Source organism: Silurus aristotelis, assembly GCF_946808225.1.
Source record: "Silurus aristotelis genome assembly, chromosome: 23".
Lineage (NCBI taxonomy): Eukaryota > Metazoa > Chordata > Actinopteri > Siluriformes > Siluridae > Silurus > Silurus aristotelis.
In genome coordinates, this window is record NC_139596.1 from 2,231,020 (window position 1) to 2,353,112 (window position 122,093).

General features: G+C 40.0%; 1 protein-coding gene and 1 long non-coding RNA gene across 2 annotated transcripts in view; one reads left to right on the forward strand and one right to left on the reverse strand.

Moving 5' to 3' along the window:
- Positions 1-30,500, forward strand: part of LOC310718007 — a 41,704-nt gene extending 11,204 nt beyond the window's left edge. The window contains exon 3 of the long non-coding RNA XR_014531031.1: positions 30,010-30,500. This is a non-coding gene — a long non-coding RNA (uncharacterized lncRNA). The remainder of the gene's footprint in view (positions 1-30,009) is intronic.
- A 26,526-nt stretch (positions 30,501-57,026) lies between these two features.
- zmat4a (zinc finger, matrin-type 4a) lies at positions 57,027-117,079 on the reverse strand. Its single transcript, XM_083526451.1, has 7 exons — positions 116,921-117,079; positions 105,825-105,926; positions 93,059-93,148; positions 87,348-87,504; positions 73,610-73,819; positions 65,489-65,585; positions 57,027-57,717 (listed from the first exon to the last, which is right to left on the reverse strand). The coding sequence occupies exons 2-7, from the start codon at positions 105,924-105,926 to the stop codon at positions 57,690-57,692; spliced, it is 684 nt and encodes a 227-aa protein (XP_083382577.1). The 5' UTR covers positions 116,921-117,079; the 3' UTR covers positions 57,027-57,689.
- Between the last annotated feature and the right edge of the window lie 5,014 nt (positions 117,080-122,093).

The window sequence follows — 122,093 nt, forward strand, 5'->3', positions numbered from 1 at the left end:
ATCCATAATTAAGCTCAATAATGGTTTGTCTTAGAGTCTTTACAGTAAATGCTCGTTTATTATGGGATGTTTGTTTCCTTCCTACAGAGGTCAAACTCAGGGTAACGTAATCTAACTTTTTTTTTTGTAAAAGAGCCTTTTGTTGCGTGTGTTCATAAAAGCTAACTGAAATGAATTCTATCTCAGCGTTAGCACCCAGCCTCTGTTTATTCTGCCTCTTTTTCCCTCCACCTGCTCTGTAACACAAAATTTTATCTCCTCCAAAAAGCCCCACTCAGCGTAAAAAGCTCGGCCGTGCCAACATTAAACCATTTCAAGCTTCGTGGAAATGTCAGTCGCATCGTTTTTCTTCCTGATACACGCTTCCTATTTACAACGCCACTCGTCAGAATCAATTCAGCTGTGCTTCAGTAGGCCAGAGCGCTCACGCCAGGGTTCCACAGTCTTACAGATGGTAGTGACAGTCAGGAGAGCATCTGCATTACTCACCCACACCTCCAACCCTGCACAGAATTACAGCACTGAGGAAACCTGGAGACCACACACACACCAGCCACTTTCTCTGCAACCATATAAACACACACACACCATATATATATATATATATATATATATATATATATATATATATATATATATATATATATATATATATATATATATACTGTATATCTATCTGTCTCTTTCTTACTGATTTATGCATCCTTTCTTTTTGTTTGTTTCTTTAATTAATTCATTCTTTTTTCATTCTTACATTTGTTCTTTAATGTATCCTTTTATTCACTCTTTCATGTCTTTCATTGATCATTATTTAAACCTTTTTTTTTACCTTTTGTCCTTGCTGTTGTCTTTCTCATTTTCCATTTTTTTCCTTCCTTTCTTTCTTCTGCCATATTTTCCTTCCTTCCCTCCCTCCCTCCCTGCTGTTTATTTCCCCTTCTTTCTTCTGCCTTCCTTCCTTCCTTCCTTCTGTTTATTTCCCATTTTTTTCTTCTGCCACATTTTCCTTCCTTCCTTCCTTCCTTCTGTTTATTTCCCATTTTTTTCTTCTGCCACATTTTCCTTCCTTCCTTCCTTCCTTCCTTCCTTCCTTCCTTCCTTCCTTCCTTCCTTCCTTCCTTCCGTCTATTCTTTCTTCTGCCACCTTTTTTTCCCCTCCCTTCCCTCCTTCCTTCCCTCCCTCCCTGCTGTTTATTTCTCCTTCCTTCTGTTTATTTTCCTTTTTTTCCTTCCTTCCTGCAGTTTTTTTTCTTCTGCTACATTTTCCTTCCTTCCCTCCCTCCTCTTTAACGATCAACCTTTTTAATATCTTCTGTCTGCAGTCAGACACCACGCTGAGAAGTCAGACTAAATAAAACCCATTTACAAAAATATTTTTCAAACTCAGTCTGCTAAAGTTTTTCATTGTTCGGTACATTCCTTTCTGCTTCTCAGAATTGATTCCCAGCAGCAGCTTACAGGTTTCCTTCAGATCTCCGCCTAATACCTCCCAGCACAGACATTCTCGTGTACGCCATGCTCGCAAAATCGTTTCCCGTCACCCAAAACAAACAAATCATCATCCTGTTAACACGCTTTCACTTTTCCCCGCCGTTCTCCTCAGACACGAATAATATAATTCATCACGTCGGAGACAATCTCCTCTTGTGTTCGGCGCTTTTCTGCCGCCGCGCAGCTCCTCAATTAGCAGCAGCCGCTGAACGAACGCCTCGGCACGGAAAGAAAAGGATGAAATTATCTCCCACTGAAATGAATCGCTTTTGCTTTTTTCCCCCTGTCTGTCCTGTCACAGCACAGCCGGCAGTGGGGTGCTTGGGGGGATGAGGGGTGTTTGTGGTATATACCACGTTTTCGGCGCACGTCTTCACACTTAATTCGGCGTCGGATTTCGTCGTCGTTGCAGCCGCGGCGGTTAATTGCCCGAATTAATTTTTGCCCAAACCGAGAGCGCTGCGTTTTTCAAGCTCTTAGCAGAGTGCAATTATCTCAGTGGGACGAGAAGATATTTTGGAACGCCTGCTGTTTACGCCTGTGTCCTAGTTACAGCTGAGCGCAAGCAAAACAACATTAGAGGTTTTAAATATTTTTTACATTCTGCCATCGATTTTGCCTTGAAAGCGCCGGAGTACATTACACAATCACACATTGAGCAATCAAATTACCCTAATCACATTAAAACCAATATTACACTCATCCATTACCCTAATCACATTAAACCAATATTACACTCATCCATTACCCTAATCACATTAAACCAATATTACACTTATCCATTACCCCAATCACATTAAACCAATATTTCACTCATCCATTAACCCAATCACATTAAACCAATATTACACTCATCCATTACCCTAATCACACTAATCACATTTAACCTATATTAACCTCATCCATTACCCCAATCACATTAAACCAATATTACACTAGTCCCTTACCCTAATCACATTAAACCAATATTACCCCAATCACATTAAACCAATATTACACTTATCTATTACCCCAATCACACTAATCACATTAAACCAATATTACCCTTATCCATTAACCTAATCACATTAAACCAATATTACACTAGTCCATTACCCTAATCACATTAAACCAATATTACCCTAATCACAATGAACCAATATTACACTAATCCATTACCCTAATCACATTAAACTAATATTACCCTCATCCATTACCCCAATCACATTAAACCAATATTACACTCATCCATTACACTAATCACATTAAACCCAATATTACACTAATCCATTACCCTAATCACACTAATTACAATGAACCAATATTACACTAATCCATTACCCTAATCACATTAAACCAATATTACCCTCATCCATTACCCCAATCACATTAAACCAATATTACACTCATCCATTACCCTAATCACACTAATCACATTTAACCTATATTAACCTCATCCATTACCCCAATCACATTAAACCAATATTACACTAGTCCATTACCCTAATCACATTAAACCAATATTACCCCAATCACATTAAACCAATATTACACTCATCCATTACCCTAATCACATTAAACCAATATTACACTCATCCATTAACCTAATCACACTAATTACAATGAACCAATATTACACTAATCCATTACCCTAATCACATTAAACCAATATTACCCTCATCCATTACCCCAATCACATTAAACCAATATTACACTAATCCATTACCCTAATCACATTAAACCCAATATTACACTCATCCATTAACCTAATCACACTAATTACAATGAACCAATATTACACTAATCCATTACCCTAATCACATTAAACCAATATTACCCTCATCCATTACCCCAATCACATTAAACCAATATTACACTCATCCATTACCCTAATCACATTAAACCCAATATTACACTAATCCATTACCCCAACCACACTAATCACATTAAACCAATATTACACTAATCCATTACCCTAATCACATTAAACCAATATTACACTAATCCATTACCCCAACCACACTAATCACATTAAACCAATATTACCCTCATCCATTACCCCAATCACATTAAACCAATATTACACTAATCCATTACCCTAATCACATTAAACCAATATTACACTAATCCATTACCCCAACCACACTAATCACATTAAACCAATATTACCCTCATCCATAACCCCAATCACATTAAACCAATATTACACTCATCCATTACCCTAATCACATTAAGCCAATATTACACTCATCCATTACCACAATCACATTACATCCATTACCCCAATCACACTAATCACATTAAGCCAATAACTTTACACTAATCACAGTACATTATTTACACTTATCCCATTGTCCTATCACACTAATCACATTGCCCTTTTCACATTTAACCAATAACATTACGCTAATAATAGGACATTAATCCCTTCATCCCAATCACACATCCCATTAACCCCTATCACATTACATTAATCACACTCATCCCATTACCCCAATCATGCCAATCACGTTACCCTAATACCATTACACATCCCATTACCCTAATCACGCTAATCACATTATCCTAATCCCATTACGCCAATAACATTACACTAATCACAGCACATTAATCACACTATAATCCGATGACCCCAATCACATTACCCTTATCACATCAAACCAATAACATCACATTACACTAATCACAGCACATCACATTATCCCTATAACCCCAATCACACTAATCCTATTATCCTGCTGTCTTGAAAGCACATGAATACATTACACATTCGCTCCTGAGCAATCACATTAGACTAATCACATCACACTATTCACCTTACACAGATCACATCAAAATAAAGCACATAAAACGAATCACATTACACTAATTACTAATTACACTAATCACATTTAATCACATGCCACACTAACCACTCTAATCTCAGCACACTAATCACACTACACCAATCAGACCACACACCACACTAATCACATTACACCTCATCACATTGATCACAATCCATCACATTCCACTGATCGGCTGTAATAAATAAACTTTAAAATCAGCGCTATTCATCCTTTTCCTTTCTTCTGCTCTTCCATTCTGCTCCACCTGCTTTTATAATGACACAAACTGGCTGCTGGTCCTCATCTTTCCCCTTCTTGTCCTGCAGCAGGAACTGAAGGCAGCTAGTTACACCTGAACACCATTTCATGGCTTCATGCTAAGCTAAGCACTGCTCCTGAGAAGATGAATGCTAGTATTAGGCACTGGAGGGTCTTTGCGGTTGTTTTGGCGTTATTTCACGGCCCTCTGATCGCTAGCAGCTTGTTATTTGAACGCCTGTGGCGATGCCTGAGAGCACACGGAGGTGAGGTAATTGCCACATCCCAACAACGCTCTTGTGCTGCTGATGTCAAGGACGTAGCGAAGGGAAGTGGTCGGACTCACAGGAAATGAAAATTCAACTAACGAGAATGCTAACAATCAAAGAATAAAGACAAGACAAAGTTCCGCCTTCTTATTTCCTATTGGCTTGTAGATTCATGGGTCACCCAGATAAAGTTACAGCAAATCTGAAGAAAGTAAAAGTGTCTTAATGAGAACAGAAAAATTGTCTCTCTCGCTCGGGTTTGGCGCCACTTCCTGCTCCACTTCCTGCTCGATAAAGCCACAGGGGAATTTCCCCCGAGCCGTAAATGTCAGACCCGAGCTTCGTCATGACAATTATCAATTAGTGATGAAGTGAAGAGCCATCCTAATGAGAGAGAGATGAAGAGAGATAGAGGGAGAGAGAGAGAATGGCTTGATGGGAGCAGTAACAGGGTGAGGAATATGTCTGGTCGCTCAGATGCTGCCTCATCGTTCACACTCCGAGTGTACACTCATCCGTAAGATCCAGTTTACTCTCTCTCTCTCTCTCTCTCTCTCTCTCTCTCAAACATGCTCTGTATTCCACAAGTTTTCTTTCTTAGTTTGGTCTCCTTCTGCTGTTTATTGTCTTTCTTTGTCTTCATATCGAGTGTATCCCCTCTTTTTCCTTCCTTTATTTTCCTGTCTACTCTTCTTTGTTTTCTATTTATTTCCACCTTTGATTCTTTCTTGCTTTCCTTCTTTCCCGTTTTTTTTCTTCTTCTTCTATTAGTTCCTTTTTACTGTCTTCCTTTGGTTCCTTCCTTTCTTTCTTTGTCTTCTTATCTTTCTTTTCTTTTGATCCTTTCCTTTCCTCATTTCTCTAACTTTGTGTTGCTTCTTTTGAGCAACTTTTCAGGCAATTGCAATTCTTCCTTTTCTTTCCTCTTTTTCTTACTTTATTTTACTCTGTTTGTAACACCCCTCCCGCCACTCTTGGCATTGCAGTGTTCTAATGGAGATAGCATCATTGCAGGACAGACAGACAGACAGAGCGGGATATAATGGGCAGCTGTCACATACTGAAGGTTGCCAGATGATTAAAATATTCTTAGCATTTAATATGGCTCGTGGGGTTGGTGTATGTGTGTGAGTGTGTGTGTGTGCACGCATCTTGACACCATCTTAAATGTCTCTATAAACACAGACTGGTTGGAATGAGGTTTCACCCTTCCACTAGTAATATTTCAACCAAGATCTGTAGTGTAATTTATATAGTCTATTATTATTATTATTATTATTATTATTATTATTATTAATTTAATTTAAATATTATATATGTATGTATGTATGTATGTATGTATGTATATATATATCTTGCATATTTATCCTGAGATTCATCTCCTCAGCACACTGCACTCCACACATCATTACCACAAGCCGCAGTGCAGTCGTACCCTCACGATGCCTCAGTCTTACACAGAAAGCGAACACACACACACACACACACAGATATTCACATCCTCACTGAACTGGCTCTAAATCTTTATTCTTCAGTTTACCAACTCAGATGCCCCATACAGAACAAAATATTTAGATATTCTACTTCCACCACCACACTGTGCTGCCAAAATTATTGGGACACCCTCCTTTTCCAGCCATTTGATCTCCAAATTTTTACCACAATCTTGGAGGCACACAATTGTATAGGGTGTCTTTAAAGATCTCCTGCTATAGAGCTCTGTCCTTTACCCTAGTGGACTGAATTGGAATGCTGACTGCACCCCAGACCTCCTCATCCTTCCGGTATCCAAAACGGAATGGAAAGCCACATGTACAGGTCATGGATATATTATCGATAGTCCACATCTATCAGGACCACAACTTTCTTTACCACCGCTGAGCTTTAAGGATGGTGCCAATATGAGAAAATGAAGCATGTATGTTCTGCACGATGGGTATTTTTTTCGTTAGAATAATTAAATGACCTCTAGCGGTCAATTGTGGTATTGCGGGATAAACCAAGAAGTCCTTTTAAGTTAGAGCACATGGTTGAAAATCATTCCTGCTGCAATAATGCTTTAATTCTAAACTCTACTTAGCAAGAACTGCCTGTAAGTGATTTTTATTTTCTATGTAACAATATTTCTAATAGTAGATTTGTGCAAAATGTATTATGCCAATTCATATACCTTGTGTTTGGAACACCACTTGGAGCTCGAGGATCGTTCCATTAAAAAAAAATAAAAAAATGCTCACGAGTGCGGAATCGACTAAATGTCCTCCAGGCTGTGGAAGACGGGTACAAATGAGCCTCGTGCATGAACTTTAGTCGCTCAGTGAGACGGCAGAGATTTTTCAGGGATAAGGAACATCGTAATTACATGTGTCCTTGAGCCAAGGCGGAATGAGTGATGGTGTTCGACGAGAAAACAGTTTGGTGAAAATTGTGGATCTTGGGCTGCCTCGTCATCAGGAAATAGCTAAATCAAGCAAAATTGGTGGGAGGGGCATTTGACTGTCAATCACAACGAATATATTTAGAGAGAATGACGGTAGGCACGACATATTTGATTTTCCCCCTCCGATTGGTCGATTTTCGACCCGAGTTTGTCACCAAGATCGCAGACTTACACTGAAAATGGACCTTATCGCTTTAATACCAGCTCTGAAATTAATTTCTCGTCCTCGCTTTTTCTCTCTTTTTCTCACACACACACCGAGACACACACATTCTCCCAGCGTGATAACAGGGACCATAAAAAGCCTTATTAACAGCTCAGTTCTAATACAGGTATGAAAAAAGAAATGGAATAAAAGCTATTTTTTGCTCCCAGTGCTGAATGTGTGTACAGTGAGCAAATATTTAACTCCTCGATGAAACTCCTACAAGGTTGGACCTACCAAGGCTTCTGCGTAGCTGATCCTTAAAAAGAAAACGTCTCCGGATTCAAATATTTGTTTAATTTGTTGCATTGTGGGTTTTTTGTGGGTTTTTTTTTTCTGTTTTATCAGTCAGACCTGCAGGGCTCATGCTGCACTATGTAGACACACCAGTAGAGGGAGAAATCTGTGTCGAGATTCACTCCAATATCCTTTTTTTTTTTTTTTTCTCGTTCTATCTCTGCTTCGCCTTATTTAAGCCTAGGGCTTTTTTTCCACCCTGTTCTACAGGATGCGGCTGCTGCTGTTCTGCTACACACACACACACACACACACACACACATACACACTGGTGTTTTTAGGTCATGTCATGCCATCATGACCGGCCTCAATAAGAGAGGATGTGTGTGTGTGTCTTTGGTAACAGGCTCCAGGTTGGATTTGGACTTCACAATTAGTCTCTATTTGCTCTTATACCAACCGGAACTCTTACAGAAAAGATGTTCCACCAGATTTCTGTGAAGATTTTCACACATTCAGCTCCAAGGGTGTTAGGAAAGCCAGGTATTGAGGTAGGTGAGGAGGCCTGGGATGCAGTTCACATTCATCATGTTCAATAGGGTTGAGGTCAGATCTCTAGAGCCGGCCACTCAAGATCTTCTACACACTTCCTACCCATGGAAAGCAGATCTTTATCCAGATTTGGATCTCCTAGTTCAAGTGAAGGGAAATTTTCAATTACACATGCAAAAAGATTATATTTTCTTGTATGTACATTTTCTGATAAATTACTCGTAATGTATATAAACATTTGTGTTTACTGTCAAATCTTTGCATATTTAAAATGTGCTCTTGTTTGCAGATTTCACGTCAGATTTTGGAGAGAAACCCGAAGAATCCGGAGGGAATTGCAAACACAACTGTGTTTACATCCTTAAGTGATCCCAATTTCCGAGTGTGTAACCCGCAGCCAGGCTGAAGCTCAGTTAGAAAAGCTTACATAATATATCTAAGAGGGTATTCAGGATGGGTCTAAGCAGCCATTTTTCACTTTATCTCCAACAAAAGTTCACAAACCATGGGGAATTAAACCAACTCCTGGGGTCCTTATTACAAAAAAAAAGATCAAATCTATAGAAATTAATGATCGCAGACCTTTAGTTTTATCACGATGAAAAATGTTCCAGAATTAAAAAGAAAAAAGGGAAAGGGTTTGTTCAGACCTGGGCTATGCTAGTTTGCATACAGAATAGGATGGATGTGTAAGCTAGTGGAGAGACTTATGAAACTTTCTCAATTCTTCCTGTAGTTCCTTTAATGGTTTGTAGCCACTGAGTCTCTGGTAGGTACATTTCTTACAGGTTCTGCCAGATGGAAACCCTTAAGAATTCTTTAGGAACTCTTTAGGGTCCAAGATGGCATTCCATTCATAGTCACAGTATAAATGCAGTTTGAATTATTATTCTCTGCAGACGATGATTGTTTTTTGAAAGTCATTTTTATTCCAGCAGTCTAGACAAAAAAAAGACTAAACACATTAGAGAATGACTCCTGCGATGATCTCAGGGCTGGTTTGATATATTGCTTGCGCTTCGTTATACAATCCAGTGTCCTACTCTATAGATCCATGCAGAACACTTTGGAGTGCTCACGCTTTTCAATTGACCCGATGGATGACGATTATGATGAGTGGTGACAAAATACCTATTATCTCAAGGAGAAACAAGCAAGCATACCCCTCAGATCTGTGGGGGAGGTTACGGAGTCATGTGACCTAACCATATTTAGCCGTCTGTATGCCACAGCTGACAGATGACTGTGCAGCAGGAGCCACATCCTAACTTCCACAAATCTCTCTCAATTCCATCGACTTCCTAAATTCCAGGTGGATTAGACAGTGCAGATGGATGGCGCTTGAGAGTCGAGTGAGACTCGAGAGAGCCTTCAGGTCGGCTGATGCTTTATCACCGAGAATTCTCATTTAGGTCAAAACCCAATAGAAAAGATGGAATGATTATGGACACCAATGGATTTTAGAACCAGAATGAGCCGCTTGGAGAGAAGCTGACTCTGCAGGTCGAATTGCGGAGCCTGGAGCCATGCGGTCAAAATCGGAAAGAGGTAGCCAGGTCGGTCATCCACTGTTATGCTGAATGCAAACTTGGGTTAATCTACTTCTGACCTTCTAAGTCATGAAAAACACCCCATTAATCAAAGCTTCTACTTGTGAACTATTGGTTTTAACAATCAAAAGCTGAGCAAATGATGTCAAATCCATGAATAATAGCTTACAGCACCAACAATTCCAAGTTCCAACCTCACCATAAGCCCTCAAATGAAGCAAATAAAAAGATCAAGCGGAATAAATTCGGCATATTTTTTTGTGATTTAACCCTCTCAAGAACAACATTTTTTAATTAGTTTTATGTTTTTTTCCGAAAACAGTAAGAATATTCGGAAGCAACACCAGATTAGAGTTTCAAGAGGAGGTTTTTGGAATAAAAGGCAGGGAACTAAAAAAACTATGTAAAATATAGCTAGGATTTTTTCCCTGCTATATATTTTTGGGTAACAAACTCCTTGACCGATTCTTCTGCAGCAAATTTCATGTTTCCCTACAACCAAGTCCAACAAGCAACAGACATTTTGTGTTCATGTTCATCATGGGGATTAGTTTTAGCAGTGGCGGGCGGTTAGGGCCAGCAAAGCCTTCTCTGCTGGCCTAAACACTATCAGAAGCACTGACCTACATTTTCAACCGAAATTCTAATATTTGTTCCATAAAATTTTATTAATTTATTCCCAACAGTTTATTCTCTTCATTTCGTAGCATTTCTCTTGGCTGCACTGCTTCCAGTACGTGTATGTGGATGTTAGATTTTTTTTTGTCCAATCAGATTTCAGCTTTTATGTTTTGCCATGTCAATCTAATCTGCCCAGGGCCTTCAGAATCAGTAGTGCTGGCCGTTTTACATAGAGAGAATTAGCAACGGGTTTGTTTCTTTCTCTCCCCATCCCGAGGCATCCTGAGGTTTGTCCAGCTCCAGTCACGTCCCACTTCATGAAGATTATGGATTAAGATTTATAAACTTGAGGATGGGATCCCCTTTTGAGTCTGGTTCCTCTCAAGGTTTCTCCCTCATAAGATCTAAGGGAGTTTTTCCTTGCCACAGTCGCCATGGCTGCTCATCAGGAATAAAGGCACACCATTCACCTTGACTGTTGATTTCTGTAAAGCTGCTTTGAGACAATGTCTGTTGTGAAAAGCGCAATAGAAATAAACTTGACTTGACTTTCTTTAACCAATCAGATTTCATATTCACCTCACAGGGCAGCTAGCTGGCCCAGAATAGCGTCAGCATTTTTCCGTCCTCTGATTGGTTGGTCAGAGGGAAATAGTTATAGCCAAGTTCGATTGGCAAACACGTGTAGCTCTGCACATACAGTACAGACCAAAAGTTTGGAAACACCTTCTCATTCAAAGAGTTTTCTTTATTTTCATGATTATGAAAATTGTAGAGTCACACTGAAGGCATCAAAACTATGAATTAACACGTGGATTTATATACGTAACAAAAAAGTGTGAAAACTGAAAATATGTCATATTGTAGGTTCTTCAAAGTGGCCACCTTTTGCTTAGATTACTGCATTGCACACTCTTGGCATTCTCTTGATGCCTACTTTGAAGAACCTACAATATGACATTTTCAATTCACTTTTTTGTTATGTATATAATTCCACGTGTTAATTCATAGTTTTGATGCCTTCAGTGTGACTCTACAATTTTCATAGTCATGAAAATAAAGAAAACTCTTTGAATGAGCAGGGGTGTCTGTACTGGCTATATAATATATATAAACTTTTGGTCTGTACTGTGTGTATACATCTGAGTTAGATTTTTTTGCCTACGGACGAAGAGAAATTGATTTGGTCATACTTAAAAATCAATTTTCCAGAAAAGCTAGACATCATGAGCAGGTCGGCCAACCCAGAAGCTAGCTAGCTTGTCTCAGCCTGGAAAAGGGTTTGTTCTCCACTCCCAGACCAGTGAACGAGCAATACCACTGGATTACAGCCTCTGAGGAGCGCTGCAAATTATTAAGAGTCTGCATCTCTGGTGAGTAGGTTGTATTTTATTAACATTTTAATGTTTTTGTTATGTTATTACATAAATATTGATTCTGAACTGCTCCAGATGGTATAGGTGGCACAGTTGCGGTTGTAGTGTAGAGTTTTGGAATCGTAACTGGGTTTCTTGCTTGGTTTTCATCCTCCATATGTGAAATGTCTCTCTCTCTGTAATGCCACGAGTTGTTATATTGTGTTTTTGTACAGTATTGATGGTTTTTATAATTGAGACGTGATAGTGGTGGTATTAAGAGGTGGATTAAGTCTGGTAAGTCCCCACTGAAGGCCCAGGTACCAAACGCACGGCCCACCATGGAGATTTAGTAGGGATCTTTCCAGGTCAAAGATTAGTTACTGCATGATTCATTAACAAAAACTGAAAATCGCAAATGATCATCTAGTGTGAGCAGCTCTGCAATAAGTCCTGAACTGCCATCTTGGATATTCTAATGTAACTCCCCCATATTACTAAAGCACCATAATGATGGGCAGTCAATTGGGAGTTAAGGGGGAGGGGGTGTTCATGTGACCAAATTAATATGTAGATTGTAAATGCTTGGAACTGCACCATAGGCCACATGAAGTCAAGCGCAAAATAAAGCGATAAGTCTACTTGTTGAAAAAAAGTCTTATTTCTCCTCCTGTTAGCTCAAAGGTGCTGGGAATTGGGGGCACCCTGGAGCTGAAGGGCGAAAGCAATTCCCACAAATGGCTCTATTTTATTGATCAAAATAATAACAGCCTGCTAAATCTGACATTGTGAACTTCTGCGAAGGCATAAAAATAGATATTTTTTTAAATGTCATATGCAGCACAGTGCACAGACTCTCACCTTGGAGACAAGAATTATCAATCCTGTTGGTTCACAGGGCAGATAAAGAGGTAATTAAAGCTTCAGATGTAGTGGTGCTTCTAACGCCAAGGTCCTGTACAGTGTCACTGTAATTATATGCTAACCTTAGATGATTTTTGGTTACATTAGTGGCATAGTTCCAATAGTTCCAAATATTTGGAAGATTTCAAGAGATGTGAGAGGTAGTCTTAAAATTTAATCTAGGAGATGCTGCTTGTCAGAAATAAATCCTTCATACCATTGTACCACAACGTTGCAGCCTACGCATACATTTTCCCTTCACTGCACCAAACTTGGAGACCCAAACCTATTCCAGCATGGTGATACCCCTGTGCACAAAGCCAGCTGTGTAGTGTCCGGAAGAATCTTGAGTAACCTGCTAGAGACCTCTGACCTCAACCCTTTGGCATGAATTGAAACGCTGAGTGCTCCCCAGGCCTCCTTACCTCATTTATCATACATCAGTACCTGACTTTATTAACACTGAAATAGTGGCTGAAAATCTCCACAAGCACACTCCAAGATTTGGTCAAACATCTTCCCAGAAGAGTGAAGCTTATTATAGCAAACAAATAGGGACTAAATGTGGAACAGGTATTTTAAAAAAAAAGCACATAGGAATCTTATGGTTGAATTTCTTTACTCCATATAGTACTGTATATGCACTCAAAATCACACACAGCGAGTCAATTTATTGTGAATTACAACAGCTCGAATTATGTTGGAATTGCAGAAAGGTAATAAAAAAGCAGAGGGTATTGAGGAAAAAAAGAGATGAAAATGAATCTCTGCTTTTTATTCTTTTAATTTTTTTGGAGAGTAGTGTTTTTATTGGCCTTTTAAGGTATGGCATTTTGAAAGGTTTTCAGCACTGACAACTTTAAAGTTCAAAGGTAGGACAATATTTCTGTGTGGAAAGATGTGGGCATTTACATAAAGGTAATTATTGAGTAGAGTAGCGTTGATGTGGTGTTTTGTGCTTTCGAAAATTGCCAGAATTTTTGAATGTAATGTCTAGACAAGCAACTAGCAAAAACATATCTGGAAAGCCTGGGGGAAGGTGGGGGATCAGAGTATAGAAAATAAGGACTGAAGAAACAAATCACATTGCCATCTATTATTAAAACAGTTACTCTTTTTACTTAATATTGTTATTTTATAATGTACCAAAATGTCATTAAATTTAAATGTTTAATCCTGATTTTTGCATGCCATCAAACTGCATCTTGGATGTGTTTTTGTTTTACCAAAAACTGCTCCTCACTTAACCTCATACATCAAACAAGACAGTCCTTCACAATGTCATGCAAATCTCTGACACATACCTCCACCTGCCCTCTTATCCCTGTGTCCGCAATAAGACGTGGCTCCGGCGTAATTAATTCCGGCTTGACCTTTTTATTTAGTACGTCTTAAATCCAACTAAATTCAACTCGAAACCCGCGGGAGACATGGCAATCTCGGCTTTCGATAAAAGTTCAACGCTAATCCTGTTTAAAAATTGTTCTTCAATCAAAGCAAATCAAAGCAGACATTAAAGAATGTAGGCGCTTATTAAAATTCCCACGTCCGCGCTGACCTGAGTGGATCAAACGTGTATGTATATTAACATGCAAAGCCCGACTGGCAGTGCCGCACATAATAAACCTTAGCCAAATGACAGCAGTGACATTCCACATTAATTCCAGGGGGGGAAAAAAAGAGAACTTCTACGATATTAAGTACATGTGAAGTATTGGGAGGACAGGATTATTGGCTTGGGGAAGCTCAGTGGTTAAGGCTCTAAATTACTGGGGTCTTAACAAGGGCCTTAACTCTTAGTGCTCAGCTGTTTTTGTTTGTTCTTATCAAAGACCAACCAAGATGAAAAACCTAGTTGGAGATAGAACCAAACTCTTAGCAGCTTTGGAAGAAGAATATTCTCAACATTCTCTATAGATACAATGTAAAACAAAATGTCTAAGGTTTAAATAGGCTAAAAAAATAACCCAATGGATGAAGGTGGAATTCAGTTCTATATCCGATATGGCCTGGTGGTTGTTTTTATCCACTGTAGTGAAGACCGGATGTTGATCCAAGCATGTTGGACTGACTTGCTTGGCCTTTCTCAGAGGCCCAGCAGTTGCAGCTTGTCGGCGTTTGTATTTAAAATAATGACCATTTCTTTAGTAGTCCACAGCTAACAGTTGCTCAACAGTTCTACTTGGCCATCATGAAGTGTGTCCTGTGCACTTTGATAACCATCTGGTTTGGGCTCAGCTACAAAATCAGACATCAGAAGACTACAGAGGATGGTACGAAAGACTGAAAGGATTGGTGCCCCCCTGCCCACTCTACATGAACTGTACATATCCAGAGTGAGAAAAAGGGCCTAGAAAATCACCCAGGATGCCTCATATTTAAGCCATATGTCTCCTTTTCTTACCTGCATCCCCAAACCAGCATGCTTTTTTGTCCATGATCAACCAAAATTGAGTCATGTAGACCCAGCTACCTGCTGCAAACAAGCCAAACCCAACCAATGAGTTGTACTACACGTTTACCGATAAACCACACATAATATACGACGAGTCAATACAAGAATCAAAAAGGTAAAGTGGCAAGACCAAGCGAAAGAAAACTCCAAGCAAGTTTAAGAGTGAAACCAGTTAGTGATTAAAAAAAACAAGAAACTGGAGTGAAAAATTAAGTGTGCCTGTGGTGAGTGATTACATTGTGGTGATTGTCATCACTGCTGGTGTGCTGTAATTTGTCAAGGGACACACTGGCCTTGGTGGATTCCTTCTCTTTGTGTTCACTGGAGGTCCAATTAGGCTGCATTGTGCTAGAAAACAATCGCATTATGCACACGCCAAAATGGGTAAAACGGGACATTTGTACCTTTCATTGGCACAATAGCGTCACTGTACGACACTAAAATCGAGACTGCATCGATATCTTTGTTTATATTCCATTTCTTTCCGAGGGTTGGGATGCGGATCTTTGAACCATTTATAGTCTTTCAGTATGCCTTTATTTCTTCTAACATATGTAAGTTTTGCAGCTAGTGGATTCCAAAATTGCATATACATATCCCTTTTGGTCCAAAAACCTACAAAATAAAAAAATGATTTGAAATATACAGAATCAGGGGAATTCGACTTCAAACACTATAATACATTAAGGAGTCATTTTCTAGGTTTGAGTCATGATGTGTCAACTTCGAGACTTTTAATCAGTATTGCTCAGAATTGTTCCGATAGCTATTAACATCAATCAGCTTTTATTGACTTTATACACAGACTTTATGTACTTTTATAGACTTTAAAACCTTTGACACCCCTACCAATCGACTCCCCAATTGGTTTCCAGCTCCACTATGCTGGATCTAAACTACATCCTTTATGGTGAACATAAACATGACAAGCTCAATTTTCCTGAGCAAATATCCAGAACACTCCATTAACCTCAAGCTCCGAGTACTGTGTAATCACTCAAGCTGTTTGGGAACACTTTATGACATGTTCCAATGTGAGAAGAACAGAAACGTGATATAGTTCAGGGTGGTAACAGTAACTCCATCCCACCATACTATCCTTAATTATTGTCCTATAACAGCACCCTTACAAGTGCCATTTAAGCATCCACTTTCTCACTTCTCTCTGTTTTACTTTGTTGTACCCACTTCAGATTCCTTCACAATCCTGACTTTGTGCGCTCGTAATCAACCTTCTGCAGTGATTTTTTTTTTATCCCCCTCTCTACCATTCCCCCTTTTTTTCATGTCACCCTCAAAGCCACAGGAGCTTGTAATTAATGATGGCAGGCACTCAGCAGCTCATCAACAAGCTCGAGTCATTAAATCTTGTGCTCATGGGGAAACATAAAATGATGGAATGGAAATGGATGGATGGAAGGATAGAGGGATGAAAGGATGTCCCAACATGGGATTTAACCAGCTGAGATGTGGAGCACAATATGAAGGACAATACGGAATACAAATCTTGTAAAGGTTTTACCATCGTTGAAGGATACGTAAATATGATATGACGTGACAAAATTTAAAACTAACCAATTGTTTTTTTTTCTCAAATCAAACATTTTGATAGATTTTATCTTTGCACATGCCTAAAAAAATTCTTAAAGGTCATTCAGGAATGCATCCGGACATTTGCCGATCGGAAAAGTGGCCTAGTTAAGACTTAAATATTGTGGTGAGCTGGTCCCTATTTACATTTGTCATTTTGGCAGACACATTTGTCTCATTCATACTAGTAAGCAGATATAGGGTTAAGGGCCTTGCTCAGAGCCCCAGGAGTGGCAATGTGGCTTGAATTTGAACTGCTTAACCTTTTGGATCCAAAATCCAATGCCATAACCACTAAGTTACCATCTACTCACTCAAGCTAATGTGGTCTTTTGCTGTTCTAGCTAATGCACCTTGACTTTTGACATTTTGTGAATACTGTGTGCATGCATTTCTGCTCACCACTGTTTTAAAGACTGGTTATTTAAGTTGCCATAGACTTCCTGATGGCATGAACCAGTTTCCATGTTCTTATACAGTAGGATGTCTCAAGTATTAAGCAATTTACAACAAGAAAATCAGGTAGGATTTTCAGTTGCAGAGAACATTTTGAGAAGACAAAAAAAGCACCTGTATCTTTTAAAGCTTTTTATTTTTGGGAGCTTATTAATGAGAACTGTCAGCCATCCAAATAATCCTCAAGAAACATTTGATTGTTATTGCAGCAAGGATCAAGAGGTTCAAATTGGTGCACTGTCCATGGTGCTGAAATGAGAATAAGCGATTTATCATGGTTAAAACTTCCCAAGACTTTGGAAAAGTCTTCATAACTGTTTGAAATGGACCCAAGCTTTAATTGCCACAATGTCAATTTAACCCTCACAGGCTTCCGTCATGTTTTTTTTTCTCTTTTTCTTTAAGCTACCTGAAAACAGTCAAGTTTGTTTTTAGCAAGCTTTTTTAGCATCACCATTACATTTGCTGTGGGACCAGCTTTGACTAATGATAGAGCCATCAGTCATAATAAACAGCTGCGTTGCAGTTGTTTTATCAGCTGTAACATTACGGCTTACGTTTTTCCGCTCGTATTATCCCCCGGCTAAATCGTTTCTTTCGCATGGCTGTGATGATGGCTTTTAGAACAACAAGAGAGGAGATTAGCAGCTGTCTGTTCCATTTTGCTCCGGCATGGATGAAGGAACTTACGATCCCCCTTTTCCTCTTGTTTTCAACCTCTTCTTCTCTATTGGGGGGGGGGGGGAATTGGCTGCCGAGTGTGTATTTGTTCAATGCCAGGAAAAGGGTGTGTAAATTTAGCCCTTGGCTTTGTATGACTGCTCATCCCTCAGTCCATTAACTCTAATCTTTCTGAAGCTCAGAGGCCCAAGATGCTCCATGAAGAATAAATAAAGTTCACTGACTGAATATAACTCATTCCATCTAAACGACACTGCTTGACCTGAAGGAAATGATTAAAACGACTGAGCGTGCTGTTACAGCAAAACCTACACTATATGAATAAATGTATTAGAACACCTGACTTTTTCACCATATACAGTTTTCCCCATAATGTTTAAAGCAGACTATTGTATAGGATGTCTTCCCCTTCGCTTAAACTAGGAGACCCAAACCTGTTTCAGCATGATAATGCTTCTGTGCACAAAACCAGCTCTATGAAGATATTCTTTCTATTTTTGGATGATCTTGAGTTGGACTGTTGTAGAGCTTTGACCTCAATGAATTGGAACCCTTTCCTCCTTACCTCCATCAGTACCTGACTTTACTAACACTCTTGTGGTTAAACAAGCACTAATCTCCACATGCACACTTTAAAATCTAGTAGAACATCTTCCCAGAAGAGTGGAGGTTATTATAACCGCAAAAACGGCACTCAATGTGGAATGGCATGCTCAATCTTATGGTCAAGCGTCCACAAACCTGTCCATATGGTCTATCATTCTCAGCTTATGTTTCAAACTTAACTTTGTCATGCAGCATTCTTCTTTACAATATTAGGATGAACTCACATGTCCTCAATGTGCTTCTTCAATCCTTCATCATCTCAGGATTAGAATACGTCTCTTAAATCATCCCGAATGGCAGATTTAAAGCATTGCTTCCTAAAGACACTTTCCCTTCAAGCATCTAGAAAGATTTGACTTTCCTCAAGACATGCATCCTAAATCTCCTCCATAAATGTAAAGGACCAAACCTGAACTTTAATCAACAATGCACCAAAGCACACTTTTTACAGCGAATTAAGGTGGAACATAAAAACACAACTTTTTAGTTCTAATTTTGTCTGTCAGTCATCATTTCACCCAATTAGTGAGTTTATATGGAAAATCATGTGGCAGAAATCACCGAGAGATGATTTACTGGAATAAATGTCAATGGGAAATGTCTTGAAATGAAAAAAAAAACAAAATGGGGGAAACCAAATGCATTAAAAAGACCGCAAAACAAGGAACATAACCCTTTTTTCGGGGGCTGCGGGGTGTATACAAGCCAACCCTGCTCTGTGAGCTTTTCAACAAGTTTTGATGTCTGCAGCTGGGATATGTTTACTATATGATATATCTATGTATTGCATAATATACATTTCTTAATCTAGAATATTTTGTGTAGAAAGGCCAAGCTCTAAATTCCTGAATGAGAAATGTTTTGGAAAATTGGACACAAAAATTTGGACATAGGCAAACTAATCAATGAGCAAAAACAAAACGGAAGAAAACAACTGGAAAATGGACCCAGAGCAGGATAAGGGGGTAGAGACGAATCTAAAAAAAAGGCACATGACAAACTAATAGCCAAATGCCGCACTCACCATCCGGACAGTTCGTTTCTCCAAACATTCAGCTGAAATTCAGTACTTTGCCATCATTCTTATAAAACTGGCCAATAGCATTCTTCACTAGCAGGAGATATCTTCCTGACCTTGCGATCCAGTTCATCCCAAAGCAGTTCATAAGGATTTAGGTCCAGTGACTGGGCAGGGCGTTTCATTAAAGGTAACACTCCAGATTGACTGTTTGCTCTCTAAATAACGCTTAGAGAGTTTGGACGTACGCTTCATCACATAGTCTTGTTGTATGGTGAAGTCTGTTCCAATGAGCCGCAGTCCAGACGGAATTGCATGGTGTTGAAATATGGAATGGTAGCTATGTTGGTTCAGTATTTCACACATATAACTGTACTATATATCGATTTAAATTCATTGTTGTTTTTTTATCAATATTATGTATTTGGTTTGGGTGAGCAGGAAGGGAAAAAAGAGAAAGAAAAGAAAAGAACAACTTGAATCCCTCACAGTGAAAAAAACGGCTACGACGACACTGATAATCAGACAAGTGCAGAGGGCAAGAAGAACACGACCATGTTAAGAGTTCAAACCTGCTATACATATTCTTCTCTCTCGATTTCTCTTTCTGTTCCTAAATAAATTCATTACCTGTTGCATATGAAATCGAACGAATTAACAATTCCGAGCTCGATTCTTATAGCGGCTCAGTCAGGCTCGACTCACGTACGGGTCTAAATACTAAATACGTTCCTGACATTTCAATATAGAGCACGTTTGCCGAGGACTCGCTCGCTCTCTTGATGAATAAATGAAGAATAAAATTAAGTTGGCTCTATTTAGAAGCAGATTCAGGTCCTCACTTTTAACACATCCGCACTGCTAGCATGATAACTATCCTAATTGGAATTCAGACTTCCTTGGCCACGTAGACAGCGCCGCATGCTAATTTTACACGCTGTATTTTGCATTTGTATTCAGTGTTTCCTGACTTCTTTTTTCTTTTTCTTTTTTTATCATCACACTAGCCTTCTAGCTTTAGGGCAATACTGAGACAGTCACCAAGGCTGCGAGTTAATTAGCTGAAACAACACATTAGCATGAAATGTTGATTTCTTGAAAAAGATAAATATATATGAGCGAATACGCAGTACAAACGTTGTGATGTCATACTTTGTATCTAAATCAGAAATAATAAGAAATGCATCAATGTTGTAGTGGAATTTAATATTTACTGTACACTTCATTGGGAGCCCTGTCTTTTCCAACCATATTTGCTTCTTCCTACAAACCTGAAGGCACACAATTGTATTGTACTTTGGATGTGGTTTCAAAATTTTTCTTGAACTATGAGACCTGGACCTGTTCCAGCTGTGAGATGTGTGGGTTTTTTTTTTCAGTGCATTTCTATTTTCCTGGGGATTTAAAATTCAGGCAAATTGTTTGTTACAGGAAGGAAAACACAAAAGTAGAAATGGTAACTATTTTGAACCGTTTTGGCCGACCTTTCCTTACGATGTAGAGCTTTTCTTGAAAAGTCCGTCTTGTAAATGTCCTCGTATCAGTGACAATCAATTTGTTCTCCTGGAAAAAAAACAGCTATTATACAAGCTCTGACTAGTGCGCTCTCTGAGCGTCCAATCACAGGATGTAAAAATGTGATTGTATGCCTTCTAGAGGTCCTCAGAGTAAACAGGTTGCAATCTGGTTACAGCGACAACTTCGCGAGCCCACGCGATATATGATGTGACCTCTGATATCTGATTAAATAGAAATTAGAGAAAATTACAATAGGATGGATATGAAATGAAGAGTCTATTGGGAATAATTGAATACATATTCATGGGCAAAAATATATTATGTATACACACACTATAATCTTAGGACAGGTTACAGTTTCACATGTAAAACCGTGCAAGTCCTCAGATCGAAATCATTAACTCGAAGATCGTTTAAGCGCAGCACGCGTGACAATAACGTGCCGGCGAGGCATCATAAACGCCATAATCAAAACAAAAAGCGTGCACAGTATTGTTTAGTGAAGTGCAATTAGGGCGAGATTACCGGCTCGAACGACCTGCTGGTCTTTCAGCAAATAAAATCCTAACGAGGCTTCGACTTCGATGAGTCAAACTTTTTTGGAAGTGTTTTTAATTGTGAACGCAGGAAAAAAGAAAGACATTGCAGCACAAGCTTTTTTTTATATCTGCAGCAGATTTACGGCGTGTCTCGTAACGCAATTACTCCTCCGTGTAGCGGCTTGTTAAAGCGGGTTTGGCTATAACCTATTTCCTTTAAGCACGACTTTCTGTTATGCATTACAATCCAGTCCCAGGCCATGAATCTTCTCTCTCTTTCTCCAATTCCACACAGCCTGTCCTCATATTCACAAATGAGGGGGAAGATCGGATCATTTTACCGACTTGATGAAGGAATGAAACATATTTTTTTTCGACTCATTTTGCTCAGAACAAAAATTTAAAGGTTCCAAATCCAGTAGTCAAATTACCCTGTTTGTTCTTCTGCAAACTTTTGTAAAAAAAAAAAAAAAAAAAAAAAAAATTTTAACTCAGCCAAAAGCAAATAATGAGAAACAGGAATGATTTATACACCACTAAACTGTGATTCTTTCATTTTGTGTTAGCCCTGCAGCTTTCATTTGGACCACGTAAACTGCAATAGTTCTGTACAGAAAGCAAAAGTGAGTTGTCCAAGTTGGTTCTTTCCATTTCCTGTTCAGACCCTTGTTGTATTACAAAAACGCACAATTTCCACGCATGCACGGCCAACACAAAATGGACAAATCACTTTCTGAGACAACATAGTAGCCACTGATTGCATTCTTCTTACATTCTAAGACTATAATCACACTCTTGATGTCACCCAAATGAGGATGGGTTCCCCTTTTGAGTCTGGTTCCTCTCAAGGTTTCTTCCTTATAACATCTAAAGCAGTTTTTCCTTGCCACATTCGCCCCAGGTGTTCACCTTAACTTTTAAATTCTGTAAAGCTGCTATGAGACAATGTCCGTTGTGAAAAGTGCAATAGAAATAAACTTGACTTGACTAATATTCACTAATACAGGACTACTGTGGAGACTGAGCCACTGGGTCAACTATGACTGCATTTTACCTACAGTGCGCATGGATCATTATCTGGTAAATATTTGCGGAACTAGAATTACCCTGCTTTTGCTAGACATCCTGAAGGGTTCCCTGGTGGTCTAGTGGTTAGGATGCGACGCTCTTACCGCTGCTGCCCGGGTTCGATCCCTGGTCAGGGAACCAACCTCAGCCATTAGGGTTGCACAAGCCTTAGTGGCAGTCCCAAGCCCGGATAAATGGCGAGGGTTGCGTTAGAAAGGGGAACCAGCGTAAAAACGTGCCAAATCAAACATGCGGATGGTCCGCTGTGACCGCTGCGACCCCTAACGGGAGAAGCCGAGAGAAAGTTTTTTTGCTGGACATCCTAAACTTAAACTTAAGTAAAAATGGCAAATAGTACAGATGACAAACTGGTGAGTTTGGAAAACTCGATCATTAGGAAGGAATAAAGAGAGAATGGGAATTATTAGCTAGAAGGAATGAGGTGCTTACGGCATGTTCTGCCCCCCCCCGAACTAGATTTTAGAAAGCTCTAGGCAATCATTAGGGTATTTAAGAATAGAAATGCTTCGAGGAGTAAATCTTGGACAACTTTATTCAGTACAGCATTTGTAAAAAGTAAACGATTTGTGCCCGAGGGCTTCAGGCTTGTTCCAGGGGGCCAAAATTGTTGCTTATCGAATAAGTCATTAGAGAGAAAATGTACCAGAAAACAAATACCACACATAAACACATTAGTGTCTTTCTAAACACAACCCACAGGTCTACAGGTCTAACTCTTAAAATCCTGTAAAGCTGCTTTAAAACTATGTCTGTTGTGAAAAGCGCTATAGAAATAAACTTGACCACAGTATTTTGGTTTTGTTTAGGGTTCTTTTGATACTTAAATGGTCATAGCTTTGTTTCTGGCATTAGAGGTTTCACCACAGAAACAAACCAAATAACTACATGGTGTAAATACCATTCTCTTTATCAAGCCCTTGCAAAGGTTATAATGGCAAAATTTAAAAAGAAGCACCAAAAACACATGGTTTCTTCCGTTCTACCAAATGTCTAGCTGTTTTGTTCATTCTGTCCCAGCTAATGGCTAACAACCGGAATTTAGCTCCAAGCCTGAGCACAAATGCGTCCCCATTTTATAATCCTGGAATAAAAACAGATTAGAACACAAAAGCCAATGCTCTGAGGACTTTATTATAATGTGGAATAAATGTGCTTGCATAATTTTTAATAATTAATGATTAAAACGGTTCAACAATAAAAGATAAACTACTGTTGCAGGGCTTGTGGAGGCACAAAAATCCATCTGGAGCAGGCATGCATAACTCACCCCCCCTCTGTGAGCAATCCTGGCCCTAGATTACATACAAGTGCCATAGTTTTGGAATTCACAAGAAGAAACTTTGGCAAGTACGGAATAATATTTATATTTGTTTATCCTGCCTTTAAACTCCTTTAATGACACACAAAAAAAAAAAAAACTTTCTTTTGGCTTCTCCCGTTAGGGGTCGCCACAGCGGATCCTCCGCATGTTTGATTTGGCACATGTTTTTATGCTGGATGCCCTTCCTAATGCAACCCTCCCCATTTATCCGGGCTTGGGACCGGCACTAAGAGTGGCTGGGGTTGGTTCCCTGACTGGGAAACGAACCCGGGCCGCAGCGGTAAGAGCGCCGCAGCCTAACCACTAGACTCCTTCAATAACACTGAATATCCTAAATCTTATAGACAGAAAATTATATTAAACATAGCAGATAACCATTACTCTCTTCACTTTTTCCTTCAACAATCCAATCACAGATCATTCATTCATCTTCAGTAACTGCTTGATTCTGAGCAAGCGTCATAGCGGAGACTTGATACGCCAAAAACACACACCAAAAGCCGCCCACTTTCTCAAACAGTTTTCAGAGGGTTTTCCAAGTGGCAAACCCACTTGGCAATTTTTTTCCGTAAATGACTATTATTAATGCATCGCCTGCATCAGTTCAGCATTTCAACCACAGGTTATATTTCATAAATGGATGTATGGTCACCATGGCGATTCTTCATACTGAGCACTTGTTTAATTCAATTTGAAGTTTCTCATATTCTTTGCTTGCCCATGTCGGGTTTCTTCAGGTCCTCTCATTTCCTCCTTCCTCCCAACAACTTTGAGAGCTAGATTGGCTGCATTAAGCGCTCAGCATGTGCCCCAAGCATGTGCATGGTCCCCTACAAGAGTATATTCCTGGCTCACATCCAGCATTCTCCGGATCTCCTTGACCCTGACCAGGGTACACTACGGTGGTTACTAAACATGACTGAATGGAAGAAATGTAATGTACATGAGAGGCTAAACTTTTTCAAGGCTTTTGCACAATTATCTGGGTGATGATCTGTTCTACATTTGACAGTGTTGTTGAATAATGCAAAGACTGCAAATCCCAAAAGGATATGCATGCAAATCTAGGGCAACTGAGACTTGCTGTCCTTCAAGTGCACTTAAACTCGTTGATTGACAGTTGTACATGGGTGGGGTGTATATAGGTCGTCAATTATCTATTTTACAGAGTACTTATGGATTTTTAGATGTACATCTCAATCATGAATCCATTTTCCCCCCTAATTGCATTAGTACCCAGGCAAGCCCTGATTAGTACTTAATGCCGATTATTTCCACTCACTTGCCAGCAGTGAGTCATGCAGTGCCAAGTTCCTCTGGCTGATGATGACTAAATGAGTCCTTTACCTGGCATTAGCAATAGATGCAAGTGGACATGGGCCACTAAGGAAGTGCTTCTGAATTTTCAGTTATGAGGCGCAAAAAAAAGTGACTAAAGTGCACGGCTGAGTTTATTGTTTGCCTCTGGCTGTGACTGCTGTGTTTAAAGATGATTGATGCAGAAGAGTATCTATCTCAATTATGCACTTTTTATGGTCCGTCTTACAGTAGGGTCCTCCAAGGAGATTCACTCTCCCAATGTAATAATTCTACTGAAACATTATAATAACTGAGATTACTATCTGCCTAGGAGACCACATGGAGATCTTTTGAAGGTAGAGCTTAAACTTCAGAATTAACTGTCAGAACTTCACAGGACAGATCTCTTGGGGCAGATTTGACAGAAACTGAAATGAGAGTCTAAAACAAAGAGGAGTATGAGGTAATAGGAGGAACATTTGCTGATATTTCACAGACATGGTCAGACGGTATCCTTGTGGTGACCTTTGCTTGTCCAGAGTGGGAAAATATGATTTTTGACCTCTTGATACAGCAATAAAGATCTCGCTTAGTTCGATGTTCCCACTGGACATTTCCTGTAAGCAAAAACTCATCTAATATAATATTCCTGCCCCCTATTTTTCTAAAAGTCTATCAGCACAGCCGCAGCTCGTATTTGCAGTAATCGAGGTCATGACCTTCCTCCTAAATGGAGCTCCGGAGATGACCGGCAGGTGAAGGCAGCATATTAGCTGATAGGCTGGTAGTAGTCCAGCACTGACTAACCGTCTGTTGAGCTTATTGAGCGTGAGATTGGACACGACAGGGGAGCTGGCTTGCTTCGACTCCTAAACCAGCCGAGCCTTTTACAAAAGGCATTCCTGTGGAAAAAAAAATGTCTGTGAGAATTTAATTAGAATTCCATGAGGAATTGCCTAAGATTTAAGATTTCTCATAACCCACTGCATGAACCATTTGCCTTCTCATGTTGGAATAAAGATTAAAAAAGGTTATTGGTTTAGACTTTTAAAACGTGGTCCAATTTATGGGTGGGGGTTATGGGTTTTGTAATGGAAGATGGTCAGATTTCAGTGGGGTACAAGGTTAGGATTAGTATTTGAAATATGGTTTCATTAAAATTGGTTTGATTAGATTAGATTCAACTTTATTGTCATTGTGCAAGGTACATGTACAGACCCAATGCAGTAGATCTAACCAGTGCATAAGTGGCCTTTTTACAATAAATAACAGTAAAATAAATGTGGTGTATGTGGTCCATATATACAGGGGTGAAGGTGGTTAATGTACAGGAGAGGGTTAAATTGGAATTTTGCATGGTAGTCATTGTGATGTGGTCCAATCCAATTTCTCTGGGGTTTCAACAAGGTTTTTCTGGTTTGCCCATGGAAAAATTATCGGATTTCTGTGGACCGCTTATGACTTGCCTTTTGGACTCTATCAATTGTGAGCCAGACACTTTTATCCGTGGCCAGTTTGAACCTGGAAGCTACTGCAAGAGACGTGATTACCCATTTATATTAGTCGCTCCTATTAGTAGCTTATAAAATGCCAGCCTGCTGCTCATCTGAATGCAATGATCAGGTGCCTAAAAGAACTAAAGAAGCATTGCAGTGCTATTTTTAGATGAGCACCTGCTGCCTTAGAACCGTAGTGCACTCTTGGTTATTAAAATCCACATTCATTTTCAGCATTCGGAAATATCATCATCGACGTGTTTTATTACGTGCAGACTGGCATCCAAGGGCTGAGGATTGTGGGAGCTTTAGGAGGATGGTGGCATCAGTTGAAGATAAGTTCCTTAAGAAAATGTAACATTTATTTTTTACATTTATGGCATTTGGCAGCTGCCTTTATCCAGAGCGACTTGCATTTATATTATTCGTACAACTGAGCAGCTATAGAATTCAGGGCCTTGTTCAGGTGCCCAGAAGTGGCAGATTGGTGTAGTTAAGATTTGAGCTCTTAAACTTAATACCCTAACCACTGATGTACCACCCCATATAATGCTTCCTGAGCTTCCTCAAAAATATAGTCTGCTTATCCCTGGACCATCCAGATGGATAACAAGGTATCTTGTTAAAATAAAATAAAAAACTAGCATGAATTTGCACTCTGCTGTAATTAGCACTAGATATTAAGCAAGGAACCTCTATCTTTACTGGAACAAAGTAAAAAAAATCTGTAATGTCATCTCACATCCTGTAACATCCTCCATTATAATTCTTTCGTAATACACCTAACCCTTATAATCCACAGTAATACTCATAACGCTTCTATTTAGCGTAACGCGTGCAATTTGTAGGCTGGGCAATTATTTTTTGATAAAGATCAAAAAGTTTTTTTCTATGACTTTTTTCCCTCACTCTTTTTTTTTTTTTTTAAGAAAGTGGTGGATAATGCGGCAGGGAGTCGGAAAAGAAATACAGATAATCGTATCAATTCACTGGAAACTCGCTCAGTGCGCATTTCTGATGAATAGAAATGCGCATCCTTTGTCAGCCCGGGGGCAGAGAACACTGCTGGGAGATCTTTATGTACTGTACTGTTGGAAAAAGAAAAAAAAGAAGAAAGAAATAATTAAATAAATAAATAACCTACAGCATGCAGGATTGTCCAGGAGAACTAACTAGGATTTATTATTTAATTATTTTATTTAAAGGCCCCTTTTTCAATGATGCATTGTATAATATTTCCAATGATATCATATTGCATGTGCTTTTTCTTTAATCCCACTCCTACTTCTTATCCCAAATGAATTTTTTCTTGCGGGTATTTTTTCTTGTCCTTTGAAAAAAAGCACATTAGAATAATATCCTTGCTTTGTGGCGGAATGAAATCCATTGTGACTAGCGTCTTGGGTTTATCAGAGCCGCAGGTTGCACATCGCTATCCGATCCCGCTTAGCTAGAGCTCGCAGTTTTGGATTCGACGAGCCACCGGGGTTATTCAGAAGAGCAAATCTTGAGAGGGGATCCTTAAAGGTGCACAGTTGTGGGTTTTAAATAGTGTTTTTACTTCAGGAATTATAACATACTAGGAAGTCTGGGCTTAACTAGGACATCAAACGATATTCCAAAGCATGAAATAGTCGCGTTAAATCGGAATCCAAGTCTGGTTTAGCTCACGCCTTGCCGCGAGTCATCAGAAACCCCGGATATCGCGAATCAATTGGTCCCCGCTTAGGCCAGTCATGGCTCTTCCAAGTGAAACATTACCATTGGTGTTATTAATGGCCTTGCTGATGTTTTCGTTGTCGTCGCATAACGGCGCTTTGATTGCGTTTGATCAAGAGCGATGTACGTTGGAGCCAGATGGGCCATCCTGAGCCATAAATCAAGATTAATGGCGCGGTGCTCTCGTGACTGCCAGGATCCATCCGTTATTCCGATTCGGCTTCGCGTCGTAATTGAATGCTTTTGAAATTAAATAAAACAATTTTAACCTGAGCTGTCCTCCCCATTTTTCCACAGTTCCTGCATTTTTCTGTGCAAAGATTTCTTTGTTTAAATCAAGACAACCACGTTGGTACCATCAGATAATACAATAGATTTACTTGTTTGGTTTTTTTTTGTTGTAATAAAGCATGTGGAGATTTGTGCTCATCCAGCTACATGGGTGTTTGGTAAAGTCAGGTACTGGTGTAGAAGGGGTGCAGTCAGCATTCACATTCATCTTAAACGCATTCTATGACATAACATTATGAGTGGTGAAGTGAATAACACTGATTATGGCACATATTAGTGGATCAATATATTTATTAGGCAGCAAGTGAATATTTTGTCCTCAACGTTGATGTGTTCGAAGCAGGAAAAATGGGCAAGCGTAAGGATTTGGGCGAGTTCGATAAGGGCCAAATTGTAACTGCTAGATGACTGGAAATCGATCTCCAGACTGCTAGACAATTTCCAAAACTGCAGCCCTTTGTGGGCTGTTCCTGGTCTGCAATGGTGAGCGTCTATCAAAGGTACTCCAAGGAAGGAACAGTGGTGAACCGGCAACAGGGTCATGGGTGGGCGAGGCTGAAAGTCTACTGTGTATATATATATAGCAAACCCACAGAGGATCGGGATTTGAGCAAATGGCCTAAGCATTGAGGAACCGTCATAGAAATGCCTTCATAATATAAATGCCTTCACCTTCTCGGCGTGTTTGCAGAATTTCCTGGGCTGTGACTGTGAAAGGTCAGCATGAGTCCGACGTGACATTTCTGCACACCAGAATTGAAAGTGACCTTTTATTTAAAACCAAGGCAGAGCCATTTATAAAACGTTAAATTAAAAACCAGTTGAAGAATTGCACCTAATGCTAGCAAATCATCCGTGCACTACTTTGGCGCTTAGAGAGAACTCTAGTTATTTTTTCTTTGGTGTAAAATTGTATCAGACGGAGAAACAAATATTTAGACCGCCGCAACTACCCACAATAGAAAAACTAAATGGACCAGGGTATTCAGGCATCTGACCTTTCCATCTATATGTGGTTCTTCCCCAAACTGTTTTCAAAAATGATATACTAGGAGATTTGTGATTTGGCTTTCAGCCAGAACTACTCCGAGTTGCTGACCTCAGAAAAGTGCTGAGGTGTAATAATATGCTAACCTTATAATTTGTATTTTGTTCAAAATCTAGTTGCCCCTGCAGATGTTCCAAGTGCGCACTCTATCTTCACTCGTATCAGCTGAAACAGAACCATTCGGTCTATTTTCAGGCCACGGACGGATGGGCGTTTTTGAAATCACTACGACTCTGACAGCATGCTGCGCTAATTACTGCACTCCGAGACCTCCCTTCTGCATTTCACACAGCCAAGAAAGGATCTGGAATCGACAGAGAGGCACTCTTCACACACAGTTTGTTTACCAGCATTTACATTTAATCATCTGGCAGATGCTCTTTCTCTGAGCCTTGGACAGAAAATGAAGACAAATCAAGGTGCAAATGATAGTCGGTAAAATATTAGAGGTATTAAACACTGGTCAGATACTAGTCTGGCCTAGTAACTAAGTATAAGAAAATGAAACCCGATGTAAAAGATAATGCTGAATGTTTAGAAGTACATTTATACTAGGTGTGTGGACCATAGTGCCTAGATTCTATGGTTCAGATCTGAGATCCGTTTGAATTTGTTTTTCCAGCAACCGAGATGAGAAACCTTTCAGGAGGTACCCCAACCAGTCCTTAGTTTCAAATTTACTTTGTACTCCTCATGCTGTGGCTTTTGTTCAAATAAATTCCGGTGGTGAAAAATATAAGAATTGTTGCTCCATATGTGGTGAGAACATCTAAGCCGTTATTACCTTAGGGTAAAAATTGAGTTGCCCTGTTGGTTCGAATGTCTGAGTCCAAGTTATGTACTGTGGTGCAGAGCTGTTTGTGGTTTGGGATTCAAGAGCAAGAGCACTAAATTAGATTCTTGATTTTTGGGAGATATTCAGACCAGTCCAAGGTCTTAAGATTGCATATTTGAAAATCAGCATATTTAAAATCAGCATATTTACAATCAGTTTCCAGTGAGAAGAAATTGAAACTTGTCCCTGAGGTGGTATGAAATCCTTGGTCTTGAGGAAGAAAGGAGAATTTATGGCAATTTGGCTGTGCTCAGTCCATCAAAACCTGACTTAGATAGATGATTATGAAGCAGGGTACAAATATGTAGTGCAGAACCATTTGAGATTGGGAAAAAATAGTGAAAAGAAAAGGTTGGAAAGTGACACATGAGAGAGCTGTTATACCATCAGACTGGTCTTTTGCTTTAGGTTCCAATGTGAAATATACATATGTATGGCAGTTTTTCCTATTTCACAATATAGTTCTGAGGAATAGCAAAAAAAAAAAACTTTCCCCCAATATGTTGTAAGGTGGGGAAGGAACAGGACTTTGGTGTGTGATAGTTCTGAACCAAGTTACCTTGATTTGTTTTGTGGATTTCACTTCTTGCTGCCAGAGAAGGCTAATGGGAGTCATCATAAGAGTCTTTTGGGAGCTTATTAAAAAGATCCAACAGATATGAGAAGCCCTGTAAGTAAAAAGTTGCTGTCTTGAAATGACTAAAGGTTGTGAGAATTTTATAGGAGGTCTGTAGTTAGGAAAGATTTAATTTTTCTGTGGCTCTACAACCTTTTTTAGAATTATGAGGGTGCAAGATAGGGACTGCAAACTGGATATGGTACTACCAGTCCATTGCAGGGCAGAGGGCGGTATACGGACAGCAACCCAAAGCTTAACCAGGTGCCAACACCAAAGGTCTTGGTATTTCGGCTTGATCTCTAGACTAACCAAATGGTCCTTGCTAGGGTTGCAAAGGGGTGGAACATTTCTGGAAACTTTCCATTGGAACTTTATCTGGGAAATTTTGGAAATATTCCAAGTTGGAAACCTACCAGGAATGATATATTCCCATAAATACTATGGGAATTTATTGTTCATTTAATTAAATGAATTAATTTCATTTAAATTGTTAGTATAATTTTATTGCACACAACACATAAGCTATTAGGCAACAAGATTATAGGAATGATCATTTTAAACATAAATGTATGTAATGCATGTATGTAATTTACGTGATTACTCGCCAATATGGACATGTTATTTTGATTAAGGATTGAAGAAATAATGTTTGCTATGTTATGGAGGAATGCACAGTGCATGTAGGGGGCATATCCTCAGTAGCCCTGCAGTAACTGTGCTGTGTCCATGTGATTGATGAATGTGCAGGGTAGAAATTCAACTAAAATGAAATCTGGTTATCTGGGTATTCCCATTAATTCCTGAGGTGCTGGTATTGGAACTTAGGACCTTCTATTCCAAGGTTCAATGCCTTAACCACTGAGCTACCGCCTCCCCAATTAAAGATGGACAGACAATTGGTTGGTTGGTAGAGTAAAAGAGAATGAATGTTACCTAAAAGGAGGATATTAGCATCATATCACTTTCTCTTGCAAATGGAGGAAAACGAGGGAATCACATCTTTTTCTTAGATTTCAGTTCTAAACAGAATAAAAAGAAATTAAAAATAGACTTGCCAAAGTTTATTAATTGGCATAGATGACAGAAAGTGCTAAATGAAAAACGATTTCCTTCCATCTTTTACTATCCTCCGTCTATTCTGACCATTTCTCTCGCCGTTCTCCGTGCAGTATTGGCATGTGTAATTTAAGAAGTGGAAAGATTCCCGACGTGCCGCTGTTGTTGATGGCTTGCAGTATTGGTCAATTGACTTCTGCACTCAATTCCTCACACCACAAACACGGGAGATAGAAGGCTGAAGTGAAAATCTGGAAGCTTCTTGAAGTTTCTCTTGGTGTCACTAATGCTTTGATTACAGCAGCCGGATGTGTTTCATGTAAGGAAGTGGAATACAAGTAAAACGTTCTGACTGGCTATATACCCTGTTTGATCAGCAACTAAGTAAGTGTTTTTTTGTAAAATTTTGTCCAAAAATGTGTCCATTCTTAATGTCCTAGAATACAATACTTGAAAATGCCTGAAAGGGTTTTTTTGCTACAGTATATTTGTCTACTTTATCTGCTACAGCACTTCTACTGTGAATGTGTCGGTTCTGAAAAACCAAAATACCCCCAATCAGTATCGAGAATTCAACAGTGCAGTGCTTCAATTCATCTAATTATTGCTGGAAGACCCTGGTGGTCTAGTGGTTAGGATGCGGCGCTCTCACCGTTGCAGCCCAGATTCGATCCCCGGTCTGGGAACCAACCCCAGCTATTAATTCAATTCAATTCAATTCATTTTTATTTGTATAGCGCTTTTAACAATGAACATTGTCTCAAAGCAGCTTTACACAGATAATGCGGTGATTAAAAATGAATATGTTCTTTATGAGTAAGTTTGTCCCTGATGAGCAAGCCGGTGGCGACTGGCGACTGTGGCAAGGAAAAACTCCCCGAGATGGCATAAGGAAGAAACCTTGAGAGGAACCAGACTCAAGAGGGAACCCATCCTCATCTGGGTTACACCGAATGTCCATTTGTGGCGGGTATACAATGTTGCGGGGTGCAGTGATGATGATCAAAAGCGAAGTGTATTTCTGAGTCAGTGTAGGAGACTGTTGACATCAGTGTAGGAGACTGTTGACATCCAATCCAGGCAGGCCTGGATGAAGTGGAAAGATCCACGGGGGGGAGAGGGGCAGGAACAGTGGTCACTGGAGCCTCAGGAGCATGTTTAACTCGACCGAGAGAGAGAGAGAGAGAGAGAGAGAGAGAGAGAGAGAGAGAAGAGAAGGATATGGATTATTAAGTGTACCTATTGTTGCATGAGAGTTAAAGTCACTGTGCAGTTTGGACTCCGGCAAGACTCGCTATAGCAGCATAACTAAAAGGGAGAACCAGAAGGCAACACAGACATGAGGGATCTCTGGGATAAGAGACGGCCCACCACACCACCATCAACAAACCTGAGTGAACACGTGAATGTGAGGGGACGACAGCGTACAAATATCCCAGTTCACCAAACACTCTATATCAATGTTCCCTCCAGATCTGAGCCTTTACCTGAGAAAAAATCTACTGATTAAAGGCTTGACTGAATAAATATGTTTTCAACCTCGACTTGAACACTGAGACTGTGTCTGAGTCCCGAACACTGATAGGAAGGCTGTTCCATAACTGCGGGGCTTTATAAGAGAAAGATCTGCCCCCTGCTGTAATCTTCATTATTGGAGGAACCAACAGATAGCCTGCACCTTTTGATCTAAGTAGGCGTGGAGGATCATACTGGTACAGAAGTTCACTCAGATACGGTGGTGCGAGACCATTAAGTGCTTTATATGTCAGTAGTAAAATTTTATAATCAATGCGAGATTTGATTGGGAGCCAGTGTAGACTGATTAATACAGGGGTGATGTGGTCATATTTCCTAGATCTAGTGAGGACTCTTGCTGCTGCATTCTGAACTAACTGAAGCTTATTTATGCACCTACTCGCACACCCAGACAGTAAAGCGTTACAGTAGTCTAATCTAGAAGTAACAAAAGCATGAACTAGTTTTTCTGCATCCTGTAACGACATCATATTTCTAATTTTAGCAATATTTCTAAGGTGAAAGAAGGCGATCCTAGTAATATTATTCACGTGAGCCTCAAAGGAAAGACTCGAGTCAATAATCACACCAAGGTCTTTGACAGCCGTACACGCTGAAACAGAAACACCATCCAGAGATGTTAGGTAATCGGAAAGTTTGCTTCTAGCTGCATGTGGTCCTAGTAAAAGTACTTCCGTCTTATCTGAGTTTAGCAGAAGAAAGTTATCGAGCATCCACTGTCTAATGTCCTTTACACATTTTTTAACATTGTTAAGCTGATCTCTCTCATCTGGCTTTGCTGAAATATATAGCTGTGTATCATCAGCATAGCAATGGAATCTAATACCATGTTTATGAATAATTTCTCCAAGAGGCAGCATATATAAAGAGAAAAGCAGAGGGCCTAAGACAGATCCTTGAGGAACACCAAACTTTACCTCAGAGAGTGTGGAGAAAAACACACCTATTAGGGTTGCACAAGCCAGTGCACTCTTAGTGCTGGTCCCAAGCCTGGATAAATGGGGAGGGGTTGCATTAGGAAAGGCATCCAGCGTAAAAACATGTGCCAAATCAAACATGCAGATCATGACTACGGATGATCCGCTGTGGCGACCCCTAATGGGAGAAGCCGAAAGAAAGTTTTTTTTTCGCTGGAAGACATATATAAATTATATCTGTGTAAACATACACACACACACACACCAACCATCATCCTGTCATGGAGCAGCAGCTACTGAATTGCATTTCTTTATTCAAATTTGCCGTCTAGAGGCTACACAACCCCTACCATAAACACCTAGGATTCGGAGTTCTAGTTCTAGCCACGCGCATCCACTGTCAGATTGCTATTCATGCTAGGATACACACACACATACATACACCCATGACCCACTTGAAACATCCTTCATGCACTGTTGCGTAATGTTATTCTAAAGCAACAGAGACACACGCAGAGAGTGAAAGAGGCGACGGAATAAAAAGAACGTTTGAACTAAAACAAGCCTGTCTCTCCAAATAGATACAATACCATTCCACACTTCCAGGTTAACCTTAACATCAGTACTACGATGTAGATAAAAACAAAACAGATGTCTCGACAGCTTCAGAGCTGTATTCCATCATTTCTCCCCACCATAAATATATATTCTTCTTCTGATTTCCTCCTCATGGTGTTGTAGGAACCTGGATTTGGCCTCCCTTTGGAGTAACAGTTTAAGCTCCTCATTAGAGCCCAAACAAATTCCGCAAATGCCCCATTGGCAATGTTTTAAATCACTGCGAACGCATTTAAGGTAATCAATGCAGCTTGCCTAGCCTTAATTAATGATTGTACATACAGTACCGGGGCGCTCTGAAGAGCTTTTAAACCGTTTTAGACCAGAACTCAACACCTCTTTTAGCTCTAAATAATGACCTAATGCAGTAAAGATCATGACTGCAAATGAAATCATCAGTCACTGCAGCAATCCGGGTTCTTCCAATTAACCCTCCAATGATGTGAGAATGGTAAATTGGTGCTTTGGATGGGTATCCTATCCCGGTATGAATTCCCCAACCCCATAATTAATGCTCCTGGGGTATGCTCTGGATGCACCACCACTTGGACAAGGATAAAGCAGGTAAACGAAGGAATCATGAAGTTGAAACAACATTCTAGCTACTTGCTCATGCCAGTCATTGGGTCCCTTTGTAGAAGTGCCCCCATATGAATTATTTTATACATTATATAGACAAAAAAGTATTGCTACACATAAATTTAAGAAATATGTGGCTCTTACCCAAACTGCTCCTTCAAAGTTGGAGGCACACAGGAACTAGTAGACTCAAACCTGTTTTAGCATTACAAATGACCCTGTGCACAAAGACAGCGCCATGAAAATGTGCTTAACATGGGTTGGAAGTGTTTGGAAGATTTTGAGTGGCCTGAACACCCAGTTTGCATTGAACACCCTTGGAACTGGAACGCTGACTGCACCCCAACATCTTCCCAGAATAGTGAGGGTATTATAACAGCAAATGGGGACTAAATGTGGAATGGGATGATCATAAAAAAAACATACCAATCCTATGCTCAGGTGTTCCATTTTACTTCATCTTCAAACGTCCCAGTGCCATCTGTTACTCATCGGAGTGCACACCTACTTTAATCTGAAATAAGATCACAGATGTAACTGGATCCAACAGTCAACAGCATTTAAAGGGAGTGAAAGCTCTGACACTTTGACTGAACCCTAACAGAAGGATTAGCAGACGGCGAGTGTGTTTGGTGGGGTGTTGTAATGCAGGTCAGCTCTAAGGTCATGTCCAATATCATGTTCAAACGTCACCCAGTCCTTTTTCAGAGCAAGGCTGATGGTATATTGGCAAGCCAGAAAATTTACAAGCTTGAAGGTTTAACCTCGGCACAGGAGAATCGCTAGGATACACAGCTCTATTAGGTGTCTCAAACAATTTCTATTCCAGAGGCTGTGTTGCAGTTTCGCTGCTGCTAAGCTCTTGGAATGTTGAGAGCTTTAGGGGTCCAAGCACCAAAGCCAAATATGGATTTTCTTCTTCTTCGTCAAGGAGCCAAGTTGATTTGTTGGGAAGGGGGTGTCCAAGCAGTTTTGTTTTTGGTAGGATTTTCTTTCTCATATACTTTTTCCCATTATTCAAGCAAACAAAGAAGCGGAACCTGAACCTTCATAATAAACCTTAAAAAAGTAACAAAAACAATACACCTCTTAATTCTAATGCTTCGTGTATTCAAACAACCGTCATTCATGGATTCTGATCACATGGATTCACTTGACTTGAATGGAATATTTAAAATAAAAACATACTGAAGATGTCTATAATGTCTAGGGAGTTTAAATGTTCTGTTCAACCAGCTTTTTTCCCCTCATAATAGAAAGCGCAGTCAGGCTGAAATTTGATGGACTACATCTTTACACTACTATGTATAATCCTGAATAGCACTGTTACCTCATCACAAATCTTGGTTGTTGTTTGCAAAAACTGGCCATTTGGGGCGCTTTTTATAAAGGCTGCTTGGACCCCTAAGATAATAATGCACCTACATTTAGTTGCTATATGTGTTTAAGGACATAGTTAAGGAATTAGACTTTAAAGAGAACTTGACCTCCCAGCTTATACCAAAAATGTATATAATGTCATGTCTGCAGTCTCCTGTTCAGTTATTTCCATACTCTTTATCTTTAACTCCCTCAGCTACAAGAAGGAAACAGGAAAAACGGCTGTGATTTTCTTCGACTCGCCTGTTGAAAACTGTAAAGATAACAAAAGGCGTGTGAGACTTGTTTACTGATTTAAAAAAAACGCTTTTCTGTAGAAGATCCTAACGATTCTTCCACTTCCTTACGGATAAAAACATTTCATGAACCATTCTTTATCATCACCCTGACTGAAAGCATGGAAAGGTCACCGCACAGCTAGTATTTGACAGCACTAAACCGATAGCATCGGACAGCAGCAGCAAAATTTGAGTAATGGTCTGGGGAATTTTTTTTTTTTTTTTTGTGTTCATCATCACATTTTGACAGTAAATAGAGGTCTTTTCAGAAGGAAATCATCCCAAAGATAGTAATACCCATTAACGTAATGGTTCTATAGAATTATTAGGTCAGGGGAGACTTAGAGAGCAAGAGAGAGAGGTAGATAAAGAATCTCCTCTGAGGATCCGGTTGTGGGAAGAGCTTATAGAAAGAGCTAAATTGAGACAGCTATCTTATCGCAACAGTCATCTTTAAACACCATGGGAACCTCTGCGTTCCGTTTGAAGCCCATGGCCATGACCGAACAATAAACCCCAGATGCAGTTTTGCTGGAATTTTGTTAACTATGTGCTTTTATGCTGCTGCTATTTTCTCTTGTGTCCTCCATAACTCCGCTTCAAAGCCTGTGTCCTCTCACATTTGAGACTTATACCAGATAAAGCACTCTGGGAATTGTTATTACCCAGTGAACCTTTTCCTTATATACAAAATGTATATAAATGAGCATAAATAAAAAAAAAGATCTGGTCATCTCAATGGAAAACTATATGCAACCTTGGGGTAAACATGGACAATGAACTGTCCTTTTTTACATCTAATGCTAATCTAGTCATCCTTAGGTCAAGTTCTCTTTCACAACATCGGAATACTTTATCCATTTCTGTCCACACAAACCATTCAAGTGCTTGTTCAGTCCTTCGTTCTGTCATGATTGGACTGCAGCAACCTGGCAGATCTGCCTCTTAAAAAATATTTGACCTCTGCAACAGAGTCAGAATGAGGTCAAAGCTCTTCATTCTCTACCACCACTCCACTGATCCCTCCATCCTCTACAATTGCTTCACTAATCTTTCTATCATCCACCACTGCTTGACTGGTCCCACCATCTCACAGGGTACAACTAAGAAAGGCTTCAAGTCTCTTCTCTGTTCTGGCACCAAGGGGGTGGAACAGACTTGCACTTGATGTCCAAACAGTTGAGTCTTTGAAATGTAAAACTTGATAGGAGGTAGCATTTATTTTCTTTTTGGTACTGGTTTTGAGTTCAACCATGCAATATTATGGGTTTAAAGTACCAAAGTTGATATGGGCAGCCACCCAGAGCAGCATCTTACCAGGGGAGTGGCACAGGGTGTCCATGCAAAGAAATGTTTTTTACCGCACATTTGCACAGTCGCGTCAATTATTATATTATGTCACGGTCATTGAACCTGTTCAGCGTGTGCACCCACCTCCCGGAGAAGTACCCTCACTCATACACTCAGAAAGGAGAGGTGGGGGTTGGGTGATGTCAGCTGAGCCTTCAGGGTTTCATCATTAAATTGATGGATGATAAAAAAAAAAGGTCTATTTCAGAAAAAAGATGGCAAAAAAGGAGCCCAATTCAGAAGAAAGAAGTAGGGGGCGACATGCAAAAGAAAAAGGGGTGAAGGCAGCTTTATCTCGTTATTCAGGAGTGTAAAGTAACAATATTTATTTCAGCTGCATAACATAATTTATAGTATGTAGTTCATCATAATGTGTGTAGCAACAAAACATTTGCAACCTAACTGGTCTATTTGGATTGCAATTAAACAGCACTTACTGATGTCATAAAGGTTTTTTGTGATTGTACTAAAAAGGTCCTGAACGGGGGAAATCTCCAGTGCAGCTTAAAAGGTTTATTTAAAAGACGTATATTATAAGAGTATATATGTTGTATGTATCTTATGGTTAAAATTGGACAAGGAGTTTTATCGTACTTGGTTCTGAGAGTTGTGCACAATGACGTGTATTTACTGTAATTGTGCAATAAATGCATTTAGGGTGATATTTATTTTGAAATGGAGCTCTCAGAAATGTATCCAAACTTGTAGACTGCTCTTAGTATGATTCTAACTTATCCAGTGCCAAAGAGTGGAGCTTTTCAAAGCTGAAACTAATCAATAGGGGAGACGTTGGGTCATGGTGTGGTGTTGGTGTTTAACTCATTAATATTATTCTATTAATAGCTTGGTGTGGAAATACCTGTTGTATTTTACTCAAGTCCATGCATTGTGTACTTCATCCACCACTGCAACCACTAATTGAAACAATGCAATATGTTATATGATGATACACGGTCCACTTATGCGCTTGTTGCAATGTTTTTTTCTCTTACAAATAAAGAGTTTATGATTAAGTCTACAGACTCACAGACACATCACATTAAAAGGCTTCCAGATGGCTTCTTGTTCTCTTATTCTCTGGTTGTTCAGGGAAATAAGGAGCAGGTGTATAAATCTGAGGTCCAGGGTTCAAGTCTTGCTCTGATTCTCTTTAACAGCGTAACATTGCATTACCCAAATAAATTGCTTAAGAGATGACCAGTAGCAGCAAAGCCATAGTGGCGCAGTGTGTAAGTGTGCAGTCCTGACAATGTGAGAACTTAGATTTGTGTCCCAGCTCAGACAACCTTTAAATATATGTATGTTAGAATTAATGTCAAAAAATAAATCTCCTTAAAATAGCAGTTTACACACACTTTCTGTTGGCTTAGCGGGTATGTCAGTTGGACTTGTAACTTGAGATTCCTGTTTTGAATCCTAGCTCAGGTGAGATTTCACTAAAACAAAGTCAGTTCTTTTACTCCTTTCCAGCATGTGTCAGGTGGAAGGCAAAAAATAAGCCCCTAAAAAAAAGTGAAGAGATTTGTCAGCTCTGATGGCTCAATGGGTTAATGGTGCAGTCCGGTCTCCAAAGAACTTCGGTTCGAGACTCCTGGTGAGCAGTAGGTGCTGGCCCTGGGTGGGACTGCAAAATCCGGCAAAGAGAGAGAGAAAGAAAGAGAAAGTCCGGTCTGTCCCACCTGGGGCCCTTGGAGAGGTGAAAGGAGGGGTTATGCTACTCTGGGCTCTCTCTCTATATTTATATATAATTTTATATTTTGTATTATTATTTATTTACACACACACACACACACACACACACACACATATATATATATATATATATATATATATATATATATATATATATATATTACTACACTACACTAGACTGTTTGATTTTTACTTTACTACACTGTTCTACTCTACTATTTTGCAATATTCAACTAACATTTGTTAATAAAAGAAGCACATTCATGCTGATTAGCAGAACCTCCATGATTAACCCTCAAGGGCTGAAGGGCCTTGATTCCTGAGTACCAGGAACTAGCCTCTCACTCACAAATCGCACTAATTCACCGAGCCACTCGGGCAGGCCGGGAGGGAGAGCCTTTTTTCTTCTGTATATCATATCATTCGCCAAACCAGTCGCAAACCTCAAAATAACAAACAAACAAGCATAAGCGGGGCTCGATCCCGCAAACTCAACTTCACCATCGCACCCACATTTACCTGCGAAGCCACTTGGGCAGGCCAGACGAGAGAGAGAGAGAGAGAGAGAGAGAGAGACTTTTTTTTTCTGTATATCAATCATATCATTCGACAAACCAGTCGCAAATCAAACAAGCAAGTATAAGCGGGGTTTGATCTTACAAACTCAACCTCACCTTCGCACCCACACTTACCTGCCGAGCCACTCGGGCAGGCCAGAAGAGAGCGCCTTTTTTTCTGTATATCATATCATTCGCCAAACCAGTCGCAAAACTCAAAATAACAAACAAACAAACAAGCAAGCAAGCAAGCATAAGCGGGGCTCGATCCCGCAAACTCAACTCCACCATCGCACCTACACTATCGCACCCACATTTACCTGCGAAGCCACTCGGGCAGGCCAGACAAGAGAGAGAGAGAGAGAGAGAGACTTTTTTTTTCTGTATATCAATCATATCATTCGACAAACCAGTCGCAAATCAAACAAGCAAGTATAAGCGGGGTTTGATCTTACAAACTCAACTTCACCTTCGCACCCACACTTACCTGCCGAGCCACTCGGGCAGGCCAGAAGAGAGCGCCTTTTTTTCTGTATATCATATCATTCGACAAACCAGTCGCAAACCTAAAAAAAACAAACAAACAAGTATAAGCAGGGTTCGATCCCGCAAACTCAACTTTACCATCGAACCCGCACTTACCTGCAGAGCCATTTGGAAAGGACAAAGAAGAAAGGATTTTTTCTGTGCATCATATCATTTGACAAACCAGTCGCAGAGCTCAAACGAACAAGCAGAAGCCTGGCTCGATCCCGCAACCTCGCCATTACCATCACACCCGCACTATCCCTCCATCCACTCGAAAAGGGCAAGAGTGTGCACAATGATGTGTATTTACTGTAATTGTGCAATAAATGCATTTAGGGTGATATTTACATTTGAAACGGACCTCTCAGAAATGTATCCAAACTTGTAGACTGCTCTTAGTATCATTCTAACTTATCCAGTGGCAAAGAGTGGAGCTTTTCAAAGCTGAAACTAATCAATAGGGGAGACGTTGGGTCATGGTGTGGGTCACCCATTTATTAGATATCAATCAGTGTTTAACTCATTAATATTATTCTATTAATAGTTTGGTGTGGAAATACCTGGTGTATTTTACTCAAGTCCATGCATTGTGTACTTCATCCACCACTGCAACCACTAATTGAAACAATGCAATATGTTATATGATGATACACGGTCCACTTATGCGCTTGTTGCAATGTTATTTTCTCTTACAAATAAAGAGTTTATGATTAAGTCTACAGACTCACAGACACATCACATTAAAAGGCTTCCAGATGGCTTCTTGTTCTCTTATTCTCTGGTTGTTCAGGGAAATAAGGAGCAGGTGTATAAATCTGAGGTCCAGGGTTCAAGTCTTGCTCTGATTCTCTTTAACAGCGTAACATTGCATTACCCAAATAAATTGCTTAAGAGATGACCAGTAGCAGCAAAGCCATAGTGGCGCAGTGTGTAAGTGTGCAGTCCTGACAATGTGAGAACTTAGATTTGTGTCCCAGCTCAGACAACCTTTAAATATATGTATGTTAGAATTAATGTCAAAAAATAAATCTCCTTAAAATAGCAGTTTACACACACTTTCTGTTGGCTTAGCGGGTATGTCAGTTGGACTTGTAACTTGAGATTCCTGTTTTGAATCCTAGCTCAGGTGAGATTTCACTAAAACAAAGTCAGTTCTTTTACTCCTTTCCAGCATGTGTCAGGTGGAAGGCAAAAAATAAGCCCCTAAAAAAAAGTGAAGAGATTTGTCAGCTCTGATGGCTCAATGGGTTAATGGTGCAGTCCGGTCTCCAAAGAACTTCGGTTCGAGACTCCTGGTGAGCAGTAGGTGCTGGCCCTGGGTGGGACTGCAAAATCCGGCAAAGAGAGAGAGAAAGAAAGAGAAAGTCCGGTCTGTCCCACCTGGGGCCCTTGGAGAGGTGAAAGGAGGGGTTATGCTACTCTGGGCTCTCTCTCTATATTTATATATAATTTTATATTTTGTATTATTTATTTACACACACACACACACACACACACACACATATATATATATATATATATATATATATATATATACAGTGAGGAAAATAAGTATTTGAACACCCTGCTATTTTGCAAGTTCTCCCACTTAGAAATCATGGAGGGGTCTGAAATTGTCATCGTAGGTGCATGTCCACTGTGAGAGACATAATCTAAAAAAAAAAATCCAGAAATCACAATGTATGATTTTTAAACTATTTATTTGTATGATACAGCTGCAAATAAGTATTTGAACACCTGAGAAAGTCAATGTTAATATTTGGTACAGTAGCCTTTGTTTAAGGTCAAACGTTTCCTGTAGTTTTTCACCAGGTTTGCACACACTGCAGGAGGGATTTTGGCCCACTCCTCCACACAGATCTTCTCTAGATCAGTCAGATTTCTGGCCTGTCGCTGAGAAACACGGAGTTTGAGCTCCCTCCAAAGATTATCTATTGCGTTTAGGTCTGGAGACTGGCTAGGCCACGCCAGAACCTTGATATGCTTCTTACAGAGCCACTCCTTGGTTATCCTGGCTGTGTGCTTTGGGTCATTGTCATGTTGGAAGACCCAGCCTTGACCCATCTTCAATGTTCTAACTGAGGGAAGGAGGTTGTTCCCCAAAATCTCGCAATACATGGCCCTGGTCATCCTCTCCTTAATACAGTGCAGTCGCCCTGTCCTATGTGCAGAAAAACACCCCCAAAGCATGATGCTACCACCCCCATGCTTCACAGTAGGGATGGTGTTCTTGGGATGGTACTCATCATTCTTCTTCCTCTAAACACGTTTAGTGAAATTATGACCCAAAAGTTCTATTTTGGTCGCATCTGACCACATGACTTTCTCCCATGACTCCTCTGGATCATCCAAATGGTCATTGGCAAACTTAAGACGTGCCTGGACATGTGCTGGTTTAAGCAGGGGAACCTTCTTTGCCATGCATAATTTCTAACCATGACGTCTTAGTGTATTACCAACAGTAACCTTGGAAACGGTGGTCCCAGCTCTTTTCAGGTCATTGACCAGCTCCTCCCGTGTAGTTCTGGGCTGATTTCTTACCTTCCTTAGGACCATTGAGACCCCACAAGGTGAGATCTTGCATGGAGCCCCAGTCCGAGGGAGATTGACAGTCATGTTTAGCTTCTTCCATTTTCTAATGATTGCTCCAACAGTGGACCTTTTTTCACCAAGCTACTTGGCAATTTCCCCGTAGCCCTTTCCAGCCTTGTGGAGGTGTACAATTTTGTCTCTAGTGTCTTTGGACAGCTCTTTGGTCTTGGCCATGTTAGTAGTTGGATTCTTACTGATTGTATGGGGTGGACAGGTGTCTTTATGCAGCTAACGACCTCAAACAGGTGCATCTAATTTAGGATAATAAATGTAGTGGAGGTGGACATTTTAAAGGCAGACTAACAGGTCTTTGAGGGTCAGAATTCTAGCTGATAGACAGGTGTTCAAATACTTATTTGCAGCTGTATCATACAAATAAATAGTTTAAAAATCATATATTGTGATTTCTGGATTTTTCTTTTTTAGATTATGTCCCTCACAGTGGACATGCACCTACGATGACAATTTCAGACCCCTCCATGATTTCTTAGTGGGAGAACTTCCAAAATAGCAGGGTGTTCAAATACTTATTTTCCTCACTGTATATATATATATATATATATATATATATATATATATATATATATATATATATATATATATATATATATATATATATATATTACTACACTACACTAGACTGTTTGATTTTTACTTTACTACACTGTTCTACTCTACTATTTTGCAATATTCAACTAACATTTGTTAATAAAAGAAGCACATTCATGCTGATTAGCAGAACCTCCATGATTAACCCTCAAGGGCTGAAGGGCCTTGACCCCTGAGTACCAGCCTCTCTCTCACATCGCACTAATCCACCGAGCCACTCAGGCAGGCCAGAAGAGAGAGCCTTTTTTCTTCTGTATATCATATCATTTGACAAACCAGTCGCAAAACAAACAAGCAAGTATAAGCGGGGCTCGATCCCGCAAACTCAACTTCACCATCGCACCCACACTTACCTGCCAAGCCAGACGAGAGAGAGAGAGAGAGAGAGAGAGAGAGAGAGAGACTTTTTTTTTTCTGTATATCAATCATATCATTCGACAAACCAGTCGCAAAACAAACAAGCGGGGTTCGATCCCACAAACTCAACTTCACCATCGCACCCACACTTACCTGCCGAGCCACTCGGGCAGGCCAGAAGAGAGCGCCTTTTTTTCTGTATATCATATCATTCGACAAACCAGTCGCAAAATAAAAAAATAAAAAAACAAGTATAAGCAGGGTTCGATCCCGCAAACTCAACTTTACCATTGCACCCGCACTTACCTGCAGAGCCATTTGGAAAGGACAAAGAAGAAAGGATTTTTTCCTGTGCATCATATCATTTGACAAACCAGTCGCAGAGCTAAAATGAACAAGCAGAAGCCTGGCTTGATCCCGCAACCTCGCCATTACCATCGCACCCGCACTATCCCTCCATCCACTCGAAAAGGGTGGAGGTGCAAACCTTTTTTCTGTGTATCATATCATTCAACAAACAAGTCGCAGCACTTAAACAAACTGGCAAGCAAGCAGAAGCCAGGCTCGATTCCACAAACTCACCATTACCATCGCACCTGCAATAACCCACTGAGCCACTCGGGAAAGACAGAAGAAAGAAACTTTTTTTTGTGTATCATATCATTTGACAAACCAGTTGCAGAGCTCAAAAACAAGCAACCAAGCATCAGCCATGCTCAATACCGCATCTCGCCGTCGCCATGGCACCCGCACTAACCCGCTAAGCCACTCGGGAAGGCCTAAGGGAAAGGCTTTTTCTGTGCATCATATAATTTGACAAACCAGTTGCAGCGCGCAAACAAAAAAGCAGAAGCCAGGCTGGATCCCGCAACCTCGCTGTTATCACACTCGCACTAACCCGCCAAACAACTTGGGAAGGCCTCAGGGTGAAGTCCTTTTTTCTGTGCATCATATCATTTGACAAACCAGTCGCATGAGCTCAAACAAACAAGCAATCCAGGGTCGCAACCTTGCTGCTAACCTTTTCACGCACACTAACAGGCCAGGCAACTCGGGACGGCCGAAAGCGAGAGCCTTTAATCTGTGCAACATATCATTCGACAAACCAGTCGCAGAGCTCAAACACGCAGCAGCCAGGCTCGATCCTGCAACCTTGTTACCGCTATAGCACCCGCACTAAAGAGTGGAGTGACGAGCTACTTGGCATTGTCACTCCACAAAAAAATTCTCAGCACTCCAACAAACAAGCCAGCCAGCCAGCCAAAGCCGGGCTCGATCCCGCAACCTCGCCACTGCTGTAGCACCCGCTGAGCCACTCGGGAAGGCCTGAGCAGAGGGCTTTTTTGTTTGTGCATCAGATCATTTGACAAACCAGTCACAAAGTTCAAAGAAATGCACAACGAACAAGACCGATGCCGGGTTTGATCGCACAACTGCACCACCACGATCGCATTCACACTGCCCCGACAAGCCCCTCGGGAAGATGGGGAGTGACCCCTTTTTTTTTTATAATATAATTCGACAAAACAGTCCCAGAATTCAAATGTCGTCACCGTGATCGCACATGCACTGACATGGCAAGCTACTGGGAACAGCTGGAGTGAGTTTTTTCTTTGTGTGCATCATATCGTTTGATAAAACAGTCCATGCGTTTAAACATGTAATAAACTCACTGAAGCCAGGACCGATCCCACAACATCGCCGCCACACTCGCACCCAAACTGACACGCCGAGCCACTTGGGAAGGCTGGAGCAAATCCTTTTTTTGGTTATTATTTCATTCGACGAAACAGTCCCTGAGTTCAAACACGTAACAAAAAACCTGAGACTGGGTTCGATTCCACAGCTGAGCCAGTTGTGACGGACAGAATAGAAGTCTTTTTTTGATGCATTATATAATTTGATATAACAGTCCTCCAGTTCAATATGTAACAAACTATACAAGATTGTGTTGGATTCTGCAACCTCAGTAACAAGAGGCAGCAGCTTTTACAAAAGCGTTATGAAGTCATATACATCAGTGGTCCCCAACCCCTGGGCCGCAGACCGGCACTGGTCTGTGGGTCAATTGGTACCGGGTCTCACAGAAAGTATACATTACTTACATTATTTCCGTTTTATTTAGTATCTGATTCTGAATGATGTTTTATTTGGAAAAATTACCAGATTCTCTCCGCCACATCTGTCTATGACTCACTCTTGATTCATGTCATGATGCCTCGGTCACATGTCTTAGCTCCATCTGCTACCTTCTTAAAGGGGCTGCTGCGGCCGCTAACACATAATACATTACCGCTAAATTCAAACCCCCAAGCTAGCAAAATGAACAAAAAACAACAAAATGGATTCATGTTTATTATTATATTTAGAAAATATAATTTTATTTTGTTGTATTTATCTGCCACACCCTAAAGGCCGGTCCGTGAAAATATTGTCTGACATTAAATCGGTCCGTGGCGCAAAAAAGGTTGGGGACCACTGATACACATTATCTTCAAAAACAAATTAAAAGCCTGACACAATCAGGACTAATGAGCCCCAGAGTCAAGAAATCACATAACACACAATAAAATTTTTATTAGACATGTATGTGCTGACTTCGGACAAATTTAGCAGCGTACCGATTATGTCCCAGACCCTGTTAGGCATAGAAACTCATTACGGAATTACAGTCCATGATGTGGGAACGGTTTTATTTATTTAAATTCTCAAACACTTTTCCTGTCAATCCAGCATATAATCACCATACCTCCATCCTGTACTCCTGACAAAATGATAAATTATTGCTGGATATTATGTGTGTGTATATGTAAATATATGTATAACAGAGTCGAGCTGGATCTTTTAGCTGCTGCTGTTTTTTTGTTGTTGTTTTTTGTTATTTTCCTGCACAGCTCAGTCTATTTATACTAATACAGGATGGGACAAAATGACTGACCACACTGATACCTTCAGAGTGCTACTGCATTCATTTTTTTTGCTGAAACTGAAGTTCCTCTTGACTTGGGTGATTCTTGAGCTGGCCACAATCGGAGACTTGCTTTTGAAATCCGGTGTATGTGGTATTTGATGGATTTTCAGAACAATCCCAGAGTATTATGAACTGTAACACATTTCTACATAGCCTAAAGAATCTTGTTGTGATTGTTGTGAATGTTGTGATTATATATAAAAGCTATCCATAAAAAAAAATCATAGTGGATGAATTAGGGATTCGTTTGTGTGGTAACTAAGAACCCATAATGTTCACAAGGTGTTTGAAGATACTGAAGGGACGATATATTGATATCTTAAAGCTTCTCCACAAAGCACTTTACAAATCTTTGGCCAAGCTTTGGTGAGTTAAGATCTGCTGTTAGTTGTTTCTACCAAAGTTTTCCAAACCACAACAGGCTAATATTTCAGGAAGCCCAAAGCTGCCAACATCAGTGAATGATTTGCAGTAGTAATTGCAGCCCTAGGTTGTTCTACCAAGTACTGACCCAGGTGTAATTACAACTGCAGTTGCAGCCCCAGGTTGTTCTACCAAGTACTGACCCAGGGTGTAAACTCTTGTGGCACAAACAAATGCTTAAACAATAAAAACTGTCCGATTCATAAAGGCCCCACCTATCAGCCTACATATATTCAAGTATCAGCTGCTGAAGACTTGCCTTGACTCCATTCCTCAGTAGGTCACAATGGGACCTACATGATATTTAGGCGGGTGGGTTTAACGTTAGTGCTGATTGAAAAATGCATCTCTTATGCAAAGACTGATACCCATGATACCCTAATTCAGGCTCAAAAGACAAAAAAGAGAATTATATCCTCTTCTGGAATGCATCATAGAAACAAAAATCAAACCAAGCTGAAAATAAATGACTGGCATTCAGAACTGGCTCACTGGCTCCCCAGAGCTTACTTAAAGCAACTTTTCTAAAAGAACAGGCTTTAAACAAGCTTCACAACCACAAAATTGCTGGTCCATTACAGAGAACACCATCTGTTACAGTCCACTGAAAACAGTCCCTGCTCACAGTTGATTTTTGATTTATGGAGACTGAAAAAAATTCAATTAAAAGAATATATTTGGTGGAAAAGCAAATGTTTGAAATAGAACAGATAATTATTATTTTTTTTTATAGAAATCACATTTAAGCTTTCTGTCAGATGGACATTTTATTCATTTACATTTAAAAATTATTCATTACATTAACAAACATTTAATTCTTATGAATTAAATGAAAAATTGTCTTTTTTTTTTAAACATTAGCTTAAAAGGACATTTTTGCAAATGCCGCAGCACAATTAAAATATTTAAGAACAATTGTATTCATAATTTTTTCAAATAATATTTGAAAAAAAGATTCAAAATATACCTGAAAGCATTTTTTATGTAAATATGGAAAACGAAAACCATTTATATTATAAAGAATTTGTGGAGCTCGTTTCGTTTTGTTCGACTAGATATTAGAGTGTGCCTGTGGAGATTTGTGGTCATTCAGACACAAAGTCAGGTACTGATGTAGGACTGTGAAGAACCCTGGAGTGCATTAAGCCTTCTGATTCACCCCAAAGGTGTTCAGTACTGTTGAGCTCTATAGCAGGCAACTCAAGATCAGCATATCTGGCTTTGGGCACAGGGGATGCTGTCATGCTGGAACAGGTTTGGGTCTGCTAGTTCAGGTCGATGGAGAATTTCATGCTAACACATCCAAAGACATCCTATACAATTGTGTGCCTTTCCTGAGGAAACACATTTGGCAAAAAAAAGTCTGGTCTCCCAATACTTTTGTCCATAAAGTGTATCTTCTCAAAGTTTTGGAAGAGCCAGGTTGTCTTGCAGCCAATGGCCGGCATGCAAATTGTGAAACGTGTGCACCTAACAAACTTTGATTTCAAGAAAAACAATCTTCAGTGCATGGTTTTACATAAAAAGCCCATATTAGCATGCAACACAAACTACACATTAGCATGGAACCAAAACAAATCAGGCTGTGGGTCTGGACCAGACAAATCAAACAGGACATGCAGCATATCAGTGCTGCTTATGCATGACTTATGAGCAATGAAATAGAAAAAGTGTTTCTGCTTGACTAAAAGGAATGTTCGACAGCATCTGAAGATCAGTGGAATTCCATCTGACAAGTGATGATAAAATGGTAATGTAGTTATAGGTACGTTAGAATGCATGGTACCTTAAGTATTATCGCAGTCGTAGACGCATCAGAGCAACAGCTGGTCCTTGAGCACTATGAATTTGCATGAACTTGTTCTGGAAACTAAAAAATGGGTGTCTGTGTTTGGATAGATTTGTTTGTTAATTACTGGGTAGCATGGATGCAAACTAAACACTTTCTCAACAAAAAAAAAAAAAATTTGTGGTAACATTTTAACCGTTTAAGGAGACGTTTCATTCCAGATTCCAGGTATATCCAGTGCTCTTGGAAGCTGAGTAGGAATGAACCACTGGGGAACTTGAGTAGATTGTTAAAAGCGGGTTGAACTGTATAATACTGTACGCTCACTTCAAATCTAAACCTGCAAACAATCAATCTTATCACCAATGATACCAGACAGTTGTTTTAACTGGTCAGAATGTGTTGATTAATTATCTATACCAGTAGCTCTGAGAGTGCAAAAGACAGGCTTCTATAAACATATAAGCTTTTGTGGCAAATAAAGTCAATAGAATGGAAGAGGAAGGTCATGAGGGAAAAAAAAATAATTATATATATCGAGATGGTTTGGACATGTGCAGAGGAGGAACATGGGGTATATCGGTAGAAGAATGCTGAGGATGGAACTGCCAGCAAGGAGGAAAAGAGGAAGCCCAAAGAGGAGGTTTATGGATGTGGGGAGGGAAGACATGCAGGTAGTTGGTATGAAAGAGGCAGATGTAGAGGACAGTGGGGTTTAGAGATGGATGATCCGCTGTGGCACCCCCTAATGGGAGAACCCGAAAGAAGAAGAAGAAATATATTTTATATATATATATATATATATATATATATATATATATATATATATATATATATATATATATATATATATATATATATATATATATACTGTATATATACAAAGTATATACAAACCCAGCTTCATAAAGATATACTTTACATAGGTTGGAATTGTGTGGAAGATCTTGAGTGGCCTGCGCTAGAGCTCTGTCCCCAATCCTATTGAAAATCTTTTGGATGAATTGGAATGGCACCCCAGGATTTCTTACCTTACCTTCTCAATCTAGTGTAACTCCTTCCCAGAAAAGTGGAGGTAAATATAACAGCAAAGGGGGACTAAATGTCTCGCCAACATTCTGATCTTGATTTAAAACCCAACATTATTTCCTTTCATTCTCAATGCTAGGCGTAAATAAATCACGGACGTTTGCATGACTAATAGTAACTCTCCAGCTGGGCTATGCTCCACTGCAGAATAATAACTTGTAAATCCTCACAGCAGTCCTGCAAAAAAAAAAAAAAAAAAAACTGTAAATCATTGTCTTAATCCCCACCGCTGGTGAAAAAAAGCCTAATTATACCTTTTACAGCTTTTCTACTGAATGCTAAGGGTTTTTGATGATTTAGCCATGTGCAGCTGATCCTTAAATTGAAGTCTTGGGGTTGCACACCATGGAGAAGATAACCTATTTTTTCTAAAGCCAGCTCATTTCAGGGTGATTTTTTTGTTCTTTATTAGGGTACGAGGCAGCCTGAATTCTCTTTGTCCTTCTGATTCAAAATGGGGAAAATGGCAAAATCATATTCACTGGCGATATTGAAAAATATTCACAAAAATAAGACATTAAATGTTAAAAGTATTCAGACATAGGAGTCATATGTGGATCGTCCCCAAATTGTTACCACAAAATTGGAAGCATACAATTGTATATCAATGAATGCTATAGCACAAAATATTCCAGGAAACTCAAACCTGCTCCAGAAACACTATTGAACACCTTTGGGATGAATTTAGAAACGTTGACTGACTACTTATAGCTAAATGAGCACAAATCTCCACAAAATCTGGTGAAACATCTTCCAGAAGAGTTGAATGTATTATAACAGCAAATAGAGACTAAATATGGAATGGGATGTTCTAAAAAAACACATATCTCATGGTCAGATGCCCTCTAACTTTGTCCAGTATATAGAAAATTCATATATGCAAAAATATTTATATTCTCAGGGTTAAATTCGGGGCCCTTATGTTCTTATATCGGGAACATTTTCACATTAAATTCCATTACAGTAAAGTAACAATAAAGTCATTTCGATTGTCTTATTAATATATTCATTATTATTAATTATGAGTACCTATGGATAGACATGTCCTGACTGAACCATCACTTCTGCCCAAAATTCCCATCCCAGTCCCATTTCCCATGTCAATTAGAAATCCAATCTGAGTTTTTACTGTTTATTTTTGAACCTCTCAGTGGGATTCACCACAAATCAATTTGCTCTTTTTTTTCACATTTTTCCTGAGGCAATCTGCTCAATTTTTCCTGACTTCCCTACTACACGACTGACCTTTATGTGCCTAAACCCAAAAATAGTACACATTTGACAAGACCTGCTCTGCTTGCTAAGCAGATGGCACCGATTTTATATTTTAATAGTAATAATACACTGCTCTATCTTTCTATTAAGTGCTCGAGAATGTCTAAAATCCTCCTATGTCAAAAAGAAAAAAAAAATACAGCTCAAGTTTCTCCACCTCTTTTCTTTTTTTTTTTTAATGACATCTTTTCTAAGAGCCCTGTGAGAAGTTACCCAAACCACACCGTCATATTCTCCAGTGGCCAGGCAGGAAAACTGGAAATGGCTGTCCATTTATATTCCATTATTTAAATGTCCCTGAGAGTGGGGGAATTAATGACTCCGGTCTGTGAATGAGCTGCCACACCTCTGCCACCATTAATCAGAAAACTCTACCTCTGTTGGCTTTAACAGTGACAGGTAAAGAGGCAGTGGAAGAGGGGTAAAATGAGTGCAAAGGGTTAGGTTTGGGAACAGATTGAATAAATGTATTGAAACTTTAATATTAATGGTCCTAACAGGACTTTTAAAAATAAAACCATAAATCTCATAGCGTGGAAAAGGATCTCTCAGTGAGTGTGTAGAATCAATATGAGACACATTATGACATCATGTGGCTAGACGACTGGGTCAAAGCATCTCCAAAACTGCAGCTCTTGTGGGGTGTTCCCAGTTTACAGTGGTCAGGATCTATCAAAAATGGTCAAAGGAAGGAACAGTAGTGAACCAGTGACAGTGTCATGGGTGGCCAAGGCTTACTAACGCATGTGGGGAGCGAAGGGGGGCCCTTGTGGTCTGTTCCACAAGGCTACTGTAGCTCAAGTTGCTGTAGAAGTTAATGCTTGAAGGGTCAGGAATGTTTTGGCAGCAAAAGAGGGACCAACAAAATGTTAGTTATGCTATGTAAAGTTATGCCTGATCAGTGTCTTATGCTTTGGGTTGATTATCTAGAAGGTGATGTTCAAAAACTGAATTAGACTAAAGAGAGTTTAGATGAGATAAAAGTAGGGGGTCATAATTAAGAGACAAGATCAATATTAACTGAATGAAGAATGTCCTGGAATGCTAGTTACATGTCCTGGCTTGAGAGCTTTGACACAAACATTGATTTGATGGGACCTACAGTAACCTGGACTATGATATAAAAGAGGGATGAAAATTAGACAACAAGATTGGGGTCACAATTGCCTCTTCATTTAGCGATGAGGTTGAACTTTAGTAGAATCTGCTACCTGGGTACAAGGACCTTGATGGATGGTAGGTCCTGTTGAGTCAAGCTAAACTATTGAAGGGAGCATGTTGAAGAGTTAATCAGCTAAGTCTCTTTGGGCAGTTGAGGCTTGATTTTGTAGTTATCTGACATAGGGATCTGTGTTACAAATCTAATGGGAATGCAGCAAATGAAATTATGTTGGGTAACGTGGAAATCAAATCTTGCTGTTGCATTCTGGATCAGCTGCAAAGCTTGGGTAGTATAGGTAGGGGTCTTATACAGGGGAAAATCGGGAAAAAGTGGCCGTTGTCCAGTCACCTCTTTATATAAACCAATACAAATATCAGAACAACAATCTCTGCATTCATAAAAAAATCTTTAAGGGATATGTGAATAAGTACAGTATCCTTATTGTCCCAGACAAATGTAATGCATAAGTTGAATATGTAGAGGTTTATTTTAGAGGACCTCCCCTTTCCTTGCTTCACAAGGCATAAGAATTGCCAATCCTCTCCCCTTGTCTCTTCTGCCACTAGACCAGTTAAGATATCAGAATCTTACTTAAACAAGTGGACAGATTTAAGTTCCCCTTGAGGGCGTTATGAATTTTTCGGAATACCATAAAAGGTGCAAAAAAGGCCCCAGCACTATTCCAATCGTTCCTTAATGACAGTCGGAATCACTCTGCCACCCTGGATGATCATGTTCAAGATGTGTATAAGATTCGAAGATTGTGATTACTCATCATACGAGCCAGAAAGACAGACTTTTTTCAAGCTCACAGGGGGCAGAAATGTAATATAGGATTCAGCAGTACTTGACAGATAGAACCCCAGAGGGTGTACTGTATGATTTACACATTTATCAGGTTTATTATGGAGGTTATTAAAGTGTTATCGAATGCTATCCTATGCTCCTACTCAAAATAGGTCCACTATAGGGACTGTCCAAACCCTTACATAGTTTTAAATATCATATTTGTCTGGTTCAGTTGTAATTGTGACAGTAGCAATAGCAGACACTACAGAGGGGGCATATAGGCATTTATTGTTAATTTTGTGTCCTGTGGGTACACTGAAGGTCAGCTAGGAATAGAACCCATAACTGGATCCAAGTACAAGGTATGATACTGTACATGTTCCTACATGGAACTTCTAGGGGAAATGAAGGGTAGCCAATGCAACTAGTATATTTTATGTGGGTTGAGGAAAGAACCAGAGAATGTGGAAACCCACTTTTACAGTAATTCCAATTCCATTTAAGAGAAATTCCACGAAGTGGTTGATTGATAGTAGATTAGATCTGGTAAAAGTGGCAACAACAAAAATCCTTTTTCCCACAGCAACATTTGTGACAATCCTACCCAGTTTGGATCCTACTGTTTTGCAAAATCATAGATCACCTTGAGAAAATGCGTGTGTACCATAAGCAAATGTGGCTTTCAGGCCCCTCTGTCCTTTAAACTTCAGTGACTCTGCTTTACTGACTTGTAAATTTGATTGGGGTTGTTTATTGCGTCACGTTTTTGACCCCTATTTTGGAGAAAGCAAATGATGTACTCAAACAACAAAGACAAAACAAGGACAAACAGTCGCTTGTGAGGGCTGCAAGCGTCTTTTTATTCGATATTTACAGTCGATCGCATGGTCCTTTAGCACAAGGAGGGAGTGTGTTCAGGCAGATATGAAGCTTGCTCTTGATACTGGAGTGACACCGCTCACACAGCTTCAGTGTGACAATGAGCAAAACCGAATTACTTAGATGTTTTTGTTTGTGCTAAAAATTGGCATTGTTTATATCAAATCTTATTATAAATGTTTTTTTTCTAACATTAAAGAGATGAAGTATCTTAAAGGAATAGTTCAGTAAACGTACACTTTGTTTTACAACTTCGTAATTAATCGGCCAGAACTTGTTTAACATCAGCTCAAAGTTTTTTATCCGACATATCTAATTTATCCTGTAAAGGTCTTCCCCCAAACACCTCCAGGAATTTGGACTAGGGATCTCCACACTGTTGGACAGTACAGGGTTGGGAGTTGTTCAAACTGTAATTTTGAGGGCTTCCCTGACTCATTAGCTAATAACATACATGGGATTTGGAGCATTTACACAACCCATAGAGATAAAATGGTATTTTTAGATACGAGGAATTATTTTTTTTGCTGCTTTCTCTTTTTCCGCCTTTTTTACAAAACTTTCCAGGGATGTTTGGTTAATAATCATGTTTATAATTTGCTGAATATGCACAAAGAATGGAAATTATGTTTTCTGAAATGGATATATTATGAATAATCTATAGATATTTGCTCCAGAATGTTCTTGCGACTCATCCATGGCTCTGTACCGAGTCGTAACCTGGTTGTTATGGCGGACGGCTGCTGTAGACTTGCTAAAAAAAAATGTGTATTTTTTATTTTTCTGAACTTTTCCTTTAAAATCTCAAATCACTCAATATTATATAATGCATCGATTGTTTATAGTAAAATAAACATTATTTAAAAAAAAAAAAGAACAAATATCCAGACACATAACCAACGTAAACTGACTTTTTGAACGTACACAGTAAGTCATAAATGCCAAGAAAAATAAATACTATTTTTTATTCCCCTCTAATAATAAATAATCTAATTCATTCATTATAAAATGACAGTTGCAATTCTCCCTAATTATTGATACCTATAAGAATTTAATTGTCACACTTGAAAATTTAGCATATCTGTACATAATTAAAAGAAAAAAAAAAAGGAAAACAAATTTACAATCACAATATATATATATTTTTATAAATCTCAAAAGATTCCTCGTTGGCCCAAGTAGAGTTGGTTAACATTGTTTTGATGTCTGGATTTCGCTTTAGCATGCAAGTAAACTACACTAAAACTGGTTAACCTTGCAGCTCCAGGGCAAAAAAAAACAACAAAACAAAAAACAACAAAACAAAAAAAAGCAAACATCTGACACCGAATGTTTTGGTCGATCAACTATATTTCAGGGGAAAATCTGGAACTTTGTGTTTACAAGGGAGTCAGTTTTTGAAACCATTAATTAAAGCCAAAGATCTCGTGAAATCTTTGGATTTAGAACCCTGATGATATGGCCATATCTCCTATCAGATTACCCACAATGCCCTTGTTGTAGAATGTTAAGATCCACATACATTTTGTCTTTAAAGTACTACTTGTCATTTTTTTTTTTCTCTTTCAGTGTTGCTATTAAACCAGAATCCATTAAGTCGGTAATACATTTGGCAGATTTTCCTTACATATTGCTTATCTGGGTTGAAAAACTAAATAGAAAAAAAAAAACCCTCATGCAGGCAAGACCTGGCTGAGCGAACGCAAAGTAGGACGAAATTCGTTTCCCATAAATAATTTCAAGTACATGATTTGAACAGTGGAGTCGATGCATTTTTCAATTCAAAATAAATTGACAAAAAAATAAAAGATGAAATCCAAATCTAAAAAAAATAAAATCAGTTTGGTCTTAAGTGGGATGGACAGATGAGGACAAGAAGGTAAATAAAATCCAGAAAGAGAGACGGATGGAGGGAAGAGGCAGAGATTTCAGGACGAGCCGATCAAAGCCCGTGTGACATCAATCAATCTGACAGTTAGCTTCCGGCAGCAGGCTTTACTGGACACATAACTGATTCTTTAAGCTGTGAGAGAGGAAACCAGAAACACAGAGACACAGACACAACATCAGTGCAAATGTTTTTCATTACGTTATAAATATAAACAACGTTAACTCAGAGCAGCGATGTCAATATTATCGAATTGCGTCTACCTTTCGTCTGCTGCTCATCATATAGCACTTGATCCTAATCTTTTGCATTTTATCAATCGGCATCGTGGTCCTACAGTAACTTGTGCTTAATTGAGGTCATGAAATCAACATTTGCATAGTATATAATCCTGGTTATTGCCGTTAACGACATCCTCTTATCGAACCTGTTATCACATACGAGAAGATGAACAACAGATTCTCTTAGTCTTCGCATTAGGGGGTTTATTGAGTGTCATGTTTGTGTACTCAAGTGTGGTGTTACAAAGAAAGCAGAGGATTGGAAAAGTCAAGGACAGCTTTAGGTCCATTTGATAGGTACACTAGGACTATCATAATATGTAATAGCAAAACATCTGTTTTTCCCAGGGCTAATACCTTTTTTATTTCATAGTCTATTAGTTGCTTGATCAAGACAAATATGTCAAGGGATCGGTGGAATATCAGTGGTACAAACAAGAAATCAAAAGGAGAACTGTCCAGGTCAAAGATCCTTGGTGGTGTTGGTGTGATCAGCAATAAATCCTGCAAGCAAGCATCAATGGGAAAATAGGTCAACACTTATTTTAACCCCCTGAGGCATCTGTTGTGAATTATTGGATTTCCAAAAGCAGGACCATGTTATGATGGTTATATATTGCAGTCCTCGAACCAGAGGCACCATTTGGATTTAGGTCATGGATGTCAAGCTCACTCAAACGATTATCAAAAAGCAACAGGGCTTACATTTTTCATATTAAGATTCTCTAGACTGCATTTTACATCCTGAAAAAGTGTAAGGATAAGATCACCATCATCATTTTTTTTTTAAGAAGTACACATGTGGTGAAAGGTTGTTGTTTACTAGGTACAGAATCTTTTTTTAGCACGATTTTTAACACGATTGTTTAACAAGACTCTGGAAGGTGAGAGGATGCCTGAGGAATGAAGAATGAGTGTGCTGGTACCGATTTTTAAGAATAAGAGGGATGTGCAGACCTGCAGTAACTACAGGGGAATAAAGGTGATCACACCATGAAGTAATGGAAAAGAGTCATGGAAGCCAGGCTGAGAGAAAAGGAGACCATTTGTGAGCAACAGTATAGCTTCATTCTGAGAAAGAGCACTACAGACACAATATGTTTGCTTTGAGGATGTTGATGGAAAAGTATAGGGAAGGTCAGAAGAAGCTCAATTGTGTGTTTGTGGATTTAGAGAAAGCTTAAGACTGGGTGGAGAGAGAGGAGTTGTGGTATTGTATAAAGACATCTGGTGTGGTAGAGAAGTACGTGAGGGTGGTGCAGGATATGTATAAGGACAATGTGACAGCAGTGACGTGTGCAGTAGGTACGACAGACTGGTTCAAGGTAGAGGTGTAACTGCACCAAGGATCGGCTCTGAGCCCTTTCCTGTTTGCAGTGGTGATGGACAGGTTGATGGACGAGGTCAGACAGGAGGTTCCATGGACTATGATGTTTGCGGATGATATTGTAAATTGTGGTTAAAGTAGGGAGCAGGTTGAGAAGAGCCTGCAGAGGTGGAGGTACATGCTGGAGAAAAGGTGAATGAAAGTCAGTAGGAGTGAGATAGAGTACATGTCTGTGCATGAGAGGGAGGGCAGTGGAGTGGTGGGGTTGCAGGGAGAAGAGGTGGTAAAGGTGAATGAGTTTAGGTACCTGGAGTAATGGAGAGTTTGTTAGAGAAGTGAAGAAAAGAGTGAAGGCAGGGTGGAGTGGGTGGAGAGGAGTGATAGCAGTAGTGATAGAAGGGTATCTGCAAGCAGGACAGCACATGTAGGACGTAGACAAGGTGATGGAGAATCGATTGAGATGGTTTGGACATGTGCAGAGAAAGACCAAAGAGGAGGTTAATGGATGTGGTGAGAAAAGACGTATGTGGTTAATTTGAAAGAGGCAGAAGTAGAATACAGAGTAGTATAGAGACGGATGATCTGCTATGGCAACACCTAAAGGGAGCAGAAGAAGAAGAAGACAGGTGTAAAAGAATAAAGACAAACACTGTTTTGTCAAATGTGTTAAAAGTATGTTTAAATGAGCAAATTGTGAATAAGAACCCTAGGATGGCAAATGACGGGAAACAATTAGACAGTATCCAGATGAGATCTTTCACCCAATCCAGGGTGACCGTTGATTCAAGTTGTTTCATTATCAATAACATGCAAAACTCCATAAAAAAAGGTGCTTTATACATGTCACATGTACTTTACAGCACAGTGAAATTCTTTTGCATATCCCAGGGACATTAGGAGCCACGATATGGCCCAAGGGTGGCAGCTTGGTAATACCGGAGCTTCAAACCCTAGACCAGGGACAATGGTGGCTCAAAAGTTAAGGTGCTGTGTTGCAAATCAAAATGCGAAGGATACAAAACACAGCACTGCCAAAACTGTTACTCTGATACAGTAGGCTCTGGGTTACTGATCTGAAGGTCGGAGCTTCAAACCTTGGTACTACCAGTAACCCAGAGCCTACTGTATTATTGTTAAGTGCAGGGTCACCCAGGATACGATGGCTCTGGTTAAGTTAGGGTTAAAACCCTCGCTCAGAGTAACAGTTTTGGCAGTGCTGTGTTTTGTATCCTTCGCATTTTGATTTGCAACACAGCACCTTAACTTTTGAGCCACTATTGTCCCTGGTCTGTAATCTGGGGTAAAGGTCAACCCAGGGACCCTGGATCTGTTAGGCACAGTTTTTAAGTGGTACCATCCAGAGTTTCAATGTGGGGCCATCCTTAGCACCAGGAAGTGGTTTGCCAGTGATAAGAACTCCAACCACAAGTGGGGCATGAAAACAGATCAAGCAAATTGAGAAAGCGGATGGGGTCAAGATCAATGAATGCAAATCTGTGGATGTTGCAGCTCCTATTGCTATGTATTTTTTTTTTTTTTATGTGAAAACTGTTTTGGGCAGAATTTTGGGCAATTTTATGTGAGGCTAAAAAATAAGTACAAATAATTTTTTAATGTCAATATCTCTGCATTAACAGAAAGCCAAAGAAGGGCAGCCTGTTTTTCAAGATGGGATACAAAGCACTGTACAACATATGACATTTAAAAGGTCTGTTTCAGGTGGGTAAAAGACAGGGGGTAGAATTGTTTATGCATTTGGCAAATGAAGACCCCTGATGCTTCTTCACAGGACAGTCTGCATCCAATTCGATTGTTCATCCCGGTTAAAATGCCACGCTTAAAGGGCAGCATTTGGTTAGTAAAAATGCCTATGTTTCTGAAACACAAAGGGCCATTCAGCTTTCCTTTCCTTTTTCAAAACTTTACCTCAAACCCCCAGAACCTTTATTCCCATGTGTTTGGACAACCTTTAAAACAGGATATGTCCTATGCAGTCCCAGATTTTTTTTTCTCTTTAAATTGGCCCCCACTTCTGTAGTAATTCTGTCTCCAGACTGGTCTGAAAAACCGTGGTAGATTATTCCTCTCATTCCCAGCATGGACCATTTACATATTAATACCCTGTGCGAAAAGTCAGATGCTCAGTGAAAAGGTACCGTGGGCCTTGGCTCGAAGCTCGTTATTATGTATGAGCATTTTTGACTGTGCCACATGACTTCTGTCTTCTTATTTGAAGATAGAGGAATTTGCAAAGCATTATCTATCGCTGACGCTTCCCAATTCCCACCGGAAAGCTTTTGGATAAGCTGCTTTTGGAAGTGCTGTGTTAGCTTACACACAGGCTTAAATGTATCGTATCAATGAGTCAGTGGGGTTAACTTCGCTGTGTGCCCTAGGTAGGTTAGCTGGAAAATAGATATAGATTTTCTATTGGAAACTTGTTATCTGTATTCTAAGTCTACAGTACTTTCACAGTAGACCATCTCACAAAGCACCCCTGAACAAATTTTGTTCTGATATGCTGCAAATATAACATTTTTCCAAATCTTTGCTAACCAGCTAGTCTATTTCAGTTTAGCCACTTGATTTATAGTGATATGATAAAGAGGTTGTTCGTCTCTGCTGTAGTTTTGTAGGCAAAAAAATTCTACTTGTGGGAATTGTATTCAGCTACAAGTTATATTTACTTGTATAGCGACAATGTACAATTTTCTGTTCAGTTCGATGAAGCAACATTATAAGGATTGATTACAAGGCTTACCATCACTTGATGTTTTAATGAAACTTTCTAGGTAAAACTGGATTGGGTTTTTAGCATCGACATGTATAGCATTTGGCAGATGCCCTTCTCCAGAGTCACTTACACTTATCTCATTTCTACAACTGAGAACTCAGGCTCTTTGGTTTCAAAATGTCTCAACCACTAAGCTACCCACCCTCTTTAGCGACAACGGGATAATCAACTAGTACACAAAGTTATCACAGGTTATGATGTGTTTATGCTACAAATAAAATCCGAAATCCTATAGAACTATGCGCTCTGGCTCAGCAAGTAATCAAATGTTTTTCAACGTTAAGCTCAGGACTCACAGGAGGTACAACATTCACCGAACCCTTGAAGAATTGTTCATTATTTTCTGGACGATCCAGCTACCATATGGTTTTCCTTTGGTCTTCCCTAGCTCTCACTACAAAGCGAATATCTAATCACTCGAGGGAAAACAGGTCTACTTTGTACGCGAATTAAAGGGAAAGATGGGGCAGATGGTGTCTATTAGCAGGTGAAACTCGGTATTCTGTTCGCTTACTGCGTTATGGAGGATGAAAAGACTTCTCGGATACTTCGGCACTCTCTACGGCTTTAGACCTCTTCTTCGCGGCTTGTCAGCTCAGACATGAGAAAGCTTTTTCCTTCCTGTTTGTACAGTGATGGTTCGTGTTTTTATTGGCACAGTCAGGGGGATCCTTCCCAGCTGTTTGGTGGTTCTCGGTTCACTAGGCATGTAAGCGGGTTTTCGCAGTGGTGCCAGGCTTGGCTGAACAGAATCTCATGAGGTTTATAAAAATTGATTACTTTATGTTCTCTTTCTTTCCTTCTGGTTTCTTTAGTTTTTTAACAATTATCATTTTCATTTGTATTAAAATATGTATTTGTATCATTTGAATGTATTGTTTCAGTATTATTATTATTAGTAATAGTAGTAGTTGTAGTAGTAATAGCAGTATTATAGCCTTGCTATATCTGCTAGCATTGCAGATGTGGTGAACTCACCATTGACTACCTCTTCTTCACAACTCAGCTTCCCTTTCTCGCCAAGACTTCAAAATCGGGGCGCCAAGTTCTAACCTGGGAAATGACGGAGCGGTGTTCCAGCAATAAACCAGCCGTCCCGAGGCGCGCCCGAGTCACGCTCGAATCGCACTTGTGAGCTTTAGAGAGATCGCTGAGTTTCGAGCTCCATCCGTCAAAGTCAAACATCAAAAGCTTGTATTTCCACCAAAGCTGCAGGGTTAAGCGGGCGGAATAAAGGTGGATTTGTGAGTATGAGTCACAATCTGCGGCATTCTGACACTTCAAGGAAGCTAAGAAGTGATATAAAGCCTCAAAAATGATGCTGCCGGTTTAGCATTACACTCACTTTAAAGGATTTTTAGCGGGAAGTGACGGGGTGCTCAGATTAATATTTTGAAATTCTGCATGTATGAAATGTCGACATAAAACTCTTTTTTAGCTAGAACTAGCCTAAAAACCTTAGTTCAGTTGCTGAATAATCTGCTATAAGATGTAGCATCATATAGAAATATTTACACTGGGCAACTTGGTGGGGCAACTCATGACCTCCATATAAGAATTCAAACATATTCACTGAGCTACAACTTCTAAAAACCTCTAAATCTGAAGACGTGCCTCATGTAATGCCAATAGTCGGCTAGCATAATGGTTAAGAAACTAGCTTACCTGCCACTTTGGGGCCATTAAGCAATGCACTTAACCCTCCATGCTCCAGAGGTGCTGTAACATGTAACGGTCTAACCCCAAGCTTACCACATGGCTGGTATTTATACGAAAAAATTATATTCCATTAAATAATAATAAAAAAATCCAAATTAGATACGAGTGATTTTTTCTTTCTTTGCTTGGATGATAGTAAAAAAATGGAATAAAATTTTTTTACTATTCAAACATATTTGCTTTATTTCTCATGCCTCACCCACACAATGATTGCATGATTGCAACCTGGGCTTTTCTTGAACTTTGGAAGCTCTGTGACCAAGAAAATCACTTAATATTTATTTATTTATTTGGAAGCCGTCACCTTGTGACCCCTTTCCACAAGACTACTATATTTGTAAAATATGTTATGGCCTTTTCGGATGTGGGGTCTGTGTGTGGGGGGGAGTGGAGAGGAGCTGGTGTGAAAGTAACAATCGATACTTCTTGTTTTGTCTCGTCTTCCCGTGGAGACATGTTTATTTTTCGCCCTGATAAACTGCAGGTCTCTGCTGAACACTGGAAAGCCAAGAATAGTCTGGGTTGGGAGACGAGCATGTTGCTATGGGTAAAGTCCAAGACGGGGGTGATGGTGGTGGTATACCTGATATATGATTTAAATAGTAACTCAAATCAACACTATTAGGTTGATATATTTGACAAATAACTAGGTTTGGTTACTATTAGCTCTACCTGGATGAAAAAAAGCAGGAGATGGAACTAAGTGGGAGACTGAAATTTTCTTGGATCCGTGAAGCACCTGAAGCTGCTTCATCCTCACTTGTTCAGCAGAACCTGAGCCCCCGCAATTTTATGTGATTGGATGCGAGTGTCACGTGACTTAATTTGTCAATTGGCATCATCTCCGCTTGAATGTATTTGTTTTGAAGTCACCTGGCACAAGGTTACGGAGGTCCACTCACCCAGTGTTCCCTCAGAGACCGATATAAATAGAGGTCAGTAGAGGTGAAGGTTGGAGATGAAAGGCTTTGAGAGATTCAGGATTTTTAAAAGGACTGTAAGACTGCATTGATAAGACAGTGTAAGTGAGAAGCCTGTTGAGATCCTTTAGGTAGGTGTGAACCGTTAAAGTCAGAAGGTATGAAAATGAATTCGGACTTTATTTATTATCAATAGTTTGCTTCAATTGCTTAGGGCTACCATCGGCGTCGACAACCTCAATGATGGAACAACAATGAACAGCGATCTAGATGTCAACCAGATGAGACTGGGTTCACCATTTGAAATGGGTTCCTTCTCAAGGTTCATGTTTTTTGAGGGAGTTTTCTCTTGCCAATGTCACCTCTGGTTTACTCATTAATATAAACTTAGGGTATTTTTTTCAGTGAAGCTGCTTTGGGACACCATTCATTGAACTTTCATGAATGTCTACTCTGAAGGTGCTCTTGAAAAAAAACAACAGAGGACGGAAAGATCAATAAAAAAAAGATGAACACGAGTGAAGATCATTGATGTTTCATCATTAATAGATTCCATAAGGCGGGAATTGTCAGCTTGTCCAATCAGTGCACCAATCAGCAATTTTCACCCCGACGTCGTTTCTCCATCCGATAATAACGGACGGAATTTGATTTCGCTCCCTTCTTTCGGGTGACGCTGATTTATGCATGGAAGAAAGTTTTCCTATATGAGGCAGTATTACAGGGCTGCTGAGGCGTGAGAGAATTTAATCTGCGCCACCTGTGAGGCAAAATCTATTAGGGACAGTGGGACGGATATATGAACTGACGTTTTACAAACATACACACACACACAAAATGCGTGTACTGTATGTTGTGTCCTCACTTGTTTTGGTGTTTGGAGCCCTGCAGGTGTGCGTGATATTGTGCCACCGAGTTGAGCGTCACGCTGCACACGTCGCAAGTGTAGCTGCGCTTCAGACCTGCAACGACAAACCAGAAACACACACACACACATAAAAATTCAGCAAAGACTGTGCAGCACGACACAACGCAAACTCCGATCTGAAGGGGAACGAGGGAAACAAGCTCCAGAGAGAAGAAACGAAATTAAAAACGTATGATGTATTTGGAGGATCTTTATTAATGCGACATAGGAGGTCATTACGAGACACGGAATTAAGTCACGAAATATTAGATCCAGAGCCATTTTCATAATGCGCTATTTCATAAGTGTGATTAAATAAAGGGGGGGGGGGGGGATTCAGATCTATCACAGCACAGCACAGCACACACACAAAACATACCACAGATGCCTGTTATTATGGACTGAGCCACATTCTCAGACTTGTGCACTGCCTAACCTTCAATTTATTTATATATTTTTTAAAGCACAATTTTTTATAAATACATCCCAAATATATGGTCCCAACACCCACACACATTCAGCCTTGTGAACAAAAATAGCCTCCTTTTTTTTCCCCCTTAGACTCAACTCAGAACATAGCTTTATCTTCGGTGTATCCTTATTATTATTACATTTCTCTTTCTTTTTTTTTTCTTTTTAATTGTAACCCTTTGTTGGAAGTGCTTGTAGGTCCCCTGGTGGTCTAGTGGTTAGGATGTGGCGCTCTCATCACTGCGGCCCGGGTTCGATCCCCGGTCAGGGAACCGACCCCAGCCACTCTTAGTGCCGGTCCCAAGCCCGGATAAATGGGGAGGGTTGCGTTAGGAAGTGCATCCAGCATAAAAACATGTGCCAAATCAAACATGCGGATGATCCGCTGTGGCGACCCCTGATGGGAGAAGCCGAAAGAAAGTTTGTTGTAAGTGCTTGTTGTAGGGGGCAGCAAGCAAAAGGGGGTCACATGACCTTTACATCCGGAAACGTCGGTTCTTTGGACAGTTCGGATCGTTTTTCCGTATACCCCTATTGCCTGATATTCTGCTTACATGCGCTTAAATATGATCCGGAAAAGAAAAAAAAAACTATGAATGAAAATGAAGAAGACACATCTGTTCAATAACAAGCAGATGGCGTAAAAATAATAATCATGGCACGCTGATCTGTTATTGCCGGAATCTAGCAGATGGGAAGGACACAGTATAATTAGTTCTTACCTTATTGAGCGTAAATATTGGAGGAGTTAAGCACCGAGAAGTCCTAGGATGTGACTGTGAAAACTTCTCTAGATTAGCGGAGTTAGGCCCACGGACCTCAAGATCAAGAGGTACTAAATGTACCATGAACCACATGTAGTGTATAATTAATAATTAATAAATCTCTGAAAGCTCATTTTGGGGGGCCAAGCATTCCGTCTCTGTAAACTGTGGGCGAAGCAAAGACAAGAAAAGCGTAGGTTTTGCTCAGAATGTCTATGTTCTGACCATGGACAGTGGTGGAATTGCTGGAGGTAAGTTCCAGATAGTCAAATGGGCAGCAGGGTGTACAGCTGATGTGAGCCATATCTGGTGAACATTGGACACGATGCTGATGACAGGTGCTGCCATGCTGTTACATTCATTCGTTCATTGCCTCATTACAGGCAAAATTATTGGAGTATTCAAATTTCTTTCGCTAACTTTTGTCCAAGTCGGTCTGAACGTAGAGTATGGCAAATTTGGTGAAAATGTGATCAAATTTGGGGTTGAAATTGCAATAAAAGTCTTTAGATGTTTAGAACGCTACGGAGTGTTCCCGGTACATTCAGCAACTTTTGAAGAGTAGATGGCGCTTGCAAGAAATTTGCTGCATAGCCCCAGGTCCTGAAAATGCCTACCAAATTTCATGCATACAGTATGTGCCAAGTTGTTGCTGAGATATTGCTGAGATAAAGTCTCACTTCCTATTTGGTGGCTTTCCTTTTGAGCAAACAGTTTGGAGTATTAACATTGACTTTGACATGAACAAGACAGTCAATGCTAAATTTGGTGTCGATTTGTATACAAAATCCAAGATGGTCAACAGGAAGTGACTTTGTTGGCGTGTTCATTTCTGCATATTTCAATAAGTTATACATAAAAATAAAGAACTATAAATAGCACTTCTTCAGCTGATATAAGTAACAAACAGTTTTTGACTACAAGTCGGCACAGTCACCCGATGGTGGCACTAAAGCGTTAGCAGTATTCGTCCCAAATATTTTTCAAAATGTTTCACCCATTCTAGAAGGTTCTGTGAGCTGACTTTCAATACCCTAGCCAGAAAAAGAAAAGGAAGAATAATAATAGTTGGAATAACAACAGGGTGCACCTTCAGAGCTCAGTCCCTAATAAAACCTTGAAGTCATATTACTCTGGCGGTCATCAAACGTACACAATATCATTAATTCAATAAAATAAAATAAAAAAAAATAAAAAGTTGAACGGAATTAAAAGGTTGGCTAGAAAAGGTCAAATCAAGAACTTTCCTAAGCCTGGATGACATTTTAAAAGAAAACAGTATTTTTTCTTGCAGTTAAAGGATAGAAAAATCAATGTGTAATGTCTCTTGGAGAAACAGCGCCAAAAAAATAAAAATAAAAAATACGATAAACAAACGGTGTCCAATTACAGAGGAAAAAACTCCTTGTGACTGACTCTGACTGACAGTCACAGAGATTGGACAAAATAAATATAGGAGTGGGGAAAAAAGGGACAGTGTTGCTACGGCAATCATGACGCTCTTTGACAGAAAATCTGAGCAAACTGGTTAGTAACAAGTCGAGAAAACAAAACATTGGCAGCTTGAAAGCTGTGAATTTTCACTTGAACAAGTACAGCGTAAAGTTTTCCATATTACCGACATGGTCAGGAATCAACGGATCAAAGGAATCATCTTTAGTCCCCTGTTTTCAATATGCCAGGTATTAAGAATTAGTTTTATATTTCTGATGTGTCAGCTTTCAAGGAATTTCTGCTCTATTATTTCTGATGTATCAGGTATCAGGGAATTTCTCCTTCTACATTTCTAGTGTGTCAGGTATCAAATAATTTTTCTTCCCACATATTTAACATGTCAGACATCAAGGAATTTTTGCTCCAATATTTCTGATTTGTCAGCTATCAAGGAATTTCTGCTTCTACACTTCTAGAGTGTCAGATATCAAGGCATTTCCGCGCCCACATTTCTGAAGTCTCAGGTATCAAAGAAGTTCTTTTCCCATATTTCTAGCATGTGAGGTACAAGGAACTTCAGTGCCATATTTCTGATTTGAGAGGTATCAAGCAATTTCTGCTCCAACATTTCTAGCATGCCAGATATCATGGAATTTTGGCTCCAATATTTCTGTGGGGGGTATCAGGGAATTTTTTCTGCCACATTTCTAGCATTTCATTTTTTCATTTCATCATTTCATTTCATCTTCTCCCGCTTATCCGTAATTCGGGTCGCGGGGGCAGCAGTCTAAGCAGATTCCCCAGACACTTCTCCGTGTCCAGGGATCGGGCTGTCAAGGCCCCCGCCTTCGACTGCTGCCCAATCCTCTCAGCACCGTCCCTTACGGTCCCTCCTGCAGGTGGTGAGCCCACGGGAAGGCGGCCCCACGTCGCTCCGACGTCACGGTCCTTGGTTTATTTTTCTCATAAGGGTCCCCTGGAGCATAGAGGGTTAAGGGCCTTGCTCAAGGGCCCAAGAGTGGCAGCTTGGCGATACCGGGGCTTGAACCCCCGACCTTCCGATCGGTAACCCAGCACCTTAACCGCTGGAGCCACCACTCCCCCCCATTTCTAGCATGTCGGTATCAAAACATTTGTGCTTCCACATTTGTACCAGGTCAGGCATTAAGGAATTTTGCTCCCACTTTTCTGGTGTATCGTGTATCAAAACATTTCTGCTCCCTCATTCTTTAGTGCATCAGATTTCAAGGAATTTTATAGGACTGTGGTGAGACCTGAGATGTTGTATGGTTTAGAGACAGTGGCATTGAGTAAAAGACAGGAGGTGGAGCTGGAGGTAGCAGAGCTGAAGATGTTGAGGATGGAGCCACCAGGAAGGAGGAAAAGAGGAAGGCCAAGGAGGCGGTTTATAGATGTGGTGAGGGAAGACATGCAGGTAGTTGGTTTGAAAGAGGCAGATGTAGAGGACTGAGGGGTATGGAGACGGATGATCCGCTGTGGCGACCCCTAATGGGAAAAGCTGAAAGAAGATTATTCCAGTATAGTAACTATGGATGAATTTTATAGAGAACTATGGAAGAAGTCTACTGTGGCACATACTACATAGTCTGTGCCATTATATATTTCTTGTAAAAGCTGCTCATACAAATTTTCTTTTTCCATTGTTGGAGCCCTGGAAAAGGATTCTACTCCCCTAATTCCAGTGTCAGAGGTACAGTATGGAAAGGTTTTTGCTCCCTTGCTCACCAATAAGAGTTCCTACTCCTAAAATGTGGAAGTTTGTATTCAACCTTTGATGCTGAGTACAATTCTATTAATATATTTTATATAGTAACTACAATACTAGTAGTAGAACTGTCCAGGAAATATAGAAAGCAAAAATCCAACTTGCAAAGCAAACCTTTGAAATGAGTTAAGGTAATGAAAAGGGAAAAGATCGGAGGGGATCAGAGCTGGTCAATACCCACAAAGCAATACACACAATCAATCAAACAAACAAAAAAAAAAAAAAAAAAAAAAAAACTCAAGCGTGAGCCACTCCATTGAAAAACGATGAATATTTAATCACATAGCAATCTTCAAAGTTCCATCTCTCCTTTGTGCTGCAGCAACTCCCTCAAAACACTGAAAAGAGTCTGCGGCGCTGCGTATGTGTAGGAAAGAAAAAAAAATTTATACAGACGCTGAGAAGAATGGCGAGAGAGACAATGTGCGAGAACAAGCTGATCTTGCAGCTGACTGTACACTCATTGTGTGAAAGATGAGACTGCCTCCAGCAATCCGCCGAATTACACAACCCCATCGCCTCCTTACTATTGGAGTCGCTCGGCCGTCGCGCCACTGTTCCTCTCTCCTTTTAAAGTTTAGAATGATTTGCGACATCATTACTAATTGATAATCGCGCTGGCGAGGCGCCCTCATTAGGGCCGTGTTGACATTTACAGCCCGAGGAAACGGCCTCATGACTTTAAAGAACGGCAAGCCTAGACAAATACAGATTTCCTCATTGGGAAAGAGAGAGGGTTGGTTAATTCTCACGAGACATGTGATTTGTTTGCACTGAATAAATTCTCTAATCTCCAATATGCATTATTCAGGGATGAACGATAATGCAACGTTCTTCACGTTAGATCATAAAAAATTCATTGGCATACAGCATTGTCAAACAAAATCTAAATGTTTTTAAAAATAAGAATGTGTGCATGGAAATTTTTCTAGTGCGAAGTTTTTTAACAAGAGCCTGATGGGTACCACAAAACCCCACTAAAGATACCATTTGAATATACAAAGTGTGAAACAAGTTACAGCCAAATGTAGGAAAAGAGTGGCTAAAACAGTACATCATCCACTATCTAACAAATTGGAGACGTTTGCAGATGGGCCTCGGACTATTCCTTTATGCAGAACATTTCAAGTTTTGTGATATTCCTCAGTTGTAGTTTTTTTGCAAATATTGACAATCATTGAGCATAAGCATTGATTTTTTACCTCTTGGCAGAGGAGACCAGGTCTTGTGCTGAAACCTGTTGGGGACTTATTGGAATTTCACAATGCTATTAATTTTTTTCAAGTGCACATGGACCACCAGCCACCAACCAGCCCCAAATATCCTTCGATCGATTTTTTTGCACGATGATAAATGACACGATATGACGTCGATAATTCGGTCACGTTTTACCACCGAAAATACCTACATATGAAAATGATTAGCTATTGGTCATTTTTGAAGAATGAAATCGAAGTAACCATAGGAATTTTTTTTTTTTTCTTTTTTTTTTTTTTTTTTTACTTCTTCCAATAATTTCCATTTATTTTCATTGACGGTGCAAATAAATATAAATTGGACTGTATGATCATCAAATTATACATTTAAATGATCAAATGTAAAAAATTTACTTGCTGAGTACTGTGTGCTTAAATCATTACCATTTATATGCTCTATTGAAGCAGAACCTACAACAACTGAGTGGGTTTGGAAATTATTATTGATACAGTATTAGTTGAGAGAATGCACAAGCTTTTGAAAGGTTCAATCTCCCATTTAAAAAGCTCAAACTGGCAAATAACCTTTTGGGGATGTAATGATGATAAAGCATGACTGTGCGCATTTCTGTGCACTGGTGAAAAGGTAGGCCAATACGACTTTTTGGAACTATTCCCAGACAGATATAAGGTCAGGATGAAAAAGGAATTTTAAGTGATGCATCACTATTAGAAGTGTATTTAGCCTACACCTAGGACACTGTTATAAAAAGACCTCTGATCCTAGGACATTTCCTCCTTCATTTAGATCTCATTAGCAAGTCCATTTGCCTTGACCTTTGACAATACAATTTAAATGTTTTTATAGATGTAGCATTTCGACCCCTGTTGAACATGCTGCCTTGTGAAAACTCGAATCAAGGACACCTCAAAGTGATGCCAACAAGTTTACCCTCATCCAAGCGGCTCATCAGCAAGTCCACCAAGTTCGCCTTTATCCAAGGGGCTCATCAGCAAGTCCACTAAGTTCGCCTTCATTCAAGGGGCTAATCAGCAAGTCCACTAAGTTTGCCTTCATCAAAGGGGCCTCATCAGCAAATCCACATGCCTAGACCTTTAACTGTCCAGATAAATGTTTGTATAGATGTAGCTTTTGGACCCCTTTAAACATGCTACCTTGTGTAAATTCAAATCAATGCCACCTCAAAGTGGAATCCATTTGATGCCAAAGGAGCACTAAGTTGGCCCCATCAAAGGGGTCTCATCAGCAAGTCTGTTTCCTTGACCTTTAACTATACAGATTAAATGTTTTGCTAGACATAGTCTTTTGGGTCTCTTTTGTACACACAACTGTATTGGTTACTTCTCAACACCACAATTAATTCTACACCCAATCACTCCATTTTGGATCTTTTTTGTTTCTAGCCTCATGCCACAAGTTTGCATTAGTCTACAGGTAGTGTAAAAACATGCATCAACAGAAGAACTTGGGGGACACCAGTTACCAGGTGCCAATCCCCTTTCCGGGACATTTTTTTAAAGGTAGGATGATAGAACAAATGTTTTTGGAACCATAAACATGTATAGTTTAGTTTACACCTTGGACCCCTGCTGATCCAAGGGTATTTTACCCCCTCATCGGCAAGTCCACGTGCCTTGAACTCAGACTGTACATTTCAAATATGTCTATAGACATACCCTATTTTAATTCTTTTTTTATTTATTAAATCTTTTTTTTTTTACCTCTTTTGCACATTCGACTTTGTTTAAACATGGCCAAAATACATCTCAAGGTCAGCTCCAAAATTTACTGGTCATTTCTCAACACCATCTTTTTATTCCCAGACAATGCATCTCCAAACTGGACTTCTTCCCTACTAGTTTTAATACATGGCTAAAACAAAAGATGATGATTACAAATTAAGGTTTTCAGGAACTTGGGGAAACCGTTTTCTTTCCTTTTAGGTTAAATGGAGTCCATTAAGTATTTTGATGGACCTAACATGGCAAAGGTATGAAAGACATTTTAAGATCAAGTGGAACAAATCTTTGTGTCGCATGTATAATAGTAAACTGTGTCACGGATCTGCTAAACACATTGGAGTAATCACTGGGGGGTTTAATAACACCGACAATTTCCTTGACATATTAATAAGGAGACTCGTACATATACTCGATAACGAGAAAATGGGAAAATAAAGCCTTAAAGAAAAATAAAGATCTTAAAGAGAAGATTTAGTGTGACTTCCGCATTAAAATGCCTGAGCCGTTTAATAGATAAAAGATTACGGCTCCAATTTAAAACGCATTTAGTCGCTGAGTTACCCTCAGACCATTACAGGGTCTTGACCAAGTGACCTTTGTACAGTTTTTGGGAAGTGAGATGAGGCAAGCAGTTGAGGGAGGACATGTGATATTCGGGCATTACCTTTCATTTCACCCATGTTCAGTGTCTTCCCCAGCTGCTCTAGTAGGTCGGCACGTGCTGCGTTCTTCTTGTGCTTCTTGCCATCGTAATGTTGCCGCGCCATGCCTGGGTTGTTGAACCACGCGTGGCACAGCTGGCAGTAGCGATCCGAATCTCCGTTTAGCTGTGGCCAGCTTTCAGATGGCTTTTTTACCGGACTGGGGGTCACTTCTAAAGGACAGAGAGAATAAAATGTGTCGATAATCTTTAAGGATGAGGTTGGAGAGTTTTCGCAAGTTTTTTTTTGCTTTGATTTTACTTGTATTTAATTTTCTTTTATGGCCGTTTTCATTCCTTGTCCCCTTTCCCCTTACTGCTTCCTTTGTCTTTATCGAGAAGAATCCTGCAATTACTAACAACTGTGTTGAGATTTTCCATTCTGCCATATGCAGCATCGCCACAGGCCAGGAAATAATGAGCTCTTGCCCTAATCTGTCGCATAAGCAAAAACGCCTGACAATTGGAGGGCGGAAAAAATACTTGAACCCTAATCTGCTTATTGCTGCTCGCTTACCTTCCACGTGTACGACTGTTAACAGGACGGACCCTGCGCTGGTACGAAATGCCGGTCTATGAAAAAACAAATATTCTGTTTCTAATACTCTAAATTGTTCTATTCCCCACCCCAAGATCCTGGTGTTGTTTGTCCAGAACTCTCAATAAGGCGCAATTTGGTCTCATATTAACACAAAATCAAATAAAAACATCCCAAATGACACCACAGTAAGAAAGCTAACTGGCTTCGAGGTTCCATGTGATGATCTTCGCCAGCCGACAGAGTCAGGACCTCATTTGACTTGATGATGCCATTCAACATCAGTAGAAAAGCAAATCTAATGTTTATTGTTATTATACCCCCCCCCCCATCATCACGTAGACAAGGCTGATTACTACAACGCTTCCATTTATCAGCATGAGCGCAAATTCTGGGACACAAGCATAAACAGCAGGCACGCAGAAATATCCTTTCATCCCACTGAGATAATCGTAACCTGCCAAGAGCTGAGATTCCTTTCTTCCGTCTGCCATTTATTTTTTGTATTATTATTTGTTTGGTTTTTTTTACAGCCTTTTTCCCTTCTCTTGCTATTGTTCTTAAAACTTCGAAATGACATGCTAGCCGGGCAAAATTTGAATCGGGGTAATTAACCGCTGCGAATACGATGATGATGGCGAAGGAGAAATCTGGAATTCTTGCAGCTTATCGCCTTTGGTGGAGCGTGATACTGTAACGAAATCCAGCAAACTCGAGCGTTTTGTTCCGAAATATCGGTGAAATATATCATTGTAACTCATAATTCCGTTGATTTTCTCTTTGTCAATTAACTGCATGTAACACATTTTATGGTTTTTAGGGTTGATTTGACGTTTTCCGTCACAAGAACCTCTTCGAGATTCTCTGCAATTTTAGTTTTTTATTTTCTTGATAATGCAACAAGTTTTTAGTTTCTAGACATAGGCAAGCTAGGCAGTCACCTACAAATCAACCAGCTGGGGGGTGCCATTGAGTGCCCCCTGCTTTCACCAAGTGTATTATTATTATTATTATTGAGCAGTTGTTATGTTTACATACTTGAATTCAGACAATTTTGCAATGATTATTCAAGATGTTTTTATGGAGGGTTGCAAATAGGAAGGAAGACCCATGGATGCCAAAAAGGCAAAAAATTGTTCTGCCAAGTTTTTTGCAGGCTTCTAAATCTGATAAAGACAGGTACTGGAAGTCAGAGGAAGCTCCAGTAACAGTGGGGTGGGAGAACCCTTAGTAGTTGAGGCATTGGACTTTGGATCCGAAGGTCATAATTCCCTTTTGTACCCCTGAACAAGCCCCTTAACCACACAGCTGCTCAGTTGTATGAATGAGATCAATTAAAGTTGCTCTGGATTAGGGCGTCTGCCAAATGCAATAGTTGAAAACAAGTCAGAGGACTGCATTTTTGATCAGTTGCAGAGGTCAAATGTCTTACAAAGGCAGACCTGTCTGGAGCAAGTTGCAGTCATTATCTAGTCTTGGAATGATAAGGGAGTGAACAAGCACCTGAGTAGCCGGTTCAAAGCTGGTGAGTGACCATGGTATAGGCGGAATTATCCATAGATTATTGGAGCCATTGTTCATCTTTGTACTGTGCATTACAATCATGTTTTCCAGCCTACTCTAAAACAATGAATTGTGAAGAATGTATCTTGGAGCTCAGTACACCAGAGAATAGAGAAAAAGAAGAGTTGGGAGTATGGGTATGAGCAAAGGTGTGAAGATGGTATCATAATGCCATTATTGTGTGTGTCTTAGATGTAGTTAGGCATTAAAAGCGCATTGGAGTAACTAATGTCTTCACCCCACTCGGTGTTTCTTCCATTTTGATTTAATATGAGTAGCATGGGTTAGCAAGGAAGGAAAGCTGACACATGGCTTTTTAGAAGAAATCATCTATCAGCCAGACAACCAAAAAAATAGGGGAGGTTGTTTCTAGGAAATAAAAAAAAGTTTATTTCATGGAAAGAGGAATGAAATCTTGTTAGTTTTATTAGCCGAGAGAACGGGAACAAGGAGGGCATTTATCAGGCAGCGTATCCGGTGTGCGGAGAAATGAGTTTGAACCGTGTGTCAAGTCTATATCATCCTTCAGCCTGCGACAGGAGCTCAGACTCTACGCTGGAGATCTAGCTGAGGCTTTTTGTCTTTTTCTTCACCTTTCTTTTGAAGAATGGTAGGACATTTCCACAGTTACACTACAGACGGATGACTTCTGATAGACATTTACATTTAAGGCATTTCGCAGGCGCCCTTGACCAAGCGTCTTACAATTTTCTCATTTGTACGATTGAGCAGTTGATGGTTAAGTGCCTTGCTCGAGGGCTTGGCAGTGCTGGGATGTGTCATACTCACAATTGAATTTGAAACTACCATCAGAAGTCCAACATCTTAACCACTGAGCTACCACTGCCTCATACAATTCAAATGTTATTCTGAAGTTTTCAAAGAAACTGGTCCTCTGGCTGTTGCAATAGTATATATACTTACTGTAGTGTACCCTCAAAAGACCATTAGTATGCATCTTATACTTGGAGCTTTTGTCAGTTAGGTAATAACAGTATATGGACAACAGTTTGTGGACACCGGACAATACAATCTGCTTTCTGAACATCCCATTGGAACAGTGTTTTTCCATCTCAGGTATCCCCTGTACCCCTTGTCCCCTCCCTACAGGTATCCTTTCTTTCAACCTGGTATTCCTCTCTGAAATGATAAAAAGATTAAAGTGTTGACTGCTTTAAATGCTGTCAGATCATCAACTCCTGAAACTACAGTGAGGAAAATAAGTATTTGAACACCCTGCTATTTTGCAAGTTCTCCCACTTAGAAATTATGGAGGGGTCTGAAGTTGTCATCGTAGGTGCATGTCCACTGTAAAAGACAATCTAAAAAAAAAAAATCCAGAAATCACAATATATGATTTTTAAACTATTTATTTGTATGATACAGCTGCAAATAAGTATTTGAACACCTGTCTATCAGCTAGAATTCTGACCCTCAAAGACCTGTTAGTCTGCCTTTAAAATGTCCACCTCCACTACATTTATTATCCTAAATTAGATGCACCTGTTTGAGGTCGTTAGCTGCATAAAGACACCTGTCCACCCCATACAATCAGTAAGAATCCAACTACTAACATGGCCAAGACCAAAGAGCTGTCCAAAGACACTAGAGACAAAATTGTACACCTCCACAAGGCTGGAAAGGGCTACGGGGAAATTGCCAAGCAGCTTGGTGAAAAAAGGTCCACTGTTGGAGCAATCATTAGAAAATGGAAGAAGCTAAACATGACTGTCACTCGCCCTCGGACTGGGGCTCCATGCAAGATCTCACCTCGTGGGGTCTCAATGATCCTAAAGAAGGTGAGAAATCAGTCCAGAACTACACGGGAGGAGCTGGTCAATGACCTGAAAAGAGCTGGGACCACCGTTTCCAAGGTTACTGTTCGTAATACACGAAGACGTCATGGTTTGAAATCATGCATGGCACGGAAGGTTCCCCTGCTTAAACCAGCACATGTCCAGGCACGTCTTAAGTTTGCCAATGACCATTTGGATGATCCAGAGGAGTCTTGGGAGAAAGTCATGTGGTCAGATGAGTCCAAAATAGAACTTTTGGGTCATAATTCCACTAAACGTGTTTGGAGGAAGAAGAATGATGAGTACCATCCCAAGAACACCATCCCTACTGTGAAGCATGGGGGTGGTAGCATCATGCTTTGCGGTGTTTTTTTGCACATGGGACAGGGCGACTGCACTGTATTAAGGAGAGGATGAACGGAGCCATGTATTGCGAGATTTTGGGGAACAACCTCCTTCCCTCAGTTAGAGCATTAAAGATGGGTCGAGGCTGGGTCTTCCAAGATGACAGTGACCCGAAGCACACAGCCAGGATAACCAAGGAGTGGCTCTGTAAAAAGCATATCAAGGTTCTGGCATGGCCTAGCCAGTCTCCAGACCTAAACCCAATAGAGAATCTTTGGAGGGAGCTCAAACTCCGTGTTTCTCAGCGACAGGCCAGAAACCTGACTGATCTAGAGAAGATCTGTGTGGAGGAGTGGGCCAAAATCCCTCCTGCAGTGTGGTATAAAACTACAGGAAATGTTTGACCTCTGTAATTGCAAACAACGGCTACTGTACCAAATATTAACATTAACTTTCTCAGGTGTTCAAATACTTATTTGCAGCTGTATCATACAAATAAATAGTTAAAAAATCATACATTGTGATTTCTGGATTTTTTTTTTTAGATTATGTCTCTCACAGTGGACATGCACCTACGATGACAATTTCAGACCCCTCCATGATTTCTAAGTGGGAGAACTTGCAAAATAGCAGGGTGTTCAAATACTTATTTTCCTCACTGTAACTTTTTGACTAAAGTCTTGTGGTTAGGATTCGGCACTCTCACCGCCGCGGCCCAGGTTCGATTACCGGTCAGGGAACCGAAACCAGCCATTAGGGTTGCACAAGCCAGTGCACTCTTAGTTCCGGTCCCAAGACCGGATAAATAGAGAGGGTTGCGTTAGGAAGGGCATCCAGCGTAAAAACGTGCCAAATCGAACATGCGGATCATGAATACGGATGATCCACTGTGGCGACCCCTAATGAGAGAAGCCGAAAGAAAGTTCACCCTCAAGAGACCATTAGAGTATGCATCTTATACTTGGAGCTTTTGTCAGTTAGGTAATAACAGTATATGGACAACAGTTTGTGGACACCGGACAATGCAATCTGCTTTCTGAACATCCCATTGGAACAGTGTTTTTCCATCTCAGGTATCCCCTGTACCCCTTGTCCCCTCCCTCCAGGTATCCTTTCTTTCAACCTGTTATTCCTCTCTGAAATGATAAAAAGATTAAAGTGTTGACTGCTTTAAATGCTGTCAGATCATCGACACCTGAAACTAGCTTTCTGACTAACTTGCATAAAATGTGCATTTGATCACATGTACTAGAGCATGTGGAATTTAGCGGGATACATCGCTTCAGTGACTTGCTCTTATTGGTTATTTTTGTATCTACCTTGCATTCATTTTTTTTTCGCTTCCTCGAGTTACATTTTATTACATCGAGTTCCATTATTTCTATATTCTTCAAAAGATGAGCGATGTTTGTTGGGAAACAATACAGTTGTTAAAAAAATAAAAATAATAAAATAAAAACTTTCCAAAAGCTGCATGCTATTCTCGGGAGAGCGTTATTTGTCATCGTTCGGCGTCTCGCCTCTCCTCTACTGTCTCACCCGATGGAATTAGAAGAGCTTCACTGCTGCCGTAATGGCCCTTCAGAGGTCCCAAATTAAGTTGGCTTTCTTCGCACAGAGCCTCCTCGGACGCTGAAGGATCCATTAGTATCAAATCGGTTTTTGTTAATGTCCTTATGGTCAGCTGGAGGGTGATTGGGGGGGAGGTGTTTGGATGGAAGGACACCTTCCTGTTTATTTTACAGCTACTTTTTTATCAATCCTGTTGTTCCATAGTTACTGGGCCCAAAAGATTTACATATAAACCAATTTGATGGTTAAGGTTTCGTTTGAAATGCCAAGTATAGCTCAGTTTATTATCTCAGTGATGATGCACTATATAGACAAAAGTCACACAACTGTACACATCTTTAGATGTGGTAGCATGTCATTCTCCCATTACTTGAACGCCAGCTCAAAGAAGATATGCTTTACACGGGTTGAGCTCTGACCTCAACCCTATTGAACATGATAAATGTGAATGCTGACCGCCTCCCCAGGCCTCCTCACTTCACCTACATCAGTACCTGACTTTACTAACACCCTTTGTGGCTGAATGAGCATAAATCTCCACAAAATCTAGATCTTTCTAGAACTTTCTTGTACTTTTTGTAGTACACCACATTGCTGTCGAATATAAAGTAGTTTCTGATTAATCAGACCGATTTTCCAGTGTCAGCGCACGTCTGTTTGCACGATAAGAGGAATAAATACCTAAGTAACCTAATCTTATACCTATTATAAGAAAGCAGGAATTCACTTAATACTACATTTCCCACAAGCCACTTGTCATGGGTTTGTTTGTGCACCTGTTCCTAGTTTAAGCATTGATTAACTACGTCTCTCTTCAGCCATTCATACACAAAACATATAGCATAACCTTATGCTCCAGTACATCTGATCAAATGCACATCAAAATTGATAGTACTATGAACAGCGGCTACGCTAATTCCTCTCTACTGCTACCCTTTTTTTTTTTTTTTACCCATCCTGAGGCATCCAGAGATTGGGTTAGCTTCAATTGTGTCCCAACCTATGAAGATTTCTGACCTTCGAAAAGAAGATGACGACCCTGTGAGGATCCTGAGTAGGGTTGCAAAATTCCAGAAATTTTCCAGACTGGAAACTTTCCATAGGAATTAACAGAAATATATGGGAATCAACGGGAATTCATGGGAATAAACTGGGAATTTACCAAATTGCAGGATAGCCTAGCCTATAGCAAGGAACTTAAATGTAATATCTAGAATAATCTTGGTTAAAACAACCAGATTTAATGCAATTTCAAATGCACACAGCACACTTACTGCTGGGCTACTGAAGCCACGCCCCCCTGGGTGTAAGCTACTGTGCAATAAAATGATACTAACAATTATATCAAAGTCAAAAAACGTATGTTTATATTATGTTTGTATGTGATACAGTTTATATTAACTTCCCCAAACTTCTAATTAATTATCATAAATTTCCAAAAATTCCAGCAAATTCCTGGTAAGTTTCCAATTTGGAATAAAAATTCCCCAGATGGTTTCCAGGAATTTACCAGAATTTTTTCACCCCGTTGCAACCCCAATCCTGAGGCATCTAAAGATGTATAGGCTCCAGTTGGATCCCATCTCAAAGATTTTGAACCTTGGATTTAACAACCTCGTAACCAATAATCAAAATAATCTTCTACATAAGTGGTTTCTCCATCATTGAACATTTAAAGGCTCGGGCATGGACAGTTACTGTATACGACTGTTGAATGGACATTACTCAATCACACACTCGATATTTCTCACTCTCTGGTGTTTGTGATGTTTTTATGATTTATTTCCACACTCAGCGTTACCCAAATGAGGACGGGTTCTAGATTTTGGAGTGTGGTTATGGATATTTCTGTTCATCAGCCATTTAGGTGAGGAGACCTGGGGTGCAGTCAACGTTCACATTCATCCCAAAGGTGTTCAGTAGGAAAGAGATCAGAGCTCTATTGCAGGCCACTCAAGAGCTTCCACTATAAAGCATGTTCACCAGATCTTCAAGGAGCTCACTTTGTGCACTTTGTGCTAAATCTTATTGTAGCGCCATCTAAGGACAATTGAGCGCCTCCAGCTTTGAGGTAACAGTTTAGAAAAGAACCACATATAGCAGAAAAGGTGAGGTGACCCAATACTTTTGGCAATACTTCCTTACTTATCAGTTTCCAAGTCTCCTGCTATTCCCAAACCCAGTATTCAGTATAAAGCACAGTGAAGAGTTCAGGTAGATGAACGGCGATCCCGATAAATAATAAACTAAAAATGGCAGGCGTCGTTAGCGACACACTGGTTTCGCCCCGAACTCTGTGGCAGATGGGAGCCAAAAAACCTGCTGATTCCCGAATTGCCTGAGAGGTATTATCATCCATCTCTTTCTCTCTCGGCTGGCTGAAGAACACACGCTGAGGCTCGTTGTGCGCAAAAAAAGCACTTCGGAAGCACTTGGTGAACTCTGTGGCCGTGTGTATGTGTGTAGATTTTATATATATATATATATATATATATATATATATATATATATATACACATACATACATACATACATACACACACACACACACACACACACACACACACACACACACATTATATATATACATACTGTACAGCTGAGATTAAATCTAAATGAAAGTTTCCAGCCATATGTTCAAGGACAGAGAAGAGTTTATTATAATGAAGGCTGTGAATGATGTGATTAAATGTCAATCATTTCCCAGTCAGTCTCTCTCTCTCTCTCTCTCTCTCTCTCTCTCTCTCTCTCTCTCTCTCTCTCTCTCTCTCTCTCACTCGCTCCCTCCCTGTTTCTTTCTCTCGTAGTAGAAAACTTTTTCTTCATATATGGAAAATCAGTGGTGGGCAGTAACGAAAGAACATCTAATACGTTACTGTACCTAAGTCGTTTTTTTTTTTCACATATCTGCATTTTACTCAATTACATTTTCCAAAATCAGTCGGAACGACTATCTACGAGGATTAAAAACGTAACTGGTCAAAACACGCAGCGGGTCACCGTTCAGGGTCGAGCGCTCGCTCGGTTTTAAACTCGTTTTGATCGGCGCTTGACAGTGGCGGATTTATGCAAAGGCGACGTGGGCAAAAAAAAAAAACGAAGTTTGGTGACGTCACCTCAGTAAGGAGAACTGAACCCAAATTAAAATTATGGATGACAAAAATAAAAAGGAGCCCAATTCAATCCCAAATTCAACTCAGAGTTTTTTCACAAAACTGAGTGGATTGAGCAAAGACCCCAATAGACAAGAGGATAATAGGATCATTATAGTCATAATAAAATCATAGTACTTTGGATATTTAAGTACATTTGAAAAAAAACCTTTTACTCAAGAGAAAGTTGAAAGAGAGCATATTCGACCTACTGTATCTCTACTTTTCAACTACATGCTTTGTATACTTTATCCACCACTGTGGAAAATACAATAAAACATACAGCCTCTTGGCCTCTGCATGACCTCCTAGAAGTTTTTTTCCCACCTCTCTGCTCTTGGACAAATAAAATAATCATCCCTTGACACCTGCATGTCAGGGATTTGGGAATTTAATGAGTCTCTTAAAGCGAGAGGAAGTTTTTTCCCCCTGAAGAGCTTCGGGTAATCGTCGAGTGACACTTCAGGCAATCAGGAGGCTCAGCAACTTGTTTTTTTTTTTGTTTTTTTTTAAGAGAGATTCCAGCAAACAAACTACAAACAGAATAACCAGCTTCCTATACAGTTTCTAGTATATAGAATTTTTCTGTCTTTCAGACTTTTTTAATGTATTTGTCTTTTATTTTTGTTCAACATGTTTTTTTTTTCGTTTCTCTTTGCCAATTGTGTGCATTTGAAATTTGTCATATAAAAAAAAATAATGTTTTTTTTCCGCTTATCAAAGTTTATGAAAGCCATTCTGTGAAATGGACGTGCGAAACGTTGCCGGAGGACTCGCTAAAAAAAAAAAAAAAAAAGAAAAAAACGACATGTCCGAACGCGATCGGATGGACACCATAAAAAATCCATCCATCCATCCATCTTCTCCCGCTTATCCGATGCCGGGTCGCGGGGGCAGCAGTCTAAGCAAAGATGCCCAGACTTCCCTCTCCCTAGACACTTCTTCCAGCTCTTCCGGGGGGACACCAAGGCGTTCCCAGGCCAGCCGGGAGACATAGTCTCTCCAGCGTGTCCTAGGTCTTCCCCGGGGTCTCCTCCCAGTGGGACGCGCCCGGAACACCTTCCCAGGAAGGCGTCCAGGAGGCATCCGGAACAGATGCCCGAGCCACCTCAGCTGACCCCTCTCGATGTGGAGGAGCAGCGGATCTACTCTGAGCTCCTCCCGAGTGACTGAGCTTCTCACCCTATCTCTAAGGGATCGCCCAGCCACCCTGCGGAGAAAGCACATTTCGGCCGCCTGTATCCGGGATCTTGTCCTTTCGGTCATGACCCAGAGCTCATGACCATAGGTAAGAGTAGGAACGTAGATTGACCGGTAAATCGAGAGTTTCGCCTTGCGGCTCAGCTCCTTCTTCACCACGACAGACCGGTACATCGACCGCATTACTGCAGAAGCTGCACCGATCCGTCTGTCAATCTCCCGTTCCACCCTTCCCTCACTCGTGAACAAAACCCCAAGATACTTAAACTCCTCCACTTGCGGCAGGAACTCCCCACCAACCTGAAGTGGGCAAGCCACCCTACCATAAAAAAATAAAATAAAATTAAATTAAATTGCGCGATGATGAAATTGAGTGTTCCGAGCCGTTTCGCCGCTTTCCGGAATGATGGTATTAACACGAGGGAACTGCCATCAAAGAGGAGACGATCAAAGTCATTTTTGTATCTGTTATATAAGGTGTTTTTTTTTCCATCTTTGTTTCTTTATGGAGTTTCAGAAGTCAGAGTGAAGCAGCCGGTGAACAAACTTTTATACAATCCACAATATATATAAATATATAGAGTATATACGGTATTACTGTTATTCAAAGTACCGTAATTTCCGGAGTATTAAACGCACTCAAATATAAGCACCCACTGAATTTGACAACGATTTTTATTTTGAACATAAAGACGCCGCACCTGTCTATAAGCCGCAGGTGTCTACACTGAAACGAATGAACTTTACACAGGCTTTAATGAAAGACAGTGTCTGTTACACGGCTTGTATCTAAACAGTAGCCGACCAAGAAAGTCATTGTTCACTGTCTTCCTCCTTCCTTTCACAACAATTTCTCTCGGAAGTTTTCTTTTGGCATCGTCGTGCGTTTAAAAATCACCATCAGTAAATCTTTTCTCCCGATGCCGTGCAGCTCAGAACACAGGTGAAGTGCGTTTTCATGCCCGGTTGTTTTCAGCGTGACGAATGATTCGCATTACCTGTAGACAGTCCGAGTGAGCGGCAGGTCAAACGTCAGAGGAACCTCATCCATATTTATGATGTGGTGCGGCCCGATTCAGTGGGAGCGCATCTGATTTAATATAAAGATTTTCATTGGTTCACCTGAACCCGTTCGGCAATTTCATTGGTCTGATGTTATGGGGCTCAGTTTTTTGGCGGCATGAAGTTTGTGAAAGGAAAAATCCATAAATTAGCCGCTTCATTGTTTAAGCCGCGAGGTTCAAAGCGTGGGAAAAAAGTAGCGGCTTATAGTCCGGAAAATATGGTAGATACATTAATATAGTAGTAAAATAACATAGTAGAAATGACAATAAAAGCCTCTTGACTTGACTAATGAAAAGAACAAACCTTATTAGTATAGTGTAGTTACTAGAGTCTACATTTCTACAGTAGATTCAGATTGCGCATCAAATACCCTTCGTTGGCATAGAAAATAGTGTTGCTCCTAATTAAAAGCATATATCTATATATCTATAGCAGATATAGTATGATTAATAACGAATCGTACTGTATGATCTATATTAGGACCAATGGCACGCCATCGGGGCCAAGAAGGAATCAGAATCAATTACGCTTTCATCGGTTTTGTCCTTACATATACACGTACATTAAATTGATCCTAATGGTCTACCGCGTTTCCCTCTGTTAGTTTAGATTCGTGTTTCTATCCAATCAGATTTCAGCCGTCACATCAAAGGTATCGATGTAGCTTACAATCCATGTTGCTCGAACGCTTTCACCAGTCAGGTCGTGAGTTGGGGCCATCTAGCAGGCGTCCAATAACGTTCGCATTTTTAAGTCCTGGAGTTGACTGGAGGTTCAGAGAGCTCGCTAGTCAGAGCTCGCGACCCGCATTTGTAGCAAACTGAGCAAGCGCAAATTGTAGTGAATTGAATAGCTGTTGTTTTGTTTTCTTTCCATCCCACAATGACTGACAGAGGAGAAAAAATCAATGTGGATGCAGACTTTCAGGAATGTCCCAGTACTTTTGGCCATATAGAGTCTTTTCCATTTAATATTCTACACTGCAGCACTGCTTTTCTTTCTCTCTCTCTCTCTCTCTCTCTCTCTCTCTCTCTCTCTCTCTCTCTCTCTCTCTCTCTCTCTCTCTCTCTCTCTCTCTCGCTCTTTCTCTCTTTTTCGCTCACACACACTCACAAAGACAGAAGAAAGGCTAGGCTGGTTGAAAGCTTCCAGTTGAGTGGCTTTTTTGGGTCTATTTAAATCTTCTATCGAGCACTATAACTCTGAACCACCCACACACACACACACACACACACACACACACACACACACACACACACACACACACACACACACACACACACACACTCACTCTTCTCAGAGTGGGTCATACAGTGGAAAGATGTCCCACAATGACCTGATCAGAAACACTAGCACATAGACAATGATGTGTTAGCACCCCCTCTATTCCCCCCCCCCCCACACACACACACGCAGACACACATACACAGTGTGTTTAGTGGTGCTCATGACCTTCTCTTAGAACCTCTCTCTCTCTCTCTCTCTCTCTCTCTATTTCTTTCTCTATCACACAAAGTTTATTGTTCAGTGCTGAAACACAATAAGAGCAGGACACACTGATGAGTGTATCGATTACTTTCAGCAATATCTCATATCTCTGAAAGCACACACACACACACACACACACACACACATCCACGCACACGTATTAGTACTGTCACATCTCTATTTTTTTTTTCCAAAATGAATTCAGAAATTCAGCTACACCCGCGGTGCTAATTTAGCCTAGTTCAGATTACCAAACAAATCCATCACATGCTCGTTGTTCGCCTCAAAACGCGTTCTGAGCGCCGTGAGAACCGTGCCGCTGCACGAAACCGAGGCAAAACCATAGGGAACATCGACATTTTCCTCAGACGTGTCGTTCCATTTCTAAGAAAAGACACCAACATCCGAAAAAAATTGCTGTAGAACTGCGCTTAGCATCGAGCGCTAACCAGCGCTAGCCTGGCAACATATCAGAAATGGTATGTTGTTACCATAACAAAAATTGTGAACTGATTGTAATGATACTGTATAGGGCCACAAGTATTGGGACACCAACGTTACAAAACAGATTTTTTTTGTGTTTTTTTTTTTTTTTTATATATATACCACAAACCGTTACCACAGAGTTTGAGGCACACGATTGTATAGGTCGCCTTTGGCATGAAATTTGCCCTTCACTTGTACTAAGAGACCCAAATCCAGCTCCATGAAGATATCCTTCTCATGGGCTGGAAGTGTGTGGGAGATCTTGAGTGGTCTAAAGAGCTCAGACCCTCAATCCTATTGAACATAATGATTGTGAACGCTTACTGCACCCCCCCATTCCTCTTCATCTCAAAACCTAATGGAACATCTTCCGAAGAAGAGTGGAGCTTAATATAACAGAAAATGGGGACTTAATGCAGAACGGGATGTCCAGAAAGCTTTTTTTTTGTCCATACAGTGTATAAAGATTTCTGAGTGTGTGTGTGTGAGTGTTGTACCTTTTCCCATGATGCCAGGCTGCTCTCCCAGCACTAGTTTGAGTCTCTTCGCGTGGATCTTGCCCTGATAGTGCGACTCTGCGACCACAGCCGAGGTGAAGGACATGTTACACAACGTGCAGCACTTGTTCTTGTCCACATCACCTTCCTCGCTGCCCTGCACCACACACACACACACACAAAACACACTTTAATTCCAAATTCTTGGAGACTCCTTCCCTGAAGATTTCTGAAGAACAACCTGAAATGTGAGACACCATACTCTGGGTGTGAGCTGTTGCTGTAGGAAAGGTAACGTATTCAGAACGGGTGTTTAACATACACCTGTACTACTGTCATACTTTCAGCTGTCGAATCAGCAACTTTTTGACCAATCATAGTCAAGAATCCGACTGCGGTGTAAATAGTATCATTGAGCATGAATAAGTGAGAACATCCGAGAGACACAGAAAAGCGGAGTGCTACTTAGGAACAACTTCTGGACCTGGTCTGTGTGTGTGTGTGTGTGTGTGTGTGGGCACCAATTTAGCACTTCCTGACTTGTGAAGTGTTTAAAAAATCTCCCCCTGTGCGGAGTGTGTGTGTAAAAAGCCATTACACACTCTGTCCTGCTATGTGCAAGAACCAAAGGCTACAGGGAGTGTCCAACTTGTGACTTGTTCAACACATGTTTACCCCACACACACACACACACACACACACACACACACACACACACACACACACTGTGGGGCACAAAAGCAAGACATCCTCTAAATAAAGGACACACGCATACACACAGATACAAAGCAAGTCTTCAAATAATAAATGCACGCACACACACACACACACACACACACACACACATACATACAAACAGAAAAAGAGACAAAGCACACAACGGAAAAAACACACATACAAAACACACTTTTCAAATAAAGAAACACACAGATAAGAAGCGCACGCGCACACACACACAGCTCAGTTGCTTATTTTCAGTACAGCATAATACAGTGTAGTGTGTGTGTGTGTGTGTGTGTGTGTAATTGTGTGTGTATATTGTTGAATTATTGTTTTAGTAATCAATAATTTTTTTTAGAGAGATTAGATAAATGAGGAGATAAAAATGAAAATGAGATGGGATTAAAAAAGACGGGATGATAAAATAACGAAAACGACATCAGAGTTTCGCAACGTCTTTAGGTGAGCAAAAATAATGGCACCCTCCAATGCAGGTGAGGCAAACTCACTACCACAATTCTGTGTTCTGCTGAATAACATCAACGCAGGCAGAAAGTTCACTTTTAGTACAAGGACACCAGCATGTGTGTGTGTGTGTGTGTGTGTGTGTGTGTGTGTGTGTGTTTAATATAGTGGGATGGGTAACTGCTGTCACTGCTTTCACACCTACTGTTAAAGGCAAAAAGAAAATCTGCCTCAAACCAAATACTTGAAAGATTGTGTAGAATCACTGACCATTTCTCTTCTTTTCCTCGTTTTCTTTTCTTTTCCTTCCTTCCTTCTTTCTTTTTAAACATGATTTTATCATTCATCCTATTATTTATCCTTTCGTCCTTTCATTCATCCATTTATTTATCTATCCACTCCCCTTTATGTCAATTCATTCTTTCTTCTTTCATTTGCCATTTCGGCATTTTCTGCTTACGTTATGTTTCCTTTCTTTTTTAAAAGGTTTCGTTTGTTTTTTGTTTTTTTTATTCCAGCATTCGTTGCCTTTTGATTTGACTTACTATCTAAAATTAATTCTATCTTTTTTTTTTTTGTTCATGTTTAACACTTCTGTTTTGAGTCTCTGCCTTTTCCTGTGGTAATTATAATGAATTATTATGTCCTAAGCCACTGACTAAGTTCCTGATGTTCCATAATACACTTGTGTTTTACCTCAAGAGAAAGTTCATTTTCTACAACACTGGTCCCCAACCAGCACCGGTCCATGGGTCAATTGGTACCGGGAAAAATACATAACTTACATTATTTCCATTTTATTTATTATCTGATTCTGAACGGTTGTATTTTGGAAAATGACCGGATTCTCTCCTCCACATCTGTCTATTACTCACTCTTGATGCATGTCATGATGCCTCGGTCACATGTCTTACCTCCATCCGCTACCTTCTTAAAGGGGCTCCGGCCGCTAACACATAATACATTAATGCTAAATTCAAACCCCCAAGTGAGCAAAATGAACCAAAAACAACACAGTGGATTCACGTTTATTATTACATTTAGATACCAGTTTTTATGGTCGTATCATTTTATTTTGTTGTATTTATCCGCCACACCTTAAAGGCCAGTCCGTGAAAATATTGTCCGACATTTAACCGGTCCGTGGCGCAAAAAAGGTTGGGGACCTTTATAAACCCACGTGTTGCACTACAGAACAGTAAAAAAAAAAAAAAAAAAAAAAGGTTGATGTTTCTACCCGACCGGAGTGGAGAAGTCGGCATATCGGTTTCCTCTCTTCCTCCAGATTCGGATCAATGTGAACACCGCTAATTAGATCTCTAATTAAACTCCAGCCGGGATGTCCGGGCAGCTCAAAAAAACACGTCTCGGGGTGCTAATTGTGTCCTCTTTACCAGACGAGTGTGGAGCTGTAGCGGTTTTTCTTGTTTTGAACAAGAAAAAAAATCCTCTGGGAGCAATGGAGGTACCGGTATCATTACTGAGCCCAAGTACACAGTAATGCACATTACTTCATGTTGGACTGGAAGTGGAGTTTGATAGAATGTTCATCCTGCAATGCTGTACTATTTATTTTTACAGTGTGTATTCGGTACCCAGTCATCACGGTCCTAAAGAAACCGGATTTCACCACGTTCTTAAGTTTTCGACTCAGGGGCTTTTTCTTTCCGTGGGGACATTTAACAAAAAAAAGCAACGTAAATAATAAAATCAGTAATACGAAACAAAAAGTATATTGAGAAGTACACAAAACTACTGGGAGAACGTCGGAATCTTGAAAATTTACCTCAGACATTTCTATGTTTGTTTGCGATTATACCGAAAAATTGCTTTGGAACTGCGATAAACAAAAATCCACCATTTTGGGGAATGTCGCAAGTCCTGGCACAAGTTGTGAGGCCGGCGTTATCAGAAATGATGAAATATTTGTCGAATAAAACGTAAACAAAGTGGAACGACTCAAACGATACATTTTATCGCCAAAAGTATTAAGACACCCGAAGTTATTTCGGCCGTATGTGGTTCTTTCCATAAGATTTCAATGCAATGTTGTGCAGAAACAGGTTTGAATCTTCTAGTTGAAGTGTGAAGAAAATGTAAAACTATACTAGGCTGAAAAAAAAACATGGGTCCCAATACTTTTAATGGATACCGTGTGCTTTTTTTACAAAAACTTAAAATCTTTGGGGGTCCGGCTGATGGATTTTTGAATTTATGGTCCACACCTTCAGGGTTTCATTCATATGTTTATAGACGATTGTACATCATCGATTTGTATTTCAATCCCTTGATAGCTAGATTAGCCCCTCCCCCCCCGCCCCAGTACACAACACGGGCTACCGATCGCATCCTGGCTCACTGACTCCACTTGAATCGGAAATTTGATTTTCCGCTGAAGCGCTCCGTTAACAGATGGCTGATAGAGATTAAACACTGCAGGGATTTCGGTCTCCATGCTCGATTCCGCCCTGAGCATTATGTCTTCATCGTCGGAACGCATTTATCCCACTTTCTTTCTTTTTTTTTCTCAAGGTGGCTCGGAAAACAATGGTCCCTTTCAAGTACGACGGCAAGCGATCTATTTTTTTTACCGTTCGGATGCGAAATTCCCAACAATAAAGGGACCCTTCGTTTTCATCGCATTGTAGTGCGTGCATGTAGGGGCTTCTGTTTCGAATCAACATTTAAGGGACACGCTAGGCCACACAGAGAGAGCTGTTTTCAGGGTGGGTTTACAGGCAATGGGATGTTAAACGCAGCATCTGCGAACTCTGCGGGCGGTGCTCGCTGAGGGAACGCTGGGAGGTGAGCAGGAGGCTGAGAACTGCACAAAATAAATAAATAAATAAATAAATAAATAAATAAATAAATAACTAAATAAATAAATAGAAAGCAAATTAAAACATAGGCATGTTTTTTTAATGCCTCAGTGAAAAAAAGTTTACGGTCAGGAAGCACTTTTTTTGTTTGTTTGTTTTTAGTATTTTGTGCTAAACTGTCAGGAAACTCTCCGGTGATGTGTGTTCTGTTCATTCTGAGCAAGTTTTTCGGGAAAGGAAAACAAAGCAGTCGTTTATTTGCCTTAGCAGTCAGGAAAAGCAGCAAGGTAAAAAAATGTAAAAAAAATAACAAATAAAATACAAACGTTTAAAATATTATCATTAATTTCCAAAAATCCACTTATACAAACCATTTATTGTCAAAAAGCAAAATATATAAATATTAAGCGACTTTTTTCCCGTTTTTTTTGTTTGCTATTTGTGGGCAGAGCATATGTAGCTACCAACCTCAATCATAATAAATTTTAATAAATTTTATTCAAGTTAAAATAATTATAACAACTATATAATATAGTTATAATTACATAATATATAGCTAAAAATAATATCAAATTATATAGTAATATAACCTTTCAACAAGAAATAAACAAATAGTTTATTATTTACTCATAACAATAAATATTCTACACCTTCAATCTGATTACGGTCTCATTAAAAAATGTGGATTATCTTCATTACAGCAGCTATAAATGGTACTTGTGGTTGTGCAAGTTTGTGTTTGGAGTTGGTAGCCATATTTGAAGGCTGTGGTGTCTTATGGGAAACGGAGTTGAAATGGTTGCTCTTGTGGGCATTTCTATTAAAAGAACCTTCTGACCAATCAGAAGCTAGAATTCCACAGCGTTGTAGCAGAACATATAGCAAATGAGACTCAAGAGACATACAGGCAGTACCTCAATGTTTGGACCCAATGAGAAATCTCCCAAAGCTTTTAAACCATTAACTGTGGAAACCATGACGTTTTTTGACCGCTATCACCATGAACCGTTTCTATCAGTGAACAGTTCATAATCTCAACTACAGCGAATGAACGTTCAGTGTCCCGCCAAATGAGGATGTTCCCTTTTGAGTTTTGGTCCTCACAAGGTTCCTTCCGCATGAAGTCTCAGGGAGTTTTTCCCTCACCACCACATTCACCTACGGCTCACTGATTAGGGATAAAAATATACGGGCAAATGTATGAATTTAACATGTATATTCATAATTAATTGATTTCTGTATAGCTGCTTTGGGACAATGTCCATGCTATACAAAATAGACTGGGATTTAACCCAATCAACTAATCGATTGAATTGTTGGGATGGAATTTCAGATACATTGACCAACCAAAAAGTTCATACCGAAACTGCATCAAGAGCACGAAAACACCACTGGTGTAAAAACCTGTAGAAACACAGCTTTCCGGTTTGCCACCCAATTTTCACTCTTTGTTGGCTGCGGGCTGACACTGTTCCCGCTGTCATATCGTGAGTTGCATTCTGTCTCCTTTCGAGCTTGGAGCGGTTTCTTCGCTCGCTTGATGAAAAATCGGAATGACGCTCAAATTGCTCGGTGTGCGCATCGCTTGCACGATCAGTCAGCCGGAAAACAGGAAGTTTAACCGTTCAACACACGTGCATGTAGATCAGAATCAAGACCCTTCCTATAGTCAGCATACAAGTCCTCAGAATTTTTTGTAATACTTACGTTGTGTGTCCGTAGTTTCTTGGCCGGACAGCCTCCGTCCACCGGGTGGAGCATGTAGTAGAGACGCACTTTGTTCGCATGTTTTCGACTCTGCAAAGGACGAAAACAAAACAAGGTAAGGACACACTATAGGGATCGATACAAGTATTGAAACCGTAAGCCCTTCATTATGAAGACTGTGGAAATTTCGAGCTTCAAATCCATGTTGTTTCAAGGCCTCAACCAATCAGATTGCGACTCGCTTACTCCAAGTCCCTCTAAAAAGCATCCAATAACGTCAGCATCTTCACGTCTTTTGATTAAACAGTCAGAGAGCGCACTAGTCAGAGGTCGAAACCCGCATCGGTAGCAAACTGCACAAGCTCAATTTTATTTGTGAATTTACTTTCGAGGTGAATATCGATGCTTCTGCCAAAGATGATGTATGAGAGTTGTGGCTACAGTGAAAGGAGACTTGTTGAATTGTGTTTATTGGGTCTCTTGCTTTAGTAATGATATTCATTCTCATTGTATGAGATTCCTGGTCCTGATGCAGCGCTCTGTTATACTGCGCTTCTTTATAACACTGATGGTTTCTATAGCCGTGGCATAGGAATGATGATATTAAAAAGTGAATTGACTCAGGTAGGACACCACCGAGGCTCTGTGGGATGATGTATTATCATGTGAAACACTGATGCTGGAGTGAATGAATCCTTCCATCAATAGTAAATAAACATATTTTCCAGAGAAAACTATAATTATAATAAAATGGCTGACTGGCAAATAAATATATTTTAAATATATTTCAACAATCGGAAATAAAAAAAAAAAAAGCAAAAAATGCATATTATATGCGTACATATATTTTACTATATAAAATTTTAGGGTTTTGATTGTTAGATTTGAGAGTTAATTTTAGGGTTTTCTAGCTTTTTTATTTTATTACATTACATGTCAGTTCTTTTATTAAAATTAATTTTTATCTCAGAATAAAATTTATTTTTTTCGTCATTTAATAAAGATTTATAACATCTATAAAATATGTACAGAAAAAGCCTCTATTATATATATATATATTATAGAAATGACATGTAATGTAATAAAAAAAGCAGTATATAAATATTATATATATATATATATATATCTTTCTGAAATATGAATTTTTAAGAAAATAAGGAAAAATTTTCACAATATTATATATATAATGCATACAAGATTTAGTTTTTAATATGAGCATTAAAAGTGGATAGAAGGATAAAGTTTAATAGTTCATACAAAGTGCACGAATGTCGAGACAGTGATTACAGTGAATGCAGTTTGATCTTCACAGCAGTATGATGAGGCTAGACTAAATCGGTTGTTCACAGCACGCCTATCTTTTATTTCTTTATTTTTGGGCTCGCACCATTTCCAGACATTCTCTTTGTTGCAAAGTGTGAAACTATCCAGCCGACATCAATGGACAGGCTGTGAAAATGACAAAATAAACTGTCCTTTGGCGAGATAATGATTTTAGTTCTGCTAACTGGGACCGAATGAATAATATGCACAGCTGGGAATGGAGGGGTGGGGTGAGAAAAGGGAGAGAGAGAGAGAGAGAGAGAGAGAGAGCGAGAGAGAGAGAGAGAGAGAGAGAGAGAGAGAGAGAAAAAAAAAGAAATTATCGCAGCCACTATTATTGCCCTATGGATCACCAATGTGTCAATGTTTTCAGGCGGATGTGGCATGGCTGCGGCGACACGCAAAATCGATTCACACCCTTGGTTTATGTGAAAGTCAAGTCATTTGACGAGTATATATATATATGGAAAAGTTATTAAAAGTTATTATGTTTAATGAGTTCCAACTCGAATCACACTTGCAGTCTTAAAGAAGCAATCAAAACCAGGAAACTGCTAAAATCTTTGAGAGAGGGTACAAATACCAGAGAATGGGGAGTCAGACCATCAAACCAACAGATGCTACACATGTTCACTCTGTGGTATATGGATTATGGAGTACTGTAGTTCTCAAAAAGGGGTCTGTGATACACAGCCAGATGGACTTTCGCCCAGTTCGGATCAGGAGCCGGAGTGCATCTGGCTGCAAACCCTTTGTTGATGGTATAGAGCTCAATGGATGTGTTATTTACATTTATGTTTGTAGCATTTAGAACGAGTTAAATCATCTCATTTATTCGTTTGAGCATTTGAGAGGCCCAGCAACAGCAGACTGGTGGTGCTGGGATTTGACCTTCTAGGTATGGAAATGATGTACCAATGTAACCCTTTGTTGTCATGGCGAGATCGGTTTAATGGCTTCATCTACCATGTAGATTGACACCTAGACACCGCCCCCTGCTGTTTCTAGGATCTTCTCAGGATACGTATTAGAACACTGTTAACTCCTGCCATCTTTGCTTTGGTCAAAGGGCATGGTCAAAAAGGAAATTCTGGGACATCTGGGTAAATGATTCGGCTTTGCCTCAAATCCAAGGTCCAAAGGGGAAGTGTGTGAAAAATGGTACTTGCAAAACATCAGGTATAATTCTGGTTCACACCACTTATGGAGTTTAACCATAATCCTAAAAAACCCAATCTGGTGAATAAAGTCTGATTATATGAACCAGGTCTATAGAATTTAACGTAATTCTTTGTGATGGGTTGTATCGAGAAACAACGTAGGTAGGTAACTGATACCGCAGATCAATACGATAGAAGCAATCAGGCAAATCAAGTCTGATTATCCGAAGCAGGTCTATTGGATTAGGCTTTACTTGGAAGTCTGAGAGATGGGATATATCCCAAAACAAGGTTGGTGATCAATACCTTATACCATACTGGTTACCGTTGTTGATTGAGGATCGATGCTGATCGCAAGCACGTGTCAGGAATACAGTATGACTTGAACAAGACCTGAATAAACCAATTTGAAAAAAACATGACTCCACTCAAAGTTATTTTGCAGCCACTGAAACTTCGAAACCTGAGTCAGCAAATCTGCCGGTAGCCCCTATGCGGCTGTTCCACTCAGGAAAAGCCACTTCCTGTCGCTCGCATTTTACAGACGACATCCATCTGTGAAAGAGATGGAAGCGGTTGGATCGCAGGAGAAGAACTTGTGTTTGTAACACTCGGAATTCATTTTGAAAGTCAAAACACGTGGAGTATTCCGTTAGGTCCCCCTACATCATACTCAAAATGTTCATATGTTTGTTTTTTAAATAAAGATGTAAAATATAAGTGGTTGTAATACTTTGGTGCTCAAAGGACATTCAGATTTCTGTTGAGTAAATGCTTTATTCCACCAGGTACAATGTATGCGGGAGAGGTTGGGATTAGTCAGAATTCATCTGGGAACGAGTGGGATTCAGAATTCCGTTGGAAGTGGGTTTGTGTGGGATTTAATCTTGATTGAACTCATTAGCTGGAGTTTATCTTCCAATTATCATAGATGACTTAAGTTTTCTTTTCTTTTGGGAGTCTTAGGTTAGGTAGGATGGCAATTTAATGTCATATGAAAAACCTTGACATTGAAGGTTAAGGTTGACAAACTGAGGGAATCGGAAAAACCATTTGGAGAATAATTCCTGTTTCCAGATTCACATCTACACCTGTGTAGAAATAAATAAAACCAAGGTCTGCAATGCATCAAATGTGGCTTGGTCTAATGTCAATAAGCATATAAAACTAAAAGTTACAAACCATGTCAAAACTAAACAGGTTCATTCAAGTTTATAGCCAATAAGTATACGTTCTGGGGGGCAAGATCCTTGTTCGTGATGGCAACTGTATCTCAAATAACTGCTCTTTAGCATCCGAGGCAAGCGGAAAAGCAACTGATAAATGTGCAATCCTTGAGGCAGATGCATTAAATCGTACAGTTTTTTCCGAGGAGTGTGTGTGAGTAGCTGGGATGACATTCATCTGTATAAATCACTGTATAGATTTCCTTCTTCAGTCTAGTCCGAAGTCAATAATGTCAGCACAACTGTGATTTTGTCCTGGTCATACATTCTCAGTGTCTCTTTTCCATTTTGTCATTGTCCTCCAATTTTCCACTATATTGTTCTTTTCTGTCTACCTCGATGTTTTTGCTGATGTTGTTGTAATATGTGTTTTCCTTGGAACTCCAAGCATAGATAGAGCACACACACCCACCCGCTGTGATGTCCGTATCCGAACCATGACCACAGAGGTAATAAAATGCGGTATGTCAGCTGTTTGGGCTCAGTCAAGACAGTACACTTTCCCTGCTGAATTTAAAGATGAATGGACATCAAGGCTGCCTGAGTTGACAGCAGTTCGGGGTGCTGGAACACGGTTTGGTTCGGCCTTCTAACGGGATCCCTGCGACTTTCATAGTGGTGGTCCTGAAAAATACCATGCCTGTAAACAGAATGGCGTATTCCTAGAAGTCGTCAATAAAATCCATGAGATTCATTAAAGCTCAGCTGAGCCCATGCTCTATTCGTCCAGACTTCGCTTGCTGTTACCCCCACCACCAGAGCTTCAATAGTCACTGTGTGACTACGATAAGGGAGATCTCAAATTGAAAAAGGGAGGGAAAAAGGTCAGACCCGGCCTTGTCTTGTTAGCGAGTCTGACTTTTTGTCACAAAACGTCACCGTGCAGTAAAAGGCCTGACTGACATTTTAAATGCCCTACAAATCTTTTCCCCAAAGACCCAATGGGACTCTATGAGGATGCACCTTTTAAACCAATGGAAAGGAATGTCTAGATAATCCGTAAATTATAGAGAAAAAGTCTCAAGCACAGACTAAGGCCTGGGTTGGATTTGATTCCAATCCAAACACAAATTTGTAAGTGGACTAAAAAGTAACCAGGAATGTAAATATAAACCAGCACTAGAAGCAGTAATGTAATAATGAAATAAAGAGTTTACAGCAAACCAGGAGATCAGTTTAAACAATTGACAATTCTGATAAATGCAGAACCAATTGACGGTACAGATAAACAGAGGTGTAAAGAGTGCCTGAAAATCATACTTGAGTAAAAGTATCAATACCTTACTGTAAAACTACATTACAAGCTACAAACCAACAATTCCAATATAACTAGAGTAAAAGTCTTCAAGTATCTGATTCGAATTGTACTTGAGTATTTGAGTCCAAGACATACTGTATGTTGATTAAAAAAAAAACATTCAACATGCCAGAATTAAAGAAGTCATACAAAACAAAAAGACAAAGTAGTAAAGCAATCTTTCAAAAAGGTATTTTCCATTAACAAATTAAATGACGGTATCGTGTCACAGAAGAAGCATTTTTAGGGCTTAAACGAGACAGTAGCTCGCTGATTCTAATTGATTGGAAAAAGGAGAAGCGGCGTTAGAATTCAATGGACGAACACATCATTTGAGATAAAGCAAAAGCAAATATTCAGAGCTGACTGGGATTTGATGCAGCTCTCAGTCTCAGAACTAATACGCACTACTTTTATTCAACTTCAACAAAAGCAGGTTTTCAAGTTTTTTTCTGAATTGATTTTTTTTTTCGGACTGAAAATGAGGGCAGCAGTGCTAAAAAGTCGCTCAGCAGATGGGGAGTGCTGAGCCTTAATGACATCTTCAACAGAGGTGCAAAATGTAATTGCTAATGGTCATTGCCGATTAAAATAGAGTGGAGTTAAAAAAAAATAATAATAATCTATTAAATCATAAATGAAAAACTAGAAAGTGGCCAATCATCACTTAAATACATTAACAAAGTAATTTTACTCCAAAACGTGACACCACTGCAGAGAAGTGAATAGTGAACGGAAAGATATTTGGATCAGGACAATATAGGAAGTTCTAATAACGGCCATTAAAGCAACAATTTTTACACACCACCAGACAGACATTTCCCTGCCCAAAACTATTTAACTGAGCAAAAAGCGTGTCAATCTCAAGGAACTGTATTTAGAAATTGCTCAATTATTGCAACCAATAATCTCAATTGGTTTTGGTTAATGTTTCTAATAGGGAACGTTTAAGTGACATTAAAGAAGTGTCGGGCTTTGGAGGAGTTAATACGTTTTTGTTCGTGATGGGAATTCAAGATGGAAGGCTTTCTTTAGAATGTAATTTACAAAAAAAATAAAATCATGCATTCAAAAGTTTATTGTTGCTTTAATGCTATTTGAATAGTGAACATTTCCCAACATGAATGTAATGAAAAATTTAGTTTTATTCCTTAGTTAAATCCAACTGAAAGGTGATCTAAAACAATATATATATATATTGTATTTTATTAGAATTTTTGAATAGGATTATTATTCCAATTTTATATTACTTATTTATATAGCCAGAGATACAAGCAATGAGTTGTCCTTGAAAACCAGGTCACAGAGGCTACAAATTTGACATTTGGCTTCTTTGAATGCCTGGTTTTTCAACCTGAGAGAAAACATGGCCATAAAAGATACTCGATATAAAGGACCTGAACATTTCCCACAGTACATGTTTTAGCTCACCTAGATCTTGAACATTTTTAGATCTATGGCATTTTGTTTATCAGAGAAGTTTACCGAAGTACACATGAATAAACCAACAAAAAAGCAATAAAAAGTTCCTCAATAATAAATTCCTCGTCATAACAAAATGTCTTCATAACTGACAGACAACCAGCAGGGAACCTTTCTTCAAACAGAGGCTTGCATTAGCATCTTGGTTAATATTCTGTGGAAGTCTAGGACATAAACTCCACCATGATGCCCAGGGACTTGCTGTTTATTCCCAGTGGCTTTGGGGGGGGATCGTTTTCCATTTAATAGCACTCACTCTCCTTTCTATTTGTTTCCCACTTAGCGTCAAAAGAAGTTTTTATTAGCTTTACCAAAACGGAAAGGAATTGCTTTCTGCCCGCAAGGTTTTTACGGAAGTAAACACGCATAAGTCTGTTTTAAAAAGGGATTTTTATGACAGCTTCAACGCAGGTACAGGCAGAAGGCTTTTGTTTTCCATCGATGTGAAAATGTTTGTACTTTAACCAGGGATGAGGTTCAAAAAGAAATGTTGCCTTGTGCTGTGTGGGAAGTTTGAATCACAAACATCATGCTAGCGATCTGTCATGCTAACAAAAATAGTAGCCGCTAGTCAGCGACCGTTCTACCATTCAGAAAGTAAACAAAAGCAAACTGTTCAGCGAAAGAGAAATAAATAAATAACTAAACACTCCCAGAAAATACAGACTGACTGAAAATACAAATCGGGTCAGTGTAATTAGCGGGGGGAAAAGTTTCAGCGTCCCTGCAGGCAGCGAAGCAGCTCGCTATATTGTTTTAAATAGTATTGAAATAGTAGTCCAGCTCTTCTCTAATGGGCTGTTCATTATCCATGAAAACAGAAATTAATGAGCTGATGATGATGACGACGATCTTTCTCACTTTTTTTTGGTTTCTAGGTAACACGACACTGTGTTTTCATCCGTCAGTCATTTAAGTAATGAAGTTGGTGAGGGTATTGGATGAATACCTTACATTTAATGTTTATGAAGGTCCCCATTCCAGATTTAGTCCCCATTCGCTCGCATAATAACTTCCATTCCTCTGGAAAGATGTTACAATAGATTTGAGTTCATTCATCCATAAAAGCGTTAGCAAAGTCAGGTACTGATAAGAGTGAGGGAGAACCATATTAAGCCCAATCTCTTTGCTGCAAAAAGGTTGGGTCTCCTGTTTCAAACGAAGGGAAAATCTCATTTGACCACGTCCGAAGACAGCCGATACAATTGTGTTCCTCCAAAATTGTTGGCAAGAACCACATATGGTTGGAAAAATCCCAATAAATCTGTCTAACCTACTTAGAAGGCTTATGTTCCATTATATAGATGACTCAAAAGATAGCTGTTTAATGTCAATGCTGAAAAATAAAATGAGTCAGCATGACTCCTCTTTTCATGCTGGATGATGCGTGTAATTGCGTTTGATTAGCGCTGGGGAAGGGATCTCGGAAGGGCACGTCTTTAGAACGCACGCATCGTCAAGCCGTGGACAAAACAGCGCTAATAAGGAAATAGGGCTTCCATTGATTACGTGTGTCAGAAGAGTTTTTCAATTATTAGAAACCAAGATTGGACGCACAATGTGTCTTATGAAAAAAAAAAGTCGCCGGAAGTTTCTTTTCCGAGTTTCATCTGTAATACTGAGCGAGTGCTTCTTGGATTGGCGCAGAACTTAAGACAAATCAACTTTTTTTAGCAATATATGATGGAATCATTACCAACATGCCCATTTCAATGGGATCTTCTGTATGTTTATATAGTAAACTACTACTTGTGTATTACTTGGGGTCATATCTCCTGCTTGTTTTACAGAAGGTAGGAATTTCTCCTGGCTTGTACACAGTCTGTAAAAAATACAGACTCGCATGACAGATTACTCAGACTATTACTCTATGTTCCGCCTTCTCCCCATGTGAAACTAATCCCCGTCTGAAGAGCATCCATCTCCCCCCAAGAAAAAGCCCTTATCCTCCCTGCTCTGCACCATTTTACCTCTGTTCCTCCAGCACTGCTTGACTGATCCTACCATCTCTGAGGGCATGCCTCAAGACTCGTCTCTTGTTCTGGTGCTTCGAAAGAACTTTCCCTCGATTTCCGAACAGCTCAGTCAAAAGAAACGTACAAATGCCTCTACGAATAAAAGTCCGCTTCGACCCAAGCCATTTCCGCTTTATAAAACGTCGCAAAGCCTCCGTTTTTGACTGACAACGGCGCCTCCGTGTGGACAGAGGGACAAAACGGAGAAGAATATATGTGTTTTTTAAACGAAAATGTATTAGTGTGGACGTGGCCTTAGTGACTAATAGCTACTGAACGCTGAAAATCTTGTGTGTATTTGGCGAGGTAAAAGATCAAAAGACAAAATGGTCAAACGGCATCTGTCAAAACTTTAGAAACTCCTTTTTATCGTTTCTGGTTGCACGCATGGTGAAATTGTTTCTATTCAAATTGCGTAAAACATCTGACAGAAGAAGGAAGAAGGTTCTATGGACAGATGAATCTAAATGAGTCTGCCTGATGCTGTGAATGGAAATCTAAATGTAATAGTAATAAAGACTATGCTAGGTTATAGAGCCATTACTACACTCAGCATTAATCGATTTGTTGAGGCTTAATTCCAAAATCACACACACATACACTTAACATATAAGCCTGCTATGTTTTCAGTCAAATGTCAGAACGTGCGCCTTGTTTTCCTTTCCAAGCGATTAGAATCAGCCATCTACCTTGTCGTCTAAGCCCCGACAAGCGCAAACACTTTGATCTCTTTTCTGGGTTCTGCGGCAGTGATTTTTTTTCCGTCTTGTTGCTCAGGCAGCCCCTTTTTAAAGCAGAGCTCTCTGCAGGAGCCATAATGCCTTTTAGGTTATCACTTTGATATTGTCAAGGACATGCCACAAACACACACACAAAAACACTCACAAAACTCAACATACCGCACATGTAGGTTCATTTCATATACTGTTAGTAGAGGTCGACCGATTCATTGGTTCTGCCGTTAGTTTTTCCGGGTTGCGGCCTCAAAGGTCTGCCGTTATTATACAATATGAAAGAGGCCTCTAGAGGCAAATCACTGGCCCCACATGCTGTCTGTTTTGACCGGTGTGACTAATTATATTCATAATAATTTAATTGAGAACATGTTCATGATTCATTACTGTTTTTATTTATTTATTTTTCTAAAAAAGTTCAGGAGTCTTTTACATTGTGTTTTTTTTTTAACCAGTATCCATTTGAAAAAATATTGTTTGATTGATCAGGTAATAGTGAGTATGATCCAACCTAGCTATCAGTATCGGTAAAATCCACTATTGGTTGACCTACATTGGATACCATTCTGTCTGTCTGTCGTCTTCTTCTACTTATTTGGCTTCTTCCATTAGGGGTTCCTAACTCTAGATCATCTGTCTAGAACCCCCTGTCCTCTACATCTGCCTCTTTTAACCCAACCACCTGCATGTCCTCCTCCACCACATCCATAAACTTCCTCTTTGGCCTTCCTCTTTTCCTCCTTCCTGATGGCTCCATCCTCAGCATTCTCCTACTGATATACCTCATGTACCTCCTCTGCACATGTCCAAACCATCTCGCCTCCCTCACCTTGTCTCCAAAACGTCCTACATGCGCTGTCCCTCTAATTAACTAATTTCTAATCCTGTCCATCCTCGTCACTCATAATAAAAACCCCTTCTCTGCTACCTCCAGCTCACCTTCTGTCTTTTTCTCAATGCCAATGTCTCTAAACCATACAACTTCACAGGTCTCACCACAGTCCTATTAACTTTCCCTTTCACTCTCACAGATACTCTTCTATCACAAATCACTCCTGTCACTCTTCATGCACCCACTCCACCCTGCCTGCACTCTTTTCTTCACTTCCCTAACACACTCTCCATTACTTTGCACTGATGACCCCAGGTACCTTAACTCCTCCACCTTCTCCACCTCTTCTCCCTGCAACCGCACCACTCCACTGCCCTCCCTCTCATTCACACACATGTACTCTGTTTTACTCCTACTGACTTTCATTCCCCTTCTCTCCAGCGCGTACCTCCACTTCTCCAGGCTCTTCTCAACCTGATCCCTACTCTCACCACAAATCACAATATCGTCCGCAAACATCATAGTCCATGGAGACTCCTGTCTGACCTTGTCCGTCAACCTGTCCATCACCACTGCAAACAGAAAAGGGCTCAGAGCCGATCCTTTATGCAGTTCAACCTCCACCTTGAACCAGTCTGTTGTTTCTACTGCACACTTCACTGCTGTCACACATGTCCCACATACTTCTCTGCTACACCTGACTTCCTCATAAAAAAAACGTCTCTCTCCACCCTGTCGTACGCTTTCTTTAAATCCACAAACACACAATGCAACTCCTTCTGACCTTCTTTATACTTCTCTATCAACATTTTAAAAGCTGCCATTCTGTCTGTATAACTAATTAATTAAGTGGCTAAAAAGTGGCCTTAATGGTCACATCCTGTAACAATCTCTTGACTGTAAAAGCAACTATAGAACAATTCTTCTCCAGACATCCTTCTGAAGCAGACGCTTCGGTTTCTTCTTCCTCACGTGATCACTTGGCCTGTGTCATTACCCAGCTGATGATCAGTGCAGCTTTTAAATCGTCCTCCCTCAGAGTGGCCGTGGCCATGACCATCATTTTCTTCTCGATCGTCGAGGAGTTTCCCTGAACCTCCTCCGCATATTAGGCGCCTGCGCAGCCGTAACCGTCATACGGCCTTCGCTCTGGATGCGATCATTTGAATGCAGCAGATGTTCACATTATTCCTCCCACGACATTACAGAACAGAAAAAAAACCCTGAGCTTAATACAGAACAAACCAGTGATAATTGGGTTTCTTGCGGGGTTCTTGGGGTTCCAGCATGACAGTGCCCCTATGAACAAAGCCAGCTCCATGAAGATATGCTTTCCGTCTGTAGTGTGTGGAAGATCTTGATTGGCTTGCTATAAAGCTCGGACCTCAACCCTAGAGATTCGGAATGCTGACTGCACCAAATGCCTCTCACCTGTATTACCTGACTTTGCTAACACCTTGGGCCTGAATCACCACACATCTGCACCAAATATCTTCCTAGAAGAGTGGAGCTTAATGTCAACAGTCTACTACAATAGTTCAGGACCATACCAATGATTAACTGTAATAAATGGACAGATTTGGATGGTTTCCTCTCAAGGTTTTTTCCTCAGGCCATCTCAAGGAGTTTTTCCTTGCCACAGTTGACACTGGCTCCGTGCTTTGAGACAATGTTCATTGTTCAAATCGCTATCCAAAGAAAACTGAATTGAAATATGGAATGGGATGTTTAAAATAAAGCACATACCACTTTTCATACTCAGGTGTCCACAATCTTTTTTTCCACATATTGTCTATATTTGTGCTATATATAAGTGCTGCGGTATTACAAAGCTTTTAAAGATACATGTTGATTCTACATAGGATTCACACGTCTCTTTGTTTTATCCGCTCAGAGGTTTTCCCCAAGCGGCTTCTTGTCTTGAAAGAAAAACAAAAAACGATCGATCCATATTAGTGTTTCAAAACAGTCTAGACTCATTTGTTTGATTTTCTTCAAAACACACACACAGTCATTCACTGACAGAAAAATACGTCAAATATCTTCTGCTAATGTTTCTCATGGTTCATAACAGTCCCTGATGGCTCAGCTGTGAGAAAAAAAAAAAAAAAAAAAACGTGCTTTGAAGACAAAACGTAGTACGACCTTTAATGAGTCACTCGTATGACCTTGAAAGAGGATTGTTTTAGACATATGAGAGCTAAAAGGGTGTGTAAAAGAGCATTGAAATAAAAATATAATATTTTTTATACACATGCACATTGTATGCCCAAAAGTATTTGGACATCACAACGTTTGAATGCACATAACTGTATAGCGATCGACCAAACCTGCTCAAGCATGACAATGCACAATGCACAAAGCCAGCTCCATGAAGATCTGCGTTACATGTGTGTGGAAGATCTTCTGCTATAGAGCTCAGCCCTATTGACCTGAAACGATGTGTGCACCCCAGGCCTTCTCACCTACTCCAGGACCTGAATTTACTAACACCCTTGTGGCTGAATCAGCACAAATCTCTAGTGGAACATCTTCCCAGAAGACTTGAGGTTATTCGAACAAGAAATGGGAATGTGGGATGGGATGCTAAAAAACAATCTTTTGCACATTTCTCAGGTAAAACTCTGAGGTAAAAATCGAACAGAAAACAGATGCGATTTCAGAATGACGGACAGACTGGAAGAAACGAGTCCTGACCTCGTAGTGTGCCACTCTCTGAGACTCGGAGATGAGCTGTGCGCTGCACACTTTGCAGTAGGTGTCCGTGAAAAGGCCCTGATCGACTTCTGTTGACTTCATCTGAAAGAAAAAGACAGAAAACCGGACATTGCGTGTCACTTAGCGAAAGGAACCAGAACGCGTGGTCTTTTTTTCATTATCAAAAGATTATTAATCGCTTATTATCTCCAGTGTCGATATACTTTACACTAGATGTTGACCGATAAGTGGACTTTAACAATACCGATAGCTTGGTTGGATCGTATTTGCCGATAAACGATTAATCAACTCATAGTTTTCTAAAATGGATACTGGAAAATAAAATAAAATAAAAAAAATATATACAAATATATATATATATATATATATATATATATATATATATATATATATATATATATATATATATATATATATATAAAAATAAGAAGAAAATTAAAAGACATGTTCAAGCAGCATGTGGCAGTGACAATGATTCGCCTCTAGAGGCCGCTCTCGAAATGACAGCAGACCAGCACCCGGAAAAACTAGTGGTTTCGGTGGCGATTAATCAGAAAAGTAAGCAAATTTGTAGGAGAAAAAAGTAGTATGTGAAAATAATCTTCTAACAAACTTAGAATTATATTAATTTGCAAGGTCCAGCTATTTAGCTAGAATTTTCAATATCTTCAACTACACTATATAAGTAAATATTTGTGGACAATTGACCATTAGATCTTTTTGCACATCTTATTCTAAATTAGACCACATTTGCTGCTATAAACAACCGCCACTATTCTGGGGAGATGTTCCAACAGATTTTGTAGATTTGTTCTTATTCAGCCACAAGGGCATTGAATCAGGCACTGATGTAGATGAGGTGGCCTGTGGTGCAGTCTGCATTCCAGTTCATCCCAAAGACGTTCAATAGGGTCAGTTGAGATCAGTTAAGGTATAACAGGTCACTCAAGATCTTCTACACACTGCCAACCAATGTAAAGCATATCTGGGGACATCCTATTCAATTTTGTGCCTTTAATTTTGTTCTAACATTCTAGGAAAGAACCTCGTATGGATGGAAAAATCAGGTCCATATAGTGTAGGTTTCTGCACATTGACTGCATGTTTGTGTACAACATTGTTGATGTTTGCAGTCAGCTGCCTCTAAGCAGGCTTTTATCCACTGTTCCATGCTGAACACCTGTCCAAGACGGATTTCGCCAATTTTCGTCTACGAGTAAGAAGGAAAAAAAAAAAAACATGGCAATAAAACAGCACATTTTGTAACATATTCATCTGCCCTTCATACAAGTGCATGAAGAGCATGTGGACATCACAGCAAGGAAGCGAGCATGAGCGTGGCAGGGCTGGCAGATGTTCAGAAGTCTTTCTGCCTTCCGAACATCCGATGAATTCCCAAAAAAAAAAAAAAAAACGTTTACTTGATTCGGGTGGAGAGGTTACTGCATCATTAAAGACGCTATAAACGGTGATGAAACTTTGTGTTTAAGTTTTTCAGACTTCTCTCCATGATTGTGTGCATTTCGAAAAAGGACACGTTGGATTACAAGGTCTTATTACTGCTTTGAAATCGTTTTATTGTCGCTGAAATGGAAGAAAAACACGAAAATACATGGTTTATAAAAGAATCTGTTCGAGCTGCTGTGAGTCACACTGACAGTCCTGCGTCATGAACATTGGTTATGGAAACTGACAGGAAATTGTCCTAATTGGCTCATAGCTCATACTCCAGCTGAGATATAAATGTCATCGTGTCCTGCCTTTACGCACAAAACAAATCGGATCGCTTTTTTCCTGTAGTTTTCTTGAAAGATAATGGATGATATTCTGTTGATATAACTTTGTCAAGAAATTGACCTTATTATCCAGTTGTTTGACTAGAGAAGTACCAACTAGTAGTGACTAACAACAGGGTCTTGAATCGAAACATATTCTGATGCCATAGCTTAGTCCTTTTTATTAAGATAGCTAGCTATAGTTAGCTGAGGGATCTAATGTAACAACCAAAATGTTTCGCTCTTTTCCAGGTAGTGAAGTATTTTTTATTTTCCTTCCTCCTAATTCCTTCCTGTATTGAAGTAAATTTTTTGAGTATCAGTACTTTCAGTTTTTTCATTGTTGAAAAATTTTTACCTCAATACTTTTTAATAATGTTACTTTTTTACTTCACAACGTTTTCAAATAACAAACCGTTCCTCACTACGATGAAGTGAAAACACAAACCGTTGTCCATACTTCATATGTAAGCAAATAATCCTCCGAGTGATGAATGCTTGAGACACCAATAGTGTAATTTATAGGGATGGGTACTGAGAAGCTATTTTTTTTGGACCAGTGCACAATTGGGTCAATATCGGTGTACCAATACGCCTCAGGATAACGTCTCAGACCATGAGAAACAAAGATTGAACTCTTTGGTCGTGAAACTGACACAAAAAGCAACACAAAAAAAAAAAATACTTTAACAAACAGCATGTGGCAGTGATAGTGATTCGCCTCTAGAGGCCGCTCTCGAAAGGTCCAGCTATTTACCTAGGATTTTCAATATCTTCAACTACACTATATAGGGAAAGATTTGTGGACAGCTTTGCAAATTCGAATGATGTCTGCTCAACGTACGTTTGATATCCATGTGCAACACATAATATAATTAAACATTTAGAAGAAAAAAAAAGAAAAAAAAAACACCATCTTCCTCAAGCAATGCGCTGCATTTAATGCGTCTCACGCAGACAACTCCAACTCCATTGCCTCAAGCGAAGGTAACATTTATTATTAAAAAAATAAGTTTTTAGTTAGTACTAGTAGTCTTTTGAGACACCACATCAGGTATAAAATGTGAATCCTAATACGAGTAATCCCACAGAAAACGCTAGGCTAGCAAGGTTTTCACCCTCAGTAAGACACCCATGAGACACCCAGGAGCAGCCCATTTGCCAGAGTGTCACAGTGCGGTCACTAAATTTATAGTGAAAGATTTATTGCCCTTCACTATGATGGAGTCAAACTGGTTCGGGTATAACAGACAATAGAAAATTTCGCTAGTTTTGTCCATGTTTAAATTGGATTTTTATTCCAGTCTGAATCCTGACCAGTTGATGGTCAACTTTCTTACATGAAATGGAGTTTTCAGTAGTGGCTACTCAAACAGGAGGTCTAAAAAAAGATTTCCAAACCCCAAACACGCAGATTTTTCTTTTTTAAATACTAAAGGATGATGATTCATTTTGAAGTGGCACAGTTTCTGAAAGAGGCCTTGAATATCATACCAGCGCAAGTCCAGCCGACGAAGCCGTAAAGAAAGCTGCGAGCTCGAGAAGCAATCAGTGGAAAAGCTCAGAAGCCGAAGGAACGCACGCCCACGCAGAAACACCATCACTACTTTGTGATGTGATGCTTGTGGTGCTGTGAAAGCAACTGCTGAGCTGAGTGAAGATCTCTACGCGTCTCCTTCTTGACACGTACGCAGAATACCGACTTTTTTATTGCTGATGTCCCGGTGTCCCTGTTGAGCTCATTAGCATTCGGTGGCATAACATTAGAGGAGGAATAAAGCGAAAAGAGACGACCAAGAGGGACAGAAAAAAGGAAAGCAAATCAAAGGAAAGATTTTACAATCCTCTATTCTCATGGCAGGGGTTTGTGATGTAAAAGTAATGAAACCGAGATACCAATTATTTAAATAATATATATATAATATATATTAAGTACAATAAACTAGTTGCTACTAGTGCAAATGTGCAACCCCCTAAACTTAGTTGAAGCATCGCCATGACTGGATCCAAGATTGGCTTCATGTCGCTCCACAGATGTTTAGCTAGATCCGATCTCTGGGTTTTGGCTTCATTCAAAAACACTGACCTTCATTTGGATGACTCTTTTCCCTGGTGAATAGGGCGTGTGATTTTGATCATCGTTTTGTGCTCGAACGTGAAATTCCTTTTCATCTCCACCTCGCTCGATTCATGATTCCCTTCACCTCGACTGTCTAAGTGCATCAGACAAAAGATTATTCCTAGGCAACGGTGATGAAACCTAATAAGTCGTTCAGGTGGCATCTGTCAGGTATGAAGCCAAGAGAAGCAGCAGCCAATCAGGAAAGGATACATGACATCAGCAACTTAGGTACACCTTTGGCATACACCTAGAACTACAATTCCCCCTTTAAGGTACTAGGCAGGAATTGTAACTTTGAAATACTGTAAACTTTTCATTTATCATAATGGCAAAACCTTGATTTTACCCTTGAAGTATTGGGTAGACACATTGTTTGCCTTGATGCTTCGTTTAGTTCGTTTAACTAAACACGGAGCACTGCGTTTCCCCACGGACCATTCTTACTGACGCACCAACCATTGTGTGAAAAGTGCCGTACACACAAAACGAGGCTGAAAACATTTATACATAAGATCCATAAAAATTTAACACAGAAGACGCTGCAGAATGAAAAATGGAGGGAAAACAGAGAAGGATGAAAAGAAGATTTAGGCCAAAGAACACAACAGAACGTTTCCACAGCTTGGGATCGTTTCAAGCTAAAACTTAAAAACATCATTTTAATGTAATTTATTTTATAAATAAATTTTATAAATTACAATATAATGGTGCTTTATGTTTTGATGTAATTTATTTTATATATAACATAAAATAAATTATATATTATATATTTATATTATAATTTGAAGTAGATTTTGATATTTTAATTTCAATTTTTTATTGATATATTTGTATTCCCATTTTGATGTAATATGGAAATTAAATGCACTAAATTGGTTTAGTTTCTTTTTTTTTTTTTTACAAATATTCTTGTATGCAATTTTAGCGGTAAAAATGTTAATTTGTTTAACTTTTTTGTTACTTGTTAATTTTAAGAAACCCGTCTTATTTTCTCTTGTATATTTAGAATTGCGCTTTAATAAAGAAAACGATGGTAGGAGTGTGTAAACTTTCAATAAAAAAAATTCAGTTTAGCTGTTTAGATATATATTTTCCAACATCTGTACATTTGTATATTTGTTGTTCAAAGTAAACGTGGTTGAATATTTAAAAAAAATAAAATATGCAAATGTCTCCTTTATGAATATTCATGAATATAACTCCCAATCCTCCTTTACTCTTCGTTTTTGGCTTTGTTTAAACAATCCGCTCTCATTTGAAAAGATAAAAAAATTAATTTGAGTGATGTTCAAGTCTTGGACTTGGATGTACGCTTCGGCTCATCGTCTTGTTCCAATGAGCCACGGTCCGGGCGGAATTACATGCCGTAAATTGAGGTGCGGAATATGCTGATTTTGTTCACTTTCCGAAATAAGTGTCCAACTTTCCCTGCTAAAAAAACAACCGCAAACCATTAAGCTTCCACCTCCATGTTTGACTGTGGGATTGAGGCAGTCTAACATCATCTTTCCTGTCTTCCGTCTTACACAAGTTTGAGCCATAAATGTTTAATTTGGACTCATCAGTCCGTAAACTTTCTTCCAGTCTTTCCAGAGCCAAGTTTGTTGCAGGTAATTAAAAAAGGAGCCTGTATGTGTCATAAATATGATAAAATAATAGTTTTTACTGCTTACTAAAATATACAAGAGACGAATACCACGGAGAAAACCAACCTCTCACTGAGATCGAAGCAATAAAATTTTTATGCAAATGTCGCTTGTCAGTAGAGCAGAAAGAAAAACATGTATCATGAGTTATGAGGAAGACAAATGGTCCTGAGGCAAGTGACAGATATCTAAACCTGCAAACCTGAAGCGTTCGTGTCACCTGGCTCCTGCGGGAAAGAAAAGGAAGGCGCAAAAGCACGGAGCAAACGACAGATAAAGGAGTGAAGGATGAAAGAAAGACGGATAGATATATAAAAGTCACGAACGGAAGGAAGACGACGATGAAGCCTTCGGAAAAGGCTTTGTGCATTTTTTTTTTCGGAAATAGAGACGCTCAGCCAGAGCTGTCATTCCGTTCAGCACAGATCTTCACACACACACACGCACGCACACACACAATTTAGAGATAATCATAAAAATGCACATTAAACCCATATAGCATTCCCTAAACTCTTTCTGCCTTTATGGAAAACATGCGAAGAACGCAGGAAAGAGAATTAACCCTATTCTCCTTCCATCACTGAATGTTTTTTCTGTCTTTTTGTCAGGAATCAGCCTTAGCAACACCTCAGAAATATTATTCAGGAAATGTACAGGTGGTATGGGCTGTAGGAAAAGTGAGAAGAGAGACGAAAATGCAATGCGGCGGTTCTTTCCTGTGTCCAGCAGCAACTTTTTGCACCTCGAAGTGTCTATAAGACTCCTAGAAACTCTTCTGAATGTCAGGAATAGATGCTAATCCCCTCCTCCACCTCTTTTATGCTGAAGAACTAAAGAAACAAACGAGTGTAAATGCTAGGGAGCCTATTTTTTGTTTCCAGTCATACAGCAGGTGCTGGAATCGTGTTTTATGTTAGAAGAAGGCTAAAACGATGCTATGAACCCACGTTTGATGGGTATGTTAAGAAGCTGGTAGCTTGCTGCCAGTTTTTACCTCAGGTTGGTTACGGCATTTAGGTTTCTAGCCAACCAAAGCATTCGACTTGAGAGTAAATACTAGAGTTTAACGTGCATAATTTAATCCACCCTTTACATTTAAGCTAACTTTCACCTTTACCAGGAGTAAAAGTGTTATTTAATGAGGTGAAGCAAAATTAATATCTCACAGACTGGCGCTAACTACAAAGCTAGCATCATCCAGTCAGGACAAGCTAGCACTATTCTTTAGTTTAGTCAGCTTTTTTTTTGGCTGAGGTATATTCCGAACCAAAGCAAATTCTGAGAAAACACTTTTTTTCATTCCAAACATTGGTCATCCCTTATGGGTTCCAGACATCCTTGGCAAAGAACACCAATCAGACAAGCACCAGCCAAGCAACAAAGTCAATTAAGCCCGGAGTAATTAGTGGGCCGTTAGCTCGTTTCTCTGTTGCTCGGGTCTTTCTCTCCGAGAGACGCTGGCAGGCGCACAGTGAAAGGATGCTTAAGGGCAGGCGTTAATTACAAACCTCGTTCTTTTACCACAACTACAAAACACTCTCCAAGCGCTCATAATACAATTTCCTGCTCGAACAAAAGCGGTGATTACACCCAGATATTATGACGCGCAGATGAACGGTTATTAGCGGAAACTACAGCAGCTGGCCAGTAGTAAGTTATCAAACTCAAGTTCTTCTCCCTCCCAATAGCGACAAAGACAAATCCCCAGCTGCTACTGTTGCCGCTAGACAGGCGCTCACATGTCTACACAACACGAATACACCACAATGGACCTCAAGGACCAGTTTAAATCCACTATCTTGCTCACACACACACGAGGCAAACTGAGTTTTGGAGCTTTTCTGAGACCCCCAGTTGCTGTTTTAATCTGCACTGTAGATGAACACTGCAGGGAGGATATTAGCCCAGCTGTCTCCACCACACACACACGCACACACACACACACACACACACACACACACACACTCTCTCTCTCCATCTTTGTGTGGAGATAATCTATGTGGACCTTCACTAACTTTCAAAATGTACAGATCTTCAGCTGCAAATATGTACCGTTAGTATTGTATTTGCAAATACGCAGCCATGTTAGCTTAGCTGGCATGCTAACAGTGGATTTTCGTACAAATCCAATAAAGGCTAACAAAATAGCGAGAAATTATTTTGTAAAGGTTTGTGTATATCTTCAAAAACAATAACGGAATAACAATATAATACTAAAATACAATAAGTTAACAATAAGTTTTTTTAATCTCTTCGAAAGCAACAATATCAACTTTTCCAACTTACGTTAGCGTCAAAATTTGATGTGTGCGAATTTGTAGCTTTTTTTTTCGTTTACATTTTATTTTTAGAATGAATATTAAACCCTGTCATGACTATTTCTTTTTGTTTGTTTTTTATGAAAACGTCACATACTTGTGACTAATGTTGCTAAAACAAATGGCACCCCTGTTAGCATGTCAGTCACCTAAAATGATTGTATAAGAAAATATAAAAATGTTTACCAATGATGAATGAATTTTGTTTGTACACAAATAAAATTAAAAAAAAAATCAGATTAAGGAAAAAAATGTGAACTTGAAAATTAGGAGTTTTAACATGGAATGGTGCGAGAAAACAAGCAAAATATGCTCAGTGAGGGACAGATCCGTGTGAGGAAATGCCTTTGATAGACTGATTCGAGCTGACAGGAAGGTTGAGGTAACTTGAATGACAACCATGTTGCACAGAAAAGCATCTCAGAACATACAAAATTGTCAGACCTTGAGGCAAATGAGCTGGAAAACCACAATGGATTCCACTGGTGGTTGCTTGGAAGCTTACAGAGATAATAAATGTGTGTTCCTGGACACGAGGTTCGATTTCGGACCGCGTGACACAAAAAAAAAAAAAAAGATTTCTGAAGAGATTTCATAACTGCTGTCAATGGAAATGGTGTCTAATAATATTAGATATATTGTAATCCAACAACCCAACATCTGCAAATCAGATTTCGGTTCTAGAGCCAAACAATTTGATAGCAAAAAAAAAAAAAAAAAAAAACCTGTTGAGAATGTGACAGTCGCACCATATAACCTCTCATTAGCAGGGAGGCATGGACAGGGAAGCGGGAAAGTGTCCACAGAGACAGAGACATGGTGAGGTCCTACGAGGCCAAACACACAGTTAAAAATGGAATCGGGTAAAAAGCAAAAAAAAAAAAGAGAGAGATTCATGTGAACACACCATCCTGGCTGGTTAACAGCACTGCATTTCCTCCAGCTGCATCTTTATTTCAAACTTGAGCGTTCGGTATTACAGGATTAAAAGGTCTGCACGAGGACGCTCACCAAAACGTATGCAAATGCAGTCAATCAGCCCCATAAGCCCCCCCCACCCCCAGGTCTGCTTCTTTACTTCCTGCTCTGAAGCTGTGAGATTACTGTCGGTAATAACGAACAGCCACGGGCTTCGCATCGTGTCGAGAAGCGTAAATAATGGCGCACTTGCCTGAAACAGCTGTTGAACATTGGACCCACAAACAAATATATTTTCAAAATACGAATTCATTTATATATCAATGTATGTTGGGCATGTGCATCTCCATACGTTCGGTTCATACAGACAGCAAATGATCAATGGTCGTAAGTGCCTTCTGACTTCTAAAGTCTTTGTAGTGCAAAAAAGGAAGAAAAGATTAAATAAAACCGCGCGTTCTTTTCCTGTTGTGTCTGCAGGAAGTTACAGCTCTACCTCTGCCAGGTTAATCTGCATTTTATGTGACTCTCAGGACACGCCTCGGTCTGTGTAGCGTTGCGACGCGTCGTATTCACCTAGCAGCAGCGGTTCTACTGAGAAACGGTTTAGAAAACGATTTACATATCAAATATCGGTTACAAATTATTGTTTACTTTCTAAATAATAATAAAATCAGTTTGTACTGCTGCAAATATGTTAAAAACGATGCATCGTGACACAAATGCCAACGCACCGTCCCCAACGTATATACAATTTGCGTGAACTTTTTACTTGAAAAAATGCCTCTTTGCATGAAGATTTGGAAGTGGAAGTTCTTGAGTTGCCTGCTACGGAGCTCAACACCTTTGGGATGAGATGGAACGCCGATCGAAGCCCAGACCTCCTCACTTTACCTACACAGCTGTGTGAATAAGCACGAATCTGTACTTTTGTCCATATTGCGTATGTACTCTTAGAAGAAAGTTTTATTTTTTTATTTTTTTTCCCCGAGCTGTATTCCAGAATCTACCAAATCTCATTAGAGAATTAAAGAAAGAATTAGAGAAAACAAAACTAGTTTGTGATATATTGAACATTTTATTGCCCGTTTAAGGCCTTGTTGGCACAGTGAGTCAAGGTTATGGGTTACTGATCGAAAGGTCGGGGGGTTTGAGCCCCAACACCACAAAGCTGCCCCTGTTGGGCCCTTGAGCAAGGCCCTTAACCTTCTTTTCCATTCTGCAAGGAAAGAATTTGACTGTGCTTAAGTGTATAGCGTAGTGCTGTTTACACACTTGGTGCCACTAAATAAATCTTTACGCTTGAACAATTTGACGCATTAAACACACACACACACACACACACACACATATATGCAGTAACAGTGCATCCACAGTGACATGGCAGCAGCCATGAAAACAAAGGTCACAGATTTTCAAAAGTGGCATCAAATCTATCTTCAAGGCCTAATTCACAGATCAGAATCAGGTTAATTGGCCACACAAGATATTTGGTTCCAGCTGTTAGTCATGTTGGTGAGATGAAGCATGTTTTTCCCAAGTTCCTCTGTCTGTGGCTGAGAGGATGGAGATGCAAGGTGTTCAAAGAGAAACCAAAGGTCAACCTCGCATCTCTCATTGCAGGAACGAAAAGCAAATAAGATATCAATAATTCAGAACTGTTCATATCTCCAAGCTGTCCACTGCACACAATTCTGATCATCTGATCACCATCCCTGTCTCCCTGTCTTATGTGTATTCCTACCCGAGCATGGACAGACTGCATCTTCATCCCTGCGATACCATTACAAAGCAAAGCACTACGAGATCTTGCAAAATAAGGTTTTTTTGTGTGTGTCCTGCAGATTCCAGGTGCATGGCAGGACGCAACTAAATCCTACTTCAAACTAGTGCATATTGCGTGAAATACTGAAGAAGAAAAAAAAAATCACTGACTCGTCATAACACACTTTTGCATGCACCTGTGGGCTGACGCGACCGAGATGCACGTGCGCGTATGTTTTCTTTCTTTTGTCCGCGTCCATGCACGAGGATGGAGGGGAAAAAAACATGCACTTGCATGCACCACGATTAGTATATATTTATTTTCGGATGAATGCATGGGAAATCCGAGTAAGAAGTGCGGGGGGGAGACTGCATGCTTCATCCCGCGCGTTCGATCATCACCCGCGTAAACACAGCAAGGGCACATGCGTGCAAAAAAAAAATGAAATCAAACGCATGTTTATTTTATAACATTTTTTTTTTTTGCATGAGCTCCAGCGTGCGTGTGCAAGCGCGAAGGCGCGCGCGTTACCTGTAGCTGCAGAGTGTAGTCGCGAGGCGAACGCGTCTCGTGCTGGAGCTGCAGGGAAAACGCCGTAATCCGTGCACCGGCGGAGAGCGCGCGCGTGCCGTTCCTGGCTGGGGTCAAACGCTCCTCCTCCTCTTCCTCCTCCTCCTTCACGCCGCTCGCGCCTCATTGGCCCACCGGATGGAGGTGTAGTGCGCTCGCGACCGCACGTGAACGCTCGGAAAACACGCTTTTGCACATCAAAGTGTTCCTATCCTGTGTACGCTGCATAGCTAAAAGTATGTGCACCCCTGCCTAACACACCCACATGCACAGGGGTGTACAGGGGTGCACAGGCCCCCCCTAAATGCATGCATGCTTTACTTAGTACTTTCACTGGAACTTGGTGTCACAAACAAACTGTTCCTCCTCCAACTTCAGCAAAGAAATTAAGAAATTACAAATAAGTATGTGTATAAAAAGTGCTTTTTTTCGGAGTGGAACATCTGGAATGTCCTGCAAAGATCCTCAACCTCCTCAAACCCATTGAAGACCTTTGGACCTCCTTAATCTCCACTAGTGTTTGATCTCACTAATAGTCCAGTTGAAAGAGTGTTCAGTATGGACTGTAGAGTGTGTGTGTGTGTGTGTGTGTGTGTGTGTGTGTGTGTGTGTGTGTGTGTGTGTGTGTTTACTCGATCTCTGAGTTGACATGTGGATTTCGATCACATTATGAATATATTATAAACGTGACTCATCACCTGATACTGCAGTTATCCGGTTACAGCACACACACACACACACACACACACACACACACACACACACACACACACACACACACACATAATGTGTTTAAACAAGCTGCTCTAATTGCTCTACGACTAGAAGGCATCTCTATCTCTCTGTTGTTTCTCTAACTCTTTTTCTCTTTCTCTCTGTCCCACTTTTTTCCCTGCATTTGACTGTCTCTGTCTCTAGCTTTCTCCCGCTGTCTCTCTCTCTCTGCTTTTCTGTCTCTCCCTGTTGCTCACTGTCTCATTCTCTGCATCTGTCTCTCTCCCTTTCTTACTCTAACATTTTGTCTTCTTCTCTTTCCATCTCCCTGTCTCTCTTTGTTCTTCTTATTGTCTTTCTCTTTACATCTGTCTGTCTCTGTCTGTCTCACTCTTTCATTGCCTTTCTGTCTATTCTTGTTTCTCACTGTCTCTCTGTCTGTCTGCCTACCCACCTGTCTTTTCAGTATGTCTCTCTCTCCCTGTCTCACTCTCCCTCGAATGCTTTTCTTTCCATCTCTTTCTTTATCTGTGTCCCTCTTTCTCTTTCTGTCTCTGCCTCCTACTGTTTTTCCCTGTCTGTCTTTCTTTATCTCCCTCCTGTTTTTCTTTTTCTTTGCCTTACTATCTATCATTTTTTCATTGTACATGTACATGTACATGTGTGTGTGTGTGTGTGTGTGTGTGTGTGTGTGTGTGTGTGTCTCTCTCTTCCTCTTTCTCTTAATCTTTTCCTTCATCTCTCTGTCTGTCTTTTTCTGTATTCCTCTCCCTCTCATTTTCAGTCTCTCTGGCTGGCTGTTTTACTTCCTGTGTGTTTCTTTTACTCCTTTCTTGCGCTCTCACTGTCTCCCTTTGAGTCTCTCCCTCTCTCCCTGTGTGTCTCATTGTCTCTCTCCCTTTCTCTCAGTCTGTCTCGTTCTCTTTCTCTTCCTTTCTGTCTATCTGACTTAGTCTGTCTCATTCTCTTCCTCTCTATCTCTCCCTCCATCTCTCTGTGTGTGTCTCTCCACTTCACTAAAAGCGTTCAAATCTTCTCCGAACAAAGCCATTCCCCCCGAACGTCCTTCAGTTTGACTTTGAAAACCCTGACGCTTAATGTGTTCCGCTCCACCTGATTTCGTTCTCGTTCGGATTAGCAAAGAGAAACACGGCTAATGTGATTACTAGAGGACTGACTGTGCAGGACAATCTGAACGATCTTCTCATCCCCCACTTTTTTGAGGGAACCGTCATAATTTGGGATGCTGCCCCTACAGGAAATCGAGGTTATATGAAAAGTGCACAAGAGGCAAAAATATTGACATGTCGTGGTGCTGAAGGAAAGCGTTCCGGGATTTGGGGCAGGGCCTCATTAAGCGCAACGGAATTGGCTTTTCCTTTAACGTTCCCGTCTGACCAAATACATCAACCCAGTGTACCAGAGCACCAAAAAAAAACTGCCATATGGTGTCATACATCACGTGGTGTCATATAATATTTCCATCTGCTTTTTTTTATAGATCGGCTGCTTTTCCTGGCTAGTGTTCGAGTGACAGCAAGGCAGAAGATACATGATTCTCAGTGATCCTGAACCAAGGGTTTCATACACACTCTTACCTGCGCCGTCACTCTGAAATGTCTCCAGTTAAAGGGGGAAAAAATGGAAATGGAGTGAAGACTGCAGAATGTGACGTGTTTTTCCAGATGTGAAGAAGACAAACCTGAGTACTGTGGCATAAAATATAATTTTCTTTGCCTATCTGTCTGTCTGTCCTTCATATCACACTCTCTCACTCCATCAAGAAATCAAAGATACAGATGGAAAACAGCCACCCTGAGAAACAGTGAGGGGGAGACAGATACAAAAAGATGGACAGAAAGGTAGAGTCTGAAACAGAAAGAAAGAAGTCAAATAGACACCCAAGATGAAAACCAGCCAGCTGGATAGATTCTATTTATCTCTCCATCTCCCGATACATCTTAGTTGCTTCGTTGTTGTCTACTGTCTCACTTTCCTTCTTGGTTGGCCTCTTTCTCTCCGTTTTCTGTCTACCTGTCTCGCTCGTCACATTTTTTTCTGTCTCACTATTTCTCTCTGTATATCTGTCTTATCTGTTTGACTGTTTCTCTATCTCCGGTGTCTCTCTTTGAATTGCGTCTTTCTCTGTCTTGCGCTTAGTCTCTCCATCCCTATCTTTGTCTGTCAGTCTGTCTCTCCCTATGTGTTCCTCTTACACTCTCTGATCTGTCTATTTTTTACTTTTTTTTGCATTTTAATTCAGAATTTAAAAAAATTCAGAAAATTAGTACATTTGGAAGTTAATTTGCTGATGTGTCAATGCTGTACACCCTAGATATTATATAGTTATACTGTATGTAATAGGAATAACCACTAATGAAGGAAAATCGCAGGATTCATCAATCACAGAAATCCTGCGCCACATCTGGACCCTTCCTGCTGCTTAGTATTCTCAGGACAAACAGGTTCCTGAGTGGATCGTCCCCAGTGGATTCCTTTCTTTTCATCCCCTTTTGCTTTCAAATCCATCGGGGGACGTTCATTTGTATTCTTCTCAGGTGCCGTGGCTAAGTGTACAGTATTCGCCTGGTATCTAGAATCGGTCACATGCCGAGCCAATCATTGGCGTCTGCATCTGGAACGATCTCGATATATCACAAATGCAATCGCCATTAATCACCCCGGACTGGAGGTGCAGGGGTTAAACTAATCACCCGGGACCGCTAAATATAAACCTGGGCTAACTGATCACCTTCAGACAGGACAACAAATGGACATATTTGCCTCCTTCTTGGGGTTGATTGGGTCCCTTCAGATGAGATATTTAAAGCTTACTTATATCTGCACATCACATCTGGTCACCATTTTTTTCCACAGACCAATATGAGGAATAAATATAAGATAAATCTGAAATATTTGAGGGGTGACACAGAGTATTTGAAGATTCAATGCTTCGGTAGGGAGGAGCCTGATTCAATTACCAATCTCACAGTGGAATCTTCACAGAGGTGTTATGAAACAAGGACCATGCCATTTTGGTTATACAGGGGTGCTGAATGTCTGATTTCACATAGAGCTACTGGTTTTCTCTCAGTAAGTTAATATACAACCTACTATGATAAAAAGACATTTAATTGAATACAAAAAGCTGAAACTAGTATATTATATAGCTTCATCACACACAGACTGGTGTATTTCAAGTGTTTATTTATTTTAATGTTGATGATTACGGCTTACAGCTAATACAACTTTCTTTCGGCTTCTCCTATTAGGGGTCGCCACAGCAGATCATCCGCATGTTTGATTTGGCACATGTTTTTACCCTGGATGCTCTTCCTAACGCAACCCTCCCCATGTATCCGGGCTCGGGACCGGCACTAAGGCTTGTGCAACCCTAATGGCTGGGGTTGGTTCCCTGACCGGGGATCGAACCGGGGCCGCATTGGTGAGAGCGCCGCATCCTAACCACTAGACCACCAGGGATTCTCGGCTAACAGCTAATGAAAAACCAAAATTCTGTATCCCAGAAAATTAGAATATTGTGAAAAAGTTCAATATTGGAGACTTGTGGTCTCTAATCTCTAATCATCTCATTAAATCCAAACCCCTAGAAAGGTTTCCTGAGCTTTTAAATGGTGTCTCAGTCTGGTTCAGGCTACACAATCATGGGGGAAGGCTTCTGACTTGACAGTTGTCCAAAAGACGATCATTGACACCCTGCACATGGAGAGTAAGACACAAAAGGACATCACTAAAGTGTATCTGTAAACTGTATCCAAGCACATTAATAGAAAATTGAATGGAAGGAATAATGTGGTAGAAAAAGGTGAAACGAAGCCCATTCAAGAATTCCTAGCCCTGCCTTCAACACTCTTCAACTAGCTCTTGGTACTTAGTGCCGCTTCCTCTCAATGGCCTCGTCCATGTGCTCTTCCCATGGCACAGTGAACTCCAAATATATAATTTCTTGGTGGAATCGGAGACAATGATCATGTCTGGAAAAAGCTGTGTGGATGTTATTCTGGTAGGGATCTTCAGCGGTTTATCAAGATCCACTTCGAATTGACAGTCAGTAGCAGTAGAGAGAAGAGCAGACTTTACTCTCGGTTGTGGGTGGGCCTTCTCTCTGGCTCTAAGAAACTTGATGGTCTTTGGCTTTTGGTGGCATTGATGGCTATGGCTAAGCTCTCAGCAACTGCCTTGAACACTTGGTCGTGGCACCAACAATAGCGCCTGTCTCCAAGGGCTTTTGGGCAGCTGCTAAAGAGATGTTCTAGGGATCCCCTTCCTGAACAAAGAGGACAGCAAAATGTCTCGCTTTTGCCCCAGATGTGGAGGTTTGCAGGACTCTGTAAGACATCATAGACGGTTTGGACTAAGTATCTTATATGATGGAAATCTGCTTTAAAGATATCATCCC

Bases quoted from the DNA above. Each gene is read 5' to 3' on its own strand.
- zmat4a (XM_083526451.1), bottom strand. From the start codon at position 105,926: ATGAAGTCAACAGAAGTCGATCAGGGCCTTTTCACGGACACCTACTGC. The intron at 87,505-93,058 runs GTAAGTATTACA...TGTGTGGTGCAG, and splicing joins AGAAACTACGGACACACAAC to GGCAGCGAGGAAGGTGATGT. The intron at 57,718-65,488 runs GTGAGGACACAA...CCTCTCTCACAG, and splicing joins GGCTCCAAACACCAAAACAA to CTTAAAGAATCAGTTATGTG.